We start from the raw sequence: 124,914 nt of genomic DNA on the forward strand, positions 1-124,914 counted from the left end.
AGAGTAGGAGTTATGTGCTCCCTCTTACGAGTACCAGTCAAGAGGCGAGCGGCGGCATTCTGGACCAGCTGAAGGCGCTTAATGGAGGACTGGCTGACTCCAAAGTAAAGGGCATTGCAGTAATCGAGCCGGGATGTGACAAAGGCATGAATTACCATCTCAAAGTGTTCATGTGAGAGGAGAGGTTTTATTTTGGCCAGCTGTCTAAGGTGAAAGAAGCTGGATTTAACAACGGCACCAATTTGCCGATCGAGTTTGAAATCACTGTCCAGTTTAAGGCCCAAGTTTGAGACTGTTGACTTAAGATAAGGAGACAGGGGGCCCAAGTCTACAGGATGGAATGTACAAGGGCCACTGGGACCAAACAATATCACCTCTGTCTTCTTTTCATTGAATCTCAAGAAATTTTGTGCCATCCAGGTTTTGATTTCTTCCAGACAGGATAGGAGTGGCCTTAATGAGAAGGCGTCTTTCTTGCTCAGTGGGACATAGATCTGGCAGTCATCTGCATAGCAGTGGAAGGGAATACCATGTTTCCTTAAGATGGAACCCAATGGGAGCAGATACAGCGAGAACAGCAGAGGCCCCAGAATTGAGCCCTGTGGAACACCACATGACAGGGGAGCAGTGCGTGACTCAGAGCAGCCAAGGCTGACACAGAAGGTTCTGTCAGCTAAATAGGACCTAAACCACTCAAGAGCACTGCCGCCAATGCCCACCAAGTGCTGCAAACGAGACAGCAGAATACTGTGATCCACTGTATCAAATGCTGCAGTTAAGTCCAATAAAACTAGACACACGTTGTGAGGTCAACACGCTAACCACTGGCTCACCGGGCCAAATTTATCATCAATTATCAAAAATAATTGATGATAAATTATATTTAGTTATGTTTATAATTAAAAGTTAAATACAACTGAACTGTACTGAAAGAACAAAAAAAAAAGGTCTGTCGGGAATTTTAACACAACATATGCATAGCCGGAATTTGTGCACAGTGGAACTCAACAAGCAGAAGGACTAGACAACTGTTTATTTTCATCAAGGCAATTAAAATGTCCCTAAAAATCAGCATTTGACACACAGTAAAAGAACATGTAAGACAACCAGCTCAGAGAAACTGACAGGTGGTCCAGCCACATTGCTTTTGTTGGTGGCAGAGAGCTAACACAAACCCACACAAATCATATCGACGTCTTTCTAGGCAAGGACAACTATTTCTTTTTTTTTTTTTGGAGACCTCCCTCGAAAATTGCAGCAACTTGCATTTGACTCATTTGCAATTTTGTGCCCGGGGCAAAGAAACGCACACACACGTTCCAGTGCCGGCTTACAGTTTTTTACCATGTTGCACGTCAGGGCTTTCTGCAGAGGAAAGGCACTTGTCTTCATGCTGTGCTTACTGAGGCACGATTCCCAATGTTTATTTAAACAGTTCATGGAATGGCAAAAGGCTTTAGCTACACACCTTTAAAAAAAAAAAAAGTAATTTTGTCATGATTTTCTCATGCTTGGGTTCACGCGTGATTAAAAGTGCTGATAGTTTGTGATCAATTAGGCTCAACGTAATTTGCGAGCTTTCATCCATCATCAAACTAAGCTGAGGCAGCTGCTTGCAGTGAAAAGAAACGGACTAAATATCCCAGACAGCTGCGCTTGAGCGTACGCTGGAGATGATGTCGAAATAATTCAAAAGCCGTCGGAGCCATCAGCACACTGGAGCCGTTTGGTGTGGATGGTGTTGAAACAACAAGACACGATAACTTGTGAGCAGACTCTGTTGCCTTTTTGGGCAGTCTGGAGAGAAGTTTTTAGCAACATGCTATTAGTCTTATTTACTTTTAATGTGACAGAGATAGAGAGCACCACACTGCAGGCTTTTATCACAAAGCCTTGAGGAATTGGTGGTCATGCATCACTCTCCCCGCGGTCTTTGTCCGCTCTCTCTGTGTCTATCTCGAATCCCCCCCCCCCCCACCCCCCCGATCATCCATCAATTTTCCACTTAAGAGCCGAGAGGACGCACTGTCTTAACTTCACGTATGGCACACTGAGGTTTGCTTTCCATAACCCTCACCGCTCATCTGTCCGCGTGTCGCACGGTCATTCATTTCGACGGTGGCACGGCAAAGGTCTTTGGGTTTTATTGTTCAGCGCATGATGAAGTTTTAGAGACTGTTTTTTATTCCAAAAAGTGTCAATATTCACATCAAGGTCAGAGTGTTGCTGATGTCTCCATTTGTATGTTACATGAGTTGCGTGTTACATTAGTTTTGGGCGTTGGAAAGAAATGGGCAGAGTTAAAATGTCTGCTTTTATTCGGGTGCGAGGAGAAATTCTACCAGTGAGATAAAACGTGGGTGAGAGAGAAAGAGATGTCCAACTATTACCGTGACTCTATCAACTTTTTTTTCCCACAGATATTTGATTGCAACTCGAATGCTTTTTGTAATTTGCGTGAGTCTAATGTGTGAAAACGGACTTTCGCTCAGGTGCTGATTAGGGGAAATTATCTTTTGCTGTCGAAAGGGATTAGTCAACCCAAAATGAGAAGCCCCATTTGCATTAAACCCTTCAAGGTTTTCCCACATTGCTGGAAATGAGATTTTTTTTGTTCGTTTGTTTCCTACGCTCGCAAATAATGTCATCGTTTCTAAAACAGCTACCGAGGAAGCTGCTGGAGAAAACGCTGATCATGGCCACAAAGGTAAACATCTACAACCGAGTTAAATAGGGAGCCAAGAAGAAGGCTGGCTAATATTGAAGAACTCCTCATTCTTTTTCAGACACCGTTAAATATTCTGTTGACGCGCACACACGCGGCTTCCGTATGACTTATCGTCCAACCCGATGGAAATAACCCCCCCCCCCCCCCCCCCCCGAATCTATCTTCTTAAATGGATGAACACATCAGTCTTAAAAATGCTCCAGCAGATAGCAAAAGTTCACGATGGGACTTTTCTCAGAGGTCATAGGCAGCGTTCTGTCTGCAGATCAGGGAGCGGTGCGGCTCGTGATAAGCAACCCACTGTTTGCTCCCGTAGATTAGGTGCTTATAAGTGAGCCCAGGCAACAGCCGCCTTTACAAATCGTGATTCAAGGACAAACGCTGGTAATTTGTTGTGCTATTTGTTGGCAAAAACTGAGTGTAAGGCAGCTCCCTGAGCCCTAAAATGGAAGCAAATTCATCGCACTGTGTGCAGCCTTGGCTCTAAGTTAGTCAAGTGACTTGTGCTCAGCTAAAATATCTGACGTAAAAAATAAATAAATAAATAAAAGACTCTTTTTCCAATATTGTTTTTATCACCTCCCCAAATTGGGTTTTAACAACTGTGGACAGACAACGGAGATGCCATCTGGCGAGCGCACAATGCATGTTTTGTCTTCTGATGGGTCGTCCAACTGGGCTTGATCCCCCCCCTGTAAACACGTTACAAATGATCAGAAGTGGCAAAAGGACTCCGGGTGCACTTGAGAATGAGTGCAGCTACTTAAAAAAGTACTGGTTGAAGTATTTTGACAACGTCAGGAGACAGAAGTACTTAGGCCTGTTTGCAAACGGCAGGAGTACTTCTACTTCTTTAATACAGTTATGATGTAATTGTACTTGACTCCAACACAAGTGCAAGTCATTCACTGTTCATACAAAAAGAAAAGGAAGCGACTTTGTTCTTAAAAATCCATTTAAGGAGATGAGTCAATGTGATGCTTGTTTATTATCCACAATTCAACCGGACTGTAACGTTCTTCCTCTGCCCACCAAAAAACAACCACCACCAAATTCTTTATGAACTATTTTCCGTATGAGGTTATCTTGTGTTGTTTCATGCTGACCTTTTTCCTATTCAGTTCTCATCTTGTCCCCGACTTGACTTCTCTCCAGAGACTGTAAATTGCCTGTCGGTGTGAATGTTGTTCTGTACGTACACCGTCTCTCGGGTGAGGTTTCAGCTTTCTACCGCCCCGCAAAGGAAAAGTCGAAAAAAAAATAAAGATGGCGGTTAGTGACTGGAAGAATGTACGCTTATGAGAATCAGAAATTGAAAGTGTCATTTTTATTCTACGGGATTGGATCTGTATCCTGCTGTAAGGGTCACATGTATGCTAGCGGCCAGAAAGGTCACAAGGGCTCATATAATCGGATCAAGGCTTAAATTCACTCCAACGGCAGAAGACAACACGGCACAATTCAATCTATGAGTCCCTCAGTGCAAAGGTCACATTGTCCATGTCTCACTATCTTTAAGAACAGAGATCCGTGGTAAAGACCGACCGTCATGATGATGATATGAACATTTGTCATAATTGTGATTCGAAATTTATTTCATCACAGATTGATTTTTTTTTTTCATGATTATTATGACCCACATGCTTAAAAGCTTCCCCTTGTAATCGTGAGGGCAGAGCGGACGTGTCATTCGCACAAAGTGACCCTTTTCTCCGCCGTCTCCTCCACCTTTCTTCCCATCATATTTAGCAGAATTAGACGCCACTCCTCCAGCCGTGCCCGTCTCCCCCATTTAATTGGCATTTGATATTCCGCGGTTGTCATTTCAAGAAGGGGGAACAAGGAGTTGCCATTCATCACGGCTGCTATAAAGCAGGGCCGGGGTGAGGTGTCACTCAGCCTGATGGCTCTGTAATGTGCTTTGGGTTCGAGACATCCCCGAGCCGCCTGTCAGTTAGCTCAGCGCTCCATCTCTGCCCTTATTTAGGGGACCGCGATTTCATTTAGCCACCTCGTCCATCAGTGAAACGCTGTCCTCTTAAACCATTCGCTTTTTAAGCCGTATTTTCCTGCATGTCCAAAGGTAAACTCCATCCTCACACCTCCCCCTCCTTTTCCCAGCGTCATTCTAGATGAAAACCAATTTCAGGGAAGCATCATATTTTCAAGAGCGAATACGATACCTCGGTGCCTTTAAGGTCGAAAGGTCACTCATCACTGGACGAGCCATGGCGGTTAGAGAAAATACACAAAAAGTACCTAAAATAGTGCAGAAGCTTTTTTGTTATTTCATTTTGTTGAATTACCAAAGTAACTGTCAGAGAGGTGTTTCATTTATTATCGTTAGTATTAAGGTGAAAATCCTGTGTAGTCGGGGTTATTTAATCAAGCACATTGACGAATCTTCTCAAAGGGATGGCCCTTTTTGCAGACGAATTAAATGAAAAGCTATTGTTATATTCTTCCAAAAAAAAAAATAAAGTGGGTAATGCTTCTTGGATAGAGTGTGATGCAGAAGTGCAGTGTAGAAATGAAGTTCAAACGTCTCAATATTGCACAAGAAGCAATATGCCGGAAGAATAATACAACAAAATGAGACGCAACGTAATGAATAAGAGAGTGTTGCAACTGAGTCGAGCTGAACCAGAGTGAAAACCGGGAAGCACTGCACAAGCACCTCATGCAATATACGTTGTTTATCTAACACAGCCATGAGTGGTCAAGGAGTACGAGAGACTGAGGTTGATTATAAATGCTACCATATATTGTGGGTGGAGAGAGTCAACAAATAAAGAAATCACAAAGTATTTTGTCAATACAAATTGACAGGTCAAAAAAAATTATACACAAATATGATTCCGTTTTTTTGTTTTTTGTTTTTAAAGGCAAGGTGAAATGTCATCTTCACACAATCAGAGACGGTCCGGCTATTAAATCATTCCAAAGTAATTAAGGCGTGAATTAGCTTTGGAGTGTGGATAATTTTCTGGAATGATTGTATTCGACCGACAAAGTACTTAGTCATCTAACTCGCTGACTTTTAAGAAGCAAATTGAGAGCAATTAATAACCAACAGACTGAAACAGTTTCCTAGAATAAGGAGTTTCATATTGAAGAAATGTAATTGGACGACGTTGATTGATCCAGAAGACCTGACTCACCAATCACGTCCACAAAAGGGGGACTGAGCAAAAATATATTTTTGGCATCATCACAGTTGCAAAGAGGTTTTATTTCGCTCATCGGCCCTCCGTCAGACGTGCTTGGCTTCTTTGTTGTTCTCATTAGTTATGAGATTTTTTTGGGGGGGGTGGGGGGGGATACAGTCGATTAACTGCTGAAGTTGGAAAACAGTTTGAAAAAAAACGTTTCCAGAATGAGAAAAACAAGATTCTCAGGTCGGATGAAACCAAGATTGAACTCTGACCTCCGTTCTAAACCGTGCGTGCGAGGAAACAATGCCCACCACTCAAACCCCTTCACAGTATGTGAATGTGAAAACTCCCGTTTCATCCATTAAAGCTTTGACAAAATACCTTTTTTCAAAACACATTATCCATGTGAAGACGTTGCAATAATGTAACTGCGCACAAGTTAGCATAGCAAATCAATAAATTGGACAATGAAATTGGCCTCCATGCATTTCTTACCCATGCATTGTTAAAATCGTGATTGCCATGATCATGTGACACTCCGAGATACACGAGCCACAGCATCCGTCAAATAAACCAAATGCAGAATCGGTGACATCCTAGGAATTCTCAAATCATATTTTACGGATTAGCTGTTCTTTCAGGAGTAAACCAGAATTAAAAAAAACCAAAATGGCCCAAATAAACGAAATTGAATCGTCATAGCAACAGGCTAAAATGTTTTCCTTTATATTCTCAGGAGGCGCCATTTAAAAAGAGGGCTGATCAGCTGCCTAATGTTTTAGAAACCCTCAATAGCCAAAAATGAGTGAATCATTTTGCCTGTGAGCTGAAACGGATTGGGGAGGATGATACCAGACATTGCAAATGCTGTGACAAATAGCATCAACAACATTACTCTGACAGATGCAAAATTAGCGTGAACTGTTGTGTTGAAAATAGCAAGTGATAGCACAACATTTATTGTCCCCGGCTCAAAATGGAAGTTACAGTTGGTGAGTTATCATGTTCAGGGTCACGCATGAGCTGGAGCTGGACACCATTGTTATCCATCCATCATTTTCACGGTGAAATCATTAACTCTGAGAGGATGTTTGCCTTCTTCTTTTGTCCAATAGCAATCTACACCCATGAGCACACAAACGCATTGAAGCGACAGACTCTCCACGCTTCGCTTTTCAGCTTCATGTAAATATGAAATAATGACTATACTGTAGTTACTATATATATATATATATATATATACACCCACACCCACACACACATCCTCACACTGTTTAAACAGTATTGGTGTGTCTTAAGAGTGGTCGGCTGGATCAAACTTTAAACGTGTATTTTTGTTATTAAAGTAAATCGATTCAGATTAAGTAAGATAGTCTTTTGTTTTTGTAATGGAGTCAAAAGGGGTCAAACTCCACTGCTCGTCTCAGTCGTATCTCATTTCGCTCCTGTCAAATCATTTGGACTCCCTCGACTCTTTTCGTAATGAGTTTAAGGGGGATTTAAATGCTCATGAAGTTGGACTTGTCACCTCTGCACCAAAGTAAGACCTGAGAGAAAAGACCGTAAAGGTTCAATTGTCTCGGTGGGTCAGAGACTTCTCCATGAAAAGAGAACAAGTCATGGCCGCTGGGCATCAGGAATCGCTTCGCTTTACTCAATAAGGATGCGTTCCATTCACTTGGCATTTGTTTATTTGCATGCTTTCGTGCAGCAGGCACAATTGGATTCTGCTGCGGGCCAAATTCTCTTCATTAAGATGGTAACAAGTCCTCAGTGGAGACAGGCTCAGTTAATAGTTGACACAGACCTTCACCAAGAGATGAAGAAGACCAATGTAGCAGAATCATCGTGAGGGCTGCAGTATCCGGAGGAACTGAGAAAAGCTTATCGTTTTGGTAATCCGAGACTGCCGGCTTCTCTCAACTCATCTCACCTTCTCTGCAATCGTGCCACATCTGGTGACTCGCGGCAGCTGCGCACCGAAGTCGCACTTCGGTACTTCTGTCATGATTGAAATCGAACGCCCCCGTCATGCAAAATGAGATTAGCAACATCGGCCAATGTCGTGACAAGCGTTGCATTCTCAATAGAGAGGCTACTTGCGCTCAATAACTTTCAGGTGGAACATTTACGACTTACATTTGACTTGAATAAGATGCAAAAAACCCGTGTTTCTTTGCTACTTTGAGCCCTAGCATTGTTGTTTTATTTGTGCCCTGTTTGCTTCTTTTTGCTTATTGTGAATGCTTCTTTGGAATACCCTTGTCCCCCTTCATTCCAGTTCCTCTTTCGCCTCCACCGATGGGTAAATATGACATTTCATTGCCTTCAATTATGTTGAGTGCCTTGATATAAATCTACAAATAAAATTCTCTCCACAAAACGACTCGGTTCTTGCCAAACTTCCATGTGTTGCTTGAGTTATTTATTGTCAAGGTAAGGTGGGTACGCTTTATTTGTCATATTTTTCAAGAGTATAGTACGGAATAGTGCAACGCAGCGCAATGACTCATTCTGATGACCTTCTCTGAAGAAGTCCAAATTAACACATCAAAACAGGCAAAGGGGTATGACTTTCATATGAGCGTATACAGTATATATTAAATATAAACAAATAAATATAAATAAATACATTTTTGACTCGTTTGCTGTTTATTTGACTGCGGCAACACACTGGCTTTTCGAGTTCAAGTCTAAACGAAGTCCGCCGGAGAACTGCCCGGCGGTCGCCTCCGCTTCCAAAACCTTTCAAGGCACCGCTAACCGCACTGTTCAACATCCACGGCTGCTCGCAGCGCCCACTCGACTTCAGCAACTGTTTTTCAACTGAGATTCACTTTTCGGTTGAAGAGGATCAAAGCCCAACTTTTTTTTTAATTAGCGACGTTTTCACAGCATATGCTGAGGGGAAAGGAAAAAAAAATAAATCATGTTCCTCTTTCATTTATTTATTTTTTATATGGGGCCTGATTTACTAAAAATCTCACAGAACTATTTAGTAGCCGGGATCTCGGACAACTCACAAGTGCACATCGACAACAGCGAGCCTGGATAACCTTTTGAGGCTGCACGGACAGTATACTGCACTGTATCACTTTTATTATACGGGAAAAAATATATTTCGCACTCAAGGAAGAATTGGCTTGCCACTGAGCGAGGATGTGGGCGAGAATAGAGGAGATAGAATTGGGGGACATTGAGAGGCCCAGCTCGCTCCCATTCACTTGAATGTACCTGTAGTTTGTGCATATTTTTGCAGAATCAATTGTTCCAACACTTTGATCCGTTCCACAGTGAAATCCTCAAGCTAAAAAAACTGAACAAGAACCCAGCTGATGTCGACATTTCCATAGTGGGCTCATGTCTCTGACACGAGTGCGCGATGATCAATAAAATAGCCTTCGGCATTTTCACTCTGACAATCAACGAGTCAATACAAAGCCAACCCTAAGTTTCGGAAGCCGCGGACAAACAGTCGGAGATAAACACGGTGATCGAAATGACATACCGTGGAAATGTGGTTATATATGGCTCAATATGTGAATCCCGCAACATTGACTCCAAGAAACGGTTCTATTATTTCGTTCACGTGTACACGCTATGGGCCTACTGGACAGTACTTTTATGATACACGGTTTGTTGTGTTCAGGTGTGTCGCAGCGTTTACCATATAACTCCTCTGCGCTTCATACCCGCGGATAAACATTCAAAGCTGACAGGTTCATTGTGTCTTCTTCGCCTTGCATTCATAACATGAGCTAAGACGCTCCGAGAGCAGATGCAAAAAAAACGATCGGCTTCGCCATACTGGGTCTTGACGCCGACATTACTGGTCTGTGTGGGATTTGTCTACGGATGCGGCTCTAACAGAAGTTAACTTGTTGTGAGTTCAGTGTGGGTTCCGGAATCCATTAATTATAATCCTGTCAACATCTTTCCCTTATGTGTGTGAGGAAGGTTGCCGCTGTCACTGTGGCGCCTTGACAGTTTGCAAGCGTTGCGGCTGGTTCGGTGAGGGTAGTGTGGGCTGGATACGCTTCTTTACACTGGCAGGCAAAGGCTGCATTATGCTAATGTAACAACCAGAGGAAAAAAAAAAAAGGACAGTCGAGGGAGCGAGAGAGAGAGAGAGAGAGGCTGAGGGGGATGAAAACGAAGGAAAAATGTGAATGTTAAGAAGAGACAAGAGCGAGCATGAAGAGAGGAGAGGGTCCGCGGTGTGAAAGCAAGTGAGAGAAGTCACATTGTCGATCCATGCGGGGGCACACATGTTGTCATCCGCGCTGCATTTAGATGTCCCCCACCACTCCCATTGCTCCTCTCCGCACGCCATTTAAATCGGGTTGGACAAGTGTTGCCGAGCATTTACAAAAAACACCAAAATCCTTTCAAAGAGGTCGGAAACTGAAGAAAGAGGTGCCGCGTAGCTGATGGCTTCGGTTTGCCGCGTCAGTTTTGGTTCTGCGAGATCAGATCGTCAAATGAAATAGTAGTCACGTTTAAGAATTGCGGTGTGTACCTCCTTTCAAAAGTATCGGAAGCGAATGACCCTATTTTTTTGCCGTAAACATTTGGGTTTGCTGCAAAAGATGAACATAAGACAACGGATCCACATTTCAGTTTTTATTTTTGGTCATTTACATCCAGATTGACTACACAACTTGCCTACGATCATCAAACAGAGATGTGTGAATTCCTTCATTCAAGCACGACACCCCCCCCCCCCGCCTAATTTTTTTTTCCCCTGAAGACCTGAAATGGTCACCTGTCAATCACAAGGGACAAATAAACAACCATGCACACTCAGCTCCACCTGCAAATGAAAGATCTTCTTGTTGTTTTTTGGGGGGTTTTTTTTGGTTCAAGACTTTTATCTACAGGATTTGGCCTCAAGGATAGGATGACGGCAATATGCATGCGTGTATGAGTGGATTTGTCTTTTTACGTTCACATTGAACTGTGGCCTTTCACACATATAGGTACTGAGGAAGAGCTATAGAAATGCATCGATTGTAATGGCACCATCACACACAGCGAGTCAAAGATTGCGACCATACCGGTCGGCCATAAGTACCTTTTATTAAAGCGTTTTATACGTCGTCCCCCCCCTCCCCCAGAGCATGGGAGCATTTTATGGCACGATCAAATATAGGCTATGGACTGGAGGAATGCTCCCTTGCAATCAGATAAAATATGTCAATGCACACTCAATAAGGCAAAGGCAAAAGCGAGCATGGCAAGCATATCTGGAAACGGAAAGATAAATGTTTGAAAGCTGTGGTGTTTTAAGAGAACACTCAAATCGCTCCGAGTGAAGGTGAATGACGTTTTAGCGAGATGACCGCTCGACAATGAATGAAGAACGAAAGAGTTGGTGGGATATGCACCAACGATATATGACATGATCAGATCCTGCAACTTTTGTAATTGTTCATTAATCTCACCTTGGTATTGGGCATTTCGGTGTTTAACGCCATCATTTCCCAATCAACATAGAACGAACTATGTCGGAATGAATGAGGGACAACTATGAATCCAGAAGATTGTCGACAATTATTTCAATTTATTGTCATGTGCCCCTTAGAAAAAGTTACCTGGCCAATAATGAAAGAGAAAAGTGGGGGTGGTTGCATCTGCCGTTGCCATTTAAAAACGGATATTTGGAAGTGGAGACAATGTCGTTCTTCATAGGTCCTTCCTCAACTTCACCACATTCAATGGTCACCATTTCGCCTTCTTAAATTGGCATCTCAGCCCGCGACTTGTTTGACATTCGTTTTGTGTATTTGGATGGTCAAATATCCTAACGGCAACATACAATAATTTTTTTTTAAAAAAGCCCACAATGGTGCACCTGGGCAACGATTCACGTCAGAGGGAAAAGTGGCACAGCTGTGCTCTGTTCTGTACATGAAGTTCTCATTCCTCCTCAGTTTCTCAATACGGCTGCTCTGCGAGACACAATTTACGTTGAAAAAGATGGCTATTTTGTTTTGTGTCTGTAAAACGAGGTGGCGACGACGCTACAATGAAAATGTTGTTGCCAGGGTGACGGCAGCTGAGAAGCGTTGTTCCTGAGCACAGTTGGCATTGCATTTGGTCACAATGTTCTGATGAAATGACTTGTGCTTTTATTTAACACCCCCCCCCCCAAAATAATAAAAATAAAAAACATGCGTTACTTTAAACTGTAATTTTTCCAATTTAAAGTCTTTTTTCACAGCGACGGCTCCTCTCCATCTTCTTTGAGGAGCCATTCCCAAAACAAAATACCGCCCAGTACAAGACATTCATAATCAACAATCTGCTGCTTATTTGATTTCTTCCCCCCCCCCCCCCCCCACTCCCCTCCTCTCCCTCCCAACCCCAATTTACAACATTTCTTTTCTCTCATGTGTATTTAATGGCTTCATTTTACGGTACCCGGAGATCCTATGTGGGACCTGGCCATAAAAATGTACAGGTGTTTTGTCCAAGACCATGCCATGATTGCGGTAGGCCTCGGCTCTCTCGGGAGGAGATGGTGTCGTTCATCAGCCAAAGTCTTGGAAGCAACGCGGGCAATCGGAGCACGGATGTGCTCTCATGGCAATAAATCCGAACAAATCCTTTTGCCCTCGCCCGGTTATGAGTGTGATGCCTCTCTTTTCTCAGAGTCAAATGGCTTCCTGGCAGCTCCAACTCACTGGAGTGCTCTTTAATATTACACGTTCGGCTTGTGATCAAGAGAGGCAGAGCAATTACCGTGATTCCAAATGAATGAATAAGGTCTTAAAATGGACACACTCAAATTCAATGCACGGGCGCTAATTGTTGAAAGAAGTCCTGATGGAAAAATGAAAATGATTCGTCATTATTTGTGATCATTCCAGTTTGGCCATATAAAAAAAAAAAAAAGGCTGTCAGACTGGTTTGTTACCAGTTACGCTTTTGTAATTTTCTAATCAACTGTGTTCAAATGACTTCTCCGCGTTCGCCAAATGGACTGCGCCGCATTCTCATTCATCATTTGGGTCTACGATTCACACTCCCAAAATGAAAATCAGCATGCTGATGTCGAGATCCTCGGAACGTGAACGTGACAAGAAAACGGGTCGTGAAAACGCTTGGTGGGAAAAGCCACTGACGACTGAATGGCTTTCGGAAGCATTTTCAGAAACTGACTAAGGGGTCAGTGAGGGCTTTGATGAATATGACAATGATGCAAACTGTAAAATATGACATGGCCTCTAATTAAAAAACAAAAAAATCAAACATGAGGGTGTCCGATTTTCTTCGACTTCTACGCAACTTGCTGATCCATAGCAGACTCCTTGGAGATTAAAATGTTAAGTGGTTGGCTTGAGGCAGCCGCGGAGCCCCTCATCATTTCTTGCGCGCTTTCATAAAAGTAATTCGCTTATTGATTCGGCAGTCAAAAGTGATATGTGTAAGAGGCCAGGGGGGTTTGACAAGGTTGATCTATGGAGGAGGTGAAAGACACAAGTGGGCAATGCAGCGAGGAAGGGGGGTTGGGATGGAGGAGATAAGGCAGGTTCAAATAATTAAGTCACAAATGCCAAGTCGATAATCCGCTCCGCGGTGATATGACAGCTACTTTATTTCCAGAAAAAAAAGATGTTGACGGGCTAACATAAATATTGAAGCCTTCTTACAGGGAGCAACACGTGACTCCAACAAACTGAGGGATGTTGCTGGAGGGTATTTTCCTGAAAATTGAATCTGTAATTCTCTAACCTCGTGACATATTTTGTCTTTAGAATTTTCAGCTTACTTGAGGCAAAATCCATCTTTCTCTACCTCCTCATTAGTGTTGCAATTAGCATATGTATGGAATATGGATGCATACGTGAAAAAAAAAAAAGAAGAGGCATTCAACCTGTTTTCTACCAGTAAAAAAAAATGGCTTTACATCCTCCTGTATTTATTTAATGCCATCATAACTTTCTCATTCATCACCTTCATTATTTTTAAATCTGACTGACGACATAAAATAAGTTTGTTTTAACTTTGCCTTCCCTCGCCTGCACCGTCTGAGACGTAGCTGGGAGTTGAAGCGACATTCTCTCAGCGGACGACCGTATCCCCAGCTCACAGTCCCCTCACACATGACACAGATCTTGATGTTATTTAATGCGTGTGAATTGCAAGGATATTGCTCATGGAGTGGCATTTTTTTTTTAATTCCATCTGGGCTGTAGACGTATGTTCACACGTGCTGCCAAATCTGTTCCCAGAGGCGAGTGACCTACATGCAGCTTGCGTTGGGACACGGCCATTATAATTTGTCAAAGACTCTGTCAATATCAAAATCCGACGTCATCTACTTTACAGAGATACTTGGCTGAGTAACAACGGTTTGCTGGAACAAGGGGGGAGGGTGGAAAATATTCCGAAAACAAATATAGAAATAAATATTCTACTTCAATGAAAGCTCTGGGAAAATGTTCTTAATTCATAAGCATCAGCCAAGCACTTTTTGTTTTTAATCTGGGGAACAGCGGTAGTGTAATGCGTCAGTATTTAACACCGTATTTAATTCAGACAATTTACAAAGCTTGAGACGCTTTTTCTTTGTTTTTTGCTCAGCCAGAGGTTTGGCAAACAAGCAAAAGGCCACCACGAAGGGGAGTAATCCCCGCCTTTCTTTATCACCACCAAACCTCTCCCTTCCCTTGTCAACCTCCTCCTGCTCTCCATTCATGTGTTTCTTTTTTATGTGAAGGCCTTGAAGCGAGGATTTCGAGATTCCAACTCCGATTGTAATTTTCCTCTGATGCCATATAAAAACAGACTGAATTTGAACTTGTCTGTCGAGTCACCGCTACAATTTGAAACTTTTTTTTATCTCGAGGACCTCCCAAAAAAAAAAATGTCTCTCCAAGTACCACCACAAAGGCCAAAGGAAAAGATTTTTTTCTCTCTCTCTCTCCCAGAGAATAACATTTCAAATGACACCCGAATAAATTCAAGATAGAAAATGCAATGCTGATATGTATCAGCCAGACATCCACGATGAAACAAACCAGATCGAGGTATAGCGTGCCAACAGGAAGAAAACGGCGCCAACTGCTGCACAGACGCTATTTTGGATTATTTTAAACTGTTTAGCATTTGAGCTCATACAATTTGCCTTCCTATCTTATGTGTGATGGAAATACTGTACACACACACACACACATATAACTCAAAGCAACTCTTTGTTTAAGGTCTCACATCATTTGTATGGCTGTGAGGTGTAGGTGAGTCTGCTTGATCCCCCCCCCCCCCTCCCTCGTCACAAAGAGCTTGGCCGGGACTTGTTATGTGCATGTAAAGCTCATTTCAATGATCTATTGTGGCTTGTACTCCACAGGCGTTATACACTATAAATGTAAATGTGTCGTATGCATACAGATGAAAAGCATACAAATAAAAAATGGGTGTCAAACAGGATCACAGTGGAGACAAAACCAAAGGAGATGGAATTTGGTGGATGTCCATACCGGGGTCAAATTAAACCCAATTTAATTTGCGTCCAGTTTGAGCTCACACAACACTTAGAGGGATGCAAATATTCAAATGCACGGAGTGAAACACGATGCATAATATCGCTCATTTAAAAGTTTAAGTTGATTTATCATCCGAAATAAACCCAGCGGAATACTAAAAGCCACACTATCTGCTTCCGCTGACGGTAGATTCATCATTTCACTTCAGCAGACTGCTCCTGTCTGCACCGTAGCAGATGTTAAAAGGGTTGAGAGTCATGCGTTATCCTATTAGCGCTCATTTATTTAAAGAGGACCCCATGAAATGCAAATTGATTTATTTAGCCCAGACAAGGTACGTTTCATTGGTGCATTGATACAAATTGGAAATACAAATCCCTCCGTAAAAGTCTCCGTCTCCCAAAAAAAATATTAAAGGCTTTTAACGCTTTGTCGTTGCAGTCTACACTTCAGGCCTTCCGGTTTTCTCCCGCCAAATAAGAGTAAATATTCTGCCAAACCATATCAACCTTTAATCCCGTACACCATGAGAATCATTTCTTGATCGATGGGAGCCCGGAGGTCATGCAAGGCTCCATTCCAAAGAGACGCTTTAAATTCATTCAACACCTCCTGAAACCATCTTGCTGCATCTGAAAATGTCAACTTTAACTCACACTTGACGGCTGTGAAAGAAATGTAAAAAGACAGCCTTTGCTGATTTCCTGGAGAGAACCAGATAACAATTTGAAGGAGGATTGACCCAAAAGTCAATAGAGGGTTCCTAAAGATCCAGCCTATTTATTTATACCGGGTGTTTCAGAAAAGTTACCGGACTGGGGGAGGGGGTTTAAAAGATATATTTCAAATCCATACAGACAACAAATGTGACCCCCCCCCCCCCCCCCCCGGAGTCAAACACACTTTCCTAGCCTTGTCTGGCAGGCACAAGGATTCTTCCAGGATCCCCCGCAGCTCTGTCGTGATCCCCCCCCCCCCCCCCCGATGCTCGGGGCATTGCGAGATTCAGGTCAAAAATGATCAGGAATGAGTAACAAGTTTCGAACCGCATAGTAAGGACAACACATTTGTTGCATCGTGATACACGTGCGATGACTAATTAGGATTCTGTATCCGGGTTAATCCGGATTGCTGTATGATGAGCATCCATTGATTTTTAGATCACAGTGATGCGATAGCGAGTCGCTCGACAGAAAGTCTCCTGTCTGGGTTTCATGGCATCCATCCGACTGACAGATTTAAGAGGGCTGTGCGCTGTCAGCTGTCTGATCCATACGAGCGATATTTTAACGGCCCCTTCGAGAGACAAGCGGGGCGGGTGAACCGATCGGATTTGGACCACTTAGGGCATTTCTGTGCGGATGGAAGGTCGAGATGGTTCAGTTATGGTCTTCCTGGTACAATGGCTTCTTTGTCGTCAGAGCTTCCAGGAAGCAAAAATATGAAATTAAATCGAGGAGGATCAAGGCCAAGTTTGCGGACCCGATTTTTCAAGAAGAGTGGAAATATTTGTTCACGCCATCCGCGGTCATAAAGTGAAAAACACTGTGACAATGTGTAATTCGAGGGACTTGGAGTTTGTCACCGCAGAAAAACGCATCAGTGTGCTTTGTCCTCTGTTTGTCTTATTTCTTTATTTTTCGGGGTTGTTGCAGCAACAATGCCCGCAAATACCCACGGACATAAAGATGATCATTTCTCTGCAAACAACTTGAAATTCACAGAGCCGTTAGTCGCGGCGGCTTCCCGTGCCCTTTTATTTATTTATTTTTTTCATTTCCATAATTCAACAAGTTCTGCTAGCGTCGAAGTGAGTGAATCAACTCGGTGAAACGAGGCTAAGTCCCAATGCTGTATGTGGCAGACAGCGGAAGGGATGAACTGGGGGGCTGGATGCGCATACATAGAAATAAGTCTGCTCTCTTTGCTCGACGCCACTCTCGCCGAATATCTGAAAAGGCCACGATGGCAGCCCGAACCATTATCATTGATTTATATATGCCTCGCAGCGTTGCTTACCCACCCTGATGCATCACCTGCCAAACACACAAAATAACTTTATCTCACAATAGGTAAGCCCCCTGTCACGAATAATGATAAATCGTCACATGGTGTCTTGCCGTCCTTCCAAGTGACTAGTCTTTGGATTTTTCTACACTTGATTGGATCTTTTAATTTCACCCAACAAATTAATGAAGCAACAGCGAAGCAAGATTGTACACTTGACTTGGTTCTTTGTCATCCACCCCCCCCCCCCCCACCCTCTGCCGGGTTGAAAGAAGCGATCTATGAATGTTAGATTCTGTTTGCCAAAGGCCTCCAAGAGGCGGCAATGTACACAGCTCGAGTTCTAGTCTGAAGTAGTTGGCAGATTAGAGCGTTTTCCCGAGCTTGGACATAGTTTTTATGTTGAACATAACCGAGCATATCGGCCAAATCTCTGACGTCTGTCATCTCATCAAGTTGCGTGGGGGGGGGCAAATGGAGGCTGCTTTTAATGCGCTCAGTCTGTGTGTGTGTTTAAAGTGCTCTGCCCTGGCTTGTATTCTGTGACAATGTCATTTAAAACATGGCCCCAAAATGAGCTCTTTGGCAGCCTTTCCGCACATGCTTATTATCTCTTTGGAGATGGTACACCGCTCTTGAAAAATGCAAGCAGGGTTGATATTTTATTCGCCAAGCCCGATGTTGTTTCGTCGTCACGGTTTGTGTGCTACATCCACCGACAGCTTGTCCAATTTTGAGCAAAATATATATCTATTTTTTTGGGCCAGAAATGTTGTTTTCTCAACATTGATTCCTTCAAGTTGACATCCAAGAGTGGACGCTGTCTTCAGAAAAAAAAAAGAAAAAAAATTGAAATTGATATCTGTGCTTGAACAAATATTATCCAAGTCCCCCCTTCCAAATAGGAGAAAGGACATCCATGTCTCAGTTGATGATGTTGAACTGAACTTGGATGACATCGACCTCATTGGATTCCATCTATTGAACGGAAAATGAAAATGTCACGAGGACCCCTGGAATGACACTGTTTATACAGCGCTGGAAATCTGTGCGAAGAAGTGATTCCATCTAAAAAAAAAATTAAAAAATCGATATCATTCCCTCTTCGATGAAACGGGCCGACGTTAGCTTCTTTGAAGAGTTGGTCTTTCGCAGCGCGACGGAAAGTTGGCGTGTAAAACAAAACTTGGTGTGCGCGAATGACTAAACAGAGGCTATCTGAGGTTATTCGCTTCGTGGGTTCCACTTTCTCCTCTTACACTTTCTTAGCCATAAGGCCTGAAAGAATCGGGAGCAAAGGGAATCTAGCTGTCACCGAGACCTCAAATATAACCCGAAGAAAGCTCAGTTCCCCAATTCTCAGCCCTACTAACTCGCACTCTCTCTGCCTCTTCTCTCGTGCCCCTCCCTTCCGAATTTCCTATGGAGCAAATATTTAACAACACTGAGTACCCCCGCCATGGCCCAACAGTCCCGCTTTAACTCAATTCATTAAGCACCCGTGGCTGCGTGATCCTAATTCGAGCTCTGTGAATGTTTCACAGCCAACATTGTTGGCAACAAAACAATCCCGTTCAGATCGTCCAAAACGGAATATTGGCTGCGCTGTAATCCGCCTTTTTAAAATCCATTCGTACAAAAGCTCGCGAAACCGAGCAACCAAGCAGACAGGCAAACAATCGCTGCTGAAAGCAAATAATGTGGTGCGATTGACCTGTCACGCAGTGGGCGTGTTTCTGCAAGTGGAGGGTGGGGTTAACTCGAATCCACGTCAAGGACAGTCGGTTTATGAAAAGTGCTCTATCAATAAAGTTCGACGAAAAACTCCGCCCATTTAGCGAGTGCGATTTTAGCGCTCCCCTTAATATGCATAAAAAAATGAAATCATCACATTTTCCAATGGGCTGCCTCAAGGTGCATTGTCAATTTAATTGACGCCTGTCAAGATTTCTTATTAGATTATCAAAGTCCATCCATCACCAGCCACCCGAGACCATTTAACCCCCATTATCCCGCCTGAGCCATAAAACCTCACCGCCAACATTGATGGATGAGCTGTCATGTCACGAGAGTAACCGTTTTTCTAAAAAAATGCACGGAACGGAATAGGCTTTCCCCCCCCCCCCCCCGAATTGCCCGTGATTGTCCAAATCATCTGAATTACAATTATAGCATTCCATAAATGCCCCCAATGCAATATTTGTGTGTGCATATGCATATTGGCATTACCCACGAAACGAAACATTCTTATTTTATTTTTTTCTCAGAATGTGAACTTGAATGATAATTTTCCCTCCCTCAAGTTCTGACTCGTGCAGCTATCGACGATAAGCTGCCAGCCGAGAGTTGGGCGTAGGAATGAATGAAGTCGCTCCGAGCCAGGTGATTCATTTAGAATGGGAATTACCGTTGAGTCAATGAGCAATTTGACTGGTTTTTGCGGCACAAGCTCCAATCAGCAGGGGGAATTGCTCCCAGCAGGCACCGTGGAAGAGCACCGAAAAGACGGATGATATTTTCACAGGCGCCGCGCAACCAACGACCTCAATCAACTTTGGATGAATTATCGTGATGATCACATCCAGCAAGCACATTTCTCAAGGCCCGATAACATAAAGCTCGATTGATATTCCGTACGGGGGTCATGACGCACACTTGCACTCACTGTCAGACCCATCAGTGCGACAACATTGCTTTGTATGTGAGAGTCACGCCAGATGTACCCATCGCGGAAAAAAACATAAAAAATAAAAACAACCGGTGACGAGTTACGCAACAAGGTGATGTCACGGCGGCACTTAGAGCACATGCACAATACAGGATAACCGCAAATCATCAAGGATTTCTTTCTCGCATTATCGGCAGTACTGTACTAAAACAAGCTGCAGACAGCCAAATGAATCGACTGCGTAACCGGAATATTTTTGAGTAATCACATCACAATTACCCTACCTGGTGCTCTATTATTCCAGGCAGGAGGCCAGATGAAATTAGTCTTCCTTTTGTATGCTTGTGCCTGCCTTATCTTTCTAGAGTTAGTTTAAGGGTACAAAAGTAGATGCGATTTCAAAATAGACCATTGACAAGATTTAAATGGATATCGGCCGTCTGGTTTTGAGCACGGCGGTGGTCTGTAATGCATCGCCGTTCAAAGAGAAACTGGATGGGGCATAAAAAACACATTTGACAGGAAGAGACTGTCCTGTCTTTTTTTTTCTTCTTTTTCTGGTCCATACCCAACCATTTTAGTCATATAGAACGTTATTGGTGTTCTCAGATAAAGCTCGCTCGGGTGGCAGCTGTGTGACGGCTATTCAAACGTTGGAGTGACTCTTCCAACGTCCCTTCCTTGCTCTCCACGTCAGGATGGTGAACACAAAACCGAGTCTGTTAAGGCTCAGTGTTCCAAATCCTAAGGTCGTACATGCTTGAAAAGCCGATTGATTCTTAACGCCACTCGACTCTGCCACAGGCCTGTACACAAATACTTGACAGGTGAAGAGTGAAAGTTTCAGATGCACCGGGGGTGCTCGTCCCAATATCCGGTATACGTGAAAGGTTCAAATGGCCCACTGTGCGCTCTATGAAAATCGTCTTTAATATTCTCCCACAACCACCTAGCGCCACCTACTGACTGAGTACACTTAAGATGTGAAATGCCATATGTGAGATGATTTGATGCGTTTATTTTATTTTTTCTGTGCATCAACTCCAGAGTGAGTTCAACCGAACATGATTTCATTAGCATGTGTTTGAGTATGTTGCGGATGTTACGGCGAGTCGCATTTTGCATGCATGTCGGGTTATAATCACTTCCAGAGGGGGAGCATATCGATTTTGGGAGAAAAGGAGGGCAAAATAAGCAAACAAAGTTCTTCCAAGTTTCTCTGATCCTGCTTCGCAATTAAACCAAACTGGCAAAGGACAAATTACTCGACAAAACTCCTAAATCATTGCAATTTTATTGAGTGGTATCTTCAAGGTGGCCAAATAAACTCTACTTGCACACACACACACACACACACTCACACACACACAAGCACAGAAGAGGATGCATTATAAATTAAAGGGAAAAAAAAGGGACAACACAAGATTGGATTCAACATTTTAAATGAGAGCAGCACAACCTCGTCTGGTCGCAAGTGAAATTGAGAAGGGGGTTCAGCAGTTAAACAGGACAATGAAGCTGCCAACTTTCCAAGGTCACATTTTGGTTATGCACACTTTGAGAGCAAGGTGCACATTTGATTAAATTTTTTTTTGCATCATGACGGCCTACCACTTATACTATAGTGCATTTTTTTATTGTATTTTCTTTTTTTTACATTCATGGGTCATGACTACGGCGCGTGTGTGACTGAGCAATGCACATGTAGCCGGAGGGTAGCAAATGAAAGAGTCAAATGTTGGTTTATCGTCGGTACACACGCTCGACAAGTGTGGGGCATACAGGACAAAGTTTGTGACCCTAAACATTGAATAGGTTCACCGTTGCCTGTGTTGTTTTCCAAGCAGATGTGGTGGAGAGAACCAGGTAACATAGCGGCTAACGGACGTCACTGCCATTTCAACAACAACCTTTGCAAAAACGGAATTTAATGGGCGGCTGACTCACCAACATCAGCAAAACTAGGCTGCATCCTGTCGTGTCCTGACCTTGGTTATGTGTTAGCTAGACTCAATCAGACGAGATTATTGGCTCCAGCACACCCACGGCACTAGTGAACATAAGAAATACACAGAATAGTCTGATGGATAACCCCCCCCCCCCCAGCCAAAGCATTACGATTTTTTTAATTAATTAAAAAAAAACAAATTTAATCATTGCACTGAATACAGCGAGGATGTTATAGAGATTGGGCAGGTTAACAAAGCACACTCTTCCTAATAGTACCATCGACAAAGCCTGAGGCTGTGATGTAGCATTGAACTGGTTTTGCTCGCCTCTCACAAATCCCAGCCTAATTTTTTTTTTAACACCTAAGAACAAATAGCCAAACATCAGAGATGCTCTTTCTTGAGGCGCAAAGTAGAACGATAGCTTTTTGGAGATAAGCGCCATCAACAACTACAGACAGACCTCAGCCTCTTAACGCGGCAGAGAGGGCCAAAACTTAGTGAGCCGACTCAATATAAAAGATTTACACCCAGGGAGAAGGAGTGCAGAGAAATCTACTGAAGGAATGATGAGGGGAAAAGACATCCCACAGCTTTGTGACACCCTTATGGGGAGCAAAGTGCTAAGCCCCGCATGTTTGAACAGCATTTTGAGGGTTTTGACATCACATAAGCATCAAGAAGAATGATGCTTATGTTGCTGCGGAGTAAAAATGTGTTTTGGGCCGCACTTTAAGTTGCACTGCTCGAGGGTATAAGATGGGGTGTGGGGGCCTCTGTGTCTCCATCTCTATGCGCAACCCAATGACTATATTTCATATTTGGTCTTCTCCATACTTTTGCCAATAAACTACACTTGGCAAGTTTCCTCACTTAAACTCCCTCTCTGTACTTTTTTTAACGTACCTCTCAGCACACCCTCCTCCTATCACCGAACCAGTTTTTTCGCAAGACATTTTCTACGAACATACAAAGAGAGCCCAAATGATAGTTGCTCAATAAATGAAAGCAAACACTGAAATGTCGTATTTGTATTGAAGAGAAGCTTTTGTGCTCTTTACCAGCAGTTGTAGTCATGGAGATGGATTTGTGTGTGTGTGTGTGCGTGTGCGTGTGTGTTTTAGCGGCCACATGTTCCCATAATTTTCTTTTGTTTTCTCAGAATGGTGCACCATGCATTTACGGGCACTGTATTCGTGGTGATGATTGACTGCAGTGGTTTATCAAAACAACAGCTATGACTTGAACGGGGCTCAGAACGCCAAGAATTGGCGAGCTGCGAACAAATGTATCTCTAAAATTCTTAATTTTCATGGAGCTATCCAAAAAATAGACTCTCCCCAAAGAACGTTCAGCGCTGCGACAGTATCACACTGACAACGGGTTGCAGACTCATTTTTGACAGGTTATACATTTTAAAAATAATAATAATTATTGATGATGATGGAAGGGCACCTTTTAGAGACACAATTGTAAGCAGAACGAAAAAACTAAGGAAGCCAAAAGATAAGCACAGCAATTTCCATACAGGCAATACATGCTCGTGGATTAGGTCTGTATTTCTTCGTACTAGTTGACTTTATTATTTTTTTTAAAGCATTTAATATTTTGACACGGCAAAATACGTTTTCCTCCTCCTCCCACTCTTCCCCCTCCTGATTCAAGTTACTTCGTCGGGCACAAGGGAGAGACTAAAAAAAGCAGTTACCAAGAAAATAAAAAAATAAAACTACAAATGGAACTCTTGACTGATTGTGGTTTAACATGCCCTCCATGCCTTGCCCGGGGCCTTCCTCCTTGGGGGATCCCCACCACCATCGTAAGTGCCCTTCCATTTCTCTAAAAACTCAAGTGAATTTTCATGAGCGAGAAGTCTTCAAGGGCAAAAGAAACGAGGGCATCATTTTCCGTTTTGTCAAATGGATCTGCTCCGGTCAATAGATGTCAACACTGAGTCAAAGTTTCAGAATTAGAATCAATAATTTGATATTTGAGCTGACTTGGAATAAGAACAACCGGTGACTGGCATATTTTTTATTTCTTTTTTTTTTTTCTCATTGATCGCGTAAGCCGCATTGGCTGCGACTGTACATGAAGTACCGGAGCACAATTGGATTGTTAAGAAAAAGAAGTGAGTGGCTGGCTGACCTCCTTCAGCATCATCCCGCAGCTGCACAGTCGCAATTCCAGTCTTCTTCGTCGTGTTGGAATCACAAAAGTGTTGTTGTTTTTTTTAATCAATGAGAAGAAATGTTTTGCTGAACAATAAAATACATATTTATTGATATCGCTCTTTCACAAGCCATATTGGCACGCCACGCCACGAGCTGCGGTGGAATATTTCTTCTGGTTCAGGCAAAAGGAATTGTTCATCCGGCGCCAAAGACCGTACGGATGCAAGTTGACAGGCTCCTTCACATCATCCCAAGCTGCAAACAACATAAAAGGGATGTCCTCGTTCTAATTTTTTTCTGGAGAGACCATATTAAAAAGATTAGTTTTGTAGTTTTATCCCCCCCCCCCACCCATATTATTTCAAATGATCACAACCCATTAAAACCACAATTTCCAAAGTATCCCATAGCACCGGGTCCGCGCTTTCTCGCTGTTAGGAGCTGGGGAGACGACTATAATAATAATAATAATAATACATTTTATTTGTGGGCGCCTTTCTAGAAACTCAAGGACACCTTACAACAAGCAGTTAAAATCACAAACACAATGTTAAAAACAGCATCAAATAAAATAAGAGAAAATACAACAAAAAATAAATAAATACAAATAATGGCTTTATGGTCCGAGTGAGTAGGCTTGTCTAAACAGATGTGTTTTGAGGCTGGATTTGAAATGTGTTAATGAGTCCGTATTACGAAGGTCAGCGGGGAGTGTGTTCCAGAGCTGGGGAGCAGAGCGACTGAAGGCTCTGTTTCCCATGGTGACGAGGCGAGCAGGGGGGACAGAGAGGAGGAGAGAGGAGCAAGAACGAAGAGAGCGGACAGGTGTAGGAATATGGATGAGGTCAGATAGGTATGGAGGGGCTAGGTTATGGATGGATTTGAATGTGAGGAGCAGGATTTTATATTGAATGCGGTGTAAAATGGGGAGCCAGTGGAGATGTTGGAGGACAGGTGTAATATGGTTTATGTATGGTGTGAGTGTGATAATGCGGGCGGCTGAATTTTGGACCAGCTGAAGCTTATGGAGGGTTTTTTGAGGGAGACCGAGCAGGAGGGAATTACAGTAATCGAGTCGCGAGGTGACGAGGGTATGAACAAGTATAGCAGTGGACTGAGGAGTGAGAGAAGAGCGGAGCCAGTGGATGTTTCTAAGATGATAATATGCAGAACGAGTGATGTGGTTGATACGTGAGGTGAAGGAGAGGGTGCTATCAAGGATGACACCCAGACTCTTGACCTGAGGAGAGGGGGAGATGGAAGAGCTGTCAAAGGGAATGGAGAAATTGTTTATTTTGTTTAGGGTGGATTTGGTGCCAATGAGGAGGAGTTCAGTTTTATTGCTATTCAATTTGAGGAAGTTTGAGTTGAACCAAGATTTTAATTCCTGCAGGCAGTTGGTTAGGGAGGATGGTGGGAGTATGGTATTAGGTTTGGTAGAGATGTAGAGCTGGGTGTCATCCGCGTAGCAGTGAAAGTGAATGTGATGTTTCCTGAAGATATTACCAAGGGGGAGAAGATAGATTAGAAACAGCAAGGGGCCAAGGACAGAACCCTGAGGAACACCTGAAGTGAGGGGAAAGGGGTGAGATCTAAAACATTTGAGCTGGAGAAACTGGGTGCGGTCAGAAAGATAGGAGCGGAACCAGGAGAGGGGGAAGCTGGTGATGCCAATGGAGGAGAGTCTGTCGAGGAGGATGGAGTGAGAGATGGTGTCAAAGGCTGCACTGAGGTCAAGCAGGAGGAGTATGGCGAGTGAACCGGAGTCGACAGAGAGAAGAAGGTCATTGCATATTTTGAGGAGGGCAGTTTCGGTACTATGGAGGGGACGGAAGCCAGATTGAAATTGTTCGTAGAGGTTATTGGAGGAAAGATGGGTGTGAAGTTGAGCAGCTACTGTTTTTTCTAGACGTTTGGAGATGAACGGGAGGTTTGATATGGGACGAAAGTTATTCAAGTCGGAGGGATCAGAGCCAGGTTTCTTCAGTATGGGAGTGACAGCAGCAGTTTTGAGATGGGAGGGTACAATGCCAGTAGAGAGGGAAGTTTGAATAATGTTAGTGGGGAGAGGGCCGGGATAGAAGCTTTGACTAGAACAGTAGGGAGAGGGTCAAGTTGACAAGTAGAGGATTTGGACTTCTGGATTAAGATGGAGATTTGGTGGACAGATGGGGAGGTGAATGCAGAGAACAGGTGTGTAGGAACCGGGGAGAATGGAGAAGGAGGGTTGGAAGCAGATGAAGGGGTGAGCTGCTGGTGGATAAGTTGGATTTTGGATGTAAAAAATGAGGCCAGAGTATTACAAAAATCAGTGGAATAGAGATGTGAGGGAAGAGTGTCAGCAGGTTTGGTGAGTTTAGAAATGAGTGAAAAGAGTGATCTGGGGTTACCTTCATTGGAACTGATTAAACCAGAGTAGAAGATTGATTTGGCTTTGGATATTGAGTCCTTGTAATGGAGGAAGTGGGTAGTGTACATTTCTTTATGAATAGTGAGACCAGTTTTTCTGTATAATCTTTCAAGTTGACGGCCTTTTGATTTAAGTTGTCTGAGGGTAGGGGTAAACCAGGGTGCTGTTTGGTTGAAGGAGACAGTTCGGGTTTTGAGTGGGGCCAGGGTATTGAGAATGTTATGGAGGTTTGTATTGTAGTGTGTCAAAAACTCATCTGTTGTAGAAAGACAATCAGTACTGGGGAGGTTGTTGATAAGTGATTCTAAATTGTCCGGGTTAATGTCCTTGATTTTACGGAAATGTATAATGCGTTGTGGGTTGGATTTGACAAAGGACAGGTTAACATTGAATGAAAGCAATAGATGATCTGTGTATGGGAGGAGATCGGTTTTACAGTTTGTTGGTGATAATCTTATACAGCAGATCAAGTCCAGAATATGTCCTTTACTGTGTGTGGGAAAGTTGACAAACTGTTGAAAACCAAAACTGTCCAGACAGGAGGTAAGGTCTTTGGTGAGTGAGTTATTGATATTGTCCATGTGTATATTAAAATCTCCTAAGAGAATCACATTTGGTGATAGTGTATACAGATGAGTGAGGAGTGTAGTAATGTCAGTGATAAAATGCTTGTTTGGTTTTGGTGGACGGTAAATAGTGGCAATCAGTGTGGGAGTTGATCCAGAGAACTGTATAAATGTAGCTTCAAAAGATAAAAAAGCAGGCACATTTACGGGTGAAAATTTCCAATCCTCGCGCAGAATCATCGCGAGGCCACCTCCCCTCCCAGTCATGCGAGGCACAGCGTGATAAACAAAGCCCGGTGGAGTAGCTTCATTAAGAGTACCATAATCATTTGGTTGCTGCCAGGTCTCAGTCAGACACAGAATGTCAAACTCACGGTCTGTCAGGAGGTCGTGGACGAACTGGCCCTAGCTCGTAAGGGAACGGATGTTCAGTAGGCCGACGTTGACAGCAGTGCAGCTGCGAGCGACCGCGATGCTATCCGACCTCGGGACGCGTGTCAACACAGAGCCATCCGCACGGCGTCCAGTGTTCTTCCGTGGGCGGCAAGCGGTGGACCAGAACGACCTGATGGAGCTGGAGTTGTCGTATTGATAGTTTCGACGTGAGCCCCGGTGAGTGCACCTTCGCCGGGGCACGTAAAGGATGTCCGGGTGTTGGAGCAGAGCAGGCGGTGGTGGACCGTGTGGATTAAAATAGGGTTTGAGCTCAGTGGCAGCATACTGGTGAAGCGCTTCCAATGGGCGGTGGAGAACAGACAGGACGAACCAGCAGAAAGCAAGCCACTCACAGCTGATCGACATAACTGGACTGGAGTAATAAAGTCGGGAAGCAGCGACAGGTAGCAGGTAAGTTAGCCGCTAGCCGCAACTCGACGGCAACTCAACACTCGATGACAGGCAATGACAGTTCGACCGATCGAGTGTGGATTGATCGTTGTTCACTCAGTAACCATAAAAGCAGGTCGACAAAAATATGTCGACTTTAAAAGATCAAAAAATTGACTTAAAAATTGACTTAAAAATCAATAAAATCACGGGGAGTAGCGGCGTCCAAAAATTCGCCAGCGTTCACTCCGGAAGTGCTCACGTGACCGATGATTCATGATTCATGATTATTCATAAGTGCCAATTAACGCTAACTGTATTAAGTGCTCTCCGTTACGTAAGTGTGGCTTGTTTAGCTGCGGCGCCTTGATATTTGAGGTGACGGGCGGTGAATGCTAAAATCTGTTTCTTTGAATGAATCAATTTTTGAAGAAAAAAAAAAAAACACCAAAAAAGCATGTAGCCGTTATTCTAATGCGACGATGAACTTGAAAATCAGGGGGTTGATCTAACTTGTTACGGTGTACAGTATCGTATAAGCGCATTCTCTTTGATGAAGTTCAACTGGAAACGCAATCAACCGCTCGCCCTCCGAAGCTTTCGTTCTGCTTTGCTGATTAAATGAGCGATCGTTGTTGGGGTCGCTGGTGTCGTTTCCATCTCGTTTGCTGGCGCTTTCTTTTAACGAAGCATGTCCGCTCACTGCTCCCATCCGAGGCCATTCATCACCAAATCTGTTTGCATCAGTTGATGATGACAAATCATTGTGATGGATGACAATGAAGTGAAGCGGAGTGGGGGAATTCAAACGCGTCGCTATATTGGGTTCGCACGGAATTTGAACTCCAGATGCCAAACTTTTTGTAAAGTTGTGTTCATTCAAGCGAACTCGAGATATTGTTGTGTTTTCTCAACTTGTTGGCGACTCCACCCCCTTCCTGCATTAATAACACCGTCTGTTCTGCCTTTCGATGTCTTCAATATATATATTTTTTAAAAAGCACCTCAGTCGACCTGAAAGTATTAACGGAGTGTTTTTTTAAATTTTCTTTTGGCTTGGTACACTCTCATCTCATCGAAGTCCCGTTAATAATAAACAGGGGGATACATTTGAGACCCAACGGTGATTAGCGAAAATTCAGATAAAATTGTATTCTTTCCTTCTTGCACAATACAAGAGGCACAATAAAAACACTTTAGTGTGTGTGTGTGTTTATTTTTGGTCATTATCATGTACGCCCTGGTGATTGTTGCAGATGAATATATTCTGCGTGTTCAACATGAGCTATATAAATTCCTCGCCATTTGTCGTGACATGATAGCGGTTGACCCGTCGGTATAATTCTGACAGGCCGTGAGAGTGAATCCGACGTGTCCTTTGCAAGTGCTATAAATTGTCGTCGGGAGCCCTGTAATTGTGGCGTTGACGGTTTATGATGAACAAAGCCGAGGCAAATTAATTTCCAATGAGTGCAACTACATGCAAGGGGTTGAGTGCGCGGTGAATGAAGAAGCGCTCCCAAGTTGTGTGATAACACGTGTCACATCTGATAACAAGTCCGCTAAATGTCTGACTCCTGTGTTGTCGAGTGGTTTTATCAAATGAATACTTTTTAGATTTTGATTTTTTCAAAAAAGTGCGCATTCAACCCCTTTCAATGGTTTTTGAAGCTCATATATTCACATCATTTGCAAAAAGTAGCTCACTCAAAAATCCCCACTGTGCTCGGAATTTAGCAGACGCCGTGCGAGAGCGCCTTTCGGAAATCGTTCTTCATTTACGTCGGTGAATTTTTTGGCGAGGTTGCTCGAGCAGCAGTTGAACACAACATGTACTAATGGTCTGGTGGACATCCAGAAATGAGCAATATTAATAATAAGGAGTCTGTTGGAGTGTGCGGCCCCTGTTATCTCTGCGAGCAGTCTTGTGGGGATAATGTCAAGGGTACCGGATGAGTGTCTGGAATTAGTATTCATATGTGATATTAGCCTCAAGCAACCTAACAAATTTAGACTGGTGCAACATAGGGTTCACCACACAGAATTAGCATGCTTATCTTTGATATGGTCACTCCAGATTGACCACGTTTGTAAACCAGCTGAAAAATGGGAGTTTTGGTTTTTTTGGGGTGGGGGGGGGGCTATCTTTCTCTGGATAACAAAGTTGATTACAACAAGTACAAAATGAAAACACTCGCAATGAGCATGCAGAAGATTGAACTAACGTCAATCACAAGGCACACCCAAATTACCTTAGCAATAGGAATTTACATTGTCTGGCCACAATATTGGGTACACCGATGAATTTCTCATATTTTGCAATGGCAGTCAAAATAGAAGATCCTGGGATGCGTTATTATTTTTTCGGAAACTTGCGGATATCATGGGGGGGGGGGGCGGGACAAAAAGAATACTCAAAATTTTGAGAATACTCCATGTAGCAGATGTGTAGTTGACATGTCTGAACTGCTTTGGCTACACGTCCACTCTGAAGGAGAGCATTGTTTTGCTTTGGTTTGGTTTTTATTTTCGGTATAGAATCCATTTAATGAGAAAATTGTGTCTATGGAAACTGTTGGAGAGAAGCACATCCATGCTTGCCTGCTGTAAAATGCAGCATGCGGGGTGCTAGCAGACATAACCTCGACGAACTTGGCCTTCAAGTATTTTATATTCCAGCTGCTACACTGGCTTTGTTTTCAATTCAAAAGAAATCATAATCAGATTTCACATTCGCCGACGTTTCGTCAGACATTCTGTATGAAGTGAAGTGCACATGTTTGAAAACACACATCATCTGTTTTTATTTATGGACCATGTCACCGGTGAAATAATCGATGTTCTCAAGCCCTCATACCTTTCCACTATTCAATTATACATCACGTCGAGATCCAGCGAGTATGAGCGGCTGGCTTTCCGAAAGCTCATTTGATGTGCGGATGAAGGAGAATCTGAAATGCGCATTTCGCGAGTCTGGCTGTGCAGAGCAAAAATAAGAGCTGGCTTCGGCAAGTTTCTCGCTGCTCTTTAGAAAAGGAATTGAACTCAATTCAACTCCTCTGTCCATCCCGAGCCCACGGTCGGCCACTCGGGCTTCAAGCGGCGGTTTTCATCGGTACAATGATGTAACTGCGCCTCAACAGACAGTCCAAACCGGGTCATCCCGTTGAAAGACATCACGTCGCCATTTTTTTTTTATCTCGTTGTCAAAAAGCCCAGTGTGTGGCGCACTAAAATATGATCTCAATTAAGTCAGCAGAATATTTCGTTGAGTAATCGCGATGTAGAATGAGAGAGCAGATGTGCAACACGATATGAGCTTTAAAAAATAAAATAAAATTCACTTCATGGAGATCAAAAGTAGTGGAAGAGATGGCCAAGAAGTAGAGCTCCGTGCCCTCCTCAAAGAGGATTATGTCCTCTTACCAGTGTGCGGGCTTGTTAAAATACAACGGCAGCGGTGCTTAAGGATCTACTCAGAATTGTGTTCAAGCACATCTTAATACAAGTGTCTCATGTAACATGTACTTCAGAAGAAGTATTTTGCATTGGAATCATGGCGAGAGTATGCTTTGAAGGAGGGCGATTAAAATCAATGCCAAATCACCAGATATCCTTTGATAGTTGTCACCAAAAATGCACTTTTACACTGGAGATGAATTTGAAATGATGGCTTGATTTTACAAGTTGTTTTCTTTGCAAAACTCATCCAAGGCTACATTCAAACTTTTAAGATCACTTTTTTTTTTTTTGTACCAGCGTCTACCCGAATACTGATGTTATCCTCTGTTCTGGTACGGTCCTCTTGTCAAAATGTACTTTCAAACTGGAGAAACTGAAAATGATAAATGGTAACTTGATTTTGTGTGGTGAAAATGATTTTCACAAAAGGAAGTCATGGCGTCATAAGCCATTTTAAGGAACACGCCAAATACTCACATCAGTCTGTCCGTGCCCTGAACCTCTTCTTGTAGTGTATCTTTCTTGACTGTATAGACTAATTATAATCAATAAAAAGATCAGCAATGAATGATCTATTATCCTCCATGGAGGCTTTGATGAGAGTCATTGTCGTCCAGTATATGAGTAGCTATCTGGCCGATGCATTTAAGTGTCATATTGTTTTCCAGCTCCTCACTTTCAGAAGGCTTATTTTTCGAGGTATTTTACTGTACCTTGGAAAAATTCTCACCTATCTAGAATAACTCATTGACCTGCCAGTTTCATGGCCCCAAGTGTCATGTCATTTTCAACATCCTTTCCACCTTTCTTCAGATGTTCTAGCCCGAGCATGTAAAGGGCAACTATCTTATTTTCCAATTTTATGTGTTGTTGTCGGTGTGTAGTTGCATCCGAACATGTGTAATAGTGCCTTGATTCCCTACAAGAGTGCTCACTTTTGATTTAAGATGTGATCTCCGAAACATCGTGGCTGTATTTACCTGTGTTGTCTGCTTTGATAAACTGAGCTGAGAATCTTTTGAGTGGAAAATGGTGACGTGGCTGATGGATACGAAAACAAAGATAAAGAACCGTTTCATCATTGGAAAATGCTGTCAGGTAAATTTAGCGGTTTAAAATGCTTGGTGCCAAACATAATCCATCAATTGGAGCACGTTGATTTCCCTTAAATATGACATGGATGGATGGAGGGATGGATGAAGGGGTGGATAGCAGTATGAAGTAGCAATGGAAATTTGACCAAATTTCCTTGCTTGGCAATGGGACAAATAAAGATTAGCCTGCTTGCTCTAGGCCAAAAAATATATTTTTTTTTCCAAAGGGATGTGTTCTCCACAGCTGCCAGAGTTGTACTGAGCAGAGTAATTCCATTATGCCATATTGTGGATGGAGCTCAACTTCCCATAGCTGATATATGTACAGTGAACCCCGTTTATCACAGGGGATGCATTCCAGACTTACCCGCAGGTAAAAATCCACATTACGAAGAGACCATATAAAAAATGACTTTTTTTTCCCCAACTTAAATATTTTCTCCTTTCCTTCAAGAAAGGGAAAAATAGCTCTTCAAGTTTACTGAAAAACTGACACATGATCTTAGAATCAAGCATAGTATAACACCCAAACGTCCAACCAAACCATATCCTATCACCTAACCAAAGTCTGCGAGCATCATTCAAACCCATAAATTGAAACGTCACAGATGGGCTCAAAGAAATTGGCATAAATGTTACGATAATTATAATCAACTGCTAGTTAACACACACGGAGCAGCAACGCATACAAGCAAATCATATAACAATACACGCAGACGCATATATTACAACCACTCTGTAGCTAACCGCAAAGTAGCGCCTCAATTGCCGGGAGACACGATTATACCATCCAGTTAATCAATAGAACTCTCAACGATCTCACCGATAACTTGAGTCTCCGATTTCGTTCTCATCCAGGTTTCGACGACTGCTTACATCTGAAGCAACGTTGACCGCAGCAACGGGATGAAGTGGAATTAAAATGGATGAAACGGTACTGCATCCACTGGAACTTAGTGCGGCGTTGTTTACATGAGGGCACATGCAAGCCATAGGTCTTGTGAGGTGGTGTGTGGGCGGAGGAGGGTCACTGTTTTCACAATGCTGTCGTGATGGTTTAACAGCAGCAAAGTGAGAGATAACACATAAATGTGGCAGCGTAAAAGTAATTGGCTTGAAAGGGCAGCGTGTTAGGGTGTGATTGGAATACATGTGACTAAACTAATGGACCGTAGCAGACAAAGTGAGAAAAGTGTTCTTTGACTTAGAGGGCATTCACAAGGAGACGGCCTTCCTGACTCAACTTTTACTTGGCTTCATTTGTTCTCGTATTCTCTGACAGGGGCTGCAGCAACGGTTAGCTTGTCGGTGGCCAAAACAAAGTCCAGTTTGTTTGCAGAATGTACAGGTTGCAAAACAACAAATCACACTTGTAGAAAATTTTCAGACCCTTTTTTCTTTCGTACGGTAGAATACAGTCTTTCTGCAACCACCAGAGGGAGCTTCCACATCTTAAATTAAAATGTAACTCATCTCCATGGTCAACAGATGGTAGCTTCACTTCTGAAAATCAAAATTGCATCATCCATTTTCTCCTTTGGAGAGCAGTAAGCCATTTAGCGCCTCTTTCTGGATCCATGAATATTACATGAAATTGCTCCCTTGTCCTAATATTGATAAATGATGTAATCTGGGAGAAAACTCATCAAACAAAGCAAAAATATTCAAGTGTTAAGTCCAGAGTGGAACGCATTTTGCCGGAATTGTGTGAGTCAACCCAGCACATAACGAGCAATTAGAAATCATCTTTTTTGGCTTTCAAACAACCGAAGGTGGCCAGGAATTGGTATAAAGAATATATCATTGATGTGTTTTAATGAGCTGAAGTTGTGAATTACACAATAGAACAAACAACAACAAAGATATCTTTGGGAAGTTTGAGTCTTCAAAGACAAGAATCCAAAGTGGAATAAATGGCCAGCAAAGAGCCCGCGCGGCAAAAACACATAACACCAAAACATTTGAGATGTGGAAAGCCTCGTTTGATCATATCGCCTAAAATATAAAAAGTGCAAGATGAATATGGAGGAACGAGCAGCAGATGGATGAGGAGAGCAAGCGGGGCTAGAGTTACAATATGCGTTGTACAATGCAGCAGATTATGTGCCCTGCTGCTGTTGGCCGGCAAAGACAAGTCAAAGCTAAAGCACGCACAAACATCCCGCTTATGTAAATATAGAATCCCGCACTGGTATGACAGAGGCAGAAAGATAGAACTACATGATGCTACAGAGAGCACACAGCAAGGCTTCTCAACGCTTCATCACTTAGGCAGGAGAAGGGACAGAATGACCACACTGTCACCTACAGGCGATATGGGATATAGCATTGAGACTACAGAAGCCCAGCTTGTCCTTCCCACTGCAACATTAAAAAAGTGCACACTGTGTCATTCAAAGGATAACTCCATTTTGTCATATACAGTATGGAATACAGGACACACATTGCAGGCTTTCAAAGAAGTTGGATCTGACTCAACGGAGCAGTGAGAAAATCGACTCACCAATGTCAGGCAATAACGCAGTATAATACTTTATTGTACTTAAAAACATTTTGCCCCATCAAGAGCACTAAGAAGCCCTTTTGTCCAAGCACTTACTCATGGAAAATCTCAATCTGAGTCCTTCTGGATCTGAGTGCTGTATTTGACACAGTCGATCATTTGATCGCGTTTACAGAGGTTCGGGGACTGGGTCGTTAACTCTCGTCCTGCCTTAAAATAGTTCAAGTCCTATCTTGAGGACAGGTAGTGGTTTGTAAGACTGCAGGGACTTGTGGGGTCTCCCAGGGGTCCATTCTGGGACCCCTTTTGTTCAATGTTTCCCCTCAGCCAGGTAATAATAATGTATCCGACCACAACTATTCATTGTGCTATAAAAATAAGTCTATCAAGTGTGACTATACTTTTACCAGCTCGACATGTGACATACAGTCGAGACATTGTCATGTTTTAAGGATGCTATACCTGAGTCATACTTTCCAGAGTATTGAGAAGATTCATTCAGACGTAACATGCAGTGAATTCGTAAATCCATCCATTTTGTATAAGGCTTAACCTTTTTAGGGTCAAGAGTGAGCTGGAGCCAGATAACTTTGGGCAAGAGGTCGGTTGCGCCCTGCACTGGTCGCTCGCTAAGTGTAGGTCACATATAGACAATCAACCCTCCACAGTCACATTCACACCTACGGACAGTTTTGAGTCTTCAAATAAACTAATTTGAATGGGGATTGAGAAAACGCATGCAAGCACAGTGAGAACATTCAAACTCCACACAAGAAGGACCTGAGCAGGGATTCCAAACAATTGTTATTGATCACAGATAGATCATAATTTATAAAATTATCTTTATAGAACGTGATTGGATGAATATGCTGGACCTTGCTGCCATCTGCAGGGCATATACTGTATGTTGGTGGAGGTCTGAGTTCTACAGACATTCCATACTTTTGTTGGAGACTATAAAAGAGCTTCGTTTAGGCGCTTCGCATAGAATGGAGGAAAGGGTGGTAATATATTGTATATTAGAGTTTCAGATTGTACAATCCTGTACATGGAGTGTATTTTGGATCGTATTTCAACAGATGCTATTTAAAAAAAAATATGTATATGCCAAGAAATAGAATCAGTAAGACTTTTTTTTAGCACGGTTGCAAGAATCTCAAGGGATTTAGCCATCTACAATTCATGATTTTAAAATATTCAGATGATTCTGAGAAAACACATGGCTGGAAAAAACACTGAATGCTTAGTTGAATACAGTGAGAGACTCCCTTAAGTGGGTCTGCAAATTCAAAATGCATGCGAGTCTTGAACGAGGTTGCTGCTTTGGGAAAGCAGTCTACTGGAGTTCACAAACTCAGCAGATACACTGGTATCAGGATTTGAAAGGAAACTTTTTGTACCTCACTTTGGTTGAGAATCTCGAGATCTAGGTGTAAATCATCAGTGCATCATTTCTGCACCAACCAGGGCTTCCTTCCTTCCTTCTTTCTTTCAAAGGCCAAGTCAGTAGATGAAAAGTAACCTGTTGCTTCTTGTGCCTCAGTGATTGAAGTTTAAGAGAGCCAGCGTAAATTAGTCCAAGAAGTATAAAAAACGAGGAGATGATGTTCGGCAAGAGGGAGTGAGCGGAAATGAGAGGAATGAAACGGAATGGGAGATCAATTGAGGGGGTGGAATGACAGCGAGATAGGTGGATATCAGGGGAACATAAGTGCGGCAAACCTTGGAAGATGTAAATGTCGGCTACTCATTTACATTCACTGAGGCCTTTTCTCTTTTCCCCTTCAATCAAAGTCCCACCCACACAAAAAGTGCAAACTGCTACAAAGTTATTGCACTGTAATTCCCTTGACAGTGCAAAACCGTGACTGAAATGAGATAATGCTCAACTGTCAGGCTGAAAACAATGTACAGTAGTTTGCTTGTCGACTGATAATGAAATTAATGGCGGAACAAAAGCGGCACCAGCAAACATCTGTCCAAAAGGTGCCACCAGAGACTCTCTCAGTTCTATGCTATAATTGAGAACTGTGGATAACATCCTCAGACAAAAAAAAAAAAAGAAAAGAAAATCATTACAGCAACCCATTAAGATGGAGGGGTTGAAAATGTTATTGAGGCGGAGGAGGATTAATGAAAACTATATATATATATATTATACACACACACACACACACACACACACACACACACACACACACACACAACTAGGCTTCAGCTGCTTTTGTCCTACTCGGAGAAGGAGACTCTCAAAGGATCCACACAGGAACAAATGAAGTGCGCAGCCTGAAAAGAATATGCTGATCAAGTAGTGTCGGATCTTCATTCCTTCCTCCCTTTTATACGAAAGGAAATACGGTCTCCAGCAGCTGTAACCCGGTTTACTGCCACAGTCTCCCTGCTGTGCCTAATCTGAGAAGGATCAGAGAGGTGGTGCACGCATCTTTTGCATCAATGAAACGTGTCAACGTTGAGAGGGTTGTGAAAAGAAAAACAAGTCAAAATACTGGCATACTATCAATCAGATAATATGCCAGCTAATATACAGTAAAGGGTCATTTGAAAGGAGGTTGACTAGTGTGCTGCAATAAATGTGTCATCTTTCACCTCATCTCCTGACTGTAATTTACTGAATTATGTCAACTTAATTTATTAAAAACATACCACAAAAATGGTGGTGAGTTTCTGGGGTGGGTTGGAATGGACTCGTTGCGTTTCACTGCATTTCAATAGCGAGAATGTATTTGATGTACAAGTCAATTGAGTAACAAGCTTGGTTTTAGGTTGATTTAGGACGTACTGTACAGTACACACAAATGTACAAAGTATACTCGTCATGTAAAGCGTGCAGTAATGCAGATCGAATGAGCTTTAAAACACATTCTTGAAGTGCGCATTTGTAAGTACAATAAATACATTTCGGAGAATACAATCATCGTTATTATCATTGTTATTATTATACTTGGTAGTAGTAGTTGTAGTTTACCCGTTTCCTTTGTATATCTTGGGGGATGCTGCTGAGAGAATGCGAAGATGGGAGGAGGGACGCGTTTTCTGATTGGCTGAGAGGCGCTTTTCCCCGAATGTATCAAGTGTCGCATATTTACCTACAGTCTTGCCAAAAAGGGAACTTTCAAAATAATAGCAACATTTGTGACTGCAGGTCCAGTCACTCGAGAATATTTTATTTACTTTGTCGAATAATTTTGGATGATATTTGAATCCACAAGGGATAGTCTCCTAACTTTGTTTTCCTAACCAAAAACATTAATAAATAAATGAATGGATTTCCCTAAATGTGTCGTGGAGGAGTATTGCTATAACCGGAAATGGATTCCTTGTTTAGCCAAGCTTCACTTTGGTCCAGCGAAAGAGGAAAGGATGTGACTCCGATCTCTCGTGTTTGTCATCAGCCCTTCATCTTTCAGCCGTTTCCCTGTTTCCCCCTTGTTCTCCTCGTCCGACATGGACCTTGATGGAAAGTAGTCGACGTGCACCAGTTCCGATTTTCACATCCGGAGAATGATCCACTCTCAGGTTATTTTATCCCAGGTAGGTTGATCGTCACCATTGCTGCGGTTGTAACGCTTTGACGATGCAGCCTGGAGCAGCAGCGGCCCACAACAGCGCCTGTTAGCTTGCATCTCACATCTTCTCTTATTCGTAAAAAAAAAAAAAAAAAGCAACGACGTGCCTAATAACATTCCAAAAACTGTCATGTATCGATTACTAGACGAATTTCATGAATGTTTGTTGTTTTTGAGGGCCCAATTACGGTTGTGCTTCATCACACTTCCCCAGCAGCCTCACACGCACACACGCGCGCGCGCGCACACACGCGCATGCAGAGCAACACAAAAATATTGAATAACTCCTCGTTACAAATTAGTAAAGAAAGTAGAATTTTATTGGAATAATGTCACCTTGCTAAAATAATGGCTCATGATTTTTTTTTGCCTTAAACAGATCATTCGAAAATAAATATATATCATAATGTAAAGTGTATTTGATTCAATGTGTCATGTTTTCAGAAATAAATATGAACAAAAGAATGAGGACATTACGTTAGGAAGATGGCGAAAAATTAATTTTCATTTTATTCTTCTTTCAGTAACAAGGTTCAATGCTAACATTCAAGTTTTTGCTCAAGAGGACGCACTAACTGTGTTAGATGCTATGCTAACAGGAACAAATTGAGCTGTTTAATAACAAAAGAAAAACATTCCTATTATTTGTCCTTTCATTGTCATATGAGTCACAGTGCTGCATTGGTGACACACTTCATCATGGCTTAAATAGGGATAAATGGATGGGTGGATGGATGGATAGATAGGCAGACAACAATTCATCATTTAAAAATTAATACATTGAACGATGGTTGCAGGATAGCTTGACTCTGTCCTATTTTTACTTTTCACATGATAGTTTTGTTGGTTTATTGAAAGGGGGGGGGCAATGCACAAAAATAAACATTGTTGTAAATGACTAAATAGAGACTGTAATGTTTGATCATAAGAGATGACAAATCGGGATTTCCTGCTCCTTTGTTGGGGGATTCCCCATCTCCAAAATCCTCTTAGTGGAGCAACACATGACCTCGAAACAATCATTATTCTGTTGTCTGAAAAATTACAATGTTTGTCTCACCGAAATAACACTTTCACCTCTCTGTCATATTGACTGCTACCCAAAATCATGATTGTTCCATTTAAACAATTAATCGTGATCAAAAATAATCATTGACAAATTCGATTTATCTATTAGTTGTCAATTAATCGTTGCACCTCCTTTTTGTATCAAAATTTTTGTCTCTCGCCAGTTCAAGTTGACTGTAACATGAGATAAAAGAGAAGCAAACCGCTTCTACTTAAACGTCGGCATTGTTGACATCGACTACGTTAATTCCGGATCGTCAAACTTTAATATGTTGAATCTGCTTGTTATATTGCGCTTCTCCTCCCGGCCTTCTTGGAAGAAGTGAAAAGAAAGAGCACTCAAAGACTAAAACCATCGGGGGCAGAAAGAAAAACGCTGCGGCAGATTGCACATCATATGCAACCACGGTTAGTTCATAAATGTATCCAGCCGTGTCTCGAGGTTTCATTTCTGGCTGCAGGCAAGAGCTTTTATTTCGGGACAAAAAGCAACTTCCAACCAAGAAAGAGACATTTTTCCGCTGTGTGTCGAGAAGCACCACAAATGGGACACAGTACCACTGAAGGATGGCTAACCTCCCCCAATCTTTCATATTTGATTTGATTCTAAATCAAAACCACAAGAAACCAAAGTAACAAACGAACAAACAAAACTATGACAGCAGCACACATGTGACAGGAGCACAATGATCTGACGTCAACTGACAGAACCCAGGGAACTAAATACAAGCAAAGTGACGAGACAAAGAGAAACACCTGGACGAGACACAAAGGCTTGAGGGAGCTGATTGGTTAACGCAAGGGACCCGCATGACGAGAACAGGCGGAGACAAAAAAAAAAAGGCACGAGGGAACAAAACCAAATGTAATCTAAACAAAAACATACCATTGTTGCTCTTTCTCCTCATTTGTGAGACAATTCAAATTGACCAGACCTTACGAGTAGCGCCAAAATATCCACTAGACGTCACGTGTCGTTGGCAAAACTGGGATGCCAAAGTTGTACGAGTTGTTTAGAAATCAAATACCCAGTTTACGTGCTTCCGCTCTCAAAATGGGCCTCGGGTGGATATCGGTTCACATGAAATGGAGCATCCACAGTCTCCACAGTCCATATGGATGGCAGCGTTTGGCTGACAACCTCAATCACTCGCCCATATTGTGAACGCCGAGTCGAAGAGAGGCTGGATTTGGAAATAATTATTGAGCGACAGTAGGCGGTAATTTCATTTCCTGCACGCTTTCCTGTCTTCCATACTGCCCGCCCCGCTTGTGTGCTCAATGAATAATGATGTCATCTTGAAGGCAATCATCCCAGTTTATCTTGGGAATTTCTCGAACGAGAAAGGACATCTGAAAATTCCTTGGAGATCGCTACGCGTGTGTTCCTCTAACTAGCTGTGTCACCCTCGTGATGTGACACTAAAAGACTAATGAGGACTGTGGGGGATTTGAACCCGATTAGATCAGGAAGTCCCTTATTTGTCCTGACACCTATGTGCCGCAATTTGCATACAGCGCTGCAAATTGCTAATTGATTGCAGAATAGTTCGGGCAGACAAATACGGAATGTATCATGGAAGATCTCGTTGAAGTTCACTTGTATGACATAAATACAAAGTACATACAGCCTGCAGAAAAATCTCACCGTGAAGCAGTCGCTCAACCATATTCAAATTCAGCAATATCACACAAGGGAGACTTTCCATCATTGCTGCTTGTACGAAGTTACTAAACTGCCACAATGTGAACAAAGTATCGCACGTTCGTGAAATCGGTGTCATTAATCGGCTTACGCGGCCACCGAATTTTGACTTGTGCGAATCAGTCTGACGTGGTTCAGTCGACGCGATTAGACCCGCGCCGTTATCCTCAGCTCACAACATTACAGTCAGTAGCCAACGCCGGAGGCAGCTGGCGTCATAAATCAGAGTAAGGGCAAGTGCCTCTCGACGTTAAAGTCCATCGTCTTCCAAACAAAGTGGGCGGCGCCGTCTGCGGCTTTCCTTCGATGGACACTCGTGACTTGAGAGAAAGATAAATGCCAAACGGTGTGAAGCGGCGTTTCGTCAAGTCCTCAAAAAGTAGAGATGCTTGGTTTTAATCACTCAGTGACAGACACATCAAATATTATCGGCGTGCTGTTCTATTTTTCATATTGGCTGCCCGTATATTTTTCCCCCCCTTCTGGCTTACTTGAATGGTCCGCATACACTTATTAATCTGTCATCAAAAATGGGATAATTGATGATGGATGACACCCCTTCAAATGATGTTTCGGTTCAAAATGTCAGCCATCTTCATATTTTATACGAATGATATCAAGCCCAAATATGTTCAAATGTATAGCAAAAAAAAATAAAGAAACCACCCTCACTGTTTCCAATACTTTTGGAAGGGTGCGATTGGGTTTGTTTTGTTTATTTCTGTTCTGCTGCATTTCCCTTTTGTTGTTCAACATTTGTATTTTTATCTGGAAAGGATGACATGTGACCGCCCCCGTGCCATGGTTTCCCCTCTCTCATCACGGCTCCAAAAAAAAACGTTTGACCTGCTTCATTCGCTACCTCTGCTTTTGCGTCCTGTGGTTTGTAACCGAGCACCCGTCTCCTCCTCACACTTCCCTCAGGTTTTGGTCTGCTTTGGGTTGACTGGTCATTATGCTGATGCAGCTCTGTAGTATCAAGGTCAGTGTGCCCCCTCGACCCCCTCCCCCCCCCACCACCACCACCTATCACCCATGACCATCCACTTCTTTTTTCATTTACCGCCTTACCACCATCTAGCCAGGATTCAATGCAGTACTTTTGCAAAAACAATTCATTCCGCCTTTTTTTTTTTAAATCTCCGTTGCATTGTGACAAAATCAAAAGCACGAGTTTCGCGTTGCGTGCCGGTATCCCGCCCCTCCTTCGCCCACTGCACGCCGAAAGTACTTCAGCATTTGGACTGACCGGCTCAGCCATGCCCTGAAGGTCCTTTCTAACTGGAGCATTCCATGATCCCGAGATCCGAGGATGGAAATTTTGTCATCCTTCATTACAACTATAAATGCGGTCGCGGCGTCCGCGTTGAACTGTTACATGGCTCGTCCCACCAAATGAATCGATGGATTGATAGATTGGACGTCTTTAATTTAACTTTAGTTCCGATTCGAGTACGCGTACAGAGAGTATGCAACGGTGCCTCAAAAGTATCGTTAATTTGCTATCCCTTTGTGTAATTAACTGGTTTCTTATACAGCTTGGTGAGACAAAAAAAAGCAAACTACAAAACGTTACTGCCAATGACATTACAAACTGTGCACTGTCAGTTTACCAACTGTTTGCTTTTGAGAGGGGAAATATACAGCAGCTCCTCTCATGCTTTTCAACGGATTGAACATTTGTTCTCTGTGTAACTGTGCGTCGCATTCCAGAACTTGTACCAGAATCGCCTTTTGGGCCTGGCGGCTATGGCCTCGCCGACCCGCAGCAACCAGAGCCGCCAGCGCTGTAAAGATCGTCACAGCTATGGGCCGGACACCTACGCTGTCGGCGGTCTGAACCAGGAAGCCTTCATGTTAGGGTTGTCACGGTCCACAAGTGACACTGATCTGGTCTCCCCGGACACTCGCTCCACCCTCGCCGCAAGCTCTTCTCACTACACGATAGGCCAGTCCGAAGACCTCGTGATCGCGTGGGACATCAAGGAGGAAGTGGACGCTGGGGACTGGATTGGAATGTATCTCGTCGGTGAGTGTGTGTGATTGGTTGTCGGCAGTCATCCCCCCACCACCACCACCACCCCCAAGTATATCGCCTTGAAGGTACTAAGACATGTTTCGTAATAAGTTATGTAAGAACAGCTAAAGGCGTCACGAGAAAAACAATGTCAAGAGTGCTCATTATACAATGTATGCCCCTCACAGTTTTTTTTGTGTTATGTTATTTTATCATGGGACAGCGCTGAAGAAATGGCCTTTAGTAGCATGTAAAGCAGTCAGTGTACAGCTTGTACAACAAAGTAAATGTGGTGCCCCCTTAAAATAGCTGAGCACACAGCCATTAAGGTCTATATTGCAGGCAACAAAAGCGAGTACACCCCCAGGTGAAAAAGTTTTTTTTTAATTATATTCCGTAGGTTTTAGAGCTTGTTTTTAGTTTTTCTTTTTCAAAAAAGCTTTGTTTTTGGTTGACTTTTATTAGTTTTAGTGTTCGGTTTGTTTTTTTTCAGTGTTTGTAGCGTGCAAGATAAAATTGTCTGAGGTTGTGTCAAAGTAAAGTCATGTCAAAAAATTTGAAACACATATTTGTTTATATTTCATTTCATTCACAAAAATGTATTTTCAATTTCATTAGATTTCATTCACGACAATAGCCTTGATACAATGTGAAAAAAAAAAGCGCAGCATTGCTGTGAATGTCTCGACAGCTCAAATCAAATTCCGATTCAAATCTTAGGGGGGCTTTTTCTTTTTCCAGATGAGCCTCTATCGGAAAACTTTCTGGATTATAAGAACCGAGGCATCAATGGATCTCACAAAGGACAAATCGTTTGGAAAATTGACTGCAGCTCTCACTTCAGCGACTGTAAGTTCCCATCAACTTCTTAAAACAGAAACTAAAGAAACGATTGTTTCTCGTTTTTTTTTGTATTTTTGTTTTGGTTCTGTTTCATTGAATTAAACTTTTTTTTTTTCTATCTCTGCCATGTTCTGCCCACAGCTGAGACTCTGGTCTGCTTCAAGTACTATCATGGCGTCACTGGAGCGCTGAGGGCAACCACACCCAGTCTAACCATCAAAAAGGGACCAGTGACTGTGAGTTTGACTTTGAAGTCATAGCTTGATTATTACGCTGCTCTCTTCAGAGTTGCGGCAGTACGTTTCCAGATTTATTCTGCCGTTACGTTTTTTATCATCGGTGCTTACATACTGCACGCATTGATAATGAGAGAGGCGAGCGGAAGAATCACTCATCCGCCACTGCCGTGTTTACTCTGTGACAAGTTGCGCCGCCAGCTTTTGCCGCGGTACCTTCTATGCGGCACGGCTGGGAGTATTTGCTGGTGAAAGATCACGTCCTTGTCGCTTCGACAGCTAATCATATCGGTTGCTCTGTGTGTGCGGCAGAGGCCCGAGGGAGTGTGTTTAACCTTTGTGAGCTTTGGAGCAGTTTTTTTTTTCCCCCAATGCTGACAGCAATAGTGCATCCATTGAGAATGCCGAAATCCACCTTCGCTTCTATTTATTTATTTTTAAATCGTAGTGATATTGTGTTAATACAGACATTTGGTTTTTTTTTTCCTCAATGCAACATTTTATCTTCTTGAGAGTTAGACTTGAGAAATTATATGAGAGGACACTATCTGTCTTTTTTGTTTTTTGCTCGCCTTTGCCGTGATCGACAAAGTTCTTCTCCAAACGTGGCATCGATTTTAGACACTGACTTCAGACCCCCTTTTTATCTTCGGATTGAATCTTACTTGGAGCCTCAGTCCATCCGCCCGCATCAAGCAGACTCCCATTTCTTAGCTGGCGACGATCAGACCTACTCACTTCAATTTTGAGGTCTTGCCGTCAGTGCAGTCTCACGTTGGGATCAAATCAAGTCAAGTCAAGTCCAACTTTATTGTCAAATGTGCTGTATGCGCAACATATCTCCATGACAAAGCGTATCATGATGGCCTGAGATGCAAACGCCGCTTCTGACATTATCTTGGAGTTGTCACAAGCTGGACCAAAAGATGGGAATAGCATCAACATTTTAATATGTTGCACCGATATAACAAAGGCCAAAATGTTTCTCAGTGAGGGCCCGGGGTGCGAGAAGCGGATTGGATTTCCATGTGTGCCTTTTCAATCTGCTGCTGCGGGCACTTTGAAAATGCTGATGGCATGAGAACTTGATCTTTACTCACTTCTTCAGCACAAAGGAATAAAAATAACCACCGATAGGAGCACGGCAGGGTGGAGTCAAGATAACGGAGGACAATCCGGTCTAGGTAGGCTGGAGAGTGTGTAGGGCTGCTTTACTCCCAACTGGTCACGCCGGCCAAAGTGCCGCAGGAAGAGACGCGCATCGCTATATGCCAGTGATGGACTGCATGTGTCTTCAGCTGGGACTGCTACCTCCCAGTCGTCATGGAAGGAGCAGCAGAAAGCGGATGAGGCTCTGCTGGATAGCTTGGGTAAAGCTCTGGTTTTTCTATGGACCGGAACCTCCTCGTAAAATCAGGAGTCTGAATTGTATACAGTATGTACTCGATGGTTTCTGTATGATGAAAGGAGTAGATTCATTTTCGACGTGTTTGTTAGTGTTCATGCGTGCATCGCATGTTTACGAGCTTGGTGTCAGTCCTTGCCCTTGTCGATTTGTAATAAGCTGAAAGGCTTCCAAGTTAAATTACGTTTCTTAACTTTGTGGGGAGCCTTGGAGCAAGGAAAAAAAATACGTTTTCAGAGCTAGCTGCTACTTTCAAGCGCTGCTGGCATGTACTGAGTTTGCGCTGCTGTTGCGGCTCAACAAGAACAAAAAGCGTCAAAAAAATATAAATCAATGTATTTGTTAAAAGAGCAGTTGCGATAAAACCAAAGTCATTTTAAACCATTTTCGTGAAACAAAATAAGAGCTTCCTGAAATCCTTTGAGACCACACTGATCCACGATGTAACTCTTTTGCAATCATGTCCAGTCTTGTGATTTTGATTACTTTTCTGCTTGATTGATTTTCTCCCTAATGGCTTTTGCTCATGAATGTCAGATGAACATCCCGATTCTTCGCCCAGCACCATATTAGAAACACCATGAGACATGACATGGCTTGCAGAGAGAGCCCCACATGAAATCACAGCAAGTCAGCCGTCATCACCTCCCCTGCCCTTCTTTGTCTTACTTCATCCGCAACCTTGCTGTCCTGAAAGCATCAGGATGCATCCAAGAAATGGAACAATAACACAACCGGGACATTGACGTCTGAGCCGCCGTGTTTTTAAAGCCGATAAACAGGCCCCGCCCCCTTCAGACTCATCATGTTTGTCTGTAGTAATCATTGACGACATTCTGCCCCCCTTTATATTTAATAAACTCCCACCCGACAGTTGATCATCTATGGATACCAAGTGGTGCAGATAGAATGAACATCATCTATTTGTCCGATAAAAATCAGAATAAGGGACATCTGCGCTGGCGCTTTTCTTTCGGTCTGTAGTAGCCAATTCAGATTAGCATCTCATTAGAGGAAATTGCTCCAAACATCTGTCTTTGACTAATCCTTTTGTTTACACTGCTGTCTTGTTTTGTTTTGTTTTGTTTTGTTGCTTCCGGGCACTTGCATAAGCCTTCAAAACACATGAAGCATTTGGACTTTGGGAATGAAACTTTTCAGAAGTCTGACTCATTCTGTCACATCGGATTCCGGTAAATTCCTGAAATTCACTCCGTACTTTGAAAGTCTTTGTTTGAAAGTCTCCGCCTCCTGCTCTCTCCATCGATTACACTGACGCTCCCCCCCCCCCTTCCTGCTCCCCCGTTTCTTTTCCTCCTCACTGCACTGGGTCAGAATAATGAAGGCAGTGTATTGATCATGGAACTCCGTCAGCCAGGCTGGGAACGAGGCTTGCCCCGCTTCTCGATAATTTCAAATTTGTGACAAGAAGAGAAACTCCATCAAATCAAACCGAATCAATTGCAGTATCTTACACAGTACTTGCACAAGCTGCTCATCGGCTTCTGTTGATCAGCTTCTCCCAGGAAAGAAAATGCTATTAAGATTCGATGGATTTCTTTTTTTGACAAGCACCCTTGGTTATTACATGATTAGATACACGAATACATATATACAGTACATATTCCAGATTTGGCATTCACAAACTCCCCCTGTTTACGATTGTCTGGGGGACTCATCCTGATGTTGTATTTTTTTTAAAGCTTTTTCGGCTCCTTTTTGTGGCATCTTGAAGTGAGTTGAGGAGCTTCATTACGATAAAAGTGTTTCTGGAGGTGTAGTTAAAGTTCAAACTGATTTTTACTAGTGTGTGTGCGTGTGTGTGTGTGTGTGTGTGTGTGTGTGTGTGTGTGTGTGTGTGTGTGTGTGTGTGTGTGTGTGCGTGTGTGTGTGTGCGTGTGTGTGTGTGTTTTGCTGCTACTGCAGGTGTTAAAGCCAGTGGTTAGTCCCGAGGTCAACCAAGGGCGAGGCAACAGGAGACTCATTAACTTTTCACTGTCAGGTAGGAAATCAACCTGCGCCTCTTCACACTCGCCTTCAGTGCCCTCGAATCAGTGTGACTCACGGACGCTTTCTTTCTCCAAGCAACCTCGCTGCCCTTATATCGACATCGCCCATTTGTCGCGTCAATGCACTTGTTCTCGTCACTCCAATCAGGGTCTCTTCATTTGTAGTGTCCGTCGGAGGCGCATCGGTTCCAGTTGATGTGATTCGGCCCTTGCCGTGTCCAACATGGAGTGGGAGCGAAAACGCTACGCTTCGATTTGTTTTGGTTTCAAATTGCTTTGGATGAATCATAATCACCTTTTGTATTCTTCCTCCCAAACCCTCAACTGACCGGCGTCCCCTTACCGCCGCAGACCTCCAAGCGGTTGGTTTGAAGAAGGGGATGTTCTTTAATCCGGACCCGTACCTCAAGCTGTCCATTCAGCCCGGGAAGCACAGCATCTTCCCTTCCTTGCCACACCACGGTCAGGAGAAACGCTCCGCCGTTGTCTGCAACACGGTCAACCCTCAATGGAATTTAGAGGTACGCGCAACGCTTTGACTTGAGGTGCTTGCCAAACATGGGCCACTTCGAATGACGTTCATGCCTCACAGATGCCAGAAGTGAAAGTGCTGTGTGTGCTGAGTAAGTGGAGAACATGCTGAGTGCTGCTAAAGGAAGCATTCAGGCTGTGTTTCGCAGATGCGCAAAGTGGCATTAGTGCCCAAAGCGTTTTCAGGAAAAATAATGATCTTTGACTCATTTCGTTCTCTGTACATTTCTGTCTCGTTTTGTCTATTTTCACTCTTGGAGGCAGCACATCGACACAATGCCGCTAAATTGTACCCGTCTGTCCATTTTGAACATGTTCAACATGTCCTCCCGACAAGAAAAAATGTTGGCACCAAGTTAAAACTGTGAACACCTTTGCAACCTTTGATCAACCCTGACGAAACCCCAAATCCGCAATGTTCGCAAGCATTCGCCCCTCGGTGAGATACGGGTGCTTTGGTCGTGTAAATAAGCGAAAGAAGAAAAAAAATGTCAATGTCGATGAGAGCCACTCTTCATCCACACAGACGAGCACTTTCAGCGCGCACCCTCTTCCTTCAAGCCTCTCCCCGTCCTCGTTTATCGAGTTCGTCCCTCACCCATCTCACACAAACGCACAAGCAGCGTCTGCTCCCTCGCCGGTTCATACTTTTAAATTATTCACTTGTTTTTATCTTCCTCCTATATCACCCGGGTTTGTTCTCCCAACGCAACCCGTCTTCGCAGGATGGCTTCATTTTTTTTTTCCGCCAATGTCCTTTAAAACGCATATTTTAACTTCAGTCTCTTGTCTTCTGTCATCGAGTTCCCCCTTTTGTGGCCCCGCGCTCTCTCGATTCGCTTTTCTTGTCATGCGCGCATCCATCCAGCTACACAAACCGCGTCAGGCGAGCTAAACTAGTATCACTGTCGACACGATGAGCGCAAACATATCAAGTGGCCCTCAAAATCCAACGACGCCGAACGATCTCATGGTGACCAGGCACTTTTCTTTGTTTTTCCCGTTTCTCCAGAGATTTAACTTTTTGTCGTTACCCACCGATGTTCTGGAGATCGAGGTGAAAGACAAGTTTGCCAAAAGTCGGCCCATCATCAAGCGCTTCCTCGGGAAGCTGTCCGTCCCTGTCCAGAGGCTGCTGGAGAAACATGCCATTGGGTAAAAAGACTTTTTTTTTTTTTTACCGGTTGAAAATGTTTTTTTTTAATGGAAATGTCAGAATTTTCAACGTTTAGGACAATCCCTACCACAATACTGGCGAATGTTTTGAAAGTATGAAACTGTGACTGGATTTTGTCGTCAACAGGGACCGAGTTGTTAGTTACTCTCTGGGTCGCAGGCTGCCAACAGATCATGTGTGTGGACACTTACAATTCCGCTTTGAGCTCACCTCCTCAATTCATCCAGGTACTTTATGCCACTCTGTGTTGTTCTATTAGCCCCTTCGTCAAATTGTGGTTTGTCGACGCAGGAATCTGAATGAAGTGCAAATAACCAGTCGGTGTGCTAAATACAGGCACATGTTTGCATTTCTGCTCAGCCCCTTTATGGCGAACAGCTTATTCATCACTGCCAGACGCTTATACCAGCCAAATGTTCTGTTGTCAGATCTATTCCTAGGATCTCAGACCTATGTTTTATTTATTTTGTATTGCATCGTTGGCAGCGAACCCGATGAAAGGCAATAGAATCCGTCATGTGAGCTCGACCTGGTATTTTCTTGCACAATTAGAGTGCATCTTTTCAGCACCGAGCGGACGTCTTTTGGTTCAACTATCACAGCATTATGGCTCACCCTGCATGGGGTCAGTCCCCTGTGGTCTCCGTGTTTGTTTTGGACTGTTTGGGCTCTTGAGAGATGAGAAAATGCATACTGTGGAGTGGACTGATAGTACGCGAGACCACAGCATGAAACTTCAAGAGTGTAACAACAACAACGACACTTATCAAGTGTTTTCTCATCTCTCATCGTTGCCAGCGTCTATCTGTTGTCCTTTGTTTGCTTGTTTCGGGGCAACACAAAGCGGGACATTCTCTGTGTGAGTAAACAGACAGAAACATCAAATGAAATGCATTATTCTGAAAGTTTTTTTTGTAGCTGAAAACAAATATTTCTAGTCAAACAACACCAGAAAATGAGCATAAAATTCCCCAGTGTGGATAAATGGTTCAGAAAATGGAAGGATGATTGATCCAAAATAAATGAATAGGAATGGCCAGTTTCACCTCGGGGTGCACTCACTTTTGTTGCCGGCGATGGAGCCATAAACGCTTCTTTGTTGAGATATTTTGAGAGGGTCGTAAATTTACAGTACTGCTGCTCTCTTGCCAGATGATGAGGAAGTTTCGTTGGTCATTGAATCAGCCTGCCCCGAAGGAGGCGTCAACGTAGACGCCAACAACGCCGCTGATGCACCCGATGATGATACATTAAGTGTAGGACACGATATGCCCGACCTTCCTTTGGATGGCCCGCCTGACCCCGAGACCCCGATTGCCCCGGCCTCCACGGCCGAGGTGACCCAACCCAGTGAGACTGCGGAGCTGCAGGCATCTCCAGACGTAGAAGAAGGCACTATGGAGGACGACAGCGCAGGGAGGGAAGAACCAGCTGCGACTGAGCCTCAGGTAGCGTGCCAAGACGGCCAATCGGCTGACAAGACTGTAAGTACGCTAGTGGGGGGAGAATCAGAAGAGGGGCAGCGGGAGCAAGAGGAAGCACAGACGGAAGAGAATACACTCCAAGCGGAGGAGGGTATAACAAGAGAAGAAAATGACAAGAAAGACGAATCAGATGCACAAACTGAAACTACTGTAGCAAGTCCAAACGATGCGGTGACTGCAGAGGCCAACAACACATCCCAGGATTTAGTCACAGAAACAACTGAAGCATCACCGGGAGGAGGAAGCAGCAACGGTCCCTGCGCCTGCTTCTTTGCAAACTACGATTCTCAAGGTCCCCTCCGGCGTAAAACTCGACCTTGTTCCCTGCCGGTGTCGGAGCTGGAGAACGTGATCGCCTCAGCCTGCGGCGAGCCGGAGACGCCCCGATCGCACTACATCCGCATTCACCATCTCCTCCACAGTCTTCCCTCGGCACAGCATCAAGCGCTGAGCCAGGAGGAGGAAGATATGGAAGAGGGAGAGAACACAAGCACAACTCAGGACAACACCTCCACATCACCAACGCTGAAAAACTCCAAAGACAAAGAGGAGGAGGGCCTGGAAGATGAGGATGAGATAACGCAGTCACCCTCTCAGGTAGGACTTGTTCTAGTCCAAAGAAGGATTCTAAGGCAGTTCATCAGTGCAACGTTGGGGGGTCACATAGGACCACGCATTTCCGAACCAAAAGCCATTTTAAATATGGACAAAATACATGCATATGTCCAAAGTGGTCTTAATATACTTCATTGTTCATAATACCTTTCTGAATGGATGCATAAAAGGCTCAGCCTTTCAAAAACAAAGGATTTGAAGGATTTTAAAAAAGCATAAGGCCGACTAACATTTTAGTACAGGGCAGTATAAAACCCGGTGCACATACATCCAAATCATGTCTGCCATCTAGTGGTGAATGCTGATATTACACCAAAACTCACTATTCATGGGGGATAGGGTCTCGACCGGCCTGCCGTTAGTGAAAATCTCATGCCCCTTGAAATGCATTTATTTATTTTTTGTGGGGTAATACAGAACAGAAATGTCCTTTCAGGTCCCAGAGTGTCCGGGTCCGTGCTGCTGTCGCTCGCTCCCACGCAGCCTCTCCATTGAACGTCTGTCTGAACTAAACCAGCTCCTGGAAGGTGACGGAGGAGGTGGAGTGCACGCAGCAGTCCGACGGATCTCCCTCTCTTACCTGGAAAGCGACGAGGGGGATTCCAGTAGCGGAGTTGGGAAAAGAAATACAGGGAAGAGCCATCGAGCCCGCGGTGAAAATGAGTGCGAGTTTTGTGACACTTCCTGCTACAGCACGTCTTGCTACAGCACTTCCTGTTACAGCACATCATGCTACAGCAACTCGGGCCACGAGGGCAGGGGCCGCTTCTGCAGCCATACCCGATTATCCTCTGTGGAGAGCAACCGACTCTCCGGCAGCACAGTGTTCTCCTCGCAGGACGAAGAGGAGGATGAGAGCACTTTTGAGTCGGGACCAGATGCAAACAACTGTCCCGAGGGCCAGGAAGTGGGTGGGGCTGGTGGGGAGAGGAGTGGAAGATTGAAGGAGGCCAGGGGTGAGGAGTGTGGAGAATCAGCCGGGGGGGCTGAGTCACTGGATACCAACAGCACTGGTAAGAGATGGAAAATGAACAGAATATTAAACAATCATCATCAATGTTATTGAAATATTTAAACTAAATAATAAGAACGACTGAACCACTTCGTATTTATTACAATTTAACTACAATTTGTTGAATCTGGAGCGTCAGTGGTGGTTAAACTAAATTAGCATAGTTCATTCTAAATGAGCGTGAATTAGCATCTGATGGAAAAAATATAGAACTGGGTCAACAGAATTTCCCCAAATGATCCAACACACATTTCCGCAGCCTCTCGTAGGAAGGTGGACAGTACCTGTCTAAGTGGCACATTTCACTTCATTTGTGTACTCCAGTGTAAGCTTGACAGACCATTTGTTGATTGGCAAAGTGCTGGAAAAGTAATTTCCATGTTACAATGGAACGGATGAGTGGAAAGGGAAGAAAACAGACGAGGGTTTTTGTCATGCAATTTTTAAATTGCTTGTTTTTCATCTTTATGTCCCAATGTCTGGTTGGTTGATAGTGTTTCACTATCACATTCTATTACATGCATGTTGTGTCCTTGCTTCAACTTTATTCAAACACAACCCTTGATTACGCTCAACGCTTCACACAAGGGGCATTTTATTTCAGACACTCTTGACTCGATTGGACTCAAACGAATGTAGCTTGTGCCCCCCCCCCCCTCTCCTCAATGCCCCGCTCTCATGGTGTAACGTGTTCCCAACTGTCTCCTGTAGGCTCAGGCTTCTCACCTCCTGTTGGCCATCCTCCAGTCCTTCTTCCCAGCCTTGACTTAAACCATTTTCCTGTTGCCACTGACCAAGCCTTACCTCCAAGTAAGCCCCGACACTACTTACTCTGGAGTCATATGCCGGCAGCTTGGTTTGCACCCGTGTGTGTGTGCATGTGTGTCCTTTTGTGTTCAACCATGTCATTCCTTTTGTGTTTGCCGCCATGACTCCCTCCTCCCCGTCCGTTGACGGGGCTCGACCCTTATCCCCCCACTGCCAAATTTCAAAATGTTCAACCAAACCATAGACAGTGTTTTTCGTGGAGCTTCTATAATACACTCGCAGAGCAGCAACATATACAAAGGGAGCAAGCAGAGATTTTGTCGCCAATGTTGTCTCAAGCTCATGATTTTGTCTCCCGTGGCTCAGACTGGGAAGCTCGTATAGACAGCCATGGCAGAGTGTTCTACGTCGATCATGTCAACCGCACCACGACCTGGCAGCGACCGAGTCACGGTGGCAAGTGTAGCCATGGGATTCCCCGATCAGGATCCAGTCAACAGATGGAGCAGCTCAACAGGAGGTCAGACGAAATACGCAAGGAATGTGGGGGTCATAATAGCTTCACTGTGATTGAGAACGGGCATGTGACCATGACCATTCATCCAGGTCGTTTGGCTCTCGGGGTCTTGAATCAGTCGCAACTGGACTGTTCTGGTTTTCTCAGAAGACGTTTCGCCCCTCGTCCGAGCAGGCTTTACCACTGCATGCGCATAGGCTAGCATAAGAGAGCTCCATCCCGCATGTTGGTGTTGAAACCCAACTATGTGTCCTCTAAGCTAATAGGGGCATGCCCCAAAATGACGGAAACTGATTTTGGCAGGTACCAGAGCATCCAGAGAACCATGGCCACTGACGAGGAAGGAGGCAGTCAGCGCTTAGAGCGAACTCCCAGTGCTGAGACAGACTCGGATGCTCCTCCAACTGCGACAGGTCAGCTCCTCGTCCTCACTCACATTTGAACATTCCGTTTTTATTCCTGTATTGTTGACATCTCTGGTCACTTCTGGGACAAGGCTACAATGTTGCATTCATTTGAAAATGATTGTTCTTTTTGTCCACAAGGGCCAGCATCGCCTGTCAGTCACCAGAAGATCAGCCAGCTACTCCAGTCACCGGCTGTCAAGTTCATTACGCATCCGGAATTTTTCACTCTGTTGCATAGTAACTACGTGAGTGTGTGAGACTTCCAAAACGTAGTATTTGTCGTGATTCCTCAAGTCGAAAGACCTGAAGGAAATGTATTGTACCATTTTTACCCCCAATCTTTTTCCTCTCTCCTTCCCAGTCAGCATATCGGATGTTCACCGGCAGCAGCTGCGTGAAACACATGATCCTGAAGGTGCGCCGTGATGCCAAAAACTTTGAGCGCTACCAACATAACCGGGACCTCGTGGTCTTCCTCAACAAATTTGCCGACACTCAGCTGGAGTTGCCAAGGGGCTGGGAGATCAAGACTGACCCGCAGGGCAAGGTAGGACGCTTTAATCTCGGCGACTTGTCTTGAAACGACTATGTAGTAGAAAACATTTCTGATGACGACACTGTCTGAAAGCTTATTCCCGTCTGTCTTCCAGTCTTTCTTTGTGGATCACAACAGTCGAGCCACAACCTTCATCGACCCTCGAATCCCTCTTCAGAATGGCCGGCTACCAGGTCACCTTGCCCACAGGCAGCATTTGCAGAGGCTACGCAGCTACAGTGCAGGAGAGGTACACTATCAAATAATTATTATACAGTCGTGTATGAACTGGACAGTTTTAGCACTCAGTCGAGCACCGACCGCCACGACTATAAATAATAACAAAAACAACAAAAAAATCTAAATTGTGGAGGTCACAGACACAATAAAAAGAGCACCAACACAACAGCCTGTGGGATTCAAGCAAAAAATGCTCGTGTTAGATCTCATTTTGAAACATTTTATTTTTCCGCTTGTATTTTTGTAGGCTTCTGACGTGTCAAGGAGCCGCGGCGCTTCTCTGATGGCCAGACCTGCGAACAGCCTGGTTGCTGCCATACGAAGCCAGCATCATGCTGACCCACATCAGTCCAACGCTGCATGTAAGCACCGCCCTAACGTTCTCTATTTTTGGAGCTAAAAGAGTATATATGGAAAGCCGTTCACCGTATTTTCTGTTCTCCTGTTCTTTCTAGCGTATAATGACAAGATTGTGGCTTTCCTTCGACAACCAAACATATTTGACATGTTGCAGGAGCGGCAACCCAACCTGAACAGAAACTATGCACTCAGGTAGGTTTATTTAGTCCACTCACCTGCCATATATTTGCAAATCCACATATTTTCTGATTTATTTTTTTTCCCCAAAAACTATCATCTATTATTTCCCGAAAAGCTTACATAGCCTTTCTTTGTTTTTTGTGCTCATGGCAAAGCAAAAAAAAATAAAGTATTGCTTTGCAACCATCTTGTGGCATCTTGGTGCCGAGTAACTATGTTGAAAGGAGGTGAGGAGTTTCTTTTAGAACAAAACACTGCTTTTCAGCCATCTTGTGGCAACCATCACCCCTTTTAGGGGTCATCATCGAATTGCAGATTTTCAGTATTTATCTGTCACCATTTTTGTGTGTCCCAAATGTTATCTTGTGCATTTTCAAATGGCGGCTATTGTCTTGATTTACATTGCAGGGAAAAGATTCATTACCTGCGGTCTGAAGGTACTCAGGGTGTCGAGAAGCTTTCGTGTGATGCAGATCTGGTCATCCTGTTAAGGTATACACCTCCACATGTGGTTGTTTGTACCGCAATAGCATGAAAACAGAATGAAAGGTGTTCCATGCATTTTGTATCTTTTCATTTTTTTTTCCTCTCAGTTTGTTTGAAGAGGAGATTATGTCGTATATTCCGCCTCACCCGATCCATCCTGGCTTTAGCTTCTCGCCACGCTGTTCCCCCGGCAACTCGCCGCAAAACTCTCCCGGTAGGTCGATTCAAATGCCTGTTGTGAGTTTGGCTTCTTGTTAGAGAACAGCAAGTGAAAGGAAAAGAACTGAAACATATGAACAGATGGACATGTATCCAAGCTAAAGCAACAACTGTCGCGGCAATCGTAAGCACGATGGTTTGAATTATCCCTAAATCTTCGGCATGAACCCTCCACCTGCTATTGGGACTTATCTGGCTGCGTCAGGCACATGCAATCACCTACAAGTGAAATGTACACATGCTCGACCCTGTTAGTAAAGTACTCGGGGGATTTTGTGACACACCCACACACGTGCATACACAGAGCCCAGAGCGGTGATCATTACTATTTGATAGAACTCGCTGTGCAATGTTAGGGAGCACGAATGTGATCTAAAATGAGCTCGAGTAGACCTCGGGTGGGGGCTGCTGTGATTGCTTCTGTGCTGGGGTCTACGTGTTAGTAACGTGAGTTTCTATAAAAGGAAAGTAGGTCAACGCAGGGATGTCTTTGTTCATAATAATATCGAATAGTGACACTGAATATGTGCCACTGTTCGAGGCTAATGAAAGGGTTGTGAAAGGTCGTCTGAAAATTACGGTACTCTAGTTGATGATGTCATTTTTTGCTGTGTTTCCTGTCTCTGTGCAGGTTTGCAGAGAGCCAGGGCTCCGGCTCCTTACCGGAGAGACTTTGAGGCTAAGCTCAGAAATTTCTACAGGAAATTAGAAGCCAAGGGCTATGGCCAGGGACCGGGCAAGATTAAGTAAGACTCTTATGAGACCTACAAACACAGAGAGCAATCCTCATTTATGCTCTACGGTCGCTTCTGTTCCTCAGTGTGGTGAATGTCATGACCTTCTCATGATTGCAGACTACTGATAAGACGAGAACACTTGCTAGAGGGGACCTTCAACCAGGTGATGGCATATTCCCGCAAAGAGCTACAGAGGAACAAACTCTACGTCACCTTCCTGGGGGAGGAGGGGTGAGACACGCATCGACACATAGACACACATACTCTTTAGATGGTCATTCTCAAAGCGCGGTTGATTTACCGCAAGTCGTGCAGCAGCTCCCTCGAGTGGTACGGGAAGGAATCACAGCTTTAGTTCAGTTCCGTTGTGTGTAACTTTGTAGAGCAAGAATTTATTATACACATTGAAAAGTAACGAAATGGTTGTCATAGTAGGAAACGCAAGACATTTTTGAGTTTCTTACAGTACAAACGGACAAATTGGAGCACTAATAGGTTTCCTCCCTGCATTCTCCTCTTTTCAGGTTAGATTACAGTGGACCATCCAGAGAGTTTTTCTTCCTTTTGTCTCAGGAGTTGTTTAATCCATACTATGGCCTTTTTGAATACTCGGCCAATGACACTTACACTGTTCAAATCAGCCCCATGTCGGCGTTTGTTGAGAACCACCTGGAATGGTAAGTTGGTTCATGTAGGCAACATCGACTCAACTTTGTCATTTTGCACTTGTAAAGGTTTCTGTCCACTGTCCAGGTTCCGTTTCAGCGGGCGCATACTCGGTCTGGCTCTGATTCATCAGTACCTCCTTGATGCTTTCTTCACCAGACCTTTCTACAAGGCCCTTCTCAGGCTGTGAGTATATTTAATCATAAGTACTTTTGCAGTGGAAGTTATTGTGGATGATGCCGGTGAACTTTGGATCTTACAGTCCAACAGACCTTTCTGATTTGGAATATCTGGATGAGGAGTTCCACCAGTCTCTGCAGTGGATGAAAGACAATGACATCACGGACATCCTAGACCTCACATTCACTGTGAATGAGGAGGTCTTTGGCCAGGTGATTGTACACACAAAAAGGTTTTACTTAATTGTTTATTATCATGAATATAATCAAACCGCAAAATATGTGGCAAAGTGCCGCAGACACAGCATCAACATCCTGCAATTCTAGCATGTACACAATCATAAACCCATGTTACATAGGTGGCTGTATTCAGGAGTTCAATAAATCAATACAAACAAACTACCTTCGTATGGGGCTCACCAATAGTAATAGCTATCATACTTGTCTAAGTAACTCAATAGCAAACTTGACATCACGCACGGGCAAACAATTACGTGCATTAGCACTTTTCTAAAACACCATTAAGTCACCAAACTATAAATTATTAGTAATAATGCCTGCCTGCACTGCAGTACGGTAAAAATCCGTTGATGTTAATTGTGGTTTTTTTTGTTACTTCCAATGCTGTTGCTAGGTAACGGAACGAGAGTTGAAGTCAGGAGGATCCAACCTGCAAGTGACGGAGAAGAACAAAAAGGATTACATCGAGCGAATGACGAAATGGCGGGTGGAAAGAGGAGTGGTGCAACAGACAGAGGCACTGGTCAGAGGCTTCTATGAGGTAAACAATGGTTCAGCTTTTTGACTATGTGATAAATGACACCATCAAAAGAATTGATTTTTTTTTGGGGGGGGGGGCGGGGGGGTTCGATCATAGGTGGTCGACTCCAGGCTGGTGTCAGTGTTTGATGCCCGAGAGCTGGAGCTGGTTATCGCCGGTACTGTGGAGATTGACCTGGGCGATTGGAGGAGCAATACAGAGTATAGAGGGGGTATGTGTGCGTTTTTTTTTCCCCCGGATAATTTAGTCTTAACCCAACTATTTCTATTTTTAAAAAATGTTATTTTTCCATAATACGCTCCCTTCATGGTGCCGCTCACTAGGTTACCATGATGGCCACATAGTGATGCGGTGGTTCTGGGCCGCTGTGGAGCGTTTCAACAACGAGCAGCGCCTCCGCCTACTCCAGTTTGTCACGGGGACGTCCAGTGTGCCATACGAAGGCTTTGCTTCCTTGCGCGGATCTAACGGCCTGCGACGCTTCTGCATTGAGAAGTGGGGCAAAGTTACCTCTCTACCACGGTAATGAAGAATAACATGTATATTTTTTTGGAGGGGTGGGCGGGTGATTAGTTCATATAGTCATGCATGAGTTTCCCCACATTAGCCCACTACCATTGGCCACAAGCTGTTCGCGGCACTTATTATGAGCGCAGAAGTCTCCGTTGCTGGCCATATTGCATACTGTTGTCAGGTTTTGTTTTGTTTTGCGATGGTAGTTGGAGGACCCCAAAAAGCAGGGAGTCAGGGAGGAGCAGAGTGGGCTGAACAAAATATATTTCACAAAAAATACAAACAGGAGTACACGGGGAAAAAAAACAAACTGAAGTACTTGAACAAAGTGTATGAACAAAAAACACTTGCAGAGGTGCACTGAAAAAAACAAATCAAAATCACAAACAAAGTCCTGAAAAATCACAAGAAACCAACATTGCAAAAAAAAAAAACGATGACAGAAAACAAAACTATGACAGGAGCACACACGTGACAGGAGCACAATGATGTGACGTCGACTGACAGAACCCAGGGAACTAAATACAAGCAAAGTGACGAGACAACGAGAAACACCTGGACGAGACACAAAGGCGTGAGGGAGCTGATTGGTTAACGCAAGGAACCTGGATGACGACAACAGGTGGAGACAATAAAAGGCACGAGGGAATAAAACCAAATGTACCGGTAACCTATATAAAAACATGACACCCTTAGAGTTAAGGATTATTGGTCCTTGCAGTTATTAGGAGGGTGTGGAATTTATGTGAAAATATACACGTGCTTTTCATCACGTCACCAAGTGGAAATATTTTCAACGGCCACGAGATGTTCTTAAGATCCTACCACCTGCATGTTAAGTTACGGGCAGCATACAGTATCTGTAGGCAAGGCAGACGCCGCTCGTCTTGATATGGCGCACTTCATACACAAGGTTCTCATATAACTCAAAGTACAACCCTGAGAAGCAGTTACAAACAAAAGAGTAAAAGATATTTAAAAACGAAGCAACGAAATTAAAAGTAGCCAATAGAGACTTGCAGCAATGACAGCAAAGCACATTGTAATTTCCTACCATACCTTCCATCAATGACCATATTTTCCCATTGTCAGGGCCCATACGTGTTTTAACCGTCTTGACCTGCCTCCATATCCTTCGTACACAATGTTGTACGAGAAACTGCTGACGGCCGTGGAGGAAACCAGCACGTTTGGTCTGGAGTGAGACGCGCGAGTCCACCGTCGAGGGCAAAACGTCTTCATGGAACATTGACCCCCAAAGGCGTCAACGTGACGGACGGACGCAGCCTGGATTCTGTGATTGTGCAGAGATGAGCAAAGCTGTCGGTGATGTGGATATACGTATGTCAAATGAATGTTATGGTACTGTGTATTCGTCGCACATTTGAGAATCTTTGTGACGGGAAGCGGTCGTTCGGGGCGTCACGGCAGAGCTATGTTAGTGTTAGGGGGGGATGTACAATGGTCTCAATCATAAACACGCAGCCAACATGCACGTAGCCCGATGCTAATAGCAACAAATATAGCTTATATATAAAAAAAAAACTGTCGATGCCAACTTAACAGTTAACATCTCATTTAAAATGACACCGTTTCTGTTGTGTTAGGAGTCCTTCCTTCTGTTCCTCTAAGTGATCTTTTCAATGCTGTTTTAAGATGCAACAATCATACTTAAACGCCAGTAATTGAATGCCTGACTTCAGCGTAACAAGCGCATGGTTTACATGCTCAGGTAGTTGACTGGACGTAACTCCCAACATGCTTGCACAGAATGGCGGTGGTGGTTATGCACTAATGAACAGCGTAGATCGCGATCGATATCATGGACGCCAAAGAAACGATCGCATCTGGTATTTAGTGAAGGGATAGCCTGCTTGCTGGAATTATTTGAAAGCCAAGACTCAGAGCGACCATTGCAAGTTCACAATCAAATAGGAATATATTCATGTAACGGTAAAAGAAGCAGGAAAGATTATATATTCAGATCATTTAGCATTACAGTTAGAGTAGAGGAGAGCACTTCAATTGACCAAGAACAAGGTCGTGTATGTATTTTTAAAAAAAAGTCAATCGCAGTGGGTCTGAACCAATGGAAAGATAAGCCACGAATATATACAAAGCATTTAAGAAAGCCATCCCCCGCCCCCCTTTTTTATGCAATGTGAATAAATTTAATATTCCAGAAAGGATTCCAATGGATTTGGTGAGTCCAGTAATCATTTAGATAACAACAAAAGTTTCTCCTAGCTTCTACTTTGTCATTCTTTCAATGACAACAATGGCCCACGAACACCAAGACTGCCGCCGAGATCCCCGGAAGGCGTTTTAGCATTGACGTTTTACAAATTCCCGCCGGCTCAAGTTGACTGTGACGCAGAGTTCTTATCTTGACGCGTTGAGCATCTTGAAAAATCTTCGGCCGACATCTTGACCGCGATTGAGTGGGCCGGTGCTCAAGACATTCAGGAGGTCGCGTCCTTGGGAGTGATGCGGGCTTTTTGGTCTCAAAGTTTATGTGCAAGAGGAACATATTGTATTTTTTTTCCAGTGGCCATTTTTGTGAATTTTAGAGCAGAAAGACATGTATACCAATTCCAAGTCCGATCAAAGTTAGGGTAGCTCCATGTCGTGTTCAACAAAAGCCTGGTAGATGTCCAATTTCATTTCAATCAAATGATTATAGTGGTCAGATGGTTAACCCGGAGGCCGAAATAACAAAACTCGACACACCCAAGAGGGCAAAGACGATTATGTTGCAATTACTGTACCACTTTTTCTTGCTACCAATTTTTTTGTACTGTTATTTCTATGCTATTGGATTCTATTTCAAGGGGTTCGCTTGAAGCTTTCCCCCCCGAATGTTGAGTTTGTTCATTGGCCACGAGAGCCTGCCTTCATTTTGAAGCCTTTGCATTTTGATATTTATGACCTTTTTTATTAATAATGTTTTGTTCAGTCGTGTTGATTTTTTTTTGGGGCTAAACTGTCATTTTTTTCACGTCACAAATGTGTGAGACTGTGTCATTTATTACCGTGCAGCATGTAACAAGCAAGTGTCCTGTGCTTTTGACAACAAACGTGTAATTTTTCCACACACTTGAATATTAAACAGTGATATTCAACGGGCGGGGGGGGGGGGGGGTACATAATCCCCCAGTAATGACCATGGTTATGTCATTTGTGTCAATATCAGCTGTTACAGAAATATTTCTTAAAATCTGGTCATTTTTGCAATGGGCTGAATACAGCGGCATGCATTTTTGAGTGTAATTTATTTGTTATTTTTTGTGTTGCTAATTCACATATGTATAAAATGTTGAAAGGTTGTTTTATTATTTATTGAAATAAATGCTCAGGCAGATCCCTCCAATACATTACCACTATTCCACTGTCTACAAATCTATGTTCATTTGCTGACATTGACTATGTTGGATGACATGAAGGCGGTGTTTGCCACTGTTGTCTCAAATTAAACTCTTGGAACACATGTATTGGTTTTTGCATTTCATGGGTAAAATTCAGCTGTCATAACATTTCACTTACCCTGTAATTCAATTTAGACATGGCTTTTTTTTAAACACTTGCGTTGTCTTTGTGTTATACTAAAATTGGCTTGATGATCCGAAACCCACACAACATGGCTGCTCTCATGTTCTTTTTTTAATTGTTTGCTATTCTTATACAATTTTGTACATAATATACTAATTTATACAAGAATTCACATATTAACAATTCAGATTTGATAAATGAAGCCACAGCGACTTGGCAACATGCTGTCCAGATGCGAGGAAACTAGCAAAAGAAAATCCATCAGAAAATCTGCATTTTGAGAAGAAAAATGACAGAATATAATAAATCAAACGCTGTTTTTCGCTTTTCGAAAAAAAAAAAAACTCTCAAAAGTCCCAAGCTTTGGAAAAGGAAGCATTCACACCGTACGGTTCTCTCAGAAAGCAAACGCCGGATGCAAAAAAAAAAGTCAGATCATAAAAAGTATCAGCTGATGAGAAAAAAAGCCCTGATATGTCACTTGATATGATGCAAAAGTGATACAAAGCCCCAGTCTGATAAAAGCAAAAAACATAAATGTTCTGCTACCTGTTTGTTCACATTCTCAGTCTGAGAGTTGAATGCTTTCAAAATGCAGACGGTATCCCCTATTGATCAATTTCGGAGCAAAACACATGCAGACCAATAACCATCATAGGCCGATGAATTTGAGAATGCTTTTTGGGTTTTTTTGTTTTTTTTGCTGCAGACAAAAACAAATCCCTGAAAGCTGATCTGAGCTGATCGCTGATTGGCAGCAAGCTGAAGGGACCTGAAGCAGGAGGATCAAAAAAAAAAAAAAAAAAAGTGAGGCAGCCAGTTCTGCTTTCCAATCACGCGGCCTCAACTCGACATCACAGGTGTTGCCAATCGATAGCCACCAGTGTCTGATTGGCCTCTTGAGCGTGACCTATGACCTCGGCGATACCATGCTGACGCCACAGACGTTCGATCTTCCTGTAACGCTCCAGGCAGAGATGGAGCGGGTTCCCACGCCTGTAACAGACGGATACGCAACATTTCAAAAAAATAAATTCGACCGACTTAATGAATCTTCCCCTCTGAATTCAACGCCGTTCCTCGGGCTCGAATGATGCTAATATACTCTTTACCCCCACTAGTCAGCACGCGGCAATCGTACGAGTCCAGCAGAGTAGTTTAAGTATAGTGTTTAATTGCGTCTTAGTGGCACTTATCGTGGAAAAACCTTTACTTGTAATAAAGTCATCCTACGCGTGTGCCCTTGTCATTCTAACTGGTGAGCACGAAGAGGGTACTCGTCCGGACCTTAACTCATTCAGTACCAGCCAATTCTGGACCAAGTCTGAAAAGACGTTTAAAAACGTCTTTGGGAGTGAATGAGTTAAACCGGATCGCAAGAATGTCAAATAAACGTGCTCTGTGAATGCTTACTTGAGGCCCTGATCTGTCTCGCCGTAGTCATCCAGGTACGGGGGAGGATAGAAGCAGCCCTTTGTTTTACCCGCCACGAACAACACCTGACTCTCTCGAACCCTGAAAAAGAAACACAGCAGACATTTGCAAAACGTGGCCCAAAATGTCGGCGGTGAGGAGACGCGTGTTACCTGAGGAAGAGGCCGAGACCTGCGCCGCAGGTGAAGGTGTGGGCGGTGCAGGCGCCGACATCCTCGCCGTCCACTTCGGTTTGACAGCAGTAACTCTGCGAGCACAGCATGGCGCCGCACACCAGACACAGAGTGGGCGCGCGCGACTTGTCTCCTCCTGACCGAGGGCACCTGTACAAGTAAAAGAAGACGTTACTCACACGTCGCCGTTAGCACCTATGAATATACACGTTCTGTGTACTGACGTGAAGCTGGATGCCTGGTTAATAAGGACGCTGTAATCTTCAGGCAGGTCGATCAGACGGTTTGACTCTCGCGGGAACCTGTTGACTCCGCCTTCTTGCAATGTCGGTCTGACGGATGAGTGACAACACCAACTGCAGGCAAGCGCGCGCGCGCACACCCAATCACACCGGTTAACCCCTCGCACCTTTTTATTCGCCATATTCATAAATTCAAAAAATTTAAAACCAATAATGTATCGCGTGACTTGAACAATCTAACTACAAATGTTTTATCTGGAATAAAATTGCAGCAGCCCTCCGAGAAAGAAAGTCACTTTGGTTGTCCCACACTTTCTGTTTAGCTGGATGATTTAGATTTAGCTTGAAATCAATTAAAATGAATATTTTTATGTATAATATCAATGTGTTTTATTTAAAAAAAAATCTGACAATAGGTATTTAAGACAACCTGTGTATGAGTGGCTCGAGCAGTGTTTGTTGGTTCTGGTAGAGTAGCAGCGGGTTCGAGGGCAGGCTGAGGTAGCTACACAGTGCCTCCCATTGCCCAGGTCCTGTACCTACACAACACACACACACACACAACCTAATCATGGCGCTTATGAGCACATGTATGCACTTAGTCTTAAATGTGAGTTTAAACGGCTGTGTGTCTTATAAGTGCCCTGCGATTGGTTGGAGACAAGTTCGCACACGACCAGCAACCTGCTTTCATACACGAGTTGACACACAAGTTAGGAGATGTGATTGTGCTATTACCCAGCAGGTCGGTTGGTGGCGCTGTCGAGTTTAGGTAGTGAAAGAAGAGAGCGGCACATCGCAGGAACGGCGAGACGCCAGCTTTCACGCAACGCCACAGCTGCCAGGGTGCCACTTCAGGCAAAACGCTAAACCCACATACACGGTGACTTTTAGAGCGAGAAACATGTGAGATACTTTGTGATTTGTTTTTAGCATACACGGATACCGCAAAACAAAATGGCACCCAAAACAAGAAGCAGCCGGCGCTTTTCAACATGACGCATATTTATCTCAGCTCGCATTTGACCTCACCCGCCCAGGTGTTTCCTCAGCGTGTTATATAGCTGACACGTGAGCTCCTCCTCCTGTGACCCCTTGCTGTCCTGCTCCATACACAACTCCTCTACAAAAGAGAGCCGCGGGTAAATAAGGCTACGCGAAAACAAAATGTGGATTTCGTTTTGCGGCGGTGGGCCGTACCCATGTTTGAAGTAAGCAGGACCTGAACCAGGTGAGCCACAGTGATGAGGTGAAGGAGGTGAACGTGAGCCGAGTCGACCGCATGCCGTCCTGACTGGTCCAGACTGTGAACGGACGTGTAGGCCAATACGCTGTAAACCTGCAACGGATATGGGTTCGAGTTTGAGCACCAATGCCGATTGGAAGCCGACAATCACTTGGGCCTTGCTATCGAGTGAAATATCTAGTGACATATACTCTAAAAACAATTTCAAGTGTGAAGCTCTGGGATAATAAGTGGACTTCAAGTAGACCCGTAGTTGATGTCGAGTGGATATAACTCACCAAAAGGTGGAACATGTCAATATCCAGGATGCTTGGAGTGTTGTCTACCTGAGGGTCTGCAACCAGAACTGCAAAAGAGACCAACGCACACGTACAAAAAGATGACTCGTCGTTCGTTGTTGTCGTTTTCTGTTTTTCCGATAAATGTCCGCATACCTGCAAACAATCTGATGAAGTGCGCGTGCACCGCATGCAACGAAGCTGATGTCCAGCAAGCCGAACTGAACCTGGCGATGGAGCTCAAACAGTCGTCCTGAAACAATTGTTACAATTGACTCTCATTGATCGGATAAAAACTAGAGCAATTCTTAGAATACAGACAACAGATGGAGGAGTATCGAGACCAACTACTTGTTCTGAACTGAAAAGAATATTCCATTATTACACACAACTTTGGCATTTGGAGAACCTGATGACAGAAAAAGTCCTGAATTATATTCTTTGCAGTCACCAAAAGAGAAAATATTTTCAATCAGTATTTATTCAGGTGGTTGCTGTTAGTTTTGTTCGACTTCATGAATGAATTTGGAGTTCTGGATTATAGTGCTCCATCTAAATATTGCTGAATTCTACCTGTGCTTGGCTGAATGTATGTATGTGGTCAACTAGGGCAAGACAGACTGCAGCCCTGACACTAATAAATTGGTTCACACTTTTGGCACCCTGATGATAAATCATGTCAGGACACCTCAGTCGTGTTCAGTATTAAACATATGGCTAAAAAAAAAAAAAAAAAGGTATTTTAGGAGGTACTATTACCTGTCTGCAGGGTAAACTTCCAAATAAAGGCTTCTCCTCATCCATCAGAAGCCGCTCTGTAAACAGATGCATGGTTGGAATGCGGAATGGGAATGCGTGCATTGGATCTGATTTATTGAGTGTGTGTGTGTGTGTGTGTGTGTGTGTGTACCTATTGCTTGGATTGTGTAGGCACAAGTAGACCAACTCAGCACAGGGACTCTGTGGTCCTGCTCATTCGGGTTTGCTTTGAGTCCCACCTTGTAGGTTGACATACTGAACGTGGTTATCATCTCATTGATGCTGTTCGAAAAGGGGTTCCTAATGGAGAGAGCGCAACGAGGAATGACACCAACGGCCGCTGATCTCATAATGCGAGCGCATTGTTCACAGAGAGCTGATATGACTATCGATCGGTTTGAAAGACAAAATACATGCTACGCTCACAGCGGAGTGAAATCGAGTCGGAATCCTTCCGGAATTGGAGGTTCCACTTCTTCTGTTGCATCTGGGAAGGAAATGCACACAGACATCACTGCAATTGCACACAGTAACTGGCATCCCAGCGATAGCCGCCGCAACGCAACCTAAGACGGACTACACTTGACATGACAGGACTGACCGCTTGAAGACTTTCTGTTCGCATAGTGCAGCGCTGCAATCTCCTCATTGGTTGTCTTCAGCCAAACGGCCAGACTGGGGTGATCAACACTGAAAGACAAATGGAAGAATATGATTCATATTGGTGTGTGTGATCCACAACTCCCCAAAACCTACATTTTAAAAAGAGTCAAATAATTGCGCCTGACCTCGCAAATTCTCTTCACCGCCATTAATCAGACGAGGCAAAGCCAACACGTAACATGCGTGCGCGTACCTTCGATCAGGCGCGAGTGCATGCGGCAGCAGAGGGATGACAGTGTTGCTGAGACACTCGCACAGAGGACAAAGAAACTCTCCGTTCTCCACATCGTAGCTGGTGTGGCCTCGCAAGCGTTGCTGCCGCCTCTGCTCCTTCAACTGCACTGCCTCAAAGTACCTGAACGCAAAGACGACTGAGGGTGAAGGAGCCGATAGCGCCGTGTGCAAAAGACAGGAGGCGGGGGGGTCACAAAATTTCAATAAAGGAAACAGAAATAATTATTAGTAATGAACACTGTAGTGGTAGTACAGGTATCAAAATCGCCGGGTGGTCAGATCCGCCTCTCCGCATCAGGTTATGTGGGAGTCTACTTCACCTTCCTTGCGATATGTTTCTTCTTTTCATCCAGGGACAAATCCTGTGCCAGAATTCTAACTTTTCTTTACCAGTAACAGATATTAGAAGTGTTTTCCCCACAAATCCCTAAACCTAAACTAAACTTGGGGTCAATTCAGTCTCACTCCTCCAGGCTCTCACCTCTGCCAGCAGGTGGCGTGCATGATGTGTCCACAGCTGGTGGTGTGAATGCCCATTGAAAGGTCAGGATGAATGAACAAAGGGTCATGTCGTTCTAAAAAAAAAATTGTTTTAAATCAATCAATCATGAACAGTGTATGCTTCCGTCTGAATCAAGAAGTGGCAGTCAAGCACACCTGCATTGGGCAAAGCACGGCAGCGTTTTTTGGACAAAACGGTTGATCTCTGGACAAAAGCGGCCAATACCATTGCCCTGCCGTGACATTTGACCTCCTGCTCCTCCTGACACAGGATGCAAGTGACGAGCTGACGCCGCTCGGCTCCTCTCGCGACCCTTGTGGGGCCAACGCAGACCCAAGATACAGAGGATGGCTCAGAACTGGAGGGACTGCAAAAGGTCCGAGAGAAGGTCATGGGATGCATTTCGTCAACGCCGCAATCCATGATTGTTAGCTAGTGCGCAATGTGAGTCGCGGAGATGTCCGGGCTATCGTTGCGCACCTATGCTCTGCATCAGCAGACGTAGACGCTTCGAGCTCTTCTAGACTTTGCTGGAAAAGTTCTTTGTTCTCGTTGATGAAATGTTTCTGCATCTCGGACATCTGGGCCATGATCTTCTCCCTCCGTAGCCGAGCCATCTCAGCCTTCCTCTTCCTCTCTGCCTTGTCTTTGTCCCGTATCGTCTGCGGAAAGGTAACAATCACACCCATCAACTATCAAGTGTGTTTGAACGGCGAAAGCGGCTTGAGCCTGACCTCTTCGGGTCCGTGTCCTGGGCTGATGGTAACAGCGGAGGCGGAGGAGGAACGTTCTCGAATGGTTTTGATGTTTGCCACCATCTGTAGACCAAATAGATGTGATTTTCATGACAGGGAAGGTGTGGGCCAAAAAAAATAGACTTGTACCTTTAGGATCCAGGTGATCATGTCTTTGTGGACTTCAAGGTGAGGAGCATTCTGTAGACTCTCTAGCAAAGCAAGTACACTTCCTGAAGTACTCGGAGCATCGCCCGGACCTACAAATAAACACACAGGTTGCATTGCTTGCAAACAACTGGTCAAGATGTTCGTGTGTATGCGACTCTGCACTGACGTGTGATTTTGGCGGTATAGAGGAAGGTGATGTCATCCTCGCCATTGCCGTTTTCCAGCTGTTGCTGCTCCTCCAGCAGAGCCATGCCCACCAAATGGAGCACCTAGACGGCGGCCACACGAGAGACATCACAAGTTGATTGAAATTTCTCAACATGATGATGATTGATGATTAACTCATTCCCTCCCAAAGACGTTTTTAAACGTCTTTTTAGACTCGGCCCAGAATTGGCTGGTACTGAATGAGTTAAGATGCAAAACAGTTTGCATCACAAATGTCCTGTTTTCTTGGTTCAATGCATATTGCACAACCCGTGACTATCCCTCTGCCACACTCGGCGGGTCTCACCCTCTGCAGCATGGACTCGGTCCAGCCTCCTCCCCGCGGCTCCATCGCCCACTGCAGCACGGCACCCTCCACAGCCAGCAGCACGTCGCACTGCAGGAGGTTCGCCAGGCTAGCAAACAGGGGGCAGAGGGTGGGGGGGACTGGCGGGGCAAGGGCTGCGCGGCACACAAAAAGATGTGTTCATACTTTCGAGTCGTATGTAGGGCAATGCAAAATATGGGGACAAAGTGGAAATCTTTCGATCTATTTGTATTCTATTGACCGTCAAAGTGTTCGATTTTCCTCATAATATGACCACTCATTTTATTGGCGGTCTAGATTTAGTTGCGAATTCTCTGTGACACACCAACACAAGTGTATCGCTTGCTCGTTTTCACCTGGGTCCTCTCCACTTTGTCTTCTCAGCTTCCTCTGAGTCTCTTCTGCCTGCGCACACATCCCACGGTGTCGTCAAAACAATGCCGTGTACGCACCCGATAACTTAAAAAAACGGCAGTCGGTATTCGTGAACCTTGGACTGGTCGGCTCTGCTGTAGTGATAGAAGTAAAGGTTGAAGTGCTTGTTCCACTCAGGACGCAGTTCGTAAAGACCACGGCCTGTCACACCCGGCTTCCTGTAAATTGAGACCGTTTTAAAAAGCTGTCGTGTATTTCATCTCCACCGGGGTGTCGTCCAAATGAAATCAAATCAACACACTAACTTGAACGAAGCAACACTGTCGATCACGCGCTCTAGGCCAGTCTCCTTGTTTCCCTGAAGAAAAGAAAAAAAAATGTTTCAACAATCTGCAAACCTTCATTACGATGCAGTACGGTGCGTTTGAAACGTACATTCTCTGGCAGAGCCTTCACGAGCTCACTATGAGCCATAGGTCTGATTGACAACTGGTGGATGATCTCCCTTCGGACCTCGTCAAACGGCTCCACCTGGCCAACGCCTGCCATGTAACGTTCACCTGACCGACATACATACAAATCACATGAGAACAAATTCTCAATCACTGTACCGAATTACGAACATGAATTAAAAATAAAAATAAAAGTGCAAAAATGAAAGAGACACACCGATCACAGTGATGATTAAGTGCAGCATCTCTTCAATCAAGGTATTGTTCTGCTGTACCAAATCCTGCAGAAGAGGTGGGGGGGGGGGGGGGGGTAAAACGGTGAGCGGACAAAAACAAGCAAAAACAGAAGGTCTGAATCCCAAAACTAACCTTATTGGTCGGTCTGTATCTCTTTCGGCAGTCTGCGAACCTAAAAATGTGGAAAAGCTCAAAACGATTCAGAACGATCATCAGGAAATGGTTTGGATCCATCATAGAGGCGCCGGCCTGTGAAAAGAGACCGCAACTAAGAAACGCCAAAATAAAACAGCATTCCGTTTCGATCAGTGGGAGTTAGTTTGCACCTGCAGCATAATTACGTCTTTGTCGAACATCTCCACTCGGCATTTCACATTGTGGTAATAATAAATCTGAAAGCGAAAACAAATATGACTTAGCATTATTGAAAAACAACAGACGTGACATATTCTATATTTATATGTTTGCGGTACCTCACCACCTGGCTCACACACAAGCACGGACAGTCAGACCACTACTGAGGACAGAATCTCAGCTCACCTGGTTTATTAGGGAGAAGCCGTTCCTTCTCCACATCCCAGCCAGCACTTGAGCACAGAGCACCAAGCATCGCAAGGGGAGTTCAATCAAAAGTGGGGGGCTGAGTTCACCCTGCGAGCAAAAAGACACAAACATTTAGAGCTGAGGCAGCGAGTGATCAAATGAACAAAAGGAAGTTTGGGCCTCTCCATTGTACTAATTCAATAGAAAATGTTCACATATCAAAATGTAAGACACAAAAATGGCTACCGACCAACGGGAGTTGTTCGGGGAGCCGAGCGGCGACGTCTGTCCTGCTGAGGAGAACATGGAGACCTGGGGAAGGATGGCGCATCACAATGACTCGGTGCAATGACTACCGTGTGCCCCACATAGGAAAATGCATCCTGGATTTATGCGAGATGGATCTAGAAAGTCACATGTGCATTTACCGGCAAGTAGTCTGCAGACAGGCAGGTGGATGGACACCTTGTCCTGAGACACCTGGTACATAAATGTATCCACACAGTGGCCGGCCAGACTCAAGCTGATTGGCTGTTCACCATCCGGAAGGCCGCTGTGACACTGACTGACTGCACTCAAACACTTCCTGTAGGCCTCGATCAGCACATGCTCCTGGCGCGTGACGAGAAAAGAAGAAACATTGATGCTTTTAAAACAGCAAATCATTGTGGTAATGACAAGATGCATATTCGAGCAACCCGGAAAACTCACTTTTAGACATTTGAACAAAGTGCAATTGTTTGAGAGTCAACCCAACAGCGACAATACATAATGCGGTGTGCCTTATAGAGTATCTCACATCAGTGGAGCACCACTCCTGGATCATGGATATGATATGTGTTAATTTCATCTGGAGGGTGAACGCCGCCTCCCACTCGGGTTCCATCTCGATGTGTTGCCCCACTTGCCGAACCACCGGGTCCATGCCCTGAAAGGCAGACGCAATTTCTCCGTTTCTGCATTCTGCTCATACGTCTGCACGGTTGTAGGTCTATTACCTGCATGCACTTAAGGAGCTCCAGGAAAGCATCCAGACCTTCTAGAAACTTCTCTCTGAGCTCAACACTCCATTCGGAGGGTCGGCTGATTAAGACATACCTGGACACATGCAAAATGGTTTCAGTTAGTGTTAGTCTGGTGTACTGGATTTTTTATTTAGTTATTTTTAAATCTGAGCAGACATTGCTGTATGCTACTGTACAAAGGGCAGTGAGCGAATCAATCCAGCCATCCGTTAATAGGACAGAGAGTAAATGGCATGTACTGTATGTTATATAGCGGTTACTTGAGGTCGCCAATCAGGCTCTGGACTCGTCCAAATTTGAAGGCCTGCTGGGCGGTGTAGCGATCAAACTGAAAGCGCCCCTGCAGATCTCGGTGACGGAGATGATCGACAAACGTCCTGATGATGGTAGTCATCAGGTTCTCTTTCACCATCAGCATCCGGGCCTGAAATGCACCACATATAGGCACTTGTTTAAACTATTAAAGATCATTTAGAACCATTAGAAACATGTCTTGTCTGCAAACGATGCACAACACTTGATTAGGAGACAAGCAAAGGGGACACACACATTTTTCTTCAGACAAAGATGTCGGCATTCAGCACGTCGAGGAAGCATTTGGGTGCGGAGGCGCAAAAGAGAACTCACCATGGTTGGCACGGTGAACAGCTGTACTGACAGTGAGGTCACTGACACCACCCTCTCATGGTCATCTTCCATGAAATCTGTCTGAAGGCGTCTGTAGTTCTAAAATGAGGACACAGTGGTGTTGTTGTTGTTTTTTAATACAGCTACCAACACAGCATGTATTTCCAAACAAGTTGTTTTAGAACCAATAAACTGCTTTCTTCATCACAAAGAGGAAAGTCCAATTTGACGCGAATTTCAGACACGATATGAATATGTATTTACCTTGGCAAACTGGATAGCAAAGACCTTCTTGTACTTGAAATCCATGAGGAGACTGTTCATCAGCAGCTGGTGGTAGATGTTCCTTGCTCCTTCACAGAGGGTGAAGGAAGACCAACCGTTATCAAAAGCGTACACGGGAGAGAATCAAAAACTGGAGCAAGTCGCTGGGACACCAGCAGGTGGCTCCCAGCCGATTCATTTCCAAATGCCCCGTGAGAAAATGTTGAACATTACTGTGGAATATCAAATAAAATAACACCTTTCCACATCTTCGAGTCGTTGAGCATTAAACGGTCAACAAGTGATGAGTTTACGCCTTCTGGCCCTTCCTTAAGTCCCACCTGACACAGTATTCTCCTCAAGCCATCTGAAACAAGGACACACACACAAACACACACACCAACAAAACTGTTGACTTTCACCTGGTGTAAACACATAGGGATATGCGTTCGAATCAAGACGTACCTGAGTATTGAATGATTTGCCCCAACCAACTCAGAGCTTTCAGAGCAAAACACTGATGGGCAACAACCGATGAGTGCATCACCTCAACTCTGAGAGGCTTTGACTGGCGGCTGGTGTTCCTCTGTGGACAAAGTTGGCAAATATTCAAAGCGTCAGCAGCAACTATCGTCGGGTAAAAAATGCGAAAGAAGAAGCCAAATGAAAAATCTGGAAACTCACCACTATAACAGTCTTGGCTTGGTCACAAAACTGAAAGTCTCCATATCGAACAGACTTCCTGCCCTGTAAACGAACGCAAAATACATTTTAGCAGTGATTTCACCACTTAGCCATTTAGACAATGACACTGCCCTTTTTAATTACATAAGTAACAACCGCTATGCTCAACTTATTTTTATTTTACCCTCCCAATAGACTCATTATTGCATAATTGCTATATTGTCACGCTCTTGTTATTTTAAGGTACTTTGTGACGCTACACCGTCATTACAAGTTGGGCTGATTTCAGTTGTGAGGGCGTGTTACTAACGAGCAAGAAGCTCTCGGGTAAACGAATGCAATACTGACATCTCTGTCCACGGTGGTGGCGAAGCTGACGGCTTCTTTCTGGCTGCAGTTGACAGCCTTCTGCAGGGTGTAGATCACCTGTTCATAGGTGTGGACTTCGTCATTGAATAGCATGCAGTAGTAGTTATCTCCTTTTTCACTGCACGCACAAAGGGTAGAGGGTAAAAGAAAATAATAAAGCACAAGCAAAATGAATTACGATTCCGGTTGAGGCAAAGTGCGATGCAAGATACATACGGTGGTTCAAGGCCTGCGGGCAGCTGATCCTCTTGTGTCCAAGTAAGCATGTCCACAGCATACTTCAGGATGATGGAAAAAATGTTGTAACTGCGGACAACCATGTCAGCCGGTAGCAGGGCTGCAGGGTCCTGGGGGGCATGAAGAGCTATGGTTGGGCGGTATTCTGGTGATACGGTATGCCGCTGTGTCTAAAAATCGTAATGGTGTCACTTTCACACCTTCATGAAAAATAAAAAACAAAAAACTACAGCACATAAGGACCTAGTATGATATTAAATAGAATTTTTGATAGCACATACGTATACATGTATAAATGTTTTTGAATGTGATTCAATTTGAGGTTTCATTTTTTTCATTTCATAATAGGTTAAAAGGTAAACGAACATCGATCACACTCTGTGATGATTGAAGAGCATCCGGCTGTAATAGAAGAGACAACCCAAGGAGACGTAAGGTAGAAATGTTTTTTCTTGGTTTCATGTCAGTTCAAACAATATGCTGCATTGACGAGTGGAGAAGATAGTAGCTTACAGACCTCCTCTGAGTCTTTGTTGGTGATCGGCGTATGTTTCTGGCAGTAAGGACCCTTCTTCCAAGCTTCAGCGTCTCCGCAGTCACAGAACCCCCCGCCACCGGACGTGGTCATCTATTTGCACACAAACACACGTACACATGCAGTCAGGTGCGTCACCTGCAGAAGACAAGCAGCTGTCGACTCCAGGGTCGGCTGACACGAGCGAGATTGTGCTTTGTGCAAGTGACAGGTTGAACTTTGACATCTCAAAAGCTGTTATGAAAGACTAAATCTACTTTTCATAAAGATGCACAACACAGGGTGAAATTCTTACCGAAGTCTTGTAATGTCTTCCCGATTGCCAACGGTGACTCCATGTTTGCTTTGCTTGACTATTCTTGAAAGCAGGGGTTCCCAACGAACGGTACCAATCTATGGGCCATTTTGTACCACGCAATTTATATATTTTTTTTAATATGTTTTATTTTGTAAATCAGGTGACTCTGTTCACAAGCTGCTCATTTGAAGCGCATGATATTGTAGTAGTAAATTAAGATAACAAATGAGTTAGCAAACTATATGTAGTACTGAAATGTAGTTATTCCAATTTGGTGTAAAAGCACATAAACTGCAGTGTTTGAATTCTATAAATGGTATCTTCTGCATTTTATTTGACGGTCAATGGTGGCAAAATAACATTTGGCATTTATATTTATTATATTCTGCGACTCAAGTTTGAAGATTTTTCTGAAACGTACTCCTTAACTTGGACCTGATTATCGGGATGGTGCTTGACAGACAGGGAGATAGAGTCAGCATGGTTGACCGAGAAAACGGAAAACTGCAATATCACCTCCTGAAACAAATACCCGTCGCACCTAGAGCCTATGACATCATCACAACAGATGAACAGCAGGCGTGACAGAGTGTCAAGCGGGATGCTCGGCGTCATGTGTCACATCTAGCAGCTGCTGAGGCCGACGCACCTGTCCAATTTCCAAAAGCCTTCAAGCAGCTTTCTGTCGGTACGTTTTAAAATGCAACATTAACACGACATCTTTATGGAAAGCTATTTGAGTTGAGGATATCAAATAAACGCTCAAACCGATTTGCACACTGTACTTATTCTCCCCTTGTAATTTCCCGAGTCTTGTGCACTCACTCTGTATCGATGATCTTTATGAACGCTGCCCAAGAAACACTGCATGCACAGAACACAGGTGGGGTCAGCTGCACAGTCCCTAAAGTAAACACGCACATGCAACAAGATAAAAATTGTTACCGGAAAATCATCATTTCGATTCGGTACAGTAGAACTTCTAAAAAGACACATTGAATTACCTGCAGGAATAGGTGGGCTCTCCGACCTTGAACACGTGTCCGCACAGCGGTGATGGCTGATTGTTCTCCTGTAGCTGAGGGAGGCCTGCGGCTGGATCCTCGCCCAGCAGCAGCCACTCCAAAGGAGCCAAGAGGAGCAGCTGACATGCCAGTTCTTCCCTCTGCTCTTCTCTCTGCTCCTCCTTACTACTGCAGCCGCTCGGCCCCAAGCAAAGGATCCTGGGTACGTTTTCTGCCAAGTGACGATAGATTTCCACCTGAAGATTTGCCTCTGCCAGCCACCGCTGGAAATGAAAATGGCATTTTTAGGGTCGCGCAGCATGAAAAAAAAAATTATTCAAGTACAGTGATACTTCACCATCTGAAATGTAATGATACCATGTGTTTCAAGCAGTTGGTCATCTCCATCTTTCAGTCACGAGGATAAACGACCCTATACTGTGCCGTATTGCAGCTTCAGTACATGTACGGTATTTCCGATCCAAAGGGAGACTAAGTCTACAGAGTAGAGATTAATCAGCTCTGTCAGTCTTCGTTTGCGTCACCCGTTGAGGCCGACGAGCTCAGTACCAAACAATATGGCCCACAAACAGCCCAACAATCAGTCCAACAAAATTCTATGTTTGGTGGCAGCAGATTAAAAATGTTTTCTCCACCTCAGCATTATTGTTGTGACTTGGGCTGGTTCGAAGAATTAGCTTCACTGTTTTTCCAAAACGATTCATTATCCTTCCATCTGTCTTCTTTTCGACTTATCCTCATTGGGGTTGTGGGTGAGCAGAGAACACGTTGGATGGGGTCAATCACTGGGCATGTATAGCATTCCTGCATGGTAAATTTGGAGGCAGCCGCCTGCGCCAAAATATGGGTCACCTACACCCTGACAGACTGGGGCTCCCTGAACCATAGAAGATAAGTGTTGCAAAAAAAATAAAGAAATAAGAACAAAGGCTGGATTTTCCTTCCAACTGCAGCAGACACATTTTGTAGATTGCTAAAATGGTAAATATTGATGAAATTAGGTCTTTCAGGATACTGATTTAAAAAAAATACACTCAATAATTGTGCAATTGTTGAAAATGGGAAGAAATAAGCAAAGCATTTAAAAATACTGTGCCCCCCCCCAAAAAAAAATTGGAAACGGAATATGCATATATGCTGTTTTAATACCAAGGACACCAATGTAATACCAATGTAACAAAAACAGACTTCACCCGTTTATAACTTGTTATCTAACCAGTAAATATTTTTTTAATCACCTGTGGAAACCAGCAATGCAGGTGCTCTGAATTCCACCCCTACTTCTTTCTACGGTATTATTGACATGCAGGCACTCAAGTTACACCAACTCGTCAAACACATGCTTTGTCAAATACCTGAAAACTTATTTTTTTACAGTCAGTCCATTGGTCACAAGCCCCAGCACACACTTGCTATGGCGATGACGTTACCGGTCTCCGTATGATTTATGACACTTTGATAGTACGATTTTGACAGTACGACTGAAATGCTAAAATGAGACGTGTTACGATCCAGAGCCACATGAAGAGTAAACGGTGTGAAACAAAAGACGCTTAAAAAAAACACAAGTCATTGTGCTGGTAAAGGGTTAAAGTAGTCGAACTGCGTTTGATTGAGCGGTTTTAAACGGTTTAGACGTGAGTGCTGCATCGGCGGTTTGTGTTCACGTGAAACTTCAAGTTTGACACGCTGACGTGCTGCTGCTGACAGGTGTCAGTTGACATCCAGATGTTGTATACATCACTACCAGAGGCTAGCATTAGCTTTCGGTAACCTGGAGATCGGCACATTAATCCTGCAAACAGCACATTAGGCGATCAAACGGCCCCGAGCGGCGGAAGAGGTGGCCATCGCGGGGGCTGACAGCTGATTGAAGCGCTTACCGACGCGGTGTCTTTGGCGGAGAAATTCAAGAATTCCGAACATAAATCGGAGAGTAGGGCTCTCCTGTCGGGCTCTGCCTCAGCCATCTTTCCTCCCACAGCTCTGTGGCGAAGACGAAGAACCCGGAAGCGGAAACAATTCGTAGGCAGGGAGGCGGCGACAGGTCGTCAAGAATAAACTGTCAAAATACGGGGAATCGATACTCGAGTTAAAGTGCGAGTATCGGTTCCGAAATAACTTTGGTCGAAGATAAAATGACCTTGTAAAATGTGACTGATGTCAAAATCTTAGTTGACTAGAGTTGTGTTTGGTGGCTGCTCTTGAATTTCTGTTTTTCATGAATTTACTCACAACTTTTTAGTTTTTCACTTGACCCTAATTCTGTAACATACATGCCCAGAAGGCACAAAAAGAGCTAAGAATTGCACCATGACAAACAAATTCCAAAGTTGCACTTTGCTTGCATGGCAAACAAAAACTTGGGTCAGTGCTAGCACAAAAGCTTCTGGCAAAGCTATGCACATTTAGAATAATGCCACGTTGGTTGTGACGGCATTTCCTTTAACTGATTTGACATCAATGTGTCTAACATGGGAATCTGAATGATAGCTCTGGGGCAAATTGGTGTTACTGTTTTGAAACTGATAGGAGTGGTGATATAAACATGCAACTAAAACTTAGCAGTTGAATTGTAATCAAACCAGCCCGCCTGGTTTTCTTCTGAAGTATTGCTTTGTTTTTTTAAATATACTGCATATGTAATTTGTCAATGCCTAAACATGTAACAGATAGGAGCCCAACATTTGCCCTGATGAAAAGCAGTTTAAAAAAAAGGCTTGAATTAAGATTCAATTGTGGAAAACAATGTCTTCAATATTTTAATTCTGCTGGTAATGTTAGCCTTGGTACTAATTAGCGTCCCGACAGTGAGAGGTTTCCCAAAGCCCCTTTTCTCTGCAGTCATGATGTCAATGAATAAACACACGATCCGCTGGATTGTGGCTGGTTTGCATTTTTATTTGCATACTTGGCATAGCACAAAACAGTTGTGACTCAGTTGATGGTAGACTTTCGCACAGCCGTGTGCATAACAACAGAACTTGGTCAGCTGAAATGGCGTACCTCAAGCTCCTCTTCGTGCACTGAGAGGATCTTAAATGATTCCTCCAGCGTTTTCACTTGTTCAAGGGGCCCCTCAATGGCGGGGCTCGTCTCTGCCTCCTGCTCAGCCTGCAACTCATCTTCCAGAGCTGTTAGTGTATTTTGCATCTCATGGGTCTCTGCTTTGAATTTGGTGAGCTGGGAGGATAACTCTTTATTCTCAGTCAGGAGGAAAGCATTTTCTTTTTTCAGGTTTTTGATGAGATCATCCCTCTCTGAGATGGCCCGTTCCATGCGCCACCGCAGATACTCCATCTCGCTTTGAAAATAGCAAACAGTGTCCACGTTGTGCTCATGCATGGTTTCCAACTGAGTGCAACAATGAACAGCCATCTCCTCTATGTACCATTGCATGCCCACCCACTGAGTTTGAAATTGGTCAGCGGTCTCCTGCTCTCGGATCGCCCACCACTGTTGCCACTGTTCATTTACGAGCGCGATGAGGTTTTCCGACTTGGACTCGTTCCGCTTTTTCAGAGCTCTCAGGAGCTGCTGCCTTTCATGGTCATGTCGGTGGTGCTGAAGCACCAGCTGCTCTCTCAGGGCTGTGTTTTGTGCAGCTAGCTTGCTGTTTGAAAACTGGCAAAGGGTGAGGCCGTTCTCTGCAGGGTGGCGGTAACTTCCCCCTGGGTTCATCCCAGGCTGGAACTGATGATATCGGTGGGGGAAGGAAAAAAAAGAATATATAAAGTGGGAAAAACTTTGATCATACACAATAATCACAACCCCTCATTTTTGCTAGGGGGATAGGCACCGAACCTGCTTCACACAAACAGCAAAAATCGATGAGTCCTTGACCCCAAAAGGGTTTGTAATTTCCTAATAATGCCACAAGATCGCGGCAAATGACTACCTTTGTCTCAGTTACCTAAAATATAATTTCAAAATATTAAAACATGACGATACTTCATTTACTGTAACCATAATACGAGTATTCTCAGCTCCATCTCACCCATAGCCTTAATCTAGGTTGTTGAAAGTACCAAGAGATAAACTCACCGTTTTTTGAAAGCTCCCTTTTGTGAAATGTGAAAAGGGCTTTTTAGAATTGTTTCCAAAGCTCCTTTTCTTTGTGTTTCCTGAGCAACTTTTCTCCATATTAGTAATTGCTGCAAATTGTCGGGATTGAAGACGGTTCTTAATGGCCTCGCTGGATTTCTCTGCCTGAACTAAAGCGCATAGAAATTGGGACACTGAAGGGCACGCGGCAATTGGGAAATAAAGCCGCAAAGGATGAAAGATGGAAAAATTACAAAGACAAAAAGGAGTAAGACAAAAGCTTTGAAATCGTTTGGGGGGGGGGCAAGATGCTTACAAATGTAATGTATGACTCACAAAACAAAGATGGCCAGTAATCCATAACTCTTGGATGATCTTGTGCTGCTTTTTTTCCAGGCACTTCACCTCACATTCCACAAAGATCCATGTTGTCAAATTACGTGTATTACAGAATAGGTATTGTATAAAAAAAAAGGGTTCCCTATTTGCTTAAGTACATGCCTTTTTTTTTTTTTTTTACTTGAAGTACTTTCAACACTTTGCAGTTCCATCTGCCTTATAAAAATTTCCAAAGAGGGGCGCTATTTCGCTAGAATCGCCTACTTATTAATCAAGGATTTAAGCCGATGATTCATCTTTGCCATGAATTGATGTAATAGCATGAAATAATCAAACAGACTCAATCAATCATTAATTCAATGGATCGTGGGGTCTGACGAGGGAGAGGAATGGCGAAGGGTGTGTGGGGAGCATCAGGAGAGGGAGGACTGAGCAGGCAAGATGAACAGAAGAAGGACACGGACGTGGAGGAGGGCAAGTGTCTCACTCACCATCAGTCACTCAGAAGGATTTATGGCAATTCATCTGCTCAGACCGACATTTTTAATTAATTTCTATATATATTTTTGCAAATCATTGGCGACTTTTACGACCAGTGGGAGGCGGAGATTGGAGAAGTTTGATGGGATTCATTCCTTTAGCTTCAACAGAAGTCCCCATCTGGCCGGCTGCTGGAGGAGTTCGACACACCAAAAAAAATAATAATAAATCCCCCGTGCACTTTTGTGAAGATGTTTTGAGGTAAGTGTGAAAAAAAAAACTGTGTGTTGTAGTTACAAGATGGTCTAATTAAGGGTGTCCTTCATCAAATAGATTAAATTTGCTCTGTATTTTTTTTTTTTTTTTTTTGGTGTACGTGTTTGGAACAGAACTTGAGATCTCAATGGAGCCACCTTTGACACCTCTTCCAGTTTTCTCATGAATAGTCATTTGGTTCAGTATTATTAGCATGTCCCACATTATTGGAACCTGAATGGACTGAGGGTAATAATTGACGAACGGGCGGTTTGTGCGTGTGATTGTTGATCGTTTCCTAGAACAATGGAGAGCAATACTTGGCTGTAACCACTGTTGATTGGGTCGTAACTCATTTGCATGAAATCGGTATTATGGGACATCTACTATTGCTATTTTTTTTTTTTTTTTTTTTTGCTTTATACAAAATTGGAAAACAGTTTTCACACCTCATTAGAAAATCCTCTGTCCCTCCTGTTACCGTATAAAGGACTCGGCATCTTTTATCCTTGCGCTTAATTTGACCCCAGAAAGTTTTAAACCCCCAGAATGCAACGATGAGTTAAATATGAATTTAATTTCTCAAACGCTTCCTTTGTTTGTTCTTCACTTCATTTCAGCAAAATAGAAGAATGCCGATCAAGCAATGATGGATCTCAGTCCCAACGCCACACTCGCACCAGAATCGTTCCTGTTTGAGATGAGCAAAGGTCTGACAGTTGATGTTTTACTAGTTTTATAAGAGCTTTGGAGAACGCGGGATTCAACCCTCTGACAGAAGATGAAGTTTGGAAGTAGTTTCTGCACCCTGAACGTTGGCGGTCGCAGATTTCCCTTCTCGGTGGAGTTGATGAAGCACCTCCCACTGAGCAGACTCAGCCGCCTGTATCGCTGCGTGTCAGAGAGCGAGCTGTTAGAGCTGTGCGATGATTACGACCGTGACAGGAACGAGTTTTTTTTCGACCGCCACTCCGAGGCCTTCAGCTTCATCATGCTGTACTTGCAGCACGGCAAGCTGCGTTTTGTCCCCCACATGTGCGAACTCTCCTTCTATAACGAGATGCTCTACTGGGGCCTCGAGAGCGCCGATCTGCAACTGTGCTGCCAGCGGCGGCTGGATGAGCGTCTGTCCGACTGCTTTGTCCACTTCTTCCCCGAAGAGGAGCCGCAAGAGCCGGAGGAAGCGCCGGATCATTGGCTGGAGAGGATGAGGAGGACCTTCGAGGAGCCCACGTCCTCGGTGGCGGCGCAAATCCTGGCCTCTGTGTCTGTGCTGTTTGTTCTCATTTCGATGGTGATGCTGTGTGCCAGCACCTTACCGGAGTGGAAGGATGCTGAGACACTGGATGAACACAGGTAGTCTCAGGAAGACCTTACTCTGCGTTTTTCCTGTTGTGAAATTGTTCTTTCTCTCTTCTCTCGAACCGGTTCTTCCCAGGATCATCGAGGCGTTGTGCATTGGTTGGTTCACCGCCGAGTGCATCGTCCGTTTCATCGTGTCTCGGGACAAATGCGAGTTTGTGCGCCGTCCTCTGAACATCATCGACCTGCTGGCCATCACTCCGTATTACATCTCCGTGACGGCCACGGTGCTGACGGGAGAGAACTCTCAGCTTCAGCGCGCCGGCGTGACGCTGCGGGTGCTGCGCATCATGAGAATCTTCTGGGTGATCAAGCTGGCTCGTCACTTCTTGGGCCTGCAAACCCTCGGCCTGACGCTGAGACGATGTTACCGTGAAATGGTCATGCTGCTGGTGTTCATCTTCGTCGCCATGGCCATCTTCAGCGCGCTGGCGCAGCTTTTAGAAGGAGGAAACCAAGACTATACTAGCATCCCTGCTGCCAGCTGGTGGGTCATCATCTCCATGACGACGGTGGGCTACGGTGACATGTACCCAGTGACCGTGGCGGGTCGCGTACTGGGCGGGATCTGCGTGGTGAGTGGAATCGTGCTCCTAGCGCTGCCCATCACCTTCATCTACCACAGTTTTGTGCAGTGCTACCACGAGCTGAAGGTGCGTTCGGCACGCTGCATCCGTAGCTCGTCGACTGATTTCATCGACTGAAAGACACTCCATAGCAACACGCTGCGGCGGGAAAGAAATACTCTCCAAAGGACTGCGAGCAACAGGTGATTGTAGATGCCGTAGACGAGTATTCCACCTCGTTGATACTCCTTTCCGGAATCTTCTATCAGATTGTAAAGCTATGCACGTCAATGAACAGGACTCAAGGTATGCTATTGCAGGAGCAAGCAGTTGCATTCTTTCTTGTTTTGCTTTTCAAGTGACTTTGGAGTTACTTTGAAAGTAAAATTCAACTTCCTAGTGAGGCGCTAGGAGAACAAATGCATTTTACCAGATATGTTTTTCCTCTCCCGTGTGGCATTTCTGCACACCAGTCGGACAATGTTGGCGTTTAGAACAACTACAGGTTACTAGTGAGACAATACTCTGCACTAGTTGACATCTGCACTCTACTAGTTCTACAAGCGAACTATTGGGTTAGTCGAATTTTATCATGTCACTAATAGTTGGCTAGTAATTAACTACTAAACCGTTTTGCCTCAGTAGTCACGTTTAGCTGTCCCGCTAGTTTGCTGAAGTTGACCTACTAGTGAGGTCAGCGAGCATATTAGTGCAAACACCTTCAGATGGATATGAAGGCGATTTACATCACTGCTCAAAGAGCTCTGTGGGAAGCTTCGGCATTTATTCAGTATCAAGGATATGAAAGAAGTTGGAGCACCTTCCCAATTCACATTCACACTGCAGCACACTGCTGTTGTATAACAAATTGCAAATCTGCCATGGTGCAGTCGTTCAACTGCCTCGCTTCACTCTGTACAAATTCAAAAAAGAAAAAAAAAACCTGGCACTTGGCTACAGCAGAGCAAAAGAACATCAGACTGCTGCTCTCTCAGGTACCAAACGATGCGAACCTCCCTCTGCTCCTCTCTGGATGTGATTGCCGCTCGTTTCATCATCTCTCGGTGAAATCTGCAGTGCCATAACCCTTTAAGGAGAGTGCCAAATAAGTTATTACACCTGGTCCTACATTTTCTGTCTGCTCTTTGCACTTTTTTTACACTCTCAAGCCAACACGGAGAAAACGCCATCATGTGTCACGTTGCACAGAACACACAAACACTCTTCATTTTTTTGATCACAAGTGACAAAGCCGGCCAGTTGGACGCTCGCTAACTAGCGGCTAACGAGACAAAGCAACCTAGTCCACATCTTCACTCACTGCGTCTTATACCTTGTGTTAGTATGTCTGCCACATCAACAGCAAAAATATTTGGTGGCAGAATAAAGCACTCTTATCGGAAAGACTTCACTTCAGGCTGTTTCTCTGTAGTTTGCACCGAGTCTGCGGTGATTCAACCGGGAACTCTCTGGAGCAGACGGTCTGCAACTGAATATGTTGGACAGTTTGGACAGTATCGACAGTTTCCATGGAGACGGCAGACTCGGAGAGGGGAAAATGAAGTGGCGGAAATGTCAGGCTCCTCGAGCTGTTGGAGTGTGAATGTCGATTATCTCACTCATACTGCTCGTCAAAAAAAATAATAAAAGTGCTGCTGGGTTAAAATCAAATTCTAGCTTCGCAGCTGAGTTTTTTTTTTTTAAACTTTATACCTAAACTTGAGCTCACTCTTCAATGAAATTGTACTCATTGATTCTCTTGGCTGCCCACCTTCCAGTTGTGTGTATGTTTGTTGTTCTTTGTCCAATCAGATTTATGTGTTGCCATGTCGATCTAATCTGCCCAGGGGCTCCGGAATCATTTCCTGCTGTCTCATGTAACTTCAGCAAATTATCTACAGCTGGGGTGTCCAAAGTCGGTCCTGGAGGGCTTGCTGTCCTGCCTGTTTTCCAGCTCACTCAAGAGCAACACACCTGATTCAAATAATCAGGAACGTTCTAATGCTGCTTCAGAGCTGGCTGATAAGCTGATCATCTGAATCAGGTGTGTTGCAGCCCAGAGAGATGGAAAACAGGCAGGACAGTGGCCCTCCAGGACTGGACTTGAACCAATCCTCACAGGACCAACACGCTGGCCACACAATGGTGTCAGCCTTTTCCAGTCCTCTGATTGGTTGGTCAGAGCAAAACTTAATATAGCAAAACATTTCTATAGCCATATGCACACTATACAGTACTTACCGGTACTTGTAATCATCAGCATGATTAATATGATAGATTTCTTTTAATTTTTTTATGGTTTTGTCATGCAGTTAGATAAATTCGAAACTGCTCCAGATTTTTGATACATTCGATTTTGTGGAGTGATCATATTTTGCTGGTATTAAGAGGTGGATTATGGCAGATTCTGACACTGGCGGTGATTCGTTTTTAAGTGGCAGTTCATTGTTATTACGGTTTTTAGATTGAAGGATGTCATTACTGTACTCAAGTCCAAAAACACATGCAATGCCTCTTTTTTGGAAACTGAGCTTTGTCCGTGAAGAGCAAAAACCATAATCCGGCTCGCCAGATGGTCTGCTTCCCTGTTGCCCATCTGGGGAAATATCTGATTGAGGCTGTTTTTGAAAGGGTGATTTGAAATGAAACTTGGATGGTGATCACAGAAAGTATTCTGTCTGTCACATTCATAGCAGGACTATTAAAACTGAGCAGATTGCTGGTGGGGAAAGTAGTACATGGTCCATGTTGACAATCATGAAAAATGAACGGTGTGAATACTGTAATGCCTGAAGGTAAGTGTGTCAAAACCCGCAGAGCACTAAGATTTTATAGTGTTTGTATTTACCAGTAAAATATTATTCATGAAACCCACCTGTACAGTAAATGAAGATTGTCCTCTTGGGAGGATTTAAAAAAAAATTCTTCTGAAGAAATTCTAAATCTAGACTATTTGATCAGCATTTTGGAGTAGATGGTTCTTCAAAATGACTTCAATTATTTGAAGAAAAATGGGTCTGCCCACCCACCCAGTGTGAAATTAAAAACTAAATATGTTGTTGCAGTATCTGCCTTTGTCTGAAAATATGCTATTTTTTTCCATTTTAATATTAAAACTGTCCGGCCGAAATACTGCTTTAAACTGCCCTTATAGTTAATAAAGGTTTTCTGACGAAGATGGTCTGACAGAGGATGAATGAAAGCAACAGAGAATGTGATAATATTCGTAAATCATTAGAGGGTGTGAAGTTATCATGACAACACTGTCACACGTTACAAAACATTCCTTGGGCATGACCAGGACAGCAAAGGTGCGAAGGATCAGATCGACAAAGTTTCTTTTCACATCTGAGTCACAAATGATTTGTCATCTCTGAGAGACACTAGTATAAGTTATCTAGGGAGTGGGGAAGCTTGTTCGTCCTGAAATTTTTAAAAACATATGCGAGTTATATTTGCCCCTTGGTTCTTTGCATTTAATTTTGTTTATCTGTGAATGTGGAAGACCTTGAAAACCCACTCACATTCTTCACAGCTTCATCATGTCACTTCCCCTCCTCCTCCTCCTGTATCTGTTAAACTGGAGACTGTCAACGTGTTGCAACAAGAAAAATGAGGAAGAAATACAGTACAGTATAACACGTCAGTAAAATGTACCAGAAGGTGCTGATCAATATTAATCATAATTGTTGCATTCACATCAGCAGCTTTTCTTCCCACAGATCCCAGGGTTTTGAATGTATATCATGACAAATACAGGATATGTTATTTTGAAGTTCCAACGTATAACATGAAATAGTAGAAATGTATGGCATGCATGAAGTGCTTTTGTCTCCAAATTGGTAAATTTGGGCGTTCACGGGTCTTCAAGTATTCCATACTTTCATTTGCTATTTTTCAATGATTTGAAGGGGCGTGGAGGAGGATCTAACAGCAAGCATGACACGCCCAACCCGGAAATACTCTACACACCCAGCATGCTTTGCGCCAAGCACATTTTTATTAAGATTTAGATTTGTTTGTTGGTAATCCTTTACTATACCCTTGGCATATTCATCTTTTACAAAAACGATTCTTTCGACTGTGGACTTTTCATGAAAGTTGAGATTTGATGTGGACACACCGTTAGTGTAAGTAGTAGCGTTTCCAATGACTTCGCCGTTCCTCAGTCGAACAATTCAGTACACTCTTGTTTCTCTTCAGATCGTATAAATCTTTCGCCTTTTACTAAAGATTTCCGTGGGGAGGAACAACAAGAGTTTTAACCAATTTTTTGATGCCCTGCGCAAGCGGGGCTTTCTCACTGGTGAAAAATAAATAAATATCCATTTTTGGGCCAAGTTAAGAAGTATTATGATCAGTAAGGAGCCGATTTTCTACTCGTATGTCCGTAGGGTGTCCCGCTTTGTTCAGGAGTGGGACCGAAATATGGTGTTGTTATCCTGCCCGGTTTAATAAAGCAAGTACAGTATAAACATTTAAGAAAGAGCGCACATATTATTGTACTTTATCCTCGTATTCATGCGCGTGGACACACACACACAAAAAAATATTCAGACAGCTGAGTAAACAAAAGTATTCAACTTTGGCGCATTCAATATGGCGATTGCGTTTACGTATGAATCTGCGACAAAGCGGGATCTGTTTAGTTTGATGTCTATGGGTAGCAGTTAGCTACGGGTCATTGGTTGTCGTTCAGTAGCCATCGGGTGGAAGTGAGTTTCAGCTGACCAGTGTGAACGATGTACTATAAATTTAATAGCATAACACAGCGGCTCACTGGAGCAACCGCCAATTCATACACCCCGCAGGTAAGAGTCATGCGAAAATAAGTATAAAATACGTCTTTTTTGGGGTTGTTTGTTTGTTTGTTTGTTTCGGCCTGGTGGACAAAATATGTCCGGGTTGGGAGATGCAGGGTGGACCTAATAATTTTCAGAGGTGGCGAAAGCACTCTCCAGTCACGCTCTGTAAATAAGAGTACACGTGTTGGTGGAAGGAGAATTGTAAAAAGAGAAGTGCCCTTGACACCCCCACATACACTAAATACGGGAGTTGAATCAATATATACTTCTCCATGTCTGACTGTTTGTGTCACCTCTGTATCTTGCAATTCTAATAATACTTATGCACCCACAATGTCTTTATCAGGGTCTGCGTCCAGCTGTCCGTCCCTCCAGTCAGTCCCCCTGTCATCTTTGCTTCTCCTACCAAGTTGGCATCTGAAGCAGGAAGCCAGGTGCAATATTTGGGAGTCAACAAAGTCCCCGACTTGCAGAGACTCTTCCAGGTAAGCTGTAGTCATGCTCTTTGCGGGCCTACTTCGGTTTAACATCTCTAGTTTTACAGACCTTATACAGTAGCTAACTTTCTTATTTTTTTTACGCAGAAACATTACTGAAAATATGGCTTATGTGTTTGCGTGGCTAACAAAGGTTTTCTGACATTCACTTGACACTCTTTCCGATGCGGTAATTTTGTTTTTAACTACAATTTGGAAGTCAACCGGTGTCATGGGACACTTTGGTGGCTCAACTGTAGTACAAATGTTATTTGTAATTGTAGGCATGGTCACAGTCATTATTCTTCCAAAGAACATCATTAATCTGCAGATGGATCAGGCAGGTCATGTGACTTGAATTGTTAAACTGTATTGAATCATTCGAAAAGGTGTTATTTCCTTGGCTGGAAATGGGTGAAATGAAGTGCTGCCACTTGCAATGTGTTTCTCAACATTGTCCTTGAGCGACTGAATTGAGCATGTTGCTATGGTTTCATCGAGGGATGTAAAGACAGCATTCTTTTCAGACAGAGAACAATTACTTGCATTTGAGGACTCGCCGATACAGAGTACTCAAAATGTGTTTTACTTTGAGTTTTGTGCTGGCCAGCACTGAGCTCTCCGAGAAGAGGCGCAACGTAATTAACCACATTTATAGGCAGAGAAGGCCCCCGACCGAGCCCGAGTAAGAGTTGTGAAAGAGCAAGTGAATATTTCCCAGTAAGTATTGTTTTATGCTCCATTCGTATGTATTGCTGTGTTTTTATGCAATAAAGTCACAGTTGCTGAAAAGTTTAGATTCACCGTACCATCACAGTCATGCTATTTTCCATTCACCCGGCATATATATTTTGCACTATGTGTTATCGCAAAGCTAGCAGACTTTGGCGAGACAAAAACAATACAGCTTGGTTGAACATTTTCATGTGAAATATGCTGTACGTTTAATTAATTCGTTTTGTTTTACGCACCCGTTTTTCAGTCAAGGGGGCGGGGGGGGGCTAATAATCATGCCCTGGCTTAACCAGGAGTTCACTGCCTCCCCCTCCAACACACCTCAGTGGATCTTGTGACCTCTGCCAGACGTATGAGAGACCCTCACTTTCTTCGATGATATTTTCAGAGGTCTGACGGAGTCCCAGTCCATCTGAAGGGGGGTCTGATTGACAAGCTGCTCTACAGAACCACCATGGGGCTGACCATTGGAGGGGCGCTTTACTGCCTCGTCGCGCTCTACTTTGCTGCTCAGCCTAGCAACAAGTGATTCCTGCACAGTCGGCTGCACAGTCCGGTATGATGGCAGGACCGGCGACAAATGGCTGGTTTGAAGGACTTTGGGGAATTACATTCAGGTTATATACTGGCACGATAAAACCGTTCAAAGTTTATTTTCTAAGTAAAACCAATAAAGTTATATTTTGTTGAAGCGTTGTTGCATATTGTTTTGTTTTTCTTTGCGGCTTTTGAAGTCAACAGTGGCCGTTCCAATGATTTGTGGAAGTATCCATCCATCCATCCATTTTCCAAACCGCTTGATCCTCACTGGGGTCGCGGGGGGTGCTGGAGCCTATCCCAGGAGCCGGCTGGAGCCGTCTCCGGGCAGTAGGCGGGGGACACCCTGAATCAGTTGCCAGCCAATCACAGAGACCAACAACCATCCACGCCCACACTCACACCTAGGGACAATTTAGAGCATCCAATCAGCCTGCCATGCATGTTTTTGGAACGTGGGAGGAAACCGGAGCACCCGGAGAAAACCCACGCAGGCCCGGGGAGAACATGCAAACTCCACACAGGGAGGCCGGAGCTGGAATCGAACCCGGTACCTCTGCACTGTGAAGCCGACGTGCTAACCACTGGACTACCGGGCCGCGATTTGTGGAAGTAGAATTTGTTAAAGCCAATGATGTGAGGATTTAAAAAACACCAAACGCTGCCGTGTTTGGATCCATCTTAAAACTCAGATGGTCAAGAAATCAAATACAAATCAAATCCGCACCGGCTTTTCTCTGAACCCCGTTGATCCTCTCTTTATGAATCCTGAACCTCCTTATTAATGTGTCCCAACAGCCTCATATTGCCAGATTACTTTGGATTTGCTGTTCTCTCCCTTTTAAAAGGAGAGCGGTGGACCTATATAATTTTTTGGGCCTTTGGGGCCACCATACTTTAGGATCCCATTTGGGCTCACAAACAAAAATCGTGTTTGTTTTGGGGATGAGGGGAGTTGGAATGGATTAATGGGATTTGCATTCATTTCAAATGGGGAAGATGATTTGAGATGCAAATATTTTTGACTTTTTTTAAAAGAAATTTACATTCAGTCCTTTTATGAAGCCCGATGATCACGAACACATAAAAATGTTCCTGACTCGTCTTTCCGTTTCTGTCATTTCCTCTGTAAACTGAGTACTTTTTGTCAAATTGTTCACGTTCCAGTTTCCTCCTCCAGTTGCCATGGTATCCAAACAATGCTGGAGCCACAGTACCTTGTTTGAACTGATAAAAAAAAAAAAAAAACTAATCGTGCGCTGTTTGTGAAAATAATAAACGCGACGTATAAAACTTCCAGTCAATCGACAGCGCTATTCATTACTCAGCGCATTTAATGACTTGCTGCATCAATGTCATTTGTCACGTCTAAAGAAGAGTCCAAGCTGGAGACTCATGACACAGAATCTCATAATTGGTTCAACGCAAACAAAACCGGGAACTCCATTTGGATGACTGCTCTTGGTTTTGGGGAACACAGCTGTCATTCAAGGGAGGGAAACAGTCAGGCACCCTCACCTTGGCCGTGTGACTCAAGTTCGACACAGGACACATGACAATGAAGCAGTCGCCATGACAACCGAGCATCCGCTGGTGATGTTAGGGAGATGCTGCTGGGTGCTTGAAAATGGAGTTCGAAGGATATGTTTTTTCCCCCCGGCTGTCACTTAAGAGGTTGAACTATGTTTCTTTTAATGATAAAAAAAAAAAGATGTATCGAGAAACAATGCTTTTCTTTATTAGCAGTAAGAATTAAGTAACTGCGGTGGGAGAGGCTCCTACTCTCCTTGACCCTGAATTGAGTAAGCACAATAGAAATGGATGGATGTTCGCGGAATTATACCGTTTTAAATCTAATCTTTGTCTACACATTTTATTATATGCTGCAACACGGTTTGTCCGATTGCCATTTATTACCACTAGGTGGAGATAATGTACCATATCAGAAATCATCATCACTTGTCCTGCCACGTGTTGTTCAAAAAGTTAAAAAAAAGACAAAATCCATTTTTGCAGCTCAACCATTTCTTGTCATTGTCAGAAAATAATCGGTGTCATTGATAATTACAACCACCCATGGCCACCACTATTTTTTTTTTCCTGAAGGGGATTAAACAGCAGTATTCGTGTAGTCGGTCTGCTAAACAGACGCCTTAACCCTTTCATGCACCCTGTAACCTGATAACATGATTAGCTGTCCACTGTAGTAACCGCTGTCCCCGAAAGGGTTGAAGTGTATCGCCTCTTTTAACACCTGAATGCAGTGAAATTTTCACATCCGAGCCATAACTATCTGGCATTTCCCTTTGACTCTCAGATAATAGTGCTGGTTGTACAGAACAGCTACTCTGAACAAAAAAAAAGTTGGAAAAGGGCAACTTTTAAAGCCAGTATAAAAGGAGAATTGTTCCCCCCCCCCCCCCCCGACATCTGTGTTTTATTTCTTTTAACTGCTTCCTGTATAAGTTGCCCAATGAAATTTTAGCCTCGACGTATCGACATGTCGGTCTGATCTGTCCAAGGCCTTCAGGATTCATCTTGATTCCAAACTGATGTAGCCGTTGAGATGCAGTCGCACAATCGTGTACCGTCGTCATATTAACATTTTTGGTCGACTTTTCTATAATTGAAACATTATTAAATGCCGCGGTCCAAGGTAATACATTCATCATACATATTGTTGGGACTGAACACGCTGCCCTTCTTGTACATCTTTTGTGCAAGACTCGCTCTTTCAGACCGAGTCTGGCTCGTCAGATGGCGGAATGACGTGAAAGTCAATGATGAGTGGCGCGCTGAGCAGTCAAAGAGGAAACTGTATTCAATACGAACCTCATTGAGTTCTGCTCTAGTCACATCCCCCCACCAGATTGTGGCCCCCGTTGGCTCAATCTGACAACATACTCAGGTATTCATATCGACATGAACAAATTGTTTGCTTTCATCCTTCCATACTGCTAAGGTCACATTTGACAGAAATAATGACTTGACCCGAGGCGGTTCCGAAGTACACATAAAGGATAATAATTCAAATATCATTCTCTTGTACAGGTGCTCCATTTGTATACAAGCATCCATTCTTCCAGGCGTTCAAATGTAGCGGTCGAGATAGAATCTCCCTTTGGGTGCATTTAAATAAAAAAAAAAGAAGAAAGAAAGCTGGCTCCAACTCAACCGAATCACACTTTATAAATCATTCAGAGCTTATGAAGCAGAACAAACTGGTCCACTTTCCAACTCTCGGAACATAAATAAGTATAAGTGCTTGATCCAGCGCGATGAAGGCAGTAAAAATGAGCAATCCAAGAAATTCCCTCTGAGGGTCATTAATATCTTTCATAAAGACGCTCAAGTCAAAAGCAAGTGATTTATATGAGAAAAAAAAACGATTGCCTTCCTGTAGGAGCTCCCTCACAATTTTTTTTTTACTTATTTATCATTGCACTGAGATCCAGCGGAATTTTTTTCATTTATTCAATATTCTTGATGTCCATGTAAAAAATATATTTTATTCACATGTTTAAAAAAAAAGGCTTTTGAAGAACACTCGAGCATTTGCAGATGATGACCCGGTGAAGCGCTGTAAATAAAATAGCTCTGCTAAATATCCACATCTATTTGTATTAATAAATCCAGCACATGCATACAAAATGTCCTCTCATTCCACACCAAACTCATCGAAACATTAATGAGGCAAATCCAAGCGTGCGGGCCACACATTGATGCGCAGCTCACAGGATGAGCGGATGTTGGAATCAAAGCAGAGCTCATCTGCATTTCCTCAGCATGCTTCTTCACCGTATACACCTTTTTAAATTGCGGCAATATCGGAAAGCCATCCATAATTTAAAAGGATAGATTTTCCAATGAAGGCGGACTGATTTTCTTTTTCCCACCATCATCTCATGGCATGAAGCCACTTTTGGTTTTCGAGGAGAATTACATCTCGAGGCGATCGGGCCCCGTCATTCTTCTGTCCCCTTGACCTCAATTCCTATTGAAATTAATTTCTGAATTCGGCATACCACCTCATTGTGTTGTTGGTTTTTTTCTCGCTCTCGGGCCAAGGAATTGCTTTTGTCTTCAAGCATGTTATTTGGATGATTCCATATAAGTTTCTCTCCAAATGAAATAAGTGCAGAAGCACCATACCTTGAAAATGATCTTGTGCTTGCCAGGGAATTGATGCTGTACCATATGAAAGGTTTGGGAGGGTGGGGGGAGGTGGGGCGCTGCTGAGTGTATGGCGGCTGCACCCCCAATGCTTCCCACAATATTACACAACACAAATACGATATTCACTCATTTTGATGCCTGCAACACGTTGAAGTCGGCAATATTTGTCTGTGTATACGGTGGCTGGAACATAAAGCAGTGTTTCAAGCCTTCTCCAAATAATATTTTATATTGTGCTCGCATGCCCCCCCCCCCCACCCCATCCACCCCGAAGCACACAAAGCACTTTTACATTATTGCCTCAGTCAGCCACACATTTAACCATCTTCTGGTTGATAGACACGCAGCCGCTCTACAACCTGAGCCCAGACATTTTATTGAGCGAGCAAAAAAATATTGTCCAAAAAGTAGATGTCACTGTCAGGATGACTTTGGAAATTAATTCAACCAGGGTAGAAAATTGGCCATTTTTCTTGTCCTTCTATGTTCACCCTCATCATCCAGCACGTTGCTTAATGGAACCTCCAATCCACTGCCACACAAGTCGGCTTTTTTTCATTTGCTCGGCTCTGTCTTTGCAGGTTCTGTTTGCCCCCCCCAGCTTCAGCTCAGCAGACATTTGCGATGAATTATCAATTAATGAACCACTGTTATGCCATTTTCCAGGGCTTCGGAGCTATAAGAATCTCGTGGCTGGAAAATGAGGACCAAACGACACGCGACAAAGTCAGTTGCACAGTGTCACATTGTCTGTGACTTTATCAAGAGAGCGATTTATCAAGTTTTATTGCCATGTTTATATAAAGCATGTGCTCTCTCAAAAGCCAAGGTCACAAAATTAAATCATGACAATGAAAACGTGATAAGTGACAAAGCTCCAGCCACACCACCAGATAGCGGGGTGGAGAATGATCCTTGAGACGAGTACATTTTGACAAGATTGTCACCTTACGTTCTCTGTGGTTATACAGAGCATCCGGAAAAGTATTCATTGCCATTTTGTTCTGTCACAGCCTTATTTCACCATGGATTAAAAAAAAACTTCATAATTGAACCCCGGTCCCCCCCCCCAAAAAAAAACTAGACATCATATGTACATTTTGCAGTCGGCAGCGCGTGTCAGCACAAAAGCCAAGCATGAAGGCAAAGGAATTATCTGTAGACCTCCGAGACAGTTTTTCTCAAAAGACAAATCTGGGGAACGGTAGAATGATTTCTGTTACTGGACTGGAACAGATTCATGACATTAAATTCATTGTTAGGGAAAAATAAAGGAGAAAAAACAAACAAACAAACATGCAAGGAAGACGGCATGCAAACACCACACATAAAGGCCGGAGCCAAGATTGGAACCCTCAACCTCAGAAATGCCAAGCGTTGGTTCAATGAAATGTTTTTTCACGGCTAATTTGTAATTCTGCCAAAACATTTTACCTTGCATGTTTACAGACCAATGTCACTGTACAGCACAGAGTCAGTTGGGATAAGCTCCGAAAAACCTTGGGACTCACAGGAAGATGGACGGATCATTTTACTGGAATGTAAATGAGTCCCAAGTCTTGGACATGGCGGAGCAACAAGGCAGAGGAAAACCCGACGAGTAAATCTGAAAATGTTTGCAAAATAAACAAACACACAATCTTCAGAAATGTGGTGCCTGATGCTATGCTAATATTATTCCTCCGACGTCTGTGTCTTAGTTTATCTGTTGTTTACCTTTACTTTCAGTTTATCTTCCAGCTCTTCAGTCCAAGGTTCATTCAATTGAGTCCAACATCCTCCACACCATTAAACCTGCCACTTTCTCTCCTCCTACTCTTCCACAAGCAAGGGCATGCAGAAAAAGAAGGAGCAGGAGAATTATAAACGTTTTGTATGATCGGTAAATTATTTTGCCTCAAACGTAATGCCTTTTGCATAAAAGCATGCTGGCAGCAATACATTGGGCATACTATACCTGTGCTTGGTTCAATGAAGGTTCAGTGCACACTGCACTGTCCCTCAAGTTACTATTTTTTTTCCTTCCCACTACTGACTTGCATGGCTAAATAACAAGTTAAATCAGAGGAGAGTTATCTCAGGTCAGTTTTCATACAGTTCAGGTCACAAAGCACGTTCCCCCTAGTTAGAGACACCCGTAAATCTGCTATAAGCAAGCAGTCTTTATTGACCAACTATATGACATAGAAAAAAAGAAGAAAAAAAAACGTTGGCAAAATGAGACTCATGGTGTAGGGGTCAAACCTGACAGGAGACACGTAATAATCTAAAGCAATGGAATGTCCTTTTGTGCTTGACTGCAAATAGAAAATATCCATTTTTCTCCACAATGGAAAGCAAGCAGTATTTATGGGTTCAGTCATGCCACATTTGTCAGGAACATGCGTATGGGGATGAGCAGCCCAGCTGAACATGTGACCAGCCATGTAACGTGCCAAATCCTCACTGCCTATGCCAAACAGTTGTTTCTGTCCTCAAGCATTTTCCCACTGCTTTCTCCTCTTCTTATCACTGGGAAGCTGTGAAGACTACCATCATTGTCTTTGTTGCCTCTTTGGAGTGAAAATGTGGCATGATAGTGATTCTTTCTCCAGAGAAGTCCCTTTTCCTTTGCACGCATGATAGAACACCCCACGTGTTACAGAAGCAAGTTTTGCCACTTTAATATGTGTTTTTTGCACAGGGCAGAGAGAATATATTTCTGCATCATTGTATTCTCTGTTTGTATATGTCGATGCTCCGCTAACAGTTTGTAACCACTGTAATATCAATGCTAATTTTGGTTCATCCAGCTATGGTTTTTGCATCATAAGATAGCGGAATTTAGCTCTTTTGTTCATTGTGTTTTAGAGTAAACTTCAATTGGGAGAGACAAGTAAGCAGCTTGAAGCGAGCATGATTAGCACATGTGTGTGTTAACTGGTTTTAAAGCATGTAGGAAACTATTGTGAAACTATTAAAACTAGCATAACAAAAGATAATTAAACTTTGCATATTTCAACACAATCCAGTGTCCTTGAGTGTTTTGAAAGGCGCCAATAAGTAAAATGTATTATTTTTATTATTATTATTATTATTATACAGTTCAGAGTCCTTTCTCCTTCTTTTTACTGTCAATAACAGTCCACCTGTTCAAGGATAGCTCAGTGCTGCCGGGCAATGTTGTGGCAAGACATGGTACTACACTGATGGCATCCCACTTCAAAAAGTCCAATGATTTTTGGAAGAGAACAATTAATACATTGTTAAAAGCTAGATAGCTGTAGTAATGCCCCGCTGCTTGTTAATAATCTTGAGAAATGGGTGGTTTGGTTTGGTCATTATTCCAAACCTACCTTTTATATTACATTGCTCTTTTCTTTCTTTTCTGTTTTCTTTTTGAGCCTCGGTGGATGCAGTGAACCCAGGTAAACGCGAGCAAGCCTCCATTAGTTTGTGAACATGTGTAGCACAGTTTGCTGCGCAAGGTTCAGCTGGACATCAAATAATGGTTCACCATCAATCTCTGTCACATTGTCCACAGAGAGTGTGCGAAGGTGGTGATGTGGGGGATGGGGGAAGGGGTTCTGTGACAGCCTCAGACTACAGATGGGATGGGAGTAGATGTGAGTGAACAAAGGGAGGGGTTACAACCTTTGGGACAATACGAGGGATGTCTTTGTTTGAGGATACTATCAGGTATGAAGTGTGTGTGGGTGCATTTTTTCAGAGACTTATGGGCGACTCACACGGGTGCAGCAGCAGCATGTCATTGACGAAATCTAATCAGAAGTGAGCAGCAGGAAGAATATTATCCATGTTTGTTGATATTATCGTTACGATATGAGCCCTCATTCAAAGCCACTGTGACACTGTCTTCACAATGACGTAAATGTTGCCTCCTATCTCCTCAATGTCAATTGCGTGCAAGCTTTTGTTGTTGTTTCAGTTTTGCTTAATGTTTTTTTTTTTTTAGAGGCGCAAAGTTCGATTCTGGCTCCGGTCTTCCTGTATGGAGTTTGCATGTTCTCCCTGTGCCTGTTTTCTTCGGGTGCTCTGGTTTCTTCCCACGTTTGCTAGACCAACCAATGTTTTGTCCAATAATTCAACAGTTATTAAGGGAGATAACCACATTTAGAGTATCACTTTGGGCCACAACATGGCAGGCAGCACTTATATCTGTAGAAATGATGCAGTGTGACAAAAGTGAGAAGAGGCAGAGAAGGTCCCCAACCGAGCTGCAGTAATAGTTGTTGTTCCCTCAGAGCACACTAAAAATATTCCTGTGAATGTTATATGCTCTGCTTGTATGTGTTGCTGGTCTGTGTCTCTTAAAATAGGAGCTGTCTGATGTTTATGAGCTCATTTTGTGAGGCAGCTTTTCGCCAACATTAAATGTAATGGTTTGGTTAAACGTTTTGGTGTAATGTTTAATTTTGTTTTGTTGTAAAAGTCAGCTCTGCTTTGCTCTTATTTGGCAAACTGTGCAAGAGACAGATTGAGAAGGGGTGCTCAGAAATACCTTTAATACGCTTGAGTGTGTTAAAAACGTGTGAGAGTGATGAAACAATATTTATAAATGTATTGTATGGTCTCAAACAGGATAAGCAGTTTACTTGAGGAGCATATTGCTGGTTCATTGTAACAAGTTAGTTGTAATAGTAGTGAAAGTAAAAGTGACACATTGTAATAACAAGGCAATTACATTTGATATATTTGTTTTTGAATTTGAAGTATTTTTTAATTAGAGTCCACTACAGTACAATACTGAATACAGTAGTAACAGTTTTTGTTTACAGTGGATGAAGTGTTTTTTTTTTAATGGGCGCGGCGTTTGGGTCTTTCTACCAATCAACTGCAGTCTTTTAATTTTGTAGGCGGAATCTGCCGATCCCCCAACCAATCAGCGCTTACCATTCTCAGCGCGTGGAGAAGTTAGCACTCGGGTGCCAGTCTGGTCCGGAGCCACGATGGATACAATACCATGCCTTTTGATCGTCTTGTTTTCCTTAACTAGGATACAGGAAAATAACGGTAACTACTCTTAACCTACTACAAGCAGTTGTTCTCGCTGTTTTCCACATGTTTCCACTCAGTTAGACTGTTGCCGGCTCCGCGATAGTGCGGAAAATCTCTTTTGTTCAAGAAAACCCAAGAAGCGGAGTGTGTCAAACTAAGATGGCGCAGGGTCGCTGGCTAGCCTTCTGCTGCCTGACTGTGGAATGTTTCTTGTCCGGGATGGAAAAAAAGAAACGAAAAGTGACTCTTGGCTTTAGGGGCGACTAGAAAAGCTCATGGTGGAAGTTGTAAGCGTTTTCTTGCTGCCTGTTTTGGGTTTCGGTCGTGCAAAGAAGTACGTCCGGAGTGTGTCCAGTTCCTCAAACGCAAAGTTGGCTGCATCCCTGTGCTGGATGTTTTGTTTGCTTATTTGTCAAGCTTTGGTTGCTCATTTACTTTGTGGAGGAACGTGTTCTTTGGAAGTGCCTCTGGCAAATATTTGAACAAATTACCAGCCGGTATGAATGTCATCGCCTCCTCCTCACCCACCCTAAGTTTACCGTTATAGTTCGATGCGACATTGTTGGAGTTCACAATTTAGTGGAAATACACTTGTTGACATTCCTGACTCGTCTTTTAAATTTAGATTCACGAATCACATTTGTTTAAACACTTGGAAATTTGAGCGGTAGTGGTTTGAGTGAGAACCAAGCAGCGTACCAGTGAGAATGTAGATTGGATTAATTTACGTTGTTCTCATTCGGATTTATTATGTGGAAGACCCTTGCGGGCGGTTGCGTCAAATAATGCCATCATTGCCGCATTAACGTGACTTAATCCGCTTGGTTGACATGCATCTGCTTAATAATGTGCTTACTACTCAAAGCACCCATGTCACCTTTTGCTGCTGTGGAATTTGGCGTTTTCGGCGCTGGTGTTGCTCCGCGTGTCTTTTGAATGGAAACGGGCTGCGGTTGCAATTGAACAGCGCACGCCTAATGCACCGTACAGAGAATTAAAAAAGAAAACGCGGGGAAGAAGCCCGAGTCGTGCTTAGTTGCGGTGGTAACTACCATGCAATTCATACTCAACAGTTTTAAATGCCACCCATCATTGATTTATCCGCATCCACTATTGTTGCCATGTAACACACCCATTTGCAGCGTGTTGCTGCTTGGCTAGTTCATTAGTTAATGTGCATTCCGAGAAAAAAAGAGGTCCTATCTTAGGGGAACATCCTATAGTGAGATTTTCTGACTCAAGCGTTTTCTTTGTGCGTCTTCCCTTTGTGTAGCTTGGGGAGCCTTATCATGAGTGGAAGGGCGCATGCTTTTCACGCACAGCATCAATGGGGGCTGATTACATCCTCCCCATGCTAAAAGCAGAGCGGTGTCCTCACATAACACCCCGCTGCCTCAGAATTAGGGGCGGTGATCGAATTGATATGTTGGCTTTAGGACACTTGGAAGAGGGAGCAAATTCCACATTCTTTGTCCTGCAATTGGATTTTCACGGCGTGTGTCCATTGTAAAGGGGGGGGGGTTGCATTCTTTACATTAGTCAGGAATCTACTACCCCCCACCCCCATTTTAAACATATCTATCAAATCAATAGCTGTATATTTTATCAGAACACTGAAACATTTCCATTCCCTTTAGTGCTCCTAAAAAGAAGGAAATGTGCCCCTGCAGATTCCACGCCTGTTAAGCGCAGCATAAAGGCTTATGCTTGTCTTCGCGCACAAGCAAAACAGCCACACACATCCACACGCTGGCACCGAGCTAAATTAGGTGGTGTCACGATTGCGAATAACATCCTAGTAGTACCCATCTAATAGACTGTGTCCTTGTTCTCTGTTACCCTCTTCTCCCTCAGCCTCCCACCCCTCAGGCTCATTTGTCTGTTCAACATCACATGATCCTCCCCGCGCCCCCTTTTCAGAAAAATAAATAACGGTCCATGACGGGCGAGGATGTCGGGAGATCCGTTTGGGAGGTTTATCTTCGCTTCAGAGTCGCCACTGCTTGTGAGACTCCATGTAAGGGGGGGGGGGGGGGGGGGGGACCTCCAAATTTGAACCAAATTCTTTGGATGAGGCCGGTTGAAGTTTAAATTTCGACACTTTAAAAAAAGAGTTGCAGGGATACAGTCATCACATTTCCACGGTCATGTGTATCTATTTTGACTTCAAAATGGCACCGCGAGAGTGGCTGCCTTTCCAGCAGCTCCTATATTTTGTTGTTCTACTTCTTCCTTTCATAACTTTGCTGCTGTGAATTGGGAATTTCTCCATTGCGAGACTAATAAAGGTTTTCTTATCTTATCTTATCTTATCTTATCAAGCAAGTAGAGCGGGACATTTGCTTGCAAAATAGTGGAACTGTTAATGCATACATTTCAAGGACTTAGTCACACTGTGGGTTTCGTAGTTTGAGCTCTGGCACTAATGTTTTATCTTTATTCTGCGAATTGGATGAGTGACCTAAAAACAAACAGATGGCCATTTTACCTCAATTTTACCAATCTAATTACCGGACTGAGATGGTTTGTCATGTTCCCGCTGTTACGACCGATACAAAGGACTGCAAACAGTAAAAACAAATGAATTGCAATCCGAGTGTGACAGAGGAGTCACTATTCTACATCGGTGCGTTTTGGGGTTGCTTGAGTGGAACTTTTCTTGTCTCGATGTATATTTGTGAAATCACACAAGATGCATAAGATGGGGACTTAAAGTGATGCACGTTTTTACTACACCGATAAAGCTTGGTGCCAAATGTTTCTGTGTGAAATGTTGAGTTGATCTCATTCTCAAAAGATCATTTCTCTGATTTCGACCCGCCAAGTCCATTTTGGTGGATTCGGGAGTCTGTTCTTGCAAAATTTGGTACCCATATCAAGAAAATGACATGGGTTGAAGTGATGTCTGGGGCCACGGGCCAGGTGTTCCCCAGTTACTGATCCAAATGTGAATCTTCTCTTCCAGCACGGAAACAAACGCTGAGGCAATGGACTTGTCACACTTGCATCACCGTTTCTGATCCAGTGCCATTCTGGCAGTTTAAAAGTGATAACTCTGTCAGCTCACGGTTTTCAGGATTTCAGAGCTTCTTGGGGCTCGGGCGGCCGCCTCCACGTTTGACATGCAAGAATGGACACTCCAAAATTTCAGCTGCTTCTCCTGAATCGCTATTTAGAGTTGACTTTCATCAACACTGTGCAGCGTTCCTTCCTCTTGCCCGCCCGTCGATTGTCCTGCGGGCTGCCACCGAACGGTACGAGCAGCAGAGCAATGCAAAGCATTCCTGTGACCCTGGATGTCCGTTGTCCCGGCCCAAGGAACCACAACTAATTTGGGAGGTTGTAGCTGTGCCACCAGCCAGTCGATTCAGAGGCACCAAAGCGTTAATGAGTAACACCCACACTCTGCTCTTTTTATGGAGGGAACGGCAAATCGCAAGCTCCAATTGTAAAGGGCGAGCGTTTTCTGGCAGATTGGATACGGAATGAGAGATACTAGGAATGAATATTGCAGCTCCGTACAATAGAAATGACAAACAACAGTTAAAATGAATTTGATATATTCAACAAACGGCAAATCTGCCTTGGAGTGGTGTACTAGTCGAGATCAAGTCGTTATTGAAGACAAATTGATTTTCAAAATAAATTCACCCCCCCTCCCCCGAGTAACAAAACCAGAGTTGTTTGTTGTCATTTTGCCGATTGTCCACAGCTTGCAGACAAACTCACAGACACCACAAAGCCTGCCTGTAAAAAGGCATTTGCCCAGACTGATGATTCAACGTATCTCATTGGCAGACGCTCGTCAAAGGCTCATTTGTAACTCTGTTCTGTCTGAACACGCATGTCGACTACACATAGTTTTGTTTCATCGTGTGCTTATGACTAGATCGGTTCTGAATTCGGAGGAGTAGTTCTAGATTGGTCACTGCAGAAATGTCTTGAGGAGTTGGTCCATCTCAGATCTTGATCAGATCAGTCGGTGCAAAATCCATCCATCCCATTCGGTCATCGCTGACCTCACCCCCTCTCCAAGCCCGAGAAGAGGAGGGGGCAGGAGCAAAGAGAAGACGCGGCAGTCAAACAGGCCAAAGTGTAGTTGGCAAAGAAAGGGAATCTCTGCAATGACATGTTAAAACGCTACACGCCACGCTACATGGCTGGGATGTCGTCAGCGTCGGAAATTACGGAATTTTGTGACAACGTGGAGACAATGTCATTATCTCGGTGTTCATGTTTGTTTCCCCGTGAGCTTTTTCTGATGTCAAATAGGGACCGTGGCTCAACAAAGGTTGTTGTCCGGCTAACTGTGCATATATGAACTGAACTGAAACAGCCCTACCGAACCGCCTCAACAATTTTCCAGAGCCGTTCCACCCCGAGTGTGTGATAACTGTAATTACAGTTACAGCCTTTTTTTTTTTCCTTGGGAAGGTGCTGTCTATTTCAGGGAAGCGTTTATTTGTCTTAAGTGGATGATTCACCTCGCGGCTAATTAGGACACAATGGCTACTAAGGGTCCTTTGTTCTTGTCAACATTTTCCGACTCGACTGACCCAGAGGACTGTTTCAAAAAAGAATATTGCACCCTCCCGACCCCATCCCCCATGAAGTCACAACAAAGTCTTAAATCAAGCCACACTCTTTGTCATACTACGAAGAGGATTAGGCACACATTTAAATTGTGGCTGACGCAGCGTAGCCTCAGTTGCCCCCGTCCGTCTTTTGGTGTGTATGGTCAGCATGGTGGATGTCGGCTCTGATATGTGCACTCACCTGTTCTAAAAAGAGGTGAGGAGGCAAAGAATATTTGCAGTTTGTGGAGTTTTTTTTTACTTATGTGTACATGTGTAGGTTCACGCAGCTGTCAGGCCATTTAACCTTTTAATCAAACTGCTCCATATTCATTAGAAGAGCGCGCCAGACAGATGTACGCCCTGATTCCCCTCCCATTCTCAATTTCTATGGCTGTCCTTATCCTTTTCTTTGTTCCTTTAGAAAAAAAAAACCTCACATAAAGCTGACATAGTTTCATCTGTCATGGTAAAGCAGGTGCAGCTGTTTTCCGAAGGGCGTGTGGCAAAATCTGTCGCCGCAAGCAAACACTGCAAAGAAATGCAAGTGCGCTGTAAACGTTGTTTTGTCAATGCATTTTGGGGATTTTTTAGTGGTTGTCGCTTGTCAGTGTAGCAGCAGCGCACACATTTGAGTAAAACGCACATCTGTTATGTTTCTTCACTGTGTTAATCTTATAATTGTCTTGTTAGTGCCAATAACGCGTCCCGGCAACTACTATCTGCAACAAAATTGCAAATTCTTTTTTTGGGGGGTGGGGGGCGGTCTCAAAAGGTGGTGTTGATGTATTACGATTCATTCGAACGATGGAGATTGTGTCAAAATCATGAAACGATGTAGGGTGACTAACGACGTAAAATGTGTTTCTACCTTTTGACGCTGTCATCTCATTTACCTAACGATGATGTCACCAACAGGAACAACTGGGAGTGAAATCAGCCCCCCATGATCCGAACCTGAAATTGATTTCCAGTTACCCGGTGTCAAGGACAGTATCTGGCCCTCTGAACCAGTTCTAGTGTGAGACACAATTTAGTTGACGTCGCACCGCTCAGCTTTGGCTCTCGCAAGGACAAACAATTCAAAGGGCACATAGCCGCTCTCCTCTTCTTGGCCCCGCGCACAGATTTTGCAAGAGCACATCTGGTGTCGACAAAGAGCCGGCCGGAGTGGAACGGCGAAATGGGGGCTGGGGGGTGGGCAGGATACGGTTTGTGGGGCCTTGACCTATGGAAATGACTGTCAAAGGTGAAAGGTCTTGCTGGAAGAAAAGGGGCCCAATGCATTAGCTCGCTCACACACGACTCCCGTGAGTGATCTCTGGAATGAGATTGGGGCGGGGGGCAGGGCAACAAGCACGCAGGAACTACTAAAATACACAAACTGGATGCAGGAAGTTCTTCGATGCAACAAAGGGGGAAAAGATGACGTTTGAGTGCTGTAAAACCTGTATTCATTCAGTATTCAGACGTTGAGAGCAGCGATTGTCCGCTGCTGTAACGATCACAATTATTCTCAGCCATACTGAGATCGCCGTTGTTTTGAGCGCCAGGACAGTAAATATCTATATTTTTTTCAGTTCTCCGGGAAACGGGGTGCATTGGTTTCCAAGCCAAAGACTTTGGCGGCTGCCACGTGAGCTGGGCGAGAGTACAGCAGGGAATGGTGTTAAATTTAGGAGAGGTGTTTGAAATGTCATACGCTGCACTTCTCGCGGAGCTCAGGGAAGCGATAGCTTTGAACATTTAGAAATCTTTTTAAGCGCCTCCTGTCAAAAATTGGGCTTTTAAGTTTTTCCAAAAGAAAGCTTGAAAGAGGACTTTGATGCGTCTCCCCTTGCCAGTCTTTTGGGAACTTATTTTATTCTTCAAAACAAATCACACTCTTGTTTGAAAAGATGGCGCCTCTACATTTCAAGAGTTAATTAACATGCAAAAATCGAGGGAAAAAAAAATTATGTCAGGTTACAATGAACCGAGGACCCGAGTCCTTCCCTTGACATGTACTTTGTGCAATCTACAGTGTTGTAATCGCTCTTAATTATCGAACCAAATTTCAAGATAATCTCTTGTGACTTTTTAAACAGCGACCGGAATGATCTTGGCCCTCGTACTGCATCGCATTGGTGGAATTAAATTCATATCGGTCCATGAAATATGAAACATAAGCAACTTAGGTTTGCCTGGAAGTTGATTACAGGTAAAAATGTTCCTATCAAGGTGACAGTGACCCAAATTTGTCATGACTATCATTCGTATACTCCAATGAATATTAGCAAGAATTCATCTCTAAAAGTTGTCATTTCATTGGAACATTTAATTTATTTTCCTACTCTGGTCCCAAATTCAAGTTGCTGCGGGCCACGATGAATAAAGCAAGTCGAAAAACCTTTTACTTGATGTACAGGACGGCGAGTTTGGAACTGGACAGGAAAGTAAATAAATCCGTTTTTAGAAACTATGTGTATTGTCAGGGAAGATGGGTGAGCTTTGCTGGGTGGAGCAGTAATTGCCACAGGAAATCTGAACCGGAATCATTTCTTGCCAAATGCAAGTCCCACGAGTCACTCAATGAGTCACGACAGAGGAAGCAAGATTAGTTTGCCCCAAAAAAAATATCCACAAAATTCTAATCTTGGTAACTCTTGACAACGGCATTTGATGTACACGTTCTCAAAACAACTTTTTTCTTTGTGTGTTGATTTCCGTTGCCACCTTGCACTACCTTAGCATAACACAGAGACGACATACGCAAGCATTAACAATGCTACGGATTAGTAGCAGTTAGCGGTTGTGCACCGCTTGATGTGGTTGACCGACTTACTGTAATGTGAGTTTTGTGAAAAAGAGCAAACTGCTCAGAGCTCTGGTTTTGACACCGAGTGACTAGCATGAGATTGTTTCATCACATCAAGTGATCGTAAGTGAGGTTTTTTTAGTCAGGTGGTTGACTTTATGCCGGCACCGTGGTTCTCATGTGGAGTTACAACATCCTCGGGGCCTTCCAACTTTCAAGCCTGGGGTGTTATTTCACTTTTCAGTATGAAACTGTCAACATTCACACCGAAAATTTACATTTTTTCCCCCCCGTCGGTGGTCTACAGTGAAGCCTCCGTAAGTAATCATTTTTGCCCCCCACAACACCTCCATTTTTGGGAAAAGGCGATATAGAATGAGCCACTTAAGACAGGCGGGCGAAAGCTTGATGTGACAGAAGGGAGAGATTTTAGGCGAAGCCCCACTTTGGCTTTTACTGCTCGAGGATGTCGAGATAAAACGCGGTTCAGCTGCTGACGATAGCTTTAGGTTCCATTGTTGCCTAGCTACCGCTGTCAAATTGTTCACGCGGAAAAGACAAAATAGTAGTAGGGGAGGGCCACGAGCAAGTGTGAGCGGTCACATTATTGCTGTACTTCATGTCGTAAAAGTGTGCGTAAATTGAAAATGCAGTCGTGGAGTCTTCCCGTGATGTGTTTTTTTACGACTTGTGAAAGCTGCTTTCTCTTCGGGATTCCCCACCTTCATCATAAAACTAATATCGCTTTACATGGATGCCACCGAACTGCCGCCGTACACAACACAGGATTTTTACTCTTGAGTTTTCAAAACAAAGTGAATAACGCAGTAATAAATTCCAAGCTTGATGATGGAACCGCTTCGTAGCATCCATCTCCCCTCTGGCGAGCCCTGCTCGGTGACTGTAGCGTTTGTGTACCACTCGCTCCCTCCCACGCTCACGTCACTTCTTTTCTGTCCAGCGCTCAAACGTCGCTGCCCGCTGATACCGCGCGGATGTCGCCATGCATTGTCCGACAAGTGTGTGGACAGGCATGAGAGAGTTTTTCCCGTATTGCTCTCGGACAATACGACTTTCGGAGCCCGTTCTACATCCACAGATACAGTCCAGCTTTGTGGTCTCTACAGCTTTCCCAGTAATGTGTATTCAACTGTTGGGACGACAGTGACGAAATCTTCTCGCTATCCTATTTGTGATTTATGTTCAGGTTAAGAGGGTTGTTATTTTCCACAGGCTGTTAAAGCCATCTTCCTCTGCTAAGAATGAATAAAGCTGTCGTCTTGGCCCTCCCTTTTTCTTCACAACGGCATTTTCATCGTCTGAAAATGCAAACATTTGAAAGTGTCCGACACGGATGGGGGGAATCGAATTTTTTAGAACACTGCTGACGTTGTTATTTAACTGTACGCTAAAATCCCAAATTGTAGGCCACCTGGAGGGTGCGCGCTGCTTCTTACGATCTGGATTATTATTCATCATTAACACGAGTCAACGATTGGTGTAATTCCCCACACAATAGAATACATTTGACATCACTTTTATTAATGATGTCTCACTGAAGTGAAACAATTGGTCGTCAATACGAAGCTTTATTAGCATCAATTTACGGGTGATTGAAAAGGGACTTTAAGAAGAGAAAATTGAACGCACAATTTCTCCGAAGCCGGAAAAAAAAAGCCTTGGGCGCAGGGGAGCAAACTTTTTGCTCCATGTTTTGTTTGTTTCGTCTGCCTCCCTCACTGGCGTCGTTCAAAGCTTTTGTCTTAGATTAAGTGAACTGCATTGGAACTGAGACTGACCTTGCCTGTCTGCCCTTTCATATTTCTCGAAGGACTTGCACATTTGAACTGGAGCGTCACCGTTCAAGTCCCTCTGTGAGGGGCGGGGGAGATAAATTGAATGCCGTGGACCAATAAATGGCAGGTACATGTTGAAGGGCTGTTAGTCTGTTTCAGACTACAGTCCAGGTGCCCTTCAGCTAACGTGGATCATAAATACTTTGTTGTTCCTTTTTTTTTGTTTGTTTGTTTTGTTTTCTGTTTCATTGACCGTATCGCTTCCCGAAATTTGACCCAATGCATGAATTTGAGAAAAGTGCCGCTGTGTTTGCTTGACGCAGAAACCGCGTAAACCGGGAGCATTCCCAGGTGTTTTGGCGGAAGTTATTTTGTTGTCTAGACTGCTGTCTGCGCATGTTCGTCTCTTGATGCGAGAGACAGAATTCTCTTGTCCTGAGGTTGAGTCAGAGTAGATCAGTGTCATCTGGCTTTTATTTAGCTGTCTGGTGGCTTGAGGTTAGTTTTTTTCCTTTTTCCTTTTTCCAGTGACCCGCCCATCACATGCAGCACACGGGCACACAAATACTTGTAAAAAAAAACAAAAAACAAAAAGGTCAGTCTGGACTTCACCCTCAACGCAAGCTCATTTCCAGGACAAGGAAGTCTGCTGGTAGATTAAATAATTCCTTGACTGCCAACATTTCTTTTTTCTTCACATTTTCTTGGAGCACCATTTTGCAGATGTCTCACCAGAATCCCGCTGGTGTCGTTTTCATACTGCTCCTCTTGGCGACCATATATCACAGACTATGCATAGTCTGCCGGGTTAATTATTTAAAGATATTGTCCTACTAGGTGCGTTGTTTTTGTTTTAACCTAGTCAGCCACGACTGATATATCAATGAGCTACTGTCTAGTCTGTGCTCGGGGGAAGGACACTTTAAGGATAATGAATAAATGAGGCCATGTCGACATGAATCCAGTCTTGGCAATAAGAGACCCGTATGTGTCGAGTGCATCACAAAGGACCTGCGTATGCCCGTGGCTTCCCAATTGGCTTTGGAGTAGTGTTGCGAAATCGTTTTTTTTTTTTTCCCCTTTCTATTTCTGTCCCTGCATGCAGTTCAGTTCCAATTTGAAAGTTTCATCAAAATGACCTCAAAAATGTTGATGATTGTGTTACCGGCTACATCGTGGAAGTAAAAGGGTCCAATCAACCCAGCGTTGGAGACGACTCACTAAACCACCAGCGTCGGAGGCTCTCGTTCAGCCTCAAGAATGTCCGCTGGGTTTCATTACCCCCCCCCCCCCCCCCCACGTTTGACAGTTGTGTCAGTTTACCCGACCAAAGAGATGAAAGACCCGTCGCTGCCGAACCGCTAATTTCCCCGAGAGCCGAGGGTACGCTTGTCAATAGTGGAGGAGTGATTCACACTCTTTTCCCTGGCTTTGTGCGAGCACCTGCGCCAGCATTTTTTTCATCAGTGGCGGTAGTAGCAAGCTTCCACTGCCTGGTGTATCAAGAACAGACTCTGTTTCGAGAAACTGGTCATGTTTATTTGACTGTGGAGCAGTTTGACGGCCGTAAAGCTTCCGAAACTGGAGCCGAACCGCAATCGGGGACATGAAACGTTCTTGCCAGTCAGCAATTTTGCAATGCAGCGTCCCAGTGTCAATTCATGAGCCGTGGGCAAGGTTATGATGTGCCTACAAAAACTGCAAAGGCGAAGCTGTCAATCGCTGATGGCCTCGCGTCTGTTCCAATGATATCGGAAAGGAAAACGGGGGGAGGTGGGGTGTAGTGCATTTTAGGACAGCTGTATTATACTTTGTGTTAGGATGTTACATTTTTATTTGAGAGGAGACTGAGAGCAGGAAGACACCGACTGCTGATGCACAATCCAGAATGCGGAGTATCATTCCGCCGTGTGACAGCGGGAGCTCGTGTTAACCAAGCGCGGTTGTGTCGGTCACTCAATCACATGAAGCATGTCCAAACGGATCCCACAAGTGTCCGTTTGGTACGGAGGCCTGGACTCACATCAAAACGTTCCATCTTCTCCACTCCCACGTTCTGGGAGTGCCTCGTGGGGGTGGTCTCGGCTCCGTGTTAATATCTCGGGAGTTTCGAGTTTCGTCCCAGATTGGAGTTGGTGCTGCGTGGCCGCTCCCAACGCACACCGGTGGCTACGGGTGGGAGTGTCTCACCCCTCACGATGTGATTAACGGCAAAGCACATCCTATTAGATCGACAAAAAAACAATTTGGTGCTCCCCTTACAGTTGCTGTTCTGTAACTGAGTGTGGGGTCCGTCTGACGGCGCAAGACTCCGAGTAACATCAAACATTCCGAAGGAGCGTGCTGTGGTACAAGTGCAATTTTACTGACGTGTCGTCTCATTCCGTCAAGGAGTTTCCATTCCCTAATGTTGGCAAAAGACACTTTTACCTCATTTGTAACTCATTTCGCCCTGATTTTTTTTCCCCCTCCAGCCCTCCAGTGTCACTGCGAGCGCTGCAGTGCCAACTCGAGCTGCACAACAGATGGCGTCTGTTTCGTCAACATCCGCAAGACGGGCAACACCTTGACGACGGAGCTGCGCCAATGCGTTCCCGAAAAAGAGCTGTTCCCGCGGGATCGACCCTTCATCTGCGCCCCATCCTTCAAGCATGACACCGGCCTTTATCCCATTTGCTGTACCACCGATTATTGCAACAAGGACCCTGACCTCACCGTTTTCCCTGGTGAGACCGCACGTAATTCTTTGAATATTTTCAAAAGGAACTTGCGCTTGCACTTGTCAGTGTCTTCCCAGAGGGCTTGGACTGCGCATTCAATGACTTTTTTTTTTTTTTTTTTTTTATCCTGCATCCGCGTGTTTTCTTGCAGTCCCTACTGCAAAGACTCCATCTCTGGGACCCGTGGCTCTTGCCGCAGTGATTGCCGGGCCGGTGTGTATCTTCTGCTTGCTGCTGGTTTTGGCATTCTACGTCTGCCACAGCCACCGGGGGCTGGGGGCCGGCGGAGCAGGGCCCCACCATCACCACCACCACCACCGCGTGCCCAACGAGGAGGATCCCTCCATGGACCACCCTTTCATCACCGTTGGAACGACGCTGAAGGACCTCATCTATGATATGACCACCTCAGGTTCAGGATCGGGTATGCTGCTACTGACCTACTCATTTTTTGTTTGTTTGTTTGTGGGGAAAAAACAACAACAACAAAACAAGAGTGATTATTGTGCACCAAACAAGCGACTGCTCTGCTTGGAAGAGTAATTGGATGCAGTTTGGTTCACTTAAGACCAAGTGTTAAAATGATATCTCTTTGCAGCATCTGTAATTCTTGTTTTCTCCGGAATCAGACACTGGTCAAGAGTGTGATGCTCCAACCCTGAATCAGCGTTTTGGATTGATTCGGACGATTGGAGTTTTGGTTTAATATCACATTAAATCAAGAAAATATAGTTGATTCATTGCAGTTAATGCCACACGCGAGGTTGAGGTGGCTTCTTTTTTTTTTTTGCCACTTAATCAAGCAAATGTCTGACATTAAACTGCAGCGCCAGCCACAATTTGCCGTCAAATGATGCAGAGGAATGTGATTTCAACTTTCATTCTTCATTGTCTGCGCAACCCCTGCATAACCACAACCTGCCCTCATTGTCGGGAATGCAAAGACCCAACGCAAAATTGAGAAAAGGGGCATTCGGAGTGAAACACTCACTTTTTTTTTTTTTTGTTCTTTGTGGCCTACGGTTATATAATGTTGATATGCCTCTGTGTGTATGATATGCATGTACTCACACTTGACCAGGTGATCGGTTATAAGCTAATTCAGAGCATAGTTGCAGTATTTACACTTTCTCGGCATAGGCAAGACTCACACACTTGTCTGTTCTGGCTTCAGTCGTCTCTCTGTGGAGAGTGTGGCACCTCTCGCAGGCTGCCAAGAGTGCGCTTGCTTCCAGTCCTTCAAGCTATTTTACACCATATTGCACAATGTGCAATTGTGCATGCGACTGGTGCAATGTGGCAATGTGAGGTGTGGGCTTTTTTTTTTTCTTTAATTACTTTTCACAGTCAGACTGTGTGTTTTTATGTCTGTTTGCGTGGGGTCTCGGTATCAGCAGAGGATTTGAAATGAATTCTGGTGTTCTGCTTCCTTCTCAGCAGTTTGCCAAATTCATTATTGAAGCATGTGAGCTGGATAAACATTTCTGAGGTTTAATTTGCGAGCCCAGAAATGACATTTTTCACTTTTTCTCGATTTTTTTGTATTTATTTATTTATTTTAACATTCACTTATGTTACCGTTGATGTTAGCATTTTTTTTTTTTAAATCTGCTTTATCTACAGGCCTGCCTCTTCTTGTCCAGAGAACAATCGCCAGGACCATCATCCTCCAGGAAAGCATAGGGAAGGGGCGTTTTGGGGAGGTGTGGCGAGGTAAATGGCGTGGCGAGGAAGTGGCTGTAAAGATTTTCTCCTCCCGGGAGGAGCGGTCTTGGTTCCGAGAAGCTGAGATCTACCAAACCGTGATGCTGCGACATGAGAACATTTTGGGCTTCATCGCCGCAGACAACAAAGGTGAGCTACTCCCAAGAGTTGGCTCGCATACTCGTCTGAGACGCTTACGTGTTCAAGAACAATATCACTATTTTAGAGAGGAATAAAAATGTTGGAATGTTTGATAGGGTCCCATAAAGTGTCGCAATAAATTCAAGCCGCCTTAAAAAGAGTTCCTTCTGACAATGCGATCATCTGCAAATCGCGTTGGCAGCTCGAATACAGGTGAGCCTTGAGATTTCCGTCTACAAAGGGAAATGGTTGCTCCAGGTGAAGCCGCGCAGGCGGTTGTTCGGCGGGAACGGGCAGACTCGCTAGACAGTGTGGAGGAGTAAAACTCCCCAGTGGAGACGCAGCAGACATCAACAGACTGTTAAACATCCGCAAGACGCGCACAGACATCGGATGCAACAATACGCGTCTTTGGCCGCCGCGCCGTTTTCTGAATACGGAATTTCGAAAACAAAGACGAGAGGCAACACACAAACACCGACCGGCCTGCCGTCGAGAAGAAACTGTCGCAGTGCAGTGCAATGTAATCATGGCTTATTATTCCCTCCACTGACCGCCCGTGTAGATGGGCCTTTTGAGACAATGAAAGAAAAGAGCAAATGTTGTGTGTCTTCAAGGCTGAGTCTTTTGTTCAACCCGACCTCAGAAAAACATTTACGCGTGCGCACAAGGCACTGTATGCGCATTAGATCCCGTTCTTTTTCATTTATTTATTTTATTAGTTACCCAGTTTAAAAAAAAAAACCTGCATGCTATTACATATTCCCTGTCAAATTCTACAGGCGTAATTTTTTTTTCCCCCTGGGGAGCCAAGTCGCAAGATGGCCTTAGGATACGCGCCAGCTATCGGGTTCTTGTGTTTAATCCCATCAATTCTGAATTCCACAGTTTTTTTTTTTTGCCAGGCCAGCATAGTGAGCATACAAAGCGCGCACATCTGTTACGGAAAACCGATTGACCTCCAGTTTATTCCCTTTTTATCCGCCCGTCCGCACAACATATGTTGTCATAAAATAATAGAATTGCATTATTATGACACAGTACAATAGTCAATGTCGATTTTGAATGGCACAAAATGCAGAGTCTTTTCAACCCGTGGCTCACCTTATTCAAATCTTTGGCTGGCATTGAAATGCGCCATTAGCACAGTGTGAACTCGTCTCCTTCTTCCTCTTTCATCTCCGAACGTTCTTTGGCAGTCGGCAAACAACTTTTGGTGTGGATTAGTGCCCCCCCTGCGTCTGCTACACAGCGTTGGGCAAATATTCGAGGCATTTTCCCGAAAACGTAACCGGTTCCAAATTGTCAGTGGTTCTCAAACTGAGGTTGAAATGTTTTTACTTGTATTTATTTTTTTAATAGTCATTCATATGTCACAAGGGTAGTGAATGTTTAGTCGGCGTCCCCCTGTGTGACGGGGCCCCTGGATTTAAGGTATTTTGGGGTATCGCTGTAAATTTGGGGGATTCTGGACATCTGTGTTTGTACGCGATTCGATAAATCTCGTACGTTTTTATCCCTCTCTGTAGATAATGGGACCTGGACTCAACTGTGGCTGGTGTCGGACTATCATGAGCACGGCTCTCTGTTCGACTACCTGAACCGCTACACGGTCACCGTCGAAGGCATGATCAAGCTGTCTCTGTCCACCGCGAGTGGCCTGGCCCACCTCCACATGGAAATTGTTGGCACGCAAGGTGAGAGTGGCGATGAATAGCAAGAAAAGTGTCGAAACTCTTCAAATGACCCCGGATCAAACGGCCTCCTTCAAATGGATGGCAAAACGAACATATCACAATGCCTACTAAACCTTTTAACAAAAGCAAGGCTGTCTCATGCTTTTGTACACTTTCCGTCGAGCCCGGAGAGAGAGAAAATGAAAATTACTCAAAATAGCATCAGTTTGTACCCATTACCTAGGACGGAAAATTGCCTCAGCTACTGCACGCACAAATCGGGAAGGCAAACTTGAACTTGCCTGAGGCTAAAAGCTGCAAACTGAAGAGCCTCTCCAGCTGTCAAAAGACCTGTTTTGTACTTTGCCACAGCAAGTATTCTTGGGCGCAGTGGTAAAGACTCAATATCCAAAAATCAGAACCACATGAAAAGGAAAATCATTTCTCAGCGTTCCAAACACAAAGCGATACTTCCAAAGCATTCAGCACTACCCAAGCCTTTAAATCCCACTAAACCCCTCAGCAAATGAACTGTGTGACATAATACTCCATGTCGTTATTTACAGACTTATTTCACATATTCAAAAAGGCTGCGGGTGCCTGCGAAACTATTTGATCGGAAAAACATTCACGACACTCGCCAATCTTTCCAGTGGAGGATGTCCTGGCGATTTGATTTCACTCCAAGGTCGGACTTTGCAACGCAAGGCAAAGCACTTCAATTAAAAGCTACACGTCGGGACTCCGAATGTTAAACACCGCACGCGTTTGCCGGGAGTATCTCTTACATTAGCGATAACAGCCTGTGGAAAACAACCCCAGGGTCAAAAGAGTAGCGTGGAAAACAACAGGGTTTTATAACGTTCCTTTGCGCACGTGAAAACACTTTGTCAGGTCTTACGAACCGGTAGAGACAAAACCACTTTCATGATTGTCGACGTGAAAATAAGCAGAGACGTAAAGAGCCGTATTTCCGAATCGATCGGGTTTCGGCCAGCGAGCATGACGCTTTGGACTCTCCCCTGCAGGCAAGCCAGCGATCGCTCACCGAGACCTGAAGTCAAAGAACATTCTGGTGAAGAAGAACGGAACCTGCTGCATTGCAGATTTAGGTCTCGCTGTCCGGCATGACTCGGCCACCGATACCATTGACATCGCTCCGAATCACAGGGTGGGAACCAAAAGGTAAGTCGGCGCCGCGTAGGCGGGCACCTCGCGAGTTTGGATGAGTGCTGGCACGTTCGTTGATCCATTCGTACCTGAGGCGGACTCGCTCTCACTTTGAATACGGCGTAAAAACCTTAAAAACTTTTTTCTGACTTTTGTGCTCATCTTTCGTCACTTTCAGTACATAATCGGCATTGTCACATGTCCGTCTTCCGTTATTGTTGTCAGTCCTCCCCGTCCAGATGGTGGAACTTGAATGTCAGTCGCTGCCCAAACCACAAGAGATAATTGACAGAAGAAGTCGCTCAGGCTCTCGCGGCTCTAGTCGAGACTCATACACAAATGCTTTTTGACTGAGCAGCCAGCCAAAAAAAAAAAAAACCCCCACTGAAGATAGAGACATCCATTTTGTACACTTGCGTCCTATCGTCATTCTCTGTGATTAAAAATCTGTCAGTTCCACTCGGGAACGAATAAAGCTCGTTCTACCATGTTTATTTGGAGAGCCCAACAAACAATCGCTGTGAAAGGCTCTTTAATTGTAGTCATAATTGATTAGACCGATTGCAGTACCTCAAGGGGAAATTCAACGTACACTCTGCAGCATATTTTTGTGCTGCGCACCGCACGGGAAACCAGATCGCACACATGCAAGAAGATGATAGTTTGTTTTTGTTTTTGGTCCATTATGGGACTCGCACAGTCGTCCAGCGCTCAATACAGTTCATTGTCCAGAAGGGAAACTTGTCTTGCAGACAGACTAAAAGACACTTTCTAGCACTAGCGGTCAATTAATTTTTAAAAGACAATTTCAGAAGAAAAAAAAAGCACACCAGACACACAAGGCCATGACAGATTAAAAAAAACGAAGACGCACAGGCTGATGCATTGATTATACTGCGCCTTATCAGTTAGGGCATTGTGCAAATTGAGCAATTTTTATTGGAGTCTCTGGTCCTATTTGTCCTGTTTCGGTGTTGAAGCAGGCGTATTGGATGCTTGGTGTTCAGCTTTTTCTTTCCGGTGGCCGGTTCTTAGTTTGGATACGACTGGATTCTTTTCATTGACTGAACTGCTAATGGTGCCATGTATTGTTTTCAGACGATAGATGCTTTTCTTTTTTTTCCAGGTATATGGCGCCAGAAGTACTGGATGACTCCATAAACATGAAACACTTTGAATCCTTCAAGCGAGCCGACATCTACGCCATGGGATTGGTCTTCTGGGAGATTGCCAGTCGCTGCTCCATGGGAGGTGCGATTGCGGCGCAGGGTTCACTCAAGTGACTGGAAGATTGACAAATTGCCTGGCTGAATGGTGGATAAATGGAACAAAAGAGTGCAGTTATTTGTTGAATTATTGATGCCTGCATTATTAGGGACAGGGCCAAAAAGCGTAGCAGGCAAACCACAAGAGTGGGGATCGGGGGTGGGAGTGGGGAGGGGGGGGGGCCGCATGCAATTTGACCTATATTTACAAAAAAAAACCCAAAACATATTTTTTTCAGGAATCCATGAGGACTACCAGCTACCATACTATGACCTGGTTCAGTCAGATCCATCAGTGGAGGAGATGAGGAAGGTGGTTTGCGAGCAGAAGCTTCGCCCGAACATTCCCAACCGCTGGCAGAGCTGCGAGGTAGTACGAATGAGTGCATTCCCAGCCGACATATTTTCAGATAGCGGATGAAATTCATCAAAACATTTTAGGACGTTTTACTTGATTCCTGTCTTCTTCTCAATTTTAATATTTTCAGCATGAAGCTGTGAGTGCAACTTCGAATGCTCAAAATGATTTAGTTATGTTAGACGGTTTTCGTAGAGAATGAGTATTGTTATCTCTGTGTGTTGCTGCACCGTCAGTGTTGACTTATCTGTTGCTTCAAGCGGTGGTTCTCAGCCTTTTGGGGTCCTGGAACCCCTGCGTAATTTTTTTGAACGGTCAGTCGAGGAGGAATACTACTGCATTTCGGGCTACTCCGTCAGAGAGTTGCAATGAAGTGATGAAACTCTGTTATCTGTCCTCTCCGCAGGCGTTACGTGTCATGGCTAAGATCATGAGAGAGTGCTGGTACGCCAACGGCGCCGCCCGACTCACGGCGCTGCGGATCAAGAAGACCCTCTCCCAGCTCAGTCAACAGGAGGGAATCAAGATGTAGAACGCAAACAGGCACGCAGACGCATTTCTGACTGGCATCCGTATCATTAGCATTACATTCGTTCTCATCGACATTCGGCGATTCGTTCGGTTTTCCTCTCCTCCGGATCGGGAGGGAAACGCAGAAATGATTTCTCTCTTTCTCGCCCTTCACTCGCCAAACGGTGAGTTTTGCATTTAGAACCTAAGACATTGTCGGCGCGTTGCACACCCAAATCCACCGACGGGCGGATCAACGGTTGAATGTGATGAAGGGACGGCAGTGCCCGAGGAGGGCAGTAAAAGTGGACGTAAAAGGAAACCTTCACCCGTTTTTCCTCCTTGTTCCTTCACTCATGAAAGGAAGACTCTCTTCAAGACCCTTTTGGACAACGGGAGTCCATCCAGACGGGCCTTCATTGCTCAGACATCCTCAGGTAGATCCAGCAGCAGACAGTCGGTTGGTATCGCCCTGAGAGACCGCTGAGCCGCCTTACATGTTCATCCTCGCCGCCTCATTTGTGTATTTGCGTTTCATGATTCACTTCGCTGGGCTGTGAGCGACTCGCGTTCATCCAATGTACGTTTTTCTTCTAATGTGATGATATGTCACATTAGCCCAATCCACGGGGACCATTTACCAACACAAAAGGCGCGTTCTTTAACGAATGTCACAAAAGTGCTCCCGCAAGACGAATGCGTTCTCGTCTCGGGTTTAAAAAGCGTTGGTTTGACTCGACCGTGGAGAAATGCACAGCGCGGATAGTTGTTTGTGGCTGCCCTAGTTCGTGGAAACTCATATGCTCAAGCTAAATTATGAGGAAAGAAGTCCTTTGTGATTCTTTCGAAAGCATTTTCCTTGTACTGGGAGCAGCAAAATAAATCACTGTCTGCCATGGATGATTTAAAAAAAATGGCTTTGAAGCTCAGCCATGATGAATAGTATTTGAGTGTCATTATTATTCATCATGGGTGTCGGGGTGAGTAGCACCAAGGACTAAAGTATGGACCGGAGTATTCAGACACCCTCTGTGCGGTCCGGTCAAAATTTTCTGCAAAATTTCTCATCGCTACTCTGATCTTGCACCTGGTTTTGATTTTCTTACTGATGTATTATATCCCCGTCTCCCCCTTTGTATTATCATGGAGATGTGAAGGTCAGTTTAATTTATTGTGGTTTCTTTTCTTTGGAGTGGCAGGGCATCGTTTTCTTCTTTTGAACACTCAAAACTGGACGTGATGACCTCATTCACTCGTGGCAAACATGCTGCATCATATGCAATTTAAAATGTGTATTTTCTATACTCTGCTCAAGTCACAAACAACAACAACAATCAGCTGCCGCCATGCCTTCCAGTCCAGCTGTTACCGGAAAGTGCCAGTGCTTTAAAAAAAAAAAAAATCATTGATGCATGCCAGCTGCTGCGCAAAGCATTCGTTTCTGCCATGTATGCAGCTGTGTATGTTTGCGTGACAGAGGAGGCCGAGCATACAGTCGCTCGTACTATGCACACCCAAAAAAAAGTCCCGAAGGGAAAGGAAAGATCACGTCACAGCGCTAACAACAACCCAGCCTCGACCCTCTGGTGCCATTTCATGACCTGCCCTCACCTCGGCCAACAACTCTACAGACAGCTCGTCCTCCCCATTGATGTTTTTCTTTGTCCAGGGACAATCAGCATATCACAAAAACTTTTCAAACGCTTCAAAGAATGATGGACGTTACCCCGAGCAGAGAATCTAAATTCCATGCTCGACTTCTGTTTGTGCAGCAGTGCGGGGAGTGGGGGGGGGGGGGGGGGGGGGGCATTCAAGACATTGCCCAACCACATTTAAGTTTCAAAGTAGACTAAGCCATAGCTCAATGTTGTGTGTGTGTGTATCATCCTTGTGAGCTAAAAGTTTAGGGACCAATGACAGGATCTTTTATGTACATATGCGACAAGTCATGAAAACTAACCGCAAGAAGAACACCTGATAAAAGTTGTTCACTGTTGCCATCAAAATCGTCCCTTCACAAGTTTCAAAAATCGGGCTCCAATGGAAATTAATTTCGGGTCCATATGCAGACTCATACGTTCATGTCAAGAATATGGACTAAATGCTGAAATGGCTTTTGAAACTCCAAAAGTCAAGCGGCTGAAATAAGATTCATGATTGCGCTAATTCTACCTCTGCCCTCGTTTTGTTGTTTCTTTGTTTTTTAGCACGTTTTCAGAAAAACGTACGGAATATAGAAATATTGATGACAAACCTGATGTGAAAAAACAAGGTATGTTTTAAATCTGCACCTCAAACACGTGAAGGGACACAAAGCCATCTCTGGTTAAAATTTGCGGGCGACCAGTCCAATTTTGCGAGGGGATGCCGGTAAACCGTACAGCCCAAATCACATATAGCACCTGGTTTCGCTCTTGGTCGGACTCGTGTTTGTTCTGTGGCCAATTTCAATGGTGGGATATGTTTGCATTTGCTTTTTGTGTCAAAAGCCATTGTAATGCAGAGACCAAAACATCAATTTCACTACAACTTGTTACATGGGCATTCAAAATCCCGCAACCATTCACGTTCACTTCGACCCCCCCCCCCCCCACACCCCCAAACCCCCTCGTGCTTGTCCTCCAACCCCCTCGTAAGCTTTGTGACGTATTGACGTGTCGCCTATATGTACGATACACTTTCCTTTTTAACGATGAGCAATTGAAAGATTTGAATGGACTTTTTTTTTTCCTCCCGAAGTCGAAAGTCACAGGCTTTGTCGGTTACGCCCTTTGTCCCTGATTGGTTGTCCTTCCTCCGGCTTGGTGGTTTCCTAAAATTACATGTTGAAATGATCCCCCCCCAAGTTGTCCTTGGAGTTCTTATCAAGCGTGTTCATCGGACATACTTTCCAGATCACCTAAAAGAATGCTTATGGCCTCGATGAACTCTTGGTCTGGGTGATTGGCAACACCTGAAAAATTGTAATTTGCTCTGTCGAACTGAAAAAGGTTACCGGCGAGAGCGATGGCCTGATCTGCTCTCGCCTCTGCAAAACAGAGCGATCGGTGGTGTCGGTGGAATAATCGCAAAACTTAAAGCGGGACTGTAGCTGTGCGGCTTGTTTGTTTCATTAGCAATGTCATTTCTCTGGGATTATTACTTAAAACTAAACACACACAAAAAGACAGAAACTGCAGCACCTCTGGTATGTCTCAACTCTGATATCTGTCATTCTTGTCTTAAAAGTCACCAGCAGCCTTGTACTTTTTCTTTTCAAAGCCCAAGGTGACCGACTGTACAAAAACACAACATTCGAGCTCCTTGTCTTCATCCGGCAATTTTTTTGACGTCCTTGATGCTTTGTCGCCTCTCTTGTCATTCCGTGAGCTCTAATCTCATCGCTACCAAGGGCCACACTTCACTGCAGCTTGCAGCTCAGCTCAGGATTCACTCGACCGGAATTACTCATTTGGATTTAATTCTTAAATTACGCTTGAGACAAACGCACATGCGTAAACGGGGATAGTATGTTTTGAAACACTTGGATGGATACTGAAACGCTCATCGCTTTGATCGGCCAATATAGGCGCTTTTAAAATCGTTTTTTTTTTTTTTTGCTCTGTTATAAAAATTTAACAAAACACTAATGGCCAAAATATTGTGAAAGAGTCAAATCTGCATTAGAATCGTTGTAAGCGTTAAGAGACCAAAAAAAGAAGTCATTTTATTCATTACTTATTTATTTTTAACTATTTTTAATCTGCAATTAATTTTAATCTGCGATTAATCTGCAAACGGAATATTATTCTGCCATATATTGGAATCGACCTGGGCCTCAAAAAAAATCCATACGGGTCAAGCCCTCCTTCAATTTGTACTAAATTAAAAGTCACTTTTTAACATCACGGTTCACTTTTCTATCTGGTTCAGTGAGCTGTGATTAAACCGATTCCTGTCTCTTCGAGGAAAAAAAAAATCTGTTTGCGATTCCGATTTAGCAATCAGAGGGTGCGAGCTGCCTTGTCTGAGCGACTTGGTGTCTCCCAAGCCTGTCAGGTATACCGCACGTGTACTGTATGCCTTTTCTTGGCGAGTAGCCGTTTTCCTGCTCTAAAAAGAGGGACACCGAAAACTATGCCAGCAGCTCTACCACCTCAGACCATAAACAGCTGTGAATGTATCGAGCCAGCAGCCGAGCATGAACGACCAGTGGGAGCACAACCCGCGTCACGACGTAAAGGTCACGGCGGCAGCGTGCGAGCGCGCAAATATCCGCAACACTGGTCGTCCTCTCTGTCACTCTCTTTTTTTATTTATGCAAAACAACCGTCAGAGCATCGTCCGCACAGGTTCGTCGATTTAGTTTCAATGCTTAGGTGATCCACACTGTGAAGAGGACGAGTTGCTCGGAAAACGGTTCAGGAAACGAGCAAGTTGTAGCCCACCGCTCACCTACAGGGATTTCAATGTTACACAATGAGAAGGCTTGGGTCCAAAAGTACTCGGAAAGGCTGCAGTGAAGCTCTTGTGGCGTGAAAAGTAGCAGGAAGCTTGATTACCAATGTTTCTTTGTTTGTTTTTTGTCATTAACTTTTCAAATGTCAAGACTGCACGCGATTGTCCATTCGCTTTGTAGAAGTCATCCTGAAACTGAACATCATCATCATAACCGAAAAAAAAATATTTGAAAAAAGAAAATACCTCCATTTTAAAGACCAATGTGTTTTACCTCACTGTAAATATAGTCTCTATTTGTTTACTCCGATTTGTTTTTATTTCTATGAAATGCTTAAGAAATTAAAGAGAAGTTTGATTTTCTTTCTTCTACGGCTTTTTTTTTTCGTCGCGTGGCATCGTGTTGTGTTTTGTGAGTCCAAACATTGACGGAACGTTTCCACGTTGCCACTCATGCTCTGTGTGTGACCCATCTCGGTAGTGTTGTTCGACGTGAGCTGTACAGTTTAAAAGTGCTTTACAGATGTCAAGCCCCATTTCTGAGCTCTGCTACAAATGCCTTGTTCAATATGCTCTTTGTCTTAAAAAAAAAAAAAACAGAAGTTGGAGGAAAAAAAAGAAGTCAATGTGGTATTTGAGGAGCTCTCCTCGCCACATTGACCCCTCTTGGATTTCTAAACATATTATCTTGACCTTTTTTTTATATAGTGTGTACAGATGAATGAGAGTTCATAGGAACTAGAGGACTGAAACATGTTAACTTTTAACATAGCTGGAGTAGAAAATGGCGTGAATAAAGAATGTTTCACTACATTGGTGTTTTTATTTGTCACAATGGTGTATTAGCATAGCTAAGATCAGTGTTCAGTGTTTACAACATTTTAGTCGACCACCTGTCATGAATCTTTTTTCTTTCATACATTTCTAGCTTTTCTAACATTGTGAACTGTAAATGCCAATTTAGCTCATCGGGTGCAGCAGTCATTCGCTGAAAATTTGTCGTCGACAGGCCGTCATGAGTGTCAACGTGCGGTTGGGAGACGGATGGCAGCCAGTGGCCATGATGGCCAGGACCAGCCTGGCAGCACACCAACAGTTTGGGGAAAATTATCATATTTTTGCGAAGTAGAATAACTTTTGAGGAAACAGTGACGCTCCGTTATATGTGCAGTCACGGTTGATGTCGTGAGATGCTTTAAAAACAACAAATATATATGCGTGTTCACTTTTCAATCACTTAAGTCGGTTTCCCATGCTATGTCCCCTTTTTAAGCTTTAGAGCAGGGGCGTCAAACTCAGTTCCCGGAGGAGCCGCTGTCCTGCATGTTTTCCATCTCTCCCTGTTGCAACGCACCTGATTCAAATGAACAGGTTCAATGTCAGGCTTTGCTTGCTGATGATCTGATCACTTGAATCAGGTGTGTTGCAACAGGGAGACTTGGAAAACATGCAGGACAGCGGCCCTCCGGGAACTGAGTTTGACACCCCTGCTTTAGAGTCATGCAGATAAATGAGCATTTGTGTGCTCCACTTCCTCTGGGTGCCACTCGGCAGAGCACAGCCGCATCGGAGCCAACATCCATACGCCGCCATCCATCACCGGCATACTGTCTGCAGCCTTGACAAGCAATTCTTCACGTCAGGACAAACAGTGCCCCTCCTTGCCTCGCAACTAACATTGCACAATCTCCATTTGCTCCCAAATGCGTAGTTTGTGTCGTGGTGCAATATCGTCATTACCCACAAAACACAGGGCAGAATTCAAAATGTTTGGCCTTGCAAGCGGAGCAAACCGAACGCCATATTCTTAATCGGAAGTGCAAATGTATGTCAAGAAACTTGGTTCAGCTGGAGTTCGACTTTTCCCAGGGGAAATCTGTCCACCCACCACAGCACATTAAGACACTGAATAAATAAATGTGTGCGGCGTCTTAGACCAAAGACATTAGAAGGCGATGAAACTCCGCGGCCGCTCTTGCAGGGTAATGCAGGAGTAAGCAAGCGCTGCAGTGTGCAAATAGCCTCCTGAATGATCCACTGCACCCATTTGCCTCATTCGCGATCGACTTGCAATTCCCGCGGCATCTTATTCTTCACCAAAGCCGAGATGAGGAAAGTGACAGGAACGAAGGGCAACGGAAAGCACGATCTGCACAAAAGAGTGCTCTTGATATTGGATGATCTTTGTCACATTATTTTGTGAGGCAAAAAATAATAATAATAATAAGGGCGACTTTACAAAATATTGACACTCTGAGCACAATTTGGACATTTTCACCTCGGGGTGTACCCACTTTTGTTGCCAGCGGTTTCAATGTTGATGAGTGTTAAATGACTTTCGGGTGAGTAAACTACATCCTGTTGTAAAAGCTGTGGACTGGACAATATTACAAAACGAAATCAGTCAATGAATGATTAAGTAGTTAACAGCCAGCTGTTTAGTTCGAACTTTGTGGGAACAAATTATGAAACTCAGTCTGTTCCACTATGTCT

At 43.9% G+C, this 124,914-nt stretch overlaps 5 protein-coding genes, 1 non-coding gene and 1 pseudogene across 12 annotated transcripts; 5 read left to right on the forward strand and 2 right to left on the reverse strand.

Moving 5' to 3' along the window:
* The first annotated feature begins 38,417 nt into the window (after positions 1-38,417).
* LOC147186894 (E3 ubiquitin-protein ligase HECW1-like) lies at positions 38,418-62,796 on the forward strand. Of its 3 annotated transcripts, XM_086101504.1 has the most exons (30): positions 38,447-38,584; positions 42,317-42,374; positions 43,106-43,421; positions 44,151-44,258; positions 44,394-44,488; positions 47,820-47,895; positions 48,254-48,423; positions 49,446-49,588; positions 49,737-49,837; positions 50,763-51,691; positions 52,146-52,722; positions 53,433-53,531; positions 53,856-54,009; positions 54,310-54,419; positions 54,552-54,658; positions 54,775-54,960; positions 55,064-55,198; positions 55,436-55,550; positions 55,644-55,740; positions 56,137-56,220; positions 56,322-56,428; positions 57,065-57,179; positions 57,288-57,401; positions 57,695-57,847; positions 57,924-58,022; positions 58,099-58,228; positions 58,650-58,796; positions 58,893-59,007; positions 59,120-59,318; positions 60,402-62,796. In XM_086101504.1, exons 2-30 carry the CDS (start codon positions 42,348-42,350, stop codon positions 60,511-60,513), a joined length of 4,920 nt encoding a protein of 1,639 aa, XP_085957630.1. In that variant the 5' UTR covers positions 38,447-38,584; positions 42,317-42,347; the 3' UTR covers positions 60,514-62,796. The 3 variants fall into 3 exon arrangements, with proteins under 3 accessions (XP_085957629.1, XP_085957631.1, XP_085957630.1); XM_086101503.1 differs by lacking the exon at positions 42,317-42,374 and having other exon boundaries at positions 38,418-38,584; XM_086101505.1 differs by lacking the exons at positions 42,317-42,374; positions 53,433-53,531 and having other exon boundaries at positions 38,418-38,584.
* A 155-nt stretch (positions 62,797-62,951) lies between these two features.
* Positions 62,952-78,514, reverse strand: ubr2 (ubiquitin protein ligase E3 component n-recognin 2). The gene is made up of 46 exons (XM_086101507.1): positions 78,384-78,514; positions 76,480-76,763; positions 76,301-76,379; positions 75,160-75,270; positions 74,622-74,752; positions 74,385-74,523; positions 74,037-74,099; positions 73,818-73,938; positions 73,612-73,719; positions 73,353-73,441; positions 73,089-73,187; positions 72,722-72,885; positions 72,435-72,534; positions 72,236-72,364; positions 71,865-72,048; positions 71,687-71,748; positions 71,434-71,544; positions 71,220-71,285; positions 71,026-71,142; positions 70,874-70,937; positions 70,640-70,764; positions 70,510-70,562; positions 70,320-70,422; positions 70,186-70,234; positions 69,809-69,963; positions 69,461-69,563; positions 69,274-69,383; positions 69,124-69,207; positions 68,870-69,051; positions 68,545-68,756; positions 68,369-68,462; positions 67,847-68,008; positions 67,592-67,680; positions 67,417-67,477; positions 67,142-67,290; positions 66,991-67,046; positions 66,388-66,484; positions 66,232-66,299; positions 65,908-66,046; positions 65,740-65,830; positions 65,446-65,573; positions 65,138-65,246; positions 64,690-64,821; positions 64,445-64,615; positions 64,272-64,373; positions 62,952-63,854 (listed from the first exon to the last, which is right to left on the reverse strand). Exons 1-46 carry the CDS (start codon positions 78,468-78,470, stop codon positions 63,713-63,715), a joined length of 5,274 nt encoding a protein of 1,757 aa, XP_085957633.1. The 5' UTR covers positions 78,471-78,514; the 3' UTR covers positions 62,952-63,712.
* An 862-nt stretch (positions 78,515-79,376) lies between these two features.
* LOC147186896 (uncharacterized) lies at positions 79,377-80,748 on the reverse strand. The gene is made up of 2 exons (XM_086102193.1): positions 80,545-80,748; positions 79,377-80,193 (listed from the first exon to the last, which is right to left on the reverse strand). Exons 1-2 carry the CDS (start codon positions 80,641-80,643, stop codon positions 79,489-79,491), a joined length of 804 nt encoding a protein of 267 aa, XP_085958319.1. The 5' UTR covers positions 80,644-80,748; the 3' UTR covers positions 79,377-79,488.
* Positions 80,749-81,310: 562 nt separating this feature from the next.
* Positions 81,311-90,253, forward strand: LOC147186897 (voltage-gated potassium channel regulatory subunit KCNG3-like). Of its 3 annotated transcripts, XM_086102310.1 has the most exons (5): positions 81,311-81,624; positions 82,239-82,974; positions 83,057-83,555; positions 83,606-83,749; positions 84,979-85,459. In XM_086102310.1, the coding sequence occupies exons 2-4, from the start codon at positions 82,400-82,402 to the stop codon at positions 83,657-83,659; spliced, it is 1,128 nt and encodes a 375-aa protein (XP_085958436.1). In that variant the 5' UTR covers positions 81,311-81,624; positions 82,239-82,399; the 3' UTR covers positions 83,660-83,749; positions 84,979-85,459. The 3 variants fall into 3 exon arrangements, with proteins under 3 accessions (XP_085958436.1, XP_085958434.1, XP_085958435.1); XM_086102308.1 differs by lacking the exon at positions 84,979-85,459 and adding an exon at positions 88,698-90,253 and having other exon boundaries at positions 83,057-83,749; XM_086102309.1 differs by having other exon boundaries at positions 83,057-83,749.
* LOC147186898 (cytochrome c oxidase subunit 7A2-like, mitochondrial) lies at positions 87,685-90,253 on the forward strand (annotated as a pseudogene). The gene is made up of 3 exons (XR_015099045.1): positions 87,685-88,357; positions 88,698-88,836; positions 89,951-90,253. The product of XR_015099045.1 is annotated as a cytochrome c oxidase subunit 7A2-like, mitochondrial (transcript).
* On the forward strand, positions 87,730-87,843 carry LOC147186899 (U5 spliceosomal RNA). The gene has a single exon (XR_015099098.1). It is a non-coding gene; the product is annotated as a U5 spliceosomal RNA (small nuclear RNA).
* An 8,964-nt stretch (positions 90,254-99,217) lies between the features above and the next one.
* Positions 99,218-123,603, forward strand: tgfbr1b (transforming growth factor, beta receptor 1 b). 2 transcript variants are annotated; one of them, XR_015098996.1, is made up of 10 exons: positions 99,218-99,288; positions 110,915-111,166; positions 111,312-111,584; positions 112,784-113,014; positions 114,535-114,702; positions 115,710-115,866; positions 116,978-117,102; positions 117,356-117,486; positions 117,881-118,421; positions 123,431-123,603. XR_015098996.1 is itself a non-coding variant. In XM_086101883.1 (9 exons), exons 1-9 carry the CDS (start codon positions 99,225-99,227, stop codon positions 118,004-118,006), a joined length of 1,527 nt encoding a protein of 508 aa, XP_085958009.1. In that variant the 5' UTR covers positions 99,218-99,224; the 3' UTR covers positions 118,007-118,882. The 2 variants fall into 2 exon arrangements, 1 of the variants encoding a protein (XP_085958009.1); XM_086101883.1 differs by lacking the exon at positions 123,431-123,603 and having other exon boundaries at positions 117,881-118,882.
* Positions 123,604-124,914: the final 1,311 nt, after the last annotated feature.

Source organism: Hippocampus guttulatus, chromosome 21, assembly GCF_054856545.1.
Source record: "Hippocampus guttulatus isolate MCC_2025c chromosome 21, RoL_Hgut_1.0, whole genome shotgun sequence".
Taxonomy (NCBI): Eukaryota; Metazoa; Chordata; class Actinopteri; order Syngnathiformes; family Syngnathidae; genus Hippocampus; species Hippocampus guttulatus.

Coding starts and splice junctions, on each gene's coding strand:
- LOC147186894 (XM_086101503.1), top strand. CDS start 38,555: ATGATCCACTCTCAGGTTATTTTATCCCAG. Junction 44,489..47,819: donor TCAAAAAGGGACCAGTGACT/GTGAGTTTGACT, acceptor CTGCTACTGCAG/GTGTTAAAGCCAGTGGTTAG. Junction 53,532..53,855: donor TGACCAAGCCTTACCTCCAA/GTAAGCCCCGAC, acceptor CCCGTGGCTCAG/ACTGGGAAGCTCGTATAGAC.
- ubr2 (XM_086101507.1), bottom strand. CDS start 78,470: ATGGCTGAGGCAGAGCCCGACAGGAGAGCCCTACTCTCCGATTTATGT. Junction 72,886..73,088: donor TGTTCACCGTGCCAACCATG/GTGAGTTCTCTT, acceptor GGTGCATTTCAG/GCCCGGATGCTGATGGTGAA. Junction 67,291..67,416: donor CGACTCGATTTCACTCCGCT/GTGAGCGTAGCA, acceptor TCTCTCCATTAG/GAACCCCTTTTCGAACAGCA.
- LOC147186896 (XM_086102193.1), bottom strand. CDS start 80,643: ATGGAGAAAAGTTGCTCAGGAAACACAAAGAAAAGGAGCTTTGGAAAC. Junction 80,194..80,544: donor AAGGGAGCTTTCAAAAAACG/GTGAGTTTATCT, acceptor CGATATCATCAG/TTCCAGCCTGGGATGAACCC.
- LOC147186897 (XM_086102308.1), top strand. CDS start 82,400: ATGAAGTTTGGAAGTAGTTTCTGCACCCTGAACGTTGGCGGTCGCAGA. Junction 82,975..83,056: donor GAGACACTGGATGAACACAG/GTAGTCTCAGGA, acceptor GGTTCTTCCCAG/GATCATCGAGGCGTTGTGCA.
- tgfbr1b (XM_086101883.1), top strand. CDS start 99,225: ATGGATACAATACCATGCCTTTTGATCGTCTTGTTTTCCTTAACTAGG. Junction 111,585..112,783: donor CACCTCAGGTTCAGGATCGG/GTATGCTGCTAC, acceptor CTTTATCTACAG/GCCTGCCTCTTCTTGTCCAG. Junction 115,867..116,977: donor CACAGGGTGGGAACCAAAAG/GTAAGTCGGCGC, acceptor TTTTTTTTCCAG/GTATATGGCGCCAGAAGTAC.